Source organism: Gymnodraco acuticeps, unplaced genomic scaffold, assembly GCF_902827175.1.
Source record: "Gymnodraco acuticeps unplaced genomic scaffold, fGymAcu1.1, whole genome shotgun sequence".
NCBI classification, from domain to species: Eukaryota; Metazoa; Chordata; class Actinopteri; order Perciformes; family Bathydraconidae; genus Gymnodraco; species Gymnodraco acuticeps.
The window spans coordinates 281,541-425,719 of record NW_022990590.1 but is presented as its reverse complement, the minus strand read 5'-3'; the positions used below and the strand labels follow the sequence as shown (position 1 = coordinate 425,719).

Genomic DNA, 144,179 nt, shown 5'->3' with positions numbered 1-144,179 from the left:
GTTGTACTTATTTTTCAATGTTTAGTCGAAGAGGGTCGCACTATTATTATTTTTTAAATGTCTTTATTTTAAAGAAAACATTAAAAAAAAACATATTTATATTTTATTTTATTAAATAAAACAATGTTGTAAAAAGGTGGCAAATATTCATATTTTTAGGTTTTATACACAGATATTCTCTCCAATAAACTGCCTTTGTATGCTGTTTAATACAACACACAACTCGTTTTTCAATAAAAAAAACAGCAAAAAATTGTAGGGATAAAATATTAATTTGCGCATGATCCCAAATGACAAATCACATTCCAACATTGAGGTTCACGTACTGGGAAAACATCCCCTCATATTTATAGGGTAAATATTCGACACGCAATATGAACTGTATCCTGTGTCCGCTGCTTTGATTGAAAGCTCCGGGAAGAGAAATCAACCTTGCATGTAGAATATTTACCACATATCTGTGTTCCCAAGGTCATGAATAAATATCCAAGCTCGCCTAATATGTAGTGTAAAGACACATTACAGCTGCGGTGCCCTGGTGGCCCGAGGGGTTAAGGCGCCGAGCACGAACCACAACACCCCAGTTTGTGTCCGGCCAAGGAGCGTTGTTGTTTTCTCCAATTCTCATTCCCCTCATTTCCTGTAGTCCGTCTAATAAAGGCACACAGACAAACCTTGAGATAGTATATATAAAGTCTACATTTCCTGTATTTAAAGAATATATAAATAAATTCTGCACGAAAAACACTTCATTAATTTACTTGGAGTCCTGAACCTTAGCCTAGCTTTCTTGATTTTGATCTATTGAGGAAGTATAGTGTATAAGTGAAAATGAAGCAAAAGTTAAAAGTGTCATTTATTTCAAAGATTAATATTGAGATTAGAGTCAGTCCGCTGCAGTATAACAGAGTCTCTTGAGTTGAGATGACGTCGCAAAACTCCCGGGGCTATTTATAAGGAAACTGCTCCTCAGCGGCATCCATCACACAGGCCTCCACTACTTATAGCTTTGTTTGATCTCCACTGAAACAATTCTTATTAATTTGTCCTCAAATTTCGAACAAGAGGACTAATGGTCCCCACAACTCCAAAACCTTTAGTTCCTAGAAGCATACATTTCCCAGAACACTCAAGGAAACATTGCGTTTCCCCTCGTATACATAATTCTGACATCGTGAAACGTGTGAAATATTTCTTTCTCACAGCTGGATCATTTTAGGATAATTGAGCCAATACATCAGCCAATACAGTTCCTAAAGCTAAGGTGAGGCTGAACACTAACGCACAATTTATCTAAGTGGACCGCCAATCAACACTGCCATGTTTTTCTATTGGCCTTTTTCATGTCTTGGTGTAAGTCGCTATTGCTCATTTGCCTCCATGTTTTATCACTGCACTACATCATTGTTTTAATGATACACTGTGACTCCAATTTCTGAGTGACATGAGGTGGATTGGATATAATTGACGTTTGCCTTGCCCAGATGGCTGTGTGTGTGTGTGTGTGTGTGTGTGTGTGTGTGTGTGTGTGTGTGTGTGTGTGTGTGTGTGTGTGGTGTGTGTGGTGTGTGTGCGTACGTGCGTGCGTGCGTGCGTGCGTGCGTGCGTGCGTGCGTGCGTGCGTGCGTGCGTGCGTGCGTGCGTGCGTGCGTGCGTGCGTGCGTGTATGAGAGGCCATGTGTTCCACTGTATGATGTAGGGACTGTGTTTCTCCCACCAAATCACACTCTGGCCAATGTCACTCTTCTGCCTCGGGGAGTAAATATCCCTGGGAACCGAGCCCCCTGATGAGAAAAACCTTCAAAAGTGAACTCACACCCCCAAAAAACACTGTGTCACGGAGATTAAAACACGATAAAGCCTGTGTAAATGGTGACACAAATCATTGTTTTATAATGTCAAACTCAACAAGGAGATCGATTGTTTCGTGTGCGACTAACACAACAACACAAAGCATCAGATGCAGGGGTAACCACCCTTGACTCCTAATCAGCGTCCATTGAAATCTGATCCAAAGCCAACTCACACAATTAGCAGTTACTGCGACATTTGTTGTCGTCCCACTTGGGTATACAGCCCAGCTTTAAATTAGACTTTCTTCTTCTCAACCAGAGCCCTCCGAGAGAAAGGGGGGAGGGTTCGCTCACAGAGAGACCATTAAGGGCACATGCCTTTTACTAAACAAATGGCATCAAAACGTTGCCCATTAAAAAGGAAATTACCCCCAAGTCAATTAGGCTCATTATTTTTCCCTTCAGCATTGGGGGGGTGGGGTACCATAAGGGAAGCAGCCACCTTTTACATTTACTTGTTTCAGTCAGTGTGTCACCAAGGGTCAAGAAAGGAGGATTTAAGGGGGGGTTTGAAGCACCTGCTGGATGACAACACGGACACAACGCTGAATGATGTGGAAACTGGCAGAAAACAGGCCAGTTTACAAGAAGGAAGCAATTTGCTTGTTGTCGCACAAGGTACCCGTGTTGAAACAGAAAGCAGCATGTTGAAGCCCAGGGCTGATGGGAATGTGGCAGGAGATTCTGTTAGACTTTGTTACAAACCAGACTGCACTGACAACAATCAGAATCTACCTAGATGTGATAAGGCTTCGCTCGGGGTGCAAACATGTCCTCTCTTGTGTCTGTTATCTACCACAACTTGCTGTCTGGGGTCTGTTTTACTTCAGTTATCTGTGTCCTGTAATGTGTGCCACAATACAAAAAACTCCAGTAGAAGAAAATATGAAAACTGAGGTGCATAGTTGTTGCTGTAGTTGCTGTACGCATCCGCATATCGGCATCGCAACCACAACCTCACACACTGGTACTGAAAGTGCATCAAAGTGTTCCTATGGAGCCAAATATACCAAAAGATGTATGTAAACGACAGAAGAAGCGATCGAAATGTGTATTTCCTGGTTATTCGACAAAAGGCCACGCCCCCCTGATACATCTGCCGATACCGTTATAGAATATCACCAGTTGTTCGGCTCATATCTTGTTCGGTAAGACATGTTGGCACATTATGCAATGTGCACATTATCCCGCTTATTACATGGCCACATTCTCGACAAAGTAACGACATGACTCCCAATATTAATTGAAATGCTTTTATGGATTTAGAAAATGATTTTATTGATTTAAATTGACATGCATCCGCTAAGAAAAATAGTCCGTTGTTACTGTTTGAACTAAAGTAGCAACGGCAGGAACTGATTCGATAGTGTTTTTGAGGAGCTTTTTGATTACAGATTTGAAAACATCGCTGCTTGCTTTAGAAGTAGCACAATTCATTATGTCAAACCTTAGAAAGTATCTATATCCCTGCCCTAATGCCAAAAGTAACTGGCAACTGAATATGTGTCGCCGTTTGATGTCTATGTCTGGACCGCTGCGTAAAAAGGAGGGTTCTGCCCCATTACTTCTCTTCTTACTTCTATAAGAATAAAACACAGTGGACGAAGATCTCTTTTTCTCCCCCTCTTCTCCCCGCTGCAGCCTTGCAGCTGATCTCAAAGCACGCTCCCCTCTCCTGCAGGGGGGCGTGGTCAGCTGCAGCTCACAGAATCAGCCCCCTGCAACAACAGGGCTGGAAAGAGCAAATAGAGCGAAATGAGGCATGGCTAAAATGCAGGATCTGTTTGGTATTTTGAAAAAAAACAACTATATTTATATACTTTATATAGGTATGGCCCTACAATATATTGTTCAAATATAGCATGATAGGTGTCCTTTAAGGAAATAGGATTGTAAGCTTATTGCCAAGAGATAGTTGAGAAGATCTATAGCGCTCTCTGTTTTGTGCCCGTTTACATCTGAAAACAAAGTAAATTAGCTGTCAGGATATTTGTTGAGTGCCAGGAGATAGCACAGAACATAGCTTTATGTAACAATATATATATAATTTTTGTATATGTATCTACATTTTTTTTTTAAATGTTATGTGTGTACTCTTTATGCTAAGTGAAGCTAACTGTCTCCTCCTGACTGTAGCTTTAGATTTATTTAACACCGAAGAGGTCTTCCCATCTAACCAATCTGTGAAATATAAAATGTAATTCACAATTATAATTCTTAAAATTATTGTTACTGTAATATTAAATTGCTATTAAACAATGTTAATTTAAATACCACTTTTTTACTGCTTAGCTAGCTTGCAGCATCACATTTGCTAGTCTGAAGATTTAATCTGCGAACGTAAATCATTACATTTTAAAATATATATCCATTTGGCCAAATATGATGATATATATCTTTATCATTAGAGTGCTATTATTATAAATAATGATCAATAAGTTACAGGAACTACAACTGATTCCCTCGAAAACTAAAAGTTCTTAAGAGGATTATAAAAACAGAAAATGTTCCAATATGTGATGATCAACACACACAAGGAATTAGCATTTACTCATCATTAAAAGGAGACGTAGTATTGAAGCACTTTAGACAATTGAAAGGCACTCTATGTTCCCACATATAGATCCAACTGCCTTCCTTAAGTGACAGAGAGCTATTTGGACTGCATCCTTTAAAGGCACCATACCATTAGACTGACAAAAAAAGAGGGAGGCCACGCTGTGTCACACACAAAAGTAATTGAATCGCTTCCTTTAAGCCATATTCAATTACTGCCACTCATAAATGCACTTAGGTTAGCTGTCCTGTGGGTGCATTTACCAAGTCAGAGCAGCAGTCAGGATGCTCTTAAAGAAAACAGTAGGTATAATTTAGCAATGCTAAGTAGTCAGTGAACAGTGACTGTCAAAATGCACTGTCACAGTGGCGTTTTTAATGCGTTGCTAGTTGTTAAAGAGGAGGATGTGTCCTTGTCTAGGCCAGGGCAGTGAAGAAAATGTTTTTTTTTCAACCAAATTATTATTGCTGCCTGTTATTGGTTTATCATCTCTGCTCCTCTCGCCAGGTCTGACCTTGATGTGAACATGATGACAGCTTCATGCTACGGCGTGCACTTGGAAGCCATGCAAGAAAAACAGTCTAAAGCTCTTTGTGCAACCGACGTGTACAAGAACTCTTAAGATCTGAGGTTTATATTGTTATATTTAGTATAATACAGACATTTTAATTGTGTTTTTCTTAAGAAACATTTACAGTATCCTGGAAGGCTTTAGAAATCCTCCTCAAGGGTTTGGATATAGTTGGCAGCCATTTGCACTACAGTATTTAAGTGTCCTTGAGCATGTATATGGCAGGTAAATGTAATTATAGGGACCAATAATGCATCACATTATTAAGCACTATCCGCCTGTTTCTGGAGGAAATACCAGCACACAAGTATCTGATTGTGTCTGATGGGGAGGTCTGCTCGGTCTGTTTGCTGTTTCTGAGCCCCCACCATCATTTTATTCCCCAAATGATGTGTGCAGTGACCCAGCTGCTCCTCCTGGGCTTGGATCAGAGAATACAGTAGGCCGCCTTTGAAGGGATCAAGGAAAAGACTCCTGCTGGTAAACAAACAGAGTTCAAAACCTCGCTGGCTAGAGGTTAAAAAAACAGGCTAGATTCGTTGTAAGCAGGACTAACTTAAAGAACTGGGTTGGCTTTCGTAGATCAATGAGTGTGGGACCAAAAAACTGCAGAATGAGGGCGAAAAGGGTAAAGAGACTGAAAAAGGATGCAAAAATAACAACAAAGGAATTGAAGGAAAGACAGCACTGAGTCTTCTACTTGCTTGATCATAAATCCTCAAATAAACTTTTTTTGTGCGTTGGATTTACATATGGTAACGTGTTGCATTCCTTATGGGACACTTTAGGTATTCTATGGGGATAAGACCAGCGGGGCAGACAGCAGAGTAGTCAACAGAAGGATGAGAATAGGACAGGAGTGTCCTGTTTACCAGGTGAAGACTTTGATGAAGGTTGTAAAGATTCAGTGAGGCGGGGGTCGAGGAAGTCTTTGCTGTGTCTTGAGTATGTTTTCAAGAGACTGTAGTTAGAGAAAGACTGTCCAATTTAGCATGTGTAAACTGCCATTTATATTGCCTCAAATCATCATAAGAGATGCAAATGCACAAAATATAGGACTGTAGAAAGGTTTTTTCGAAGCCAAGGCCAGTTTTTTACAGCACATTTTATTTTCCACTTATTTTTGAACAAATTGGTAAGTAATGGAAATGGAAATTAATAAGACCTTGCTAAAAATGTTAAACCAGAAAATCATGGTTTTAGCTAAACTCAATATATAAACCATGTTCCATTTACTACACAGTTTAATTTCTGTGAATGTCGGGCCTTGGAAGAAGTGTGAGGGACGCAACAACCCTCCGAAGATCAATGAACAGCAGCAGAGGAACAGGAGGAGCTAATGTCCTCCAATCCCAGCAGGCCTTGGGGAGCAGCATCTGACGCAAACCAGGAAGCCACCTGATGTGAGAGGGGTCAGATAAACGCACCAGAACTGACGGTCACACGGGACAGGTGCTTCCTTAATCATACACATCACACTCGCACATACACACAAATACACACACTTGCAAACTATATTAGGCCTGTTGCTCATCTCCTCCCTCAGCTGTGTCAGAGGCTTTCCCAGACATCCAGCCCACGCACACACACACACACACACATCCTCAGACAGAAGGGGCGGGGTGGGGGGGACAAGCAGGCCAAGGAGGACGGAGGACAGGGCACGCACGCAGACGAGCCTGACAGCAGGCAGGAAACTCTAGAGAGCAGCCACAGCTATTTGCACTCCTCCATGCTCTCGGTTTCCATTTTGGACAAAACAGGTAGGAAAAAAACAGTCATGAAAAAAAGAAAAAACAGGAGAACTAATAAAAGCCAAATAAACCTTGAAGAATGTTTTCAAAAAGGAAGCTGAGCACCAAAATAGGAACGTCTCCTGTTTTAAAGTATGACAGGGATTTGGATGGCTCATCCTTCCTTTCATGTTTCCTCTTTGTAGTCTGCAGTAAAACATACATCCAATAGGGGGCTACGTATCAACTCCATGATTGAAGTATTATAAGACAGGCAGGAATGTTGCGTCCATACGTGCAGATTGCATAAATAAAACAATGGGACCATCATGGCTCTCAGGGGGGGTCGTGAGAGGGGATGGTTGGGGTTAGGCACGAGAATAGAGAGGAGGGGGGTATACTGAGTCAGTGCCTGCCGAGAGGTGCACGTATGCAATAGTGCAGCCCCTATTAAACACACAGACACACATTTGGAACTTATTAAACTCCTGACCCAGAGAGGGCTGCAACCAAAGACAAGTCATGCTCACCCTGACGTACAGTGGGCTACACACATCTTCCTGTGGAGGCTTGACAAAAAACCCACCTTGCTGTAATTTGCTAAATCATAGGAAACAACTAATTATATATGATAACAGAAGTGCATCCTTTTGTCAGTGTGTCATCACGGAATGTTAATAGTAGCTTAGCTTTTGACAGAAATAGTGCTTGGTCGTTTAGTTTTAGGTTGCTCAAACATGATTACAGCCACTAGTATGGTTTCCCCGGGGACTATTTATGGTGAAATGGGGCAAAATGGTTTTGGCCACAAGTCAAAGAAGCCAACACCAAAATGTGCATTTAAATATCCACTTGCAAGCTCCCATGCATGCACAAACTCTCCAAAACACATTGAATGTAATCAAAGTCTACCCGCAGGAACCGTTTGAATGTATACAGATTGCTTTTTATGAAAATGAGGGTGATAGGAAAACATGAAAAACTCATTGCCAAGGGGGCAGCGATCATTTTTATGACAAGAATGTTTCATTGTTTTTACAATATAACAGATTATGTTATGCTGCTCAGGCCCATTTGAAATGATATAATGTCGGCCTGCCGTTTGTTTGACTGAGCGTCAGTAGGGCACAGTGGGGTCTTTCTCCCCCTTTGTTTGTTTTCAATGGGCCGTAAACAGTCTGTATAAACCAACAGAAAAAAAAAAAACTCTTTTAAATTTCATTTTTTTTGCATCTCTCTCTCCTTTTGCTCGCTGAACCTCGTACCCATGAAAACTCTGGGATTGTTTTGAGCTGTCTGGCGGAGGAAGGAAAGCGGTGTGAGAAAGTGGCAGTTTTTTTGGAGCGGACAGGAATTGGCCTCACGGCGCACGGTTCCTCTCCTCGCAGCGGGAACAATGCCGTGGCGTCACACCCCTGCACTGACCCTCGCTGTTTCACATGGAACATTTTTCCCAGAATTCCGCTCCCAGGCTTGGAGGTATAAGGCCAAGAGCAGGGAGGGAAAGAGAGAGAGGGGGGGGGGGGTGTCAGGGAAGGTAATAGAGGAGAGGAAACCTATGTTACCAGGAGCATTTGTAGCCATGGAGACCTAAGCTAGGACTCCTGTAGCTGATTAGTTAGACGGAGGAAATGGGGGGCGTGGCTTTACATCACGAGGCACATCATCAAGCTGGGAGTACAGAGAGGGCACTCACTCAAGGCAACGGTTGTAAACCATAGCTTCAACTTCTTGCATTGTCACCTTCACTGTTTCACTTCACTCCCCTACTCATTACCACATTGTTGTCCCTTCCCGCTCTTTGTATAAAAACTAATCAGCCAATGTGTAATAAAGTTGTAATATTGGCACGCAAAAGCTCTATTTCCCAAAAGTGGCCCAATGGAGAGACCACATTAGGGAAGAAAAGCTGAGGAAAATAGTTAGCGTCTAGTACTGGTGTAGGCTCTGCTAGCCACTAACGAGGCTGCGGTTGGCCCACATCGGCACACCTCAGCGGGGAGGGGCCGTGCAGGGTGGGCTGCTGGCATACTATTAGTTTACATTCACAAAGTTAGATTTTGGAAATAAGTGGGGAAATTAGGTTTGGCAACTGATTTTGAACTTATTTAGAAGAAAAACAAATCCCAGCTATCAGACTGGCAGTTTTATCCCACATCTCATAGAGTCTCAGCAATAATGGTCGAATTGGTGCATACAATGTTATCGTATCTCATAGAAATTATGGTCAAAAGTATAAAAATAAGACTAGAGTTGTTATAAACTAGTATTATCTGGTAAATGACAACTTCAGAAGTCCTTTCACTTTAAGGTATTTTATATGTCAAAAACCACTGGAGGTCATTATCACAATGTTTTGATCCCTTATATCTCCTTCTAAGTCAATTCATTTTAAACTCATCATGAAGGTTAGATATGGTGAAAACTGTAGCATCTGATTAATGTCACACTGCAGAGAAGGGGGGTCAAAAAAGCACAAGGCAATAATTCATTTACAGCAGCCATAAAACTATGCTATTGTGCAGCTTTAAGAACCTTGCCAGTAACATTATAGCCCTGGTGCAGAATATGCTGCTTGCTCCACATAATAACCATTTTATATGCCCTTGTGAACCTGGAGTGTTTGCATAAAACTCCAGTAAAATCTGTGCTGATCTTGTAGAAAGGTCATAAAGAATGCAGAGAAAACGTGGCACTGTGTGTGCATGACTCTCTGGGGGAGAAATTGGCATGTAACATGTATTTTAAACAAATATTTATGATACGATTTGAAGAAATGTAGAGGGACTTAGGTAGAAGGACATGTTTTGCATTCCTGCTCTGCAAAGACAATACTGGGAGTTGGATAAAAAAAAAAAATTGCACTAATATCAAAAAGTATTATTTACTGTATACAACCTCAAAATCAATATTATTTGGTTTTGCCACACGGGTAGAACAGGCTCTATGAGTTCCAATTGAAAATAAATGGTTCGAAGGAAGACAAAGAAACATGATGGTAATTGGATAATAACATAACATAAGGGTTGCGCGTCAAGAAAATGATCAAGAGGCTGACTTGGTGTTTTGATTTGTTGAACATTGAAACTCTAAATGTAAGGATGATTGATATTGAAAGGGCAGTTCTGCTCATGTGATGAAATATCTGAAACATGTCAAATGGCTGCATAAAAAACAACTATTCCAGAATAAAAAACGTGCAAAATATCAATTAAAGAGCTAAGCGGGGACGTGTTTCTCCTGATGCAGCACGACACACAGACGTCGGGGTGAACAGTAGAGGTGAATGAGATAAGTACGAGGGAAGACATGAAAGAGGAAGCTGGCTGCGATCTTAAGAGGAAATGGGGTGAGGAGGAGAGGGAGAAGAGGAGGAACGTGGGGGGCTGCCTGCATCCCCCTCCTCTGTTTTGTTTTAACAGAAGTTGGCAGCACAGCGCCAGGCCTGGTCGGCACTGAGGCAGCAAACAGTCTCCACCCTGCGCCGTGACTCACTCTGTGTAGCTGCCAAACTTATATCATTACCTCTCTCTCTCTCTCTCATTTTGCACAACTGCACATCTGTACTGGCCTTGCTCTCTGTCTGGTATTGATCTTTTGTCTATTTATCTAATAATTGAAATAATATATGTATTAATTCACCATTGTTTGATAAAACAATATCTTCCCGGACCCCCCGAGAGTATGTGAGGTCCACCCCCAAATAAAGCAGGTTAAAATAATTAAATTGCATACATTTTATTTTAGTAAACACTGAGAACTGGTCCCACAGACCCAAACAGCACACAAAGGTTAAAGGTAAGCATGTAATCATGTTAAAATATGCTAAATATATACACTGCAAAAAACAAACAAAAATGAGCAAAAGTAGCTCACGATTTAATTTATGTTTTGAAAGTTGCTCTCATCCTAAAAAAGGTTGGAGACCCCTGTTATAGAACGATACATTTGACCATTTTAAGCTTGGCCTACCATTTTATTGGAGCGATGAAGGACAGGTGGGGCTTGAAAAGGCCCACCTGTTCAAAGTGGGTAATGGCAGAAAAAGTTTGAGAACCACTGATGTAAGGTAATATGAAGCTGCATCCAGTTAACTTAGCCTAGCTTAGTTTAGCACAACGACTTGAAGCACGGGGAAACAGCTAGTCTGGCTTTGCCCTCAGGTAATAAAAATGACCTTCAAGTGCCTATAAAGCGCCTTTAAGATGTAATCTATAGCATTCGTACAAAAAACTGTTTAAAAACATGTTGTGTTTGTAGGAGGTTATGTGCCAGGCTATATTCAGGCACCCAGCAGGGACCCGTAACTTCCTTCGTTCAAAGAGTAACATAAACATAACAAGCAGTCAATCAAAATGTAAGTTGTTATTGAGCAACATTTAGAGATAATTGTACTACCTTCAACACAACCAAGTTAGTTGTTTTTCCTTTTCCCAGGTCTTTCGCTAAGCTAAGATAACCAGCTGCATATTTATCGAAAATACATAAGAATGGTACCGATCCACTTATCTAACTCGGAAAGTGAAAAAGTGTATTTACTGAAATGTCTAACAAATCCTTTAAAGTTTGGTAATTGGACAACAAATTCCACATAGGATAACGTAGGCCAACAGTAATAAATCATATTTCTCTTGGTTGTCACACTTCGGTGGTAATTATGCATCCATCCTCCCTGCACATTTTTGGAAATGCTCATACAGATTCCCAACTGTGAGGTGAGTTAACCTTGGCTTTACGAGCCTTGTGGGCTTCATATACAAAGTTTTAAAATTTGAAATAAAACAAAAATAAATGGTAAAAATGCATTATAAACGTATCTCATCACCAAAACAGGATGTGGTCAAAGGACTATGAACTGTTCTGAAGTATGCTAAGTAGACAAGCTCAATGTATATGGTCTGGGCAGACACCAGACTGAGACAGTGACTAAAATATGTTGCTCTGGGACATTCTCGTAAATAACGTTCCAAAATAATTCGGCATATTGACCTGCCGTCACTTGGCTATGTGTAAGAAAGGTGTAAATGTCAATGTTTTCTGATTTGTTATCAATGAAGTTGACAAGTGTTTTGATCCACTGTTAAACTATTGATACTTGGGAATGAACAGTAAAAACAAACTGCCGATCATATCGCCCACATTTTTCTCCAACAGCACAACCCAAATCAAATAAAAATACCCCTGCTGAATTCTATTAGTTCAAAGGTTAAGAGATGGCTTCACACTCCTGATAAATATAGCTTACCTTGGTTCCCACACCGTAAACAACCTTGTGATGTCAGTGATGATCCCGGGGCCAGGATGAGGACAATAAACAGGAAGTGGCTCAGCAGCAAGCTGCATCCCATAATAATCAAGACAAAAACACAGACAAACAATCCCAAATCACAGCAAGACACAAAGTGACAGATAACATGGGCAAGCAACCCCCGAATTTCATGCACAAACTCAAAACACGGTGTACAATTCCAAACAACCCGCATTCATGCAGAGAGCCTTCACAGCAAGAAAACAGCAAATCAAATTCACCGATCTACAAAATCAAAGACTTTTAAACCCAAACAATCCAGTAAACAGAGAATCGGACATGTAGATACAACAGAGAAGTGTGCGAGAGGGATACAAACATGCGTATACAAAGGATAGTGTGACAAACATTGTAGAAGCAACTGTGAGCAGCATCATATTTTTCCATCTAGACTTGAAAGAGTATAATATATGAATGTATTGGAGCTACAAATGTCTTTATTGTTAGAAGCCAATAGCAACGAGGAATGCCTTTGTGCTTCATTTCAACAGCGAGACCCCCTCTTTTACCACCCGATCTGTATCAAGGCCACATAAATCCACTATGAACGTCCCGCTTGCCCTGTAAACAGCTGGAGCCAATGTTTTAATGCACTGCAAACACAGAGACAGGAACGTTGTTTAGGGAGTCCTTGACTAGCTCCGCCCTGTGCACAGCAACCTGACATAAACCATCTGCGCAAAACTATTATTGTACTTGTTATAATTTCCCCTACCTTTCATCTCTGAAATACGAAAAGAAATGTGCAAGTTGTTTATTCTGGGTATTGTTAATTCGCTTCGTAAAATGCTAGAGGCAAAAACATCCTTTTTATAGGTTTACTAATCTGTCTGCTGCTGTACAATGGTGAGTATTGTGGTGACCACCTTTAATACACTGGGTTACATAATCCACACATGGAACTAGAGTTGGGGGTATTGTTTCCACACGGACATATATGTGGTTACCTTTATATGTTGTGTGCCCTCCTGGCTCTTGGGTTGCGTTCCGATAATCCAAAAATCAGCTCCTAAATTCTAACCCTATCTCCTATTCCTTATTCCCTATTCTGAGTGAAACGTCACGGGGTTAAGGGATAGTGGATAGGAGAATTCAAAAGGACTTAGAAGAGACCGCGGTACTTTAGAGAAACCGAATGCACTTTCAATATCCGACGTGTTTATGATGCGCCAGCGGACGTCATGAATGTGCGTCTGCTGCTGTGGGGAAACTATGGAAACTACAGTTTTCTATACAGCGGACTACAACATGGATGTATAATAAGAACGAGGGACTACTGTAAACTCATCTAGAGACTCTGCACCGTGCTCTGATGCTGTTGTTTTATGCTTTATGAACGTGGACAACAGAGAAACATATTCTTCATGACCAAAGTTGGAATTGAAATAAAAAAGGAAAGTGAAACGTATGCTCGTCACCCTCTCCCTCCGGTCCACATTAATACAAATGATCCCAATACGTATGATCAGTGCTTGAATTGGAATGAAAAAGGTGCCAGTACTCTAAAATCAGCAACTTTTTCAAGTCAATGTTATATATACAGCCCACAAACAAGAATTTGGCTACTATAATGCTGGTGGGTTTGTCTCTTTACTACTGTATATTTTAGAAAGGTTCACTGTACTTAACATTTTTTATGATAGGCAGCGGATATGGCTAAAGCTCAGTAAGGTCAATATTAACTGAAAATATAGCAATCAAAGTCTAGATCTTCTGCTGAAGACACATGAAGCAGAGACCTTTCAGGTGAGAGCCCCTCTGGTGGTGTTCAACATTAATGACAAGGAAACAAAGCTCTGGTCAGAAGCATTTTTTATAAAAAGCTTTAACAAAATTAAGTATTTCTGTACATTTTGAATGCAATCTAACTTTCCAACTCAGAAAACGAAAAACGAAAAGTGCCAAAAGTCTTCTCACATGGCTGAGCTGCTTTGCAATATACGTCACCACTGAAGAATACAAATATGTATAAAGTAAACTATGATGCAATCTAACTTTCCAACTCAGAAAAATGATAAAGAGCATGAACAAAGAACATGTAAAAACAAATGCAAAATTTGCACAATCTAAAATGAGAAACTGTAACTGCAAGTAACAAAGTCTGAGCCATGGTAAAGAGTTACATTGAACACCAAGCTGATCAGATAACTCCCTGGTTGGTCTGAAGTCCTTCTATCTCCAGGATCTGTACAAATCGGCACATTATGCCAAAAGTCTTCTCACTGGGTGAGCTGCTTTGCAATATACTTCACATTGTTAGAAAAGGCTCCAGAAGGCCTTGGGGACATCAGTATCAGGGGCTGGAGCTGGACAGGCTCTTTCATCAGCACTTCTCCTTCCCTTTGCCAGCCAGGACCTCACATACTGTTCCGGATTGAACTGTCCTAGTGATGGTCCATTACATTTAATGAAAACCAGGCTGGACAGTCGGCTGACAGAGAGAGCATTCCTTTTTGCAGTAAGGATATCGTTCATGCAGCTGAATGCCCGCTCACACTCACTAGTGGAGACAGCGATGGTTCGGACTGCTTTCAGTAGAGGCTCCATGGCAGCAGGTGTACGGGATGCCCTGGTTTCCTTGTATTCGCGAAAGCCCTGAACAGTCTCTCTTCTGTCCACTTTCAGCACTTCGCACAAACGTAGCACCTCTACGTCCCCATACTGTACGTCTAACTCCTCTTCAGGCCAACTTCCAGGATGGATAACTTTCATGTCCTGGATTAGCTGATTGTCCCGGGCCTCCCGGCCATGTAATGGGATTTCTCTTGTGCTGACATGAGAGGAGGTTGTGGAAGTCATTCTGTGTCTCAGATTCTCTACCATACTGCGGAAAAACTGACCTGCATGAATCTGTACAAGCCTGCCATTCTCACGCAGGGCAACACCCTTGAAGGACTTCTCAGCTAGAGCTGTATGAACTGTAGTCATGTGTGGGCCAGGCATGGTGACCATGGATTCAAAAACTCGTATTTCTCGAGTTAAGAGCCTATCTGCTGTAGGCAGTGTCATCTCTCTTTTTTGGAGTTGCCGAGAGAGGTCGCTGAGCTCTGTGAGCGCATCGTACATCAGTCCCAGATTGCTGACAAACGTTGCAGATGTGAGCACATCATCCAGGCCCTTGTACTTTGCTCTGTCTCTGGAATCCCTGCTCGTGTCGTTTGCAGCATTTGTGAAGTGATCATGAAGCACTCGGTAGTTTTCCCAGACTGCTCTGACGCTCCTTTCACTTGAAGCCACCCAGCGGATGGACAAAACACGCCCTATCACCAGGAGACGCTGTCCGACTGCTTGCGCACACTGCGCTAACTGCCTCTGATTTTTGGGGGAGGCATGGAACAAGGAATAGAGTTTGTCAAAAAAGATCTGGAAATGATTGAGCCCTGAGACCTCCTTGACCACATCCCCAACTGCCAGCTCTAGACGATGATTGGAGCAGTGCCACACAAACAGGCTTGGGAATTTACTACACAACTGGGTAGCAACGCCTGTTCTCTTCCCTAACATGACTGAAGCCCCATCACATGCAAAAGAAACGAAACACTGACCTAAAAAGTCCTCGTTAAAATCTCTTCCAAGACACTCCATTAACGCCTTTGTGATGTCATCAGCCGTTGTTCCATCCAACTCGATCAGCTCCCAAAAAAACGTTTCGGGCTCAGCATCAGCTAATGCTGAGCGTAGACACACAACAAGCACCGTTTTACCACTAATAGTGGTAGATTCATCGACCAAAACACAGAGTTTTCTTTGGTTTTCTGTAATGTCTTTTGCCATTTTTTTTCTTCAGCTCATGAGCTATGTGGTCGATGATTTCGCCACAGGTTTTATTGGAGTGCAAAACCCTGCCCACGTTCAGCCCATTCAGTTTCTGTACATTCAAATCAATTGGCATGTCTGTGAATGGCCGGCTATGTTTGCCAATTTTATATGCCGTTCGAAAAACTCTGATAGTGGTGTCTAATTCAGATTTATGCATAGACTGCACTTGATGTTGAATAGTTTCACGTGAAGCAGATGTAAGGATGTCAGCAGCTTTTACATGGGCTTGTGATTCTTTATGTTCTTTGATTTTTTTTCTCAGGCTAGCTTGTTGTTTGCCCTTGTCAACACCGAAATGAGACACTGCACACTCACCCCATTCAGTTGACAGTTTCAGTCCTTGTCCAGTGTGTATTCCCAAAGATTTGACATGATCTCTGCATATCCGACATCCTAGCTTCTTATCTTTAAGAAGGAGCCATGCATTGGTCTTGCAAAAATATTGCACCTGGTCCGTTGTCCAGCAGTCAGGTGCATCGCTTTGCCCGGTGTTGGTGGTGGCAGTTGCGCCAGCAGCAGCTAACCTTAGAGGCTCTGGAGGAGGCGGCGGAGCTAGTGCTAATGCTAATGCACTAGAACTTGGAGCAGGAGGATCAACCAAAGAAAGCTCCCCATCAGACACAATTTCCAACACAGGCACAGCATTCTCTGTATTTGAAGTTTCTTCCGGCGACAACCGCTGTCTTTTTGCACTTTTATTAATCCACGCTAACATTTTAGAAATGCTAATTTGTGACGTGACTTGCTTTCCTTCTCTCGGGGGCGTGCCTGCTCTGTTCTATCACTCTACATAGCCACCCACTGGGTGGGAGTTGCACTGCATAAACACAACACACGTGCATCTAGGTATGTAAATTGTAAAGCATTAAAACATGGTTTTACTAACAGTTTTCAGTATGTTGTTACTTCGGCATTATTATTATTATTATTTTGAAACGTGTATTACTATTAAATCACGGTCAAATAGGTTAATTTTGACATAGTCGTTTCCACCACAGTATTTACATGGAGAAGATAAGCCCCGCCCCCTCTCCAGCATGTTCTGTTTGAATGACAGGAGTAAACAGCTGACAGCCGCTGTGAAACTCCAGCGGTTAGAGCGATGAGAATGTCCGTTCGGCACCTCATGACGCATCTACTGAGTACCGGGCGGCTGTATATATATATATGGATGTATAATAAGAACGGCGGGAGAGTGTTGAGTACTGGCACGGTGCATGAGTACCGGAGTACCGCCAGCATGCCGGTACTGAGCAAGAAGTGCCGGTACTCCATGGGTCAGAACCAGAAGTGCCGGTACTGCGTACCGGTGAGTACCGGCCCAATTCCAGCACTGCGTATGATTGTATGAAATATGAACATATCTTAAAATCAATACAAATGTATTTATTATAAATGTTAGTCCTTAACATCTATCAGTGTGTATATCACCATTCAAATATCTTTTAAAAGTTGAACAAACCCCACACAGCTCAGTAAAGACTGTGAAATGTTGACTTTATTTGATCATTTCAGTAAAAACTAACGTTCATATTTCTCTTTTTGATTATAATACTGATGAACGTTCAGAAAAAAGTACTTTGGCAACTTACCACATACGTTTTAAAATGCTTAATAAGCACCGTAACTTTCATGATATCATTTCTCGGTCATAATCGGTTGTTTCCGTGAACGGCCGACTGTTGAGTGACGGCAAATGCTGCGGCTGCAATGCATTGTGGGGCAGCATTTTCTCCTCTCCTTTCGGTTAGGGAGGTCCAGTGGTTCCTAAGCTAAAGGAGGTTATAAAGGAAGTTTGAAACCTCCTTTCCTTTCATTTGGAGAATTGGAACGGCACTTATCATGGCTGCCAGTGACGTACTTCCGGGTCATTTCACTTGGTTAGGAAGGTTCCTAAGCTAAATGGACTATTGGAATGGGCCCCCGCTCTTGTCGTCCCGGGCTGCGACCCAACAACATCTACATTTCCGCTGCTCATTAAAGCAAGCTTTGCACCTTCGATGCACCGCCTCCGACTCCCTCTCTCTCGGCACTACACTGGTGACCCTGACAGCGTCTTGGGAAGTTTCCGAGACGGACCCGAACACGGCAAAGGAAACTCAGGTTTCTTTCTCGAAATGCCGGGGATTTTTTGGAGTCGACCGTGGCTGCTACAGGCACGCGGACTGAGGCTCGGTGCGCGCCTCGCCGAATGGTGGGGGATGTTGCTCGCCATTCCCGTATCTGCCTTCCGACTACAGAGGGGACGATGCACGACCTGCTGGGTAGGGATGAACCCGATTGCTGCCTCGTGGGGTTTCTTCGGGGCGTGCGGCTGCACGTCCCAGCTGCGCTAGCTAACGACAACTAGCAGCTAACCACGTTGGCTAACTACGGCTAGCAGCTACCGATGGCTGCCAGCTAACGGCAACAGCTAACGGCTATCGACCCTTTTGAGTTTTTGTTTTCTTTCTGGTGCTGGAGAGGAGGTTCGACCAGCTGGTTGACCTCGTGTGGACACTCTCACTTTTTCACCACCTCAACGGCGGTTCCAAACGCCACTCAAGTTTCCTTCGGCGCCTGGGTGGTGCACTCCTGGACCCCGTCTCGCCTCGACAGTTTCGGACGTCACCCATGCCTTCGTCGGCCCGTGGGTGGCGCGCTTCGGGACCCTGTCTGGCCTCTTCCTTCGCCTTGGCGGTTTCGGACGTCGCCCATGCCTTCATCGGCCCGTGGGTGGCGCGCTCCGGGACCCTACCGCGGCTCACGGTTAGCCTCAACGGCAGCTTCGGACGCCCCCCCCGTCTGGCCTCTCCCCTGTCCACGGCTCTTTCCTCCCGGGGGTGCTGCTCCTGCCCCCCGGCTCTTTCCTCCCGAGGATTTCGTGCCCGCCGCCGCTGTGCCCTCGCCTGCAGCCGGGCAGCGCTCCTTCCTGCTGGGGACCACCGGGTTATTCACGCCCGTTGCGGCTGAGCGACCCGGTTTTCACCAACTGGCGGGTGATGACTTCATTCGCCACGACGCCTACTGCGGACTCCTTACGACGGCCTGTTCCGGCCCGCCCCCGGTGGAGATGCCCTCGCCCTCGTTGGGGCCCCTACCCTCTACTGCGGCCCCCTTCCGACGGCCCGTTCCATGGCCCGGCCCTCACCTGCAACCTCACCCTCCTCGGCCCCTGTGGTGCTTCCTCCCGGACGCGGGGATTTTTTTGCCATGTTTGGATTCTGGGGGGGGTTGTGTGGTGACCACCTTTAATACACTGGGTTACATAATCCACACATGGAACTAGAGTTGGGGGTATTGTTTCCACACGGACATATATGTGGTTACCTTTATATGGTGTGTGCCCTCCTGGCTCTTGCTCTTGTCGTCCCGGGCTGCGACCCAACAACATCTACATTTCCGCTGCTCATTAAAGCAAGCTTTGCACCTTCGATGCACCGCCTCCGACTCCCTTTCTCTCGGCACAACAGTATCATTATTAGGACAAACCTTTTCCAGCGAAAAGACAGAAGTCTACATAATTTAGTTTAGCATCATAATTTTTAGGAATGCATTGCTTTATAATAATAATTCCTTACATTTATTATAGTGCTTTTTCAATGACTCAAAGCGCTTTACATATACACACATTACACATATATCATACATGCAATGGTCAGATACTGTGGACAATACCCACAGGAGCAAGTTCAGGTGAAGTGTCTTGCCCAAGGACACACCGGCTTTACAGACCCAGCAGCGGCGGGTTTCACCCCTTGATCTGATGATCATTGCACAGCGCACTGCGCCACACCGTCCATCTTCACGCCTCGAGGTCATCGAGGCGCTTTTACAAGTACACATTGGTATTATACATGTACTGTGGACAATACCCACAGAAGCAAACTTTAATCCAGACTGATTTTTTTAAATATTGGATGGATTGCCATTACATTTGTGAAAACATTCATAGGAGGTTCAATCCAAATTACTTTGTTATTCCCTTGACTATTTATTTGGCACCGGCTGCTGTCAACAGCAGGTTGACATTTGTGGTCTGGAGTAAAAGGTCTCAACAACTAATGGATGGCATTCATCTTGTATAAAAATAATTTGTCTTTGGTTCATGATGAAATACTTGGAAAACTATTCCCCATCAGACTCAGACTTTCTGTTTCATGCAAAGTACAAATGTCATGTTAGCATGCCAACATTAGCATAAATCAGATCTTAATCTAAAAAAGCAGCTTGTATTCAAATAAGATAAGATAAGATGGATTTGTATTAATCCCTCGTGGGGAAATTGTTTCTCTGCATTTGACCCATCCTAGTGTTAGGAGCAGTGTGCTGCCATTTTGAACGGCGCCCGGGGAGCAGTGTAGGGAACGGTGCCTTGCTCAGGGACACCTCGGTAGCACTTGGTCTTGCCGGGACTTGAACTGGTGACCTTCCAGTTGCCAAGCCAAGTCCCTGTGGACTTGGCCACCACCGCCCAAATAAGATGTTTTGTGAAATAAAAAACAAGCTTTTGTTGGGAGAAGAAAGTGTATATTCCTTAGGCGTAGAAGGAAACATTTATTTTTGGATAACCGTTATAAACTCTTATTGGCAACAGTATCCAACCATTTTGAACAATACCCAACCTTATGTATGCTGTGAAATGGCATCAGTTATTTGGTCATAAAATAAGGTTCAAGAATGAGAAAGAAAAATAAATGTGATGAAAAGCCCTAAAAGTCATTCTTAAAAATCTGAGCAGTATGTCTTTCATGAGGGATATCACTATAAACATTATGTGTCCGAATCTAAGATCAAGTCTTTATTGTTTAGGTCAGCTATGTAATTTGTCTCTCAAATGACATTATGCAGGTCTCTTGTGCTTGCTAACAAAGTCCTAGAATGAACTCCGGCCATGATACCGCTCACTGGAGTCGATGTGGAGCGATTTGTGGTCCTTCCTTCAGACTCGCCTGTGCAGCTGTTAATCCTGTCCCCTCCCAACTCACACTACTGACTACAATCACGGGGGGATAACTTGAAAGGCAACCTCTGTGACTGTACTTCACACCTATTTCTGTGCCTTCACACACAACAGAGCTTACACACATGAATGCACACGCACACATTTTTGAATCCCCTCTTTCACACACACACACACACACACACACACACACACCTTACACACACACCACGTACACACACACAGATATACAGACAAACACTCAGCTGCCTGGACGCTGGAGATAAGGAGCTGTAGCTGTGAGAGAGGAGGAGGGGGGTCGCTCGGAATCGGATGAAGTATGTGTGTGCATGTTTGTGTCTGTTTGTGCCTGTTTGTGTGTGTTTTGGTAGAGGGGGAGGGGGGACTACTCTACAGGACGTCCTGAGAACGGTGAGCTTCTGAAACATGGGGACGAGCCGCACACCACGTCAAGCCATAATATACACAACAAAAAGCGCTTACATACAATAGAAATTATTATAAACCCCCCCCCACAGGCTAACGTAACAGCATGACAGCTGATGGGGAAATCAAATGTCCCATCCTTCACAACAGACATTAAATATCAGGAAGTTAATCTTCATCTGGCAGATATTCAAACAGCAGCTGTTTATGCTAATGAGGGGTTAGCATAGTATGGATGATGCTATAACCAGGACCAGTGGTTGGAAAAACAGCAGCAGGGATAAACAGCGTCGAGGAACCTAAAGATGTTGTTAGCAGCAGGCATACGCAGATGGAAGTGCCTCTCCATTTCCCTAACGACTGCCCCATAGGAAGGGACGCAAGGTCTTCTCAGCATTGATTTTCCTCCTGGGTCCATGTGTGTGTGTGCACGTTGGAGTGTGTGTGTGTTTGTGTGTGTGTGTGTGTGCGCGAAGGAGGTCTTCGCAGCAGCAGCCTTCCTAATGGGATGTGTTGTATACAAGGGGGGCCTGGGAAACAACAGTGTAACCAAAGGGAAGAGCAGAAAGAAAACAAGGACCCCTCCCAGTCCGAGTATGGGACAAAGACGTTCTACGCACACACACATTAACACACACCACCTTGTTTTTCCTCTCAGGCTGATCTGGAGGCGAGTCAAGTTCCTTTTCGGACACCTATTTCTCTTACATTTCATTTTTTAAGAATTTGTTTTGATGTTAGATCAGACGGTTGAGAGTTGGCTCGTCCTGAGTGTTACGTTTGTAATCAGGAGGAAGATAAGGGTCACGTCTATCTCTGTGTGTACACATGCTTTTCTTCTTGTTTATTGGCCAACATGCCCTGTGGTCCTGAGAGCTGCTGCCAGCCAATGACAGGCCCGGGATGAGAGCTGGCAAGGTGCCCCAGCTGGAGCAGGTGCAGCCAGAATAAGAGATAAGACAAACATGCTGACAGATATGACGATCAACTTAAAAACACTGATTGGGACGATTGATGGAAGGCTACTTTTTGGCTGAGGGGACACTGCTGGATAACGCGGCACCCGTGTTGGCGTGGGTGGCCCTGTTTTGTGGGATTAGCGGTGGGGTGGGGGTTGGGAAGGGGTAAAATAATGCGTGTGTGTTATTCGGATCTAGTGCCAAGGCTTCTGTGCGACATCGTGGAAAATCCTCCTCAGCGGTTTCCTGTGGGTCTCCATTATCAGGACTCGTTGATAGACCAGCTTTTCCCCCCTACTTCCTGCCTCACTTCCTCCCCTTCCACCCCACTTCCCCTCCCACACTCTTCTCAATCACATGAATCACCGCTGCCACGGAGAGGGGGCGAGGGGCTGGCAGAAGCTATAAACTACACTCCTTACTCACGTACGGTGGAATTACTCAGTATAGTTTTCACTGCACAATGAGCTAATGTCTTCCCCTTTATGCCATGTAAAGCAATGCCGCTTAGTCGTATGCATCACTGCCTAATTCGGGACTTTATTTCATTACCTTGCTGCGTTCACTTATGTTCCTCTGCATGTAGAATACTACTTAAGACAAATGCTGAGTCACTTGAACATGAAGTCATCCCTCCACTGTTGGATGTGAAACCAAAATGACAGTCAGGATGGACAATGTCCCATTTCTCCATTGTTGGCAAGCTCTAACAAATGTGCATCTCACAGCAAAAACAAGCATTTGCCAAGGTTTTTTAAAAAGAGACAACTCTGGATGCTACGCCACTCAAGATTGACTGATTTCATATTAGTGATGGATATTTCTGTATATCTTCAAAAGAGGTTCACAAAATCTTTGCTCAATTTAGCTATTTCTATGATAAAACAGATTGTCGTAGAGTTGAGGGCATTTAAAAAAAAACACAAAGCTTTGGGGTCGTGCTCCTTCTCAGACGTGGTCGGACGACTCTTGGCAACCCCTGTTGTTACCAGGACAACATCAACAAACAGTCCTACTGATGATGATGATGATAATGATGATGATGATGATGATGGGGGCTGAAAGATGGCTGCAGGTCAATAAACACAGAAAGAGGTGAAATGAGAGTGAGCTTCAAATGCTAAGAACCCTTGCATTAATTTCAGTGTGAATTACCAAGGGGGATGGGAAAGCAACAACGGGGGAAAAGGAAGATAAGCGTGTCATCATATGTGTGAAAGAGAAGGAAAACTGTGCAAGGTGGATGGATGAGTTGCTCTCTTTAAAAAAAGTGCACAGTAAATCTTTCAAAGCTTTCCATCAATCATGCACACATGGGGAGGATTGATCTATGGCAGCAAACATCGTGCCTTCCAGGTAGGGCTGTTGTTGGCTACAGGACGTGACACAGAGCATGTGTGAGGGGCCTGATAGAGAGGCAGAGGCCGATGAGAAAAGGAAAGAAAATAAAGAGAGGGAGGAAAGGGAAGCACTTAGGTGTGCTTGATATCCTATCAGCGCCCCAATACCCATCTCAGGCATGGAAAAACCCCATGAATGGGATTCACAATTCAAATCAAATGAACATGAGCAGGGTTGAGCGCATATTGGATGGTGAATGGGGGTGGGAGATCAAATGGTGGATGGATAAAAGCTTGGGAACAATACCCAGTTCCCCGTGTGTCCGAGAGCCAAACGTGCAGCGGCAATATGAGTTCCTTTTTGTTCTTGAAAATGCTGCTCAGATGTTTGACGCAAGACCGAGAGTGGGAGGAGGGATGGGGGTAGAGGGAGACAAAACAAACAGCAATTACGGTAGTTTGTGAATCTGTTTGAAAGGCCTCACGATCCATCCTCTAGGAAACATCTGCCATATTGATGTATGAGGCCAGGAAAAGAAAAATTCCTTCTATCCCAGTAAAACAAACCTTAGCAGTGGTGATCTGCCTATTTATCCAATTCCAACCTGATGGTGTAACTCGTGCCTTTTTGCACGCTTACATACAATTAAAACAGGCTTACACACCATCCATCCATCCATCCATCCATCTTCTTCCGCTTATCCGTGGTCGGGTCGCGGGGGTAGCAGTTCCAGCAGAGAGCCCCAAACTTCCTTTTCCCTGGCGACATCAACCAGCTCTGACTGGGGGATCCCAAGGCGCTCCCAGGCCAGCGAAGAGATATGATCCCTCCACCTGGTCCTAGGTCTACCCCTTGGTCTCTTCCCAGCTGGATGTGCCTGGAACACCTCCCTAGGGAGGCGCCCAGGTGGCATCCTAACTAGGTGCCCGAACCACCTCAACTGGCTCCTTTCGACGCGAAGGAGGAGCGGTTCAACTCCGAGTCCCTCCCGGATGACCGAACTTCTCACCTTATCCCTAAGGGAGACACCAGCCACCCTGCGGAGAAAACCCATCTCGGCCACTTGTATCCGCGATCTCGTTCTTTCGGTCATGACCCATCCTTCATGACCATAGGTGAGGGTAGGAACGAAAATGGCCCGGTAGACAGAGAGCTTTGCCTTCTGGCTCAGCTCCCTTTTCGTCACAACGGTGCGGTAAAGCGACTGCAGTACCGCTGCTCCGATTCTCCGGCCCATCTCACGCTCCATTGTTCCCTCACTCGAGAACAAGACCCCGAGATACTTGAACTCCTTCGCTTACACACGAGGTCTGTTATTTGCTACACTCCAAAAAATATCCCTTAAAAACATTTATTGTCTAAACACAGATAACACCACCCCTATCACTTAGCTTTCAGCTGGAAATACTCGTTCAATGGCGATAAGAACATATATTTTAAGCAGATATCTGTAGCCTGTATTAGGGAAGAAACATTATTCATAATCCCCAGCAAATACTTCAGCGTCTAGATATAAATGGAATGAATAAGAGTTCAAGCTTCTCAACTGTCGGCCCAAATAACCCTGAACGTCCCTGAGAGGAAGCAGACAAAGAGTAACATTTAAGATTTACTGTGGGAGATAGAATGGAAAGATACAAACAATAGTTTTACAAATACACCGTGCACTTTCCTGAACGCCTAGCGATAGTAAAAACAGGACCAGGGAAACACCAATGTGTAGTCTTCGGGGAAAACATCCTCTTTCGAATTGCTGGAGATATTCATCAAACTATAAATCTGACAAATCAGGCTACATAAAACTGTTAAGTGCAGTTTGGATAAAAACAAGAAGATAAATGGGAGACCCCCACAGTGAAACAAGTCAGACACAGTGCTTTTATGTGTATGTCAGTGTTTTTATACTCTACAATAAACGACATAGCTTGGTCGTGAAGCTAAAAAAAAACTGCAGACAGAGGAGAAATCCAATATGGCGGTGGTTTGGGTGGCTTGTTGTGCAATAAACAGAGGAGCAAGCTGCAGTGTGCTTTTGTTTTAATGTCAACACTGTTGAGCTCCTTGAACCAAAGGACACACACACCTTTGATCTGCTTATATGTCACCTGCTCCAAATGCATACGTGCCTCTAGTGGGAATCATTTAAAATGATGGTTATAGCTTAGTCACTTTAGTTCTGAGAGTTTAATGAGAATGTTACCACTCTTGATGCCTGCCCGGTAAATATATGAGGGGCCGTACAGGCCATAATTCATACTGGTCCTCTCACGCACATACATTCTTCTTTTACATACATATATTTTAACTCTTACATACATACATTCTCCTTTTACATACATATATTTTCACTCTTACATACATACATTCTCCTTTTACATACATATATTTTCACTCTTACATACATACATTCTCCTTTTACATACATATATTTTCACTCTTACATACATACATTCTCCTTTTACATACATATATTTTATAATATGCATGTCTGAAGAGAATATATGTATGCAAGAGAAGAATGTATGTATGTGTGAAGACAATATATGTATGCAAGTGAAGAATGTATGTATGTGTGAAGACAATATATGTATGTGAGAGAAGAATGTATGTATGTGAGAGAGAAAGTATAGTGGAAACGGAAGGAGTATGGTTGAAACGGAAGGCAGGTCATTCTTGCGCTGTGATTGGCTCAGAAGGTCGAGCGGGGCGGGCTCATGTTCAGAACTTCTGATTTCAAATCAACATAACATGATGGAGGGAGATGAATCGCGTAGATTGCAGCAAGCATTAGGGGTTTTAAGGAACATTTTGTCAACCCCTGAAACTGTCACATCCCTGGCCAGGTGTCCTTGCGGGTGCGTTCGCTTTACTTATCAGAGCGTGCCGTAAGGGCGGTTACTCTTTGGTTTATAAACTCCCTCCTGGGACGGACTGATGCATTAGATTATGTGCTATATGGAGGGGACTTTGACAGAGTATTTCTCACAAAGTACACAGTAAAAGTACTTCAATGTATTGTTAGTAGCAGTTAAACTAGTACCGAGTCCAACAGTGTCAGTTTTATGAAGAACTTGTGGTAAAATATATTTGTAAAAAGAAAATGAAGAGCTACTGATTTGAAAAAACGGCTCTCTGTATAGTTTAAATCTCCTAACAATGGTGTCCATTTATTCTTCTCCCCTCGAGTCCAACAGTGTCAGTTTTATTAAGAACTTTCAGGAAAAAATATTTGTAAAATATGAAGAGCAGCTGATTTGAAAAGACAAACGCGAGAGACGGCTGAGTGACCGCAGTGCAGAATCGCTGTATGGTTTAAATCTCCTAACAATGTTGTCCATTTTAGACACATGCTTATTATATTTACAGCCTTAATAACATTCATTTTCTGGGCTCAATGTGTGTCTTGGCCGTTTTCGTTGTGATCGCTAAATTCACCTTGTTTCCCCTTGTTTATAATTATGTTCAACGTTCCAAGCAAACGAGTGCTTTTGTTTTGAAATCACTTCCGCGAGTATCGCCCCCCCCCCCCCCCCTCGCTACAATGACCATTAGACCATTTAGTAAGGTAAAAAACAAAAACGCCTCGCAGACACTCTTCCGTTTACTTGTTTAATAAAGAAAAACAAGTGGTCCGTAGATACACGGAGTCATCTAACCCTAACCCTCTCCCTCCATCATGTTGATTTGAATCAGAAGTTCTGAACATGAGCCCGCCCCGCTCGACCTTCTGAGCCAATCACAGCGCAAGAATGACCTGCCTTCCGTTTCAACCATACTCCTTCCGTTTCCACTATACTTTCTCTCTCACATACATACATTCTTCTCTCACATACATATATTGTCTTCACACATACATACATTCTTCTCTCACATACATATATTGTCTTCACACATACATACATTCTTCTCTCACATACATATATTCTCTTCAGACATGCATATTATAAAATATATGTATGTAAAAGGAGAATGTATGTATGTAAGAGTGAAAATGTATGTATGTAAAAGGAGAATGTATGTATGTAAGAGTGAAAATATATGTATGTAAAAGGAGAATGTATGTATGTAAGAGTGAAAATGTATGTATGTAAAAGGAGAATGTATGTATGTAAGGGTGAAAATGTATGTATGTAAAAGGAGAATGTATGTGCGTGAGAGGACCAGTATGAATTATGGCCTGTACGGCCCCTCATATAAATATGAATCTAGCACCTAGCTAGCTTAGCTTAACACAAAGACTGGAAACAGGGGCAAACAGCTAGCACAGCACTGTCCATAGCTAACAATATATCCACCAACCAGCACCTCTAAATTACACATAACTCCCCATAAAATACTAGCCTACTAAAGAAGATTGTGTTACCTTTTTATAGAGCAAGACTTGTGTTTCACCCTCCCGTTAGTCTTAGCCTCTCGCTTAGGCTTTAGCTGGATAAGCTAACATGCTGCTAGCTCTAGTCTAACTTAATTCTAAGCCTACCGCACCAACCCAGTCTCATGGCATTTCATGTTATAGTCACGAAATGTATTTAATCTATTCTTTCACACACACATACGGGTATTGGGCCGAGGGCAACCACCGTACTTCAGGTATCCGCAGTATTACGCGAGGTGCACGCAGGCCGAGGGTTTAGCCGTACCCAGTCCGGCCACATGTCATGTCAACGGGGGGGGGGGGGATGGTGGTGGAGATCAGATAAAATAATACAGTACTATTAGTTATTATAAATCAGCTGTTTATTATGCGGTTCAACGGATAATTCTCCCCTAAAGAGAATAGGGAGGACACTCCTCAGATGTCTTAACACATGGGACATCATATAACAGTACACACACACAAATCAGCTGTTTATTAGGCTGCAGTTTAAGGGATAATTCTCACCTAAAAGAAATAAACAAGATTGTCTGAGGCGGTTTGTAAACCTAATGTTGGGGAATCAGCAGTTTCTTTAGTAAGTTGCTTTTTTCTGCAACTCTGTCGATAACCAAGTCATTGTCGAGGGACATGAGGATGTATTTTTCTGTTGACATAAGCATGAATGCTTCCAGGTGTTCTTGTGACTGTGTGCTCCTTATTCGGCTTTTGATGTGCTTGAGTACAGAGAAACTTCTCTCACAAGCTACCTGTGTCACAGGCAGAGTGAGAAGAAACTTGTATCCTAAACCAAGGAGCTGATAGGCATCTGTGAAGAGGTTGTAGCGTTTCAGAAGTTGGTAGCAACATATTGAGCATTCTTTACAAGAGTTGCACTGTTTGTTTAAAACCACTGTCTCTTCTTCCTCACAACCAGAGCAAATTCGTACTCTGTACTCTTCAAGTGCAGACATTTTAAGCCGTGGCCACTGGGCTGCCAGACACTTCAACTCAGATTGCAAATTTGCAGCAGTTGCCCTGCTGTCAAACCTAAGCAAGCATTTGCTTAGATCTTGAAATGTAGAGTCAGGCAGAGCTTCTGCTGAACACACTTGGGGAAAGTTTCTTGGATCAAGGACAGCCAAGTCAGCATACAGAGTGCCGTGGGTCATGAAGCGTCGTTTGATACTGTCTGTGACAGTATCCAGGACCTGGTTATGGACCTCTACTTCATAAGCCCTGTTTGCATCTGTCAATCTCTCATCACTTGCCATTTCGCCAGCCATCATCTTCCTTTTCCTGTTCCTCTTCAGTGGAAGTGTTGTTTCCAACTCAAGCTCACAGTCCTCTTCTGCCTCCAGTTTTGCATTTGCCCACTCAACAAAAGTATCAGCAGCTGTCTTCACTGTCATGAAATCTCTTGTCATGTTCATCAGTGCATGTTGAGTGTCCTGAACCATCCTGTGAGCAGAGAGGATATCTAGTCCACATGTCTGCAAGTATTTTGAAAGAGGTGTTGTCACTTCAAAAATCCGAAGGAAAAGCTGGGCAGTCAACACTGTCTCGTACCTCAGGAGCGCCTCTAGGAATCCTCTTGCTCTGACACGCACTGCAGTTTTCAAATTGGCCTGACTTTGAAATTCACTTGGTGTCATGAAGACATCAATGTACAGAGACTGGTCTGGCTTTCCAAATGAGCCAAAGATCTTCTTCAAGGCTACATCTTTAGCCCACCACCGTGTCTCTCCAATTGGGGAGAGGCGTCTGTGTCGAGTGTCCTGGCTTTTATGCTCCCACACATTCATTCTTTTGTATGACTCGCGAATGAACACAGCAATGTCATTCATGAGGGAGAAAAGGGACCCACTAGCTATGGACACTTCAGTTGTATCAGACAGAACGAGGTTTAGCACATGTGCATAGCACCAAACATGTACATGGTTTGGGACTTTGGATGACAGGAGTGCGGAGAAGCCTCGATATTGACCCTGCATGTTGGATGCACCATCTGTAGCATTACTGATGCAGTTGCTGATATCCAAATCAAAACGATCCATTACATCTGTCAGCATCTGGACAAAATATTGGCCAGTGGATGCTTCACATTTGACCACTGCAAGAAGCCTTTCCTGGACAGTGTCTGTGACGTATCTCAGAATCACAGAACACTGCTCATGGGACGTAATGTCCTGGGTTGTATCTATTTGTACAGAAAACATACCGCTTTCAGCAACCTCTTTTGCAATGGTCTCCTGAATTAGCCTCTGCACTGTGGAAATGACGTTGTTTACAGTTGTTTTGGATAGGAATGTTACAGCAGAACCCCGACCTTTAGCCTGTGAGTGTGACTGGTGCATCTTCTTACTTTTTTCTGTGCACTCAGTGATATGTTCTTTCAGACACACATCATATTTTCCAAGAAGAATGATGAGCTCTAGAAAATTCCCATGGTCAATGTTGTCATCATCTAGAGTGTATGCTGCCTCATATTCCTTCCCTCTGTAGCCAAGTCCTCTCTTTCCTATGAACTTTACTACATCTACCACACGTTCCAACACCTGCCGTTTCTTCTTCACTTGATCTCTGTGGGCCACTACTTGTGATCCATGTAGTAGGCTGGCTATGTCTGATTTGGATGCCCTCAAAAAGTAGGCCTCCGCACACATTCTATGCATGATGGTCCTTTCGTGTTCCTCTACTCTCTGACTGATATGGTTCCAGTCCTGCATGCCACTTACAAAGGGATTGTTTTCAGATGGCTTGGCAAATGCTAAACATACTCCACAATACAATGTGTGGTTCTCTTCACAGTATGTGAGCCATTTTCTATCTGTGCCGTTCATGCGTTTAAACAGTCTTTGTACTGTCAAATATTTTGTTTTGGTCTGAGGGTGATAGGAAAAAAAACTATTGAGACTGTGATTGTCGGAATTTGGGCGTTGGAAATACCTCAGGCTTGAGCTGCCGTGTGAGTGGCTGTCATCCTCAGTCCTTGTTCCATCCTCAACCTATAGACAATTATAAATTAATGATAAAAATAATGTTAATTATTTTTATAATACTATAGGCTACTACTTGAATTAATACTTAAATGTTGACAAGTAATACACTTTTGTTTAATCTATACTTTTTTTTAATATAGTCTATTACACCTACTCTCAGTTGTATTTATTTTATTGCTTGCATGAGCAACACACCACACACTAACTGGAAACACTAGGTTGAATATACTTGTCTTCTCTATAGTACTTACCACCTCTTGCTCTTGCCCTGTACTTGCATGTGCCAGTTGAGCTGGTTCTTCCACCAGCTCAACTCTCTGTCCCTCATGAACGCAGGAGGCTGGCTGTATATATGAAATCGCGCCCTCATCATTCTCTTCATCATGCACTTGTTCTAAGCTGCTGCTGGTGATGATAGTGCTTGTAGTTGTAGCAGCGGCGCTGCTGCCAAAAAGGTCTGTCAATTTGCGACATTTATTAGCATTACCTGCGAGTGACTTCACCTTTTTTTCTCTTGCCTTCTCGGCCCCACCTTTTTCTTTTCTTTTTCTTTTCTTTTTCTTTTATTTGTATCCATTTTTTGTCATTCTCCCTGTCTGCCGCGGCGTCTGTGTGGCCGGTCTTTTTTCTTCTTCGTGTGTGATTTTTTGACAGATAAGAAACACACAACTGCATTAGCGGCCGCTGTCGCCCTCTGTCGGCCGGAAGCGCAACTTAAATTATGACGTTAAACAAAAAAAATATAAGGGCCGGCCGTCAACGGCCCTTGTCCACCGGCCGTTCTGTGGTTTTCCAGATTCTACAGATGGCCAGTCCGCCCCATGCAGCCAAAATCGACGAAGGCCACTTTCGAGGGTCGTTTTTCCATACATCTGCAGGCAGTCTGTAAAGGCAATCCGACAACCCACACAGCTCTAGTTTACGCTGGTAACGACCTAGAGCACACCCCTCAAGTCCAGAGATGTAATCCGAAGACATGCAGCGATTTCTTCGGTCGTTAATTCAGAAAAAAAACCTAGTGCGCTCTGCCTGGCTACGTTAGCTAGCTGTTTATATTTGCAGCTCCAGGATATTTGCACCTCCAGGAAAATGGCGTATTTATATATATATATGGCGCGCGTTGCATTGTGGGTAGCTCGTGACGTCACTGTGTGTGAAAGAATTGATTCGTGTTCACCAACACGATTTTCGTGTCACACAGAACGGTTTTAAAAGCAATATATTTCTATTGGTAGTATATTTCGTGCCTGCACCACATATTTTTGTCCGGTCGGGTCTTGGAAGACCAGAAGCTGTGTGGTTCATAAAAAACATTTTCTTACTCAATATCTTACCCTAAGTCTAACCCTTTTATTTTAAATTGTATAATGTCAGAGTTTTTTTGCCGTCCGCGAGGAAAAGAGCCTCAGAATACTGAAATCTGTATTTTTTCTTCTTCTAATTTGTTATGATTTGGTGCAGGCACGAAACATACTACCAATACATTGCTTCTAAAAATCGTTCTGTATCAGAATACTAAAATCTGTATTTTTTTTTTATCTCTTTTTCCTTCAAATTTGTTATTATTTACATTGCTTTTAAAATCGTTCTGTGTGACACGAAAAAAATGCGAAAATCGTGTTGGTGAACACGAATCAATAGATTAATTTCGTGACTATAACACGAAATGCCGTGACACTGTGTTGCAACCGACCGCACAGACACAATACCAATTTTCACACCTGAATTTCTTCAAGAAGCGTATTTCCCTAAACTTTTTTCAGGATATCTACTCTTCTTTTTTTTTGGAATACACTATATTACTTATGTTATATTAATAAGTGTAGCAAGACTTAGATTACACATAGGCCTACAGGGTTAACTAATATTCACTAAGAGTTTGGTTTTGGAATGAATAAGCCTATACATGTATGTCCTCTTATTCTGAGTTTTACTTAGGAGAAAAAAGAGAAGTATCTCATTCTTTGTTTTTAAGCTTTAATAAGAACAGCAACAGAGGAAACTGATACTGAATCCCAGCACGCTCACAGTCTTAGAGAAACAAATGTGTTTCTTGATTTTTTTGGAATGTTTACATTAACATCTAGCATCAAGCCTCAAGGTCTCACAGCCATGGCTGGATTAAATCTCACATTATTCATTTGTAAACATTTTCATTTAGAAGAAATGTCACCCCCTCGCTTCGAACTTCACAGATTTGATAAACTACTTAAAAGCACATTACATGTTACTTGTTAGACGCTTTTATCCAAAGCGACTTACATACTCAATACTGTGGGCAATCCCCACAGGAGCAATTTGGGGTGAAGTGTCTTGCCCAGGGACACAACGACATGCTGCTGCAGTGGGACTCGAACTTGCTCTGATTAGAAGATCAGTGCACTAAACCACTGCGCCACACGCCTCCCACACAAGCACAAAGTGAAGACATCAGCAGACAAGGAACCCTGTTCCAAATGTCAAATAAAATACTTAAGCAATATTAATGTTGTAGCAACATGTCTGATTGCATAGCAACCGAAACGCAACAATGCAGCATGTTGTTAATGTCAAGTGTGTTGCTTGAAATGCAACTAAATGAAATAAGTGCAAAGTAAATACCATGATGGTTAAATGCAGCTACAGAAAATTGACTTTGATGATATAGATGCAAACTTTTTTATGTACTTCAAATGTGCCATTTTAATCTAGATAAAATAATTCACTGTAGAGATGTTGAATAAGTCTTCCTGCAGCAGGATACAGTCAGATCAGACTCAGACAACGTTGGCCAAAGCAAATATCCATCTGTCTGTTTCTTGCTGAGAGGAGCGTGTAGGGCATAGAGTGCACACACACCTCCCATCACCAGCTGGATCGGAGAAAGCAGCACTTGGGGAACAGTTGACATGCTGATCTCTTTAATGGTTACATCCTCCACACCCAACACCCGAGACACTGAGAGACATGCGCTTTCATTAGTAGAAAAATACATATCGCTACATTCCTTCCCCCAGATTCAAAACACACACAGCTCCCACACACACAGCTCCCTCCTGCTCTCTCACACACACACATATGCACACTATCCTGTTAACCACCCCCACCTCCATGCAATCAGAGGCTCAGAATAGGAAGGAGGGAGAGGAAGCGGCCCTGCATTCACAGGCTGGGAACAAGGAGAAGGAAAAACAGCCGGAACCTGGAATTCACGGAGGAAAAAACAACGGCCATCCAAAAATACCTCAGGACCATCTCCGCAGATAAACAGAAATATCATTAGTCTCATCCTCTTGCTCAGGACAGTTTTCCTCACACACTTCCTTTTTCACAACTTTGCTACTGGCATCTCAACATCGAGGAAACTCTCGCTCGAGTAGCAAAGCTTTTTGATATTTGCACAGGGATATCATGCAGAAGCTCTGGCTATGAACATCATCAGTGGTTCTCCCTGCTGCTGGGGGATGAGTTTAGTCTTCAATTTATTGTAGGGTTGATGATTATTTCTATTTTCATATTGTTCAAATGTGTTTAATTGGGATTGCCTATTGATCACCAGGCAGTGGGGGAAAGGATGCATTCCTGGGCCTTTTGGTCCACATTGGTGCGACAATATCACATCATGTTCAATTTAACAGTATTATCCTATTCTATAATTGATATCACAATCATATCCATAATGTGAACTAATCCTATGGAGCTCAGTAGGGACTTGGTTTGGTAACCGAAGGGTCACTAGTTCAAGACTCATCATTAGTTTCATTCGATTTTTAAAGTGGTTCAAGTCCCAATCGGACCAAAAATATGGGGTGTGGACTGGTAGCTGGAGAGGTGCAAGTTTACCTCCTGGGCACTGCCGAGGTGTCCTTGAGCAAGACACCGAACCCCCAAATGCTACCCAGTGCCGGAACACTGGCAGCCCTTTAGCTCTTCCACCTCTTCATTAGCGCATGTCTATAGGTTTGTGCATGAACGTGTCTATTTCGGGCCTATGTGTGTAATTGTAAAATGTGTATGAGTGTAAAACTGAATTTCCCCTCGGGGAATAATAAAGGTAATCTAAATATTGTATCTTAAAACAACGTTTTGGCCAGTATGCCAAAGATGTGGCGAGTTAGATCCCCAAAAAACATCTCATAAGGACTTTAAAGTAATATTTTATAAGATCTTAGTTGCATAAAGTCATTTCAAATCGCCTAATGTTAGCAAAGGAAAAACCAAACGTCAATCATCTTTTCATTGTCTATATATGGTCTATTAGCCAGCCAAAACAAGGCTGATTTGCTTCCTTACTTTCAATTCACCTTTACATTTCTAAAGTTGTGTAATAAGGTTTAGCATTTAACAGTCACACAACAGGATAATATCAGCAATCTGATGCTCCTTTGGAAATGTATCAACATACAAGTATAAATGGAAGAAATAATACATTTTGGGGTCAGAAAGGATGAACCGTCCATTATGAACAAACTAAATGGAAGTAAATGGAAGCCTTTCATAATCATCTGCTACTTTAAGCACAGGCTTACCAGACTGTCAGCTGATGTGGGCAGCCCTGTGACAGTGACCTTCCTGTGGCTCAGAGGTGAGGTTCACTGACCCTGAGGTCATTTCCTCTGACCCCTTCTTCCTAATTGATTCAATTTCCTAGCCATTGCTCCCCTATTAGGATGTTCTAATAGACCTATATCTCCTCTGTAATATACCCATCCATCGTCAACAAAAAAGGGCACATTTCACTTAGTTAGTGCGAATGCTGTGCATCTTCAAATCTTTAATCTTATTATTATTATTTCAACCAATAGTTTGGCTCTCAATAACTTCAGCATACTTTCAGCTACAGAAACCATTCAAATATTAAAATATTCAGCCTGTTCAGCACATGATGGGAAACTTTCAACTTTTTCAAAATATTTTATACTTTTTGAAATATTCAGCTTTTTAAAACTTTTAGTCTGTTCTTCTACGGAAGAAATTCTTTATTATTCCGCCAGGTTTTTTGTCCCTCTTTTGCTCCCACATTCCACATCGCAGAAACTCCGTTCAAACATCAAAACGTTCCGCTCGGTTACTTTTCTCATTCATAACTTTCATAATTCCCGAGATATATCCCATAATTCATCAAATTTTTAACATGGAAGTCAATGGAGAAACTCTTCAGACTTGAAAAATCTTCATGCGACTTCAACTGCTAACTGTTCCTTCATACTTTCACTCAGAAACCTCATTCCAACTTTAAAATGTTACACATCTTTCTGACATTATTCAATTTAAACAACTTTTAAATCAGATTCATACTTTTAGAATTATTAAACATTGTTCAGACCTTGGTAAAGAGGCCTTCTTCAGATTTTAACATTAGTGTGTAATGTTAAAATAACGCGTTATTTACAGTTAATAATGCGTTAACGGTAAAAAAATGTAACGCCACTAATTATTTTAATGTGCGATTAACGCATGTGTATTTGTCCTCGGCCCGCCCCGTAGTTTCAGAGCCCAAAGGCTTGACGTTGTTGTTGTTGTTGTTGTTGTTGTTGTTGTTGTTGTTGTTGTTAGTTGGTTGGTGGGAGTCTGAGATTCTAGCGAGAGATATGGATGCAAGGTGTTTTAAACAGCAAGCCAAGCACACAGCTGATGCTGACAGCCCCGCTCCTGCCGCTCGCTTGCGGCAGACCACACTTGAAAGTTTGCCGGGGAGAAGCCTGGACAACAACAGCGATAGCTAAATGGGTGGCTACAGCTTAACATTGTGGAGGACGAGGGGCTGCGTTAGATAATAACTGCACATCACAGCGCATTATTTTGAGCCACAGTAGGAACTTCAGTCTCATGCTTTGACTGAAGATGAAGACAGAGGAGCGGCATTTCGCCGACAACTGTAAACAGGCTTGTCTGTTTGAGCAACTGGCTCAGTGCAAAGAAGTAGACAGGGTTGGGAGAGAGTGTAAGAGAAAGAGAGAGGTTGTCCCAACCATTGTTTTTTATGGGTGAACCTCCCATTTATTGACATCAGACATCTCATTTTGTTTTTCTATACCTCACACTCCCCAAAACCACACACCCCTTCAAAAGAAAAGCCCTATAGATGTAATGCTACATGAACTCATACTACTACTTACATCTGATATCTAACTCCTTCAGCCTATTTTCAGCTACAGAAACCATTCAACTATTAAATTATTCAGCTATTTCAGGACATTGAGGCTAAACATTTTGTTGTTTATATCTTTTTGAAAACCTTTTCTTTTAAATATGGAGCTTCTTCACTATTTGTCCTCTTCCAGTTTAGCATTTCACTTTCAAGTTTTCAACAAAGTCATTGCAATGCTTTTGAGCTGTAACAATTTGGATTAAAATCATTTCACTTTTCTGCATTTCTCCGCTAAGTTCAGCAACACACTTACTTGGTTTCTGTAGCTAAAAGCAGCTACCGAGACCATTCAACTAATAAAAATGTTCAGCTTTTTCTGCATTTTCAGCTAAATTCATCCACAAATGTACACAGTTTAAAGCATTTGCACGCATTTTCAGCAGGAAATGCATTTTCTAGTTTCACTTAACTTTGTCATCCTATCCTAATTTAATGTAAGCTTAATGCACAATTCTATCCCGAAGCGTTTGTTCCTGACTCTAAAACGTGGGAACAACCTTTAAATTACACAATTAACCTTTCACTGACATAGTGATGTCATATGCTGAAGTCATGCGGAACGCTGAGGGACTGCAAGTAGGGGAAAAAGAAATGTGGCGATTGAGTCATCTCCAGTTTACCTGAGCTAAATGACAACATGCGTGAACACACCCAGAACCTCTCAGAACTGCTAAGAAAATAAGGAAAGTTATTCAATATTAGTTGTGTCATGACAGTATTAACCAACGTCTTAGATATGAAAAGCCAGTCCACTATGTTATACATTTCTTATGTAATACGAATGCTTCTTATTAAAAGCTTACAATCATTCAACCACCAAACCTTGGGTCGTATGTTCCAGACAACTGATTCCAGGGCCCCATGTGACCACTATTTATCCTTAAGCAACTGTCTGTTCAAGGCTCCAGGCTGACTGTCACAAAAGACAAGCAGCAGGTAGATAAAACAGTATTGTTTCTGCAGTGAGGTACCCACGTGGTTGCCATTTAACACTCTGACAGTTACATCCCATCATTGATGCTGATTTACCTTTCAGATTTTGAAGACTTACTTCGTCATAATTCATACTAAGGCTAAGCTGCGAACGAGTAGTCTTTTTTCACTTAGGAAGGTTCCCAACTGAGTGAATTGACCCGGAAGCAGCAGCCATGATAAGAGCTGGTCCAATTCATTAAATGTGAAAGAAAAATGCTTCCTTTTTAATTTCCTTTAGCTAAAAGTACACTCGACACTCCTCTACAAAGGGGAAGGATTAATACCGTCCCATAATACCTTCAGGTAGGCAACATGCAAATAGATGTCCCATTTAAACAATCACTGTTTAATGTTACACTATGAATACATTGGAAACATCCTTCTTAGGTAGTGTGATACTGTTTGGACAGATTAAATTGTACAACATTGAGTTTGCCATATATTCTTTTCTGTGTGTTATCAATAAAGTTGCTCAAAAAAAACATTACGTAAGCACATTCTGTTTTCTTTTTCCCTATGTCCTTATGAATCCTCCTCCACATCTTTCATTGACCTCATGGTGTAATTCTTATTCAACCGCAGCTGTTGCTCTGTCCATCCCTGTTTTCATGATCCACAGTCGGTCAGTTTCCATGATGAAAGTACTGAGACGTGTCAGATGGGTGTTAACATCCATAAACAACTCATGTCAGACCCGTTTCTGTGTGCATGTAAACACAATATGACATCAGAGTAATTAAACTAGTTGTAGGGACTCCAGATTGGTCTCCCTCTGTTTATTGTTATATAAGTTTAATTATTCATTTTCTTTTCCACTGATCGAATTTGACTTTGAAAAAACATTCAACCACTTAAATGTTTCACAAGAAGGAACGAGCCAAGCTTTTTTGTATCTGCAAGTCAATGTGATTTCGAAATCTGGAGGATCTATGTATTTGATTATAACTGAATAGTATTAAGTTGACTTTGAGCTCATGTCAAAGCATTATTGGATACGTTTTCTTTCTATGGTTTCATCACGTCTCTTTATTTACCCTATAAGTGTGACTGAACCATGTCACAGAATATATAATCTGGCAAATAGGCATTAATGAAAGAACACAGATAATACTTCATCAGAAAAACATGTCTACTGTGCAGAAAAAGCTACAGAGCACATGTCGCCAGAAAATAAACAACAATTTTTATTTGCTTGTTCATTCTTTCTCCTAATTTCTGGGTTTTAAAAATGACACTTCAGGGGATGCTTCATAAAATAACAAAATCTCATGTTTGCTTAGATACACTGGAGTTAACAAACATTTCCTAGGTTGTTTGTTCGCTAAAAAAGAATCTCTGGCAAGTGAGCCTCACCCGGTTGCTGATGCAGCAATTCTCCTGATTGCGTTGTCCCGGCTCTCGCTAAGTGGCGTGTTCATCTGCAGTATTTTGTGTTTATTAGTTTTAGTGTTTGACATTTTCTCAACGCAACGTCTTTTTCAAACAAGCCTGCTCCAAGCACGCTGCTTTAATCACAAACTCCTCTTTTTAAGGTAAATACAACTGGAAAGCCTGTCAGATAGGCCTTTGACAAAACTAAGTTTGTGGTTGTTATAGGCATGATATTTGAAATTTCAGACACATACACACGTGCACACGTCCATACGTGTTTGTGTGTATGTCTGTGTTGGCCCCACTGAGAGGAAAAGAACCAATCGGAGCGAAGGACCACACTCTAGCACATCCTGTTTGACTTGACCTCAGAGGACATTCTCCTTTCCCAAGCAAACAAACCGCCAGGCTTTTGGATCGTACCAACGTCGGAGGGGAAGGGAGGGGACGGGAGCCGGGGGACGTCTCTGGTGGGGAATCAGTGGGTAGTTTTGCAGCAGAGAGAGGCAAAAGAGTTAATGCTTTGCCAAAAGAGCAAAACAGGTTTCATCGCTGAAAAAAACAGAGAGGTGTGTTTCTTCGTTGTGGGTAACCAACTCTGACAACAACTGTTTCAATAAGCATACAATCTTACAATGAACCAATGATAATAATCTAACCTCAAATGTTCACTTTCTGGCCTTGCTGAGGCTTCAACCACATTTTACGGTAATCTTGAGCAAACTAAAAGATTATAAATGCAATAGAAACCAACCAAGAACTCAAGGCACATGAGAGACTAAATAGAGGCCACAAGGGCTGCAAGGTTTTTTTATTTTCAAGTGAGGCGACAACAACATTTCAGAACATTGGAAATAATGGCTAAAATTCTTGAAACCCACTGAGCTTCAGTTTAATGGTGTCTACGACAAAGAGAAGCAGTATGTCTTTCCATCCAAGATTATAAATCAATCAATTTGACAAATTTGAATGAAGCTGACAAAAACGACTTTTTTGATTATCAAATTAGTTTCTTATACATTTTTCGTCAATTTCATTATCAAATAATAGACTAATCATTGCAGGAGGAGGTACAAAACAACTAGTGTGTCAATCACAAGTATCATCAAAATGCGATTTTATATTAAGTGTTTTGACATATCTAATACTTTGCATAAATCCAATTCTGCCATTATATGATTTTCATTCAATTCATTTCAGGGACTAAAATAAGACGATATCATATGCCTATTGAATTGTGTCAAGTCATGAAAGTCAACTAAAATATGACTTAACACCAATGTAAAATGGGAATTTCAAAATAAAGGCATGACATGTATCAATGTTTGGACTTTTTCATTGATGATATCGGATTATATCCCTAAAACGATCCATCAGTATGGATTGGTGTATCTGTGTGCCCCTTCAAATACGCACATGAAAAATATAAGGCATAATATCTATAAATACCCACTGAAAAAAAAAGATCATACATCTCAAAACTACATTTCTGGGTGTTCAGAATATTTAGTTTAAATAAGATTGTCAAACCACTTTTAGGGTCACACCGTTTTAAACCTAATCAAGAAACAGGATCCAACCAAACCTCTATGACATCACTCAGGACCCCCATCTGACACTATTGTATCGCTGACATCGTGTCATTTGTTTTGCGTTACGTATTATGCAAAAATACATCCCCTGCCCTAGCTGTATCTGATTAATCCATTATTTGGTTAAATCGCCACAGCCCACTCCCTCCAGTCTCCCCGCTTGATGCTGCTGCTGCTGGGAGACTTTTGGGATTAATGCCGCCGACTGACACTAATCTCATTGTGGTTTAGGCTTTGGAGAGACTGTGTACACCCACTTCACTCTCACTCCCAAACACTGGCGTGTATGGCACCAATCCGCTGGGACATTCACGCCCGAGGAGGGATTTGTTTAGTGGAATCTCTCACTCACTGCTCATCTCATGAGTGGTTAGATTTTATTTTGAAATCACTGATATAGGAACTCTTTGCAAGCTGAAAATTATACAAATAAGCACTTAAGGCATGTTGAAAATAAGTAACTGAGCTTAAACTGGTATTATTTTTCATTTACAACATATTAAAACTTTTATTTTTACAGCAGGAGTCCTTGCTAATATTATGGTCTTGACTACATGTTCATAAATTCATTTTGACCATTTATTATCAGAGTGATGTAAGTCCTTCCACTTATCTGAATGATTATTAAAGGTTCTCTGTTCACAGTGAATGCTATTCAACGCTTTTATCAACTTCAGGAGCTGCTGTCACTATATTTAGCCTATACAGCCTGTGTTTCCATGGCTACGAGTGTTGAAGTGTTGTTGAAGGCAGCAAATTTACACAATCTATATACTCTGAGATCACAGGAATCACAGCATGTCTCTCATCTGAATCATTTCCATGGGTTCCATAATACCATCCAACCTAAATGTCATTAGCTTGCAGACATGCTGGTTCCAATTTAAAGGGGGTTTCCAAAATGCTCTCAGTACACTGACACATTTTGAGAGGGCCATTTCTATTTTTTAAAGGGTGCAATTGGTACATTAGGGTTTATTTAAATCCCTAAACATGTGAGAGTTCTTTAAAATTGCATTTCAATGATGGGTGCTTTATGCCTAGTTTGATTTTCCAAATTGGTGTACAGAGTGAATTCCGCAAAGCGCCTCTTCAGTTCAACTAAAATTCAATTCATTATGTATAGCCAGACAACTTAGACTTCTTTTTATTCTGTGCTAACCCTTATTGTATCTTAAGCATTAAGCAAAAAAACTAAGCAAACACATTAATCTGTCTCGTGGTGTTCTCAGGAAAGATGAGTTTTGATGACAATGATTGATTGATTCATCTTCCCTGAAGTTTGCAGCACTTCTTAAAACCCTGTTGGTTTTATGTTGCCAGTGTACTCGTCAAAAGGCCAGGTCAGTGACGGTGCACTGCTGTTTGTAGTAAACACCAAAAAGTCAGAGAAAGAAAAAGAAAGTTCCAAAACAGAGCATGGGGGCGAACATTCACAAAGAGGACAGATGAGATTTAAGGTGAAGGCAAAATGTCAGGAAGTATTGAACTTGAAACTTGTTTAAGCTACTGACCGGTCAAACTAACCTTCTGTATTTATCTGAATTCTACCTTGAGGGAATGCTTAAATTATAATGGCAGGAGTTTCATTCTGTTGAGACCGAAAACAGAAAAGTAGAAACATGTTTTTGCAGATCAAACACAGCATAAAGGACTTCAGGTTTTAGAACCCTTTACAATATCAAACGTCCACATTCGTTCATCAAAGAAACCGGCAAATCTTAGCTACCCGACCTCAGCGGGTCATTTCCTTCACCTGCAGCAAATGAGAAATCCAGAGAGACCCCAATCTGAAGCTGATTTTCTCTGACTTGTTTTATGTAGGTCACCAAGGCTTCCTTCAGGGAGCTCTTTCAGGTGTGGCTCAGAGGTACCGGTGTACAGCGGGGAACTTGAACCTCTTAAGAGCAGGTCGTAAATCTACCGTCCTCCCATGGCCCTACAGCCGACTTCACCGTCAATCTGCTGCAACATATTGGCCTCCCTTCACTTAAATCACGTTTTATAATACTTTTCACGATAAAGCCCAGCTGGACTTCAAACATAAGCTGCGGAGCACAAATATGGCCGTGGGGCCCCCTGATCAATATAACAGGTGGCCCGTCAGCCAGTTTAACAAAATCAGATAAATATGAGCGACACAGATATGTAGTATAGTGACTACTCTGTCTGCTGTCATATTATGTGAAGTCTAAATCTATTTCACTCTGTGCTTCTGTTACATTTCCATAACATGCATGTCTGCGATAAAAAAAAAGTAAAACTTTTCAGGCTCTAAATGAATCCATGTGTTATCTGACAACAGTAGAATCAGTTATTTTCTTTTCCTCACTATCTGCAGTCTCTAAAAGCCTCAAAATGAACATATGGCTTTATCTCGGCATGAAAAATAGTTGATGTCTACATATGTATTACGAATTACGAAAATGTGTATTAGTTTGATGTCTGTAATCTATTTTCCGTCACATGCTGCATGACTAAGATGGACAACCAGAGTTAGAACCGGCCATCTTTGTTGCACGAGAAAACATTTTAGAGCTTTTGTTGAAACAGCATAGCAGATATTAAAATACGTTTTAAGGCATGAGTATTATAATGTCAGTTAATTGACCATATTTAAATACTAAGTCCTAGTTTGTGACAGAAGTTATGAGATGATGTCTCTTGTAAAACTCTCCCTTTGTACTATCGTCTTGAGACAGCCATGGTGGAACTTTTCACTTATTTTTGCCCACACAACTGATATTTTGTATTTTGTTTGGTGAAAGTGTTCTCAGGGCTTTCCTAAGAAAAAGTAAACATCTTGTCTAACTAAAAAGATTAAATATAGTACGATAATTGGAGTTTCTCAAAAACTACCCGGCGCAAGATCATTTAGGGTCTATGAATTCAGGAGTTGGGTAACAAAGATATTATGCACACATACAGTATATATTGTAAGACTATTGAGAAATATGAGATTATTCATGTGATCTTAAGATGTTGAAGTACCGTTATGAAGTAAAGTATACATTATATTTATAATGTATTTATTAGTGTACTTTGGACCAAACAGAACAGATGTTGTGGCATTTTCCTTGTTATACTAAATATAGTCTTTAGGCTCAAATGGGATATGTGAGTGTTACTTTTTCCTTATACAAATTGAGGGTCTAAGAACAAAGGGGTGTAGTATGCTGTACAGACTGTATACCCTTTGTGATTTTGGTTAAATCAATGATGTTGACTCGGCTTGAGAATGAACATCATCGCCATATCAGAAAGCATAATTGTCCTTAAGTTTGTTATTAAATGTAAGGTATGTTACAGATGTATTCACAATTATACTAACAAGCTTTCACTCCTCAAGTCAGAATAATTTCATTGCCACTTCTGCACTGTGGCACTTTATTGACCTTTCCAAAGCGTTTGACACCGTTGATCATCGCATTTTAAAGCAGAGGCTACTCAGTATTGGCATATCCAACCATGCAGTGGGGTGGTTTGTGAACTACCTCTCTGAAAGGTCCCAATGTGTTCACTTTGATGGGCTGTCTTCTGAGTGGTTAAACATTGCTAATGGTGTTCCTCAAGGTTCTGTTTTAGGTCCACTTTTATTCTCTATATATATCAACAGCTTAGGTGAAAATGTGGATGAAGCTACTTTACATTTGTATGCGGATGATACCGTGATGTATTGTGCAGGTCCCTCCATTAAGGTGGCTGGTGTTAAATTACAATTTTTAACATTATTCAGACTCAGCTCTCTGAGCTTAAGCTTCTTTTAAATGTTGATAAAACTAAGGTAATGCTCTTTTCTAAAGCTAAAAAGACTACAGACACTGCTTTGGATATTGTTAAAATGCAAGGACAAGTACTCAAAGTGGTTACCTGTTATAAATACCTAGGTATCTGGCTTGATGATTGTCTTACTTTTAAACTTCAGGTCATTAATCTGCTTAAAAAGCTGAGGGTTAGGCTAGGTTTCTTTTTCAGAAACAAGTCCTGTTTCTCGCTTGAGGCCAGGAAAAGGCTAGTCACTGTGACCATTTTACCTGTGCTGGACTATGGTGATTTGATCTATATGAATACACCTGCCAATTGCCTGGAAAAGTTAGATGCTGCCTATCACAGTGCTCTGAGATTTGTTACTAACTGTAAAGCACTTACTCATCACTGTACCCTGTATGCCAAGGCAGGTCTGCCTTCACTAACTGTACGGAGGCTCAGTCATTGGTACATGTTCATTTACAAAGCCATGTTGGGTAAACTACCTTTTTATATCTGCTCTCTGATCTCTCGACGAATTGAAAGTACTTATTGCCTGAGACCTCATGATGTGGTTTTATTAAATGTCCAAGTGCTAGGACTGTCTTAGGGAAGAAAGCTTTTAGTTGTGCAGCTCCACTAAATTGGAACAGTCTGCAAACATGTTTAAAACTGAGCACTTTGGTTCCCCTGCATCATTTTAAAACTCAGCTGGGTGACATGCTGTTTGTTACTCATGGTACCTGTCACTGTAAATAGAGTTTGTAAACTGTACCCTGTACATTATGTTGTATGTCATCCTTATTGTTGTTCTGTTGTTTTTATGTTACATGTGTAACTAATGTCCTGCAGGTCACCCTTGAAAAAGAGATCTTTTGATCTCAAGGGGCTTCACCTGGTTAAATAAAGGCTACAAACTGTACCTTTGTGCATATGACAATAAAACCTTTGAATCTTTGAATCCTCTTCTCGTAATACTCATGAGAAGCAGGTGATAAAACAGAAAGGCTTACGTCATGGAGGCATTCTTGTTTCATATTTTATAGAGCAGCATTCTCCACATTCCATCGACAACAATAGATATTCTCGTGTCTGCTCGCTGACCAATCGACCTGTTTACACATCCTTGTCAGATAATCTCGGTTTATTCACGAGAACTGGCCAGAATGGTGAGAACAGGAACTGAGGCTTTCTCTCCTCAAATCCACAAACAATCGGAAAGGCCTCTGTCAAGCAGAAGGAACAATCTGGAGTTGAACTGCAAAGCTGCAGGTTTTCTCTCTGAGGATTGCGAGGGGAAGCGAAGGAGACATGAAACAAGATGCTTTATTCGTCTTCCACGAACACGTTTGTACGCACACATGCAGACATCAAAGCTTTGGGATGAAGACTTGAACTGAGGTCTAGTCAGTCCCATCCCGCTGTGTTGCTGGAAAGCAAAGAGCTTTGATGCGACATCTCAATATATGCAGCTTGAGGTTTAGTGAAAGGGTCCAAACAGCCTCGGTATGAGAGCAGTTGGTTTGTTGTCGACTCTAGTTGCTGCCTGGCATTGCATAAGCTTGTGACAATACAATGCTTTTCAGCATGGCATGTTATAAATAAAACCACAGAAAGCATTGGTTGACAGCTATAAGTGCTCCCTGTAGCTCTGCCTGTATATATCATGTGACATGTGTTTAAAGGAACTATGTGTGAGATGTGGCCGGAATTGTAATCTTAAGGGATATCAACAGAATGTGAAGTGGTTACATTGTTGACGTTGTTTGTTAAAGACATGTATGTATTGTCATGCAAAGATATCTACTGGAAAATAAAAATGCTAACTGACTAGCCCTGGCCCGTCCTGTTTTATAATACCACTTGAGGCGATAGTGAGGTCATGTAATTTTGATAGTACGAAGTTCTCAGTTTAGCTTCTTAGTTGCCAGGTTATTGGATTATATCCAAGTTGACAGAAAGGGGAAGAAAAGCCTTGTGTTTTCATTTCATCCTCTTCTTTATGAACCCGTTAGCAGCTAGCAGTTAGCTTGTATTCAGCCAGTAAAAAACCTTGGTGCCCAGAACTAATCCCAGTGGAATACCTGACTCCCCGGCAGATGCGCACTTTCTGTTGCTGCTGTTTCACAAGTTAAATCGAGCACTATCAGCCTGTTGTGACACCTGCCTTTAGTACAATAAACAAACAAAGCCAGTACAGAAGAGTAACACAAAACATATGTAAACTATAGGCTGATTATATGATAGCGGTGCTATGTTGAACTGTTTCAGCAGTTTGATTGGATTGTGTTTTATTTAGCCCTGCTGTCACTTCAAATCAAATCAAATCAAGTTTTATTTATATAGCACATTTATAAACGATTTTTGGTCGAGCCAAAGTGCTGTACATAAAATAAAAATAGCCTACAGTAGAGACACTTTACAGCAAATACAACAGCACAGATTGTTCAGAATATGAGTATGAGAAAAACTACACCCTCTGTCCTTAGACCCTCACATCGTACAAGGAAAAACTTCCAGAGAAAACCTACAGTTTAAGGGGGAAAAATGGGAGAAACCTCAGGGAGAGCAACAGAGGAGGGATCCCTCTCCCAGAACGGACAGACGTGCAATAGATGCCGTGTGTAAATCGAAGAGATAATACATTTTACAGCATATAGACCGAATGTTAGGAAATGCATGTGTCTGTAATAAGAAGATGAATCCACGAGGATGTCAGCTACAATCCTGAGGAAGCCATCAGGGAAGCAGCATGACGAGACCCAAGGCAGGACCGCAGAGACAGGTTCAGCCACGACCCGAAGTCCACGACTTAATCCAGAACTCAGGATAGAGGATCCAAGACACAGGACTACAGCAAGAGGATCAGCCTCGACTCCGGATCCCGGCGTAGACATAGATACAAAACAATAAAAAAGATTTGGCTGGGTTAATCGGAACAAGAGAATACACAGACACAGACAGAGAGGGAAAAGGTCATTGGATAAAAGTTATTCTTGATAACCCTCTAGAAAGATCTCATGAAGACCCGAGCAGTTCTATTAGATATAGGATAAGAAACAGAGATAGGGAGCACAACAACCTATCTCTTCGTCAGATGCACTCCCCCGCTTATCTAAGCCACTCTGTACCCCGTTACCCTCTACAAGGCCATAGACCAGCAGAGGGAAAATGGGGGGTGGGTAAGGGTAAGGGTTTTTAAGAATAAACCGCAAGGGTCTAAAGGGAAAAAAGATGAAATATAAGGTACTATATTTTAGGTAATCCTATCTACTATTCCTATATTTGAATAATGTATAAACTATTTTAAAAATACTTTATGAAATCCTATGTTATGTTATAAATATTAAAATAAAGAACTAAATGAATAAATAAATAACAAAATAAATGAATAAATAGATAATTAAACAAAAGCCAAAGAGAAAAAGTGAGTTTTAAGTGTTGATTTAAAAACCCCCAGGGTCTGGGCCGACCTCACATGGAGGGGCAAAGTATTCCAGAGCCTAGGGCCAGCCGCTGCGAAAGCTCGATGCCCTCGGGTTTTAAGCCTGGTCTTAGGCACTATCAACAACAGCTGATCAGCCGACCTTAAGGCTCTGCCTGGGGTGTAGCGATGGAGGAGTTCGGCTATATTGGCAGGAGCCAGCCCATTTAGGGCTTTAAAAACAAATAAAAGGAGTTTAAAATCTATTCTGAACCGAACTGGAAGCCAGTGCAATGAAGCCAGAATTGGGGTGATATGGTCGCGCTTTTTATGGCCAGTTAGAAGACGTGCAGCTGAATTCTGAACTAGCTGGAGGCGTCTAATTGAGGCCTGGTCCATACCCACATACAAAGCATTGCAGTAATCCAGTCTCGAGGTAACAAAAGCGTTAATAACCCTTTCTACAGTAGGTCTTTAAAAGATAAAAACGACTTGGTCTTAGCCAATAGTCATATTTAGAAAAAGCAGGTCTTGACTACAGTGCTAACCTGCTTATCAAATTTAAAAGCACTGTTGAAGGTCACTCCAAGGTTCATAACAGAGGGGAAGATATTTTTATTTTTTTATTGAGGGAGCCCAGAATATCAACCGGGGAGACTGTTGGTTGGGGTCCAAAAAAGATGACCTCGGTCTTACTCTCATTAAGGGTGAGGAAGTTTTGGCTCAGCCAGGATTTAATATCTGTTAAGCAGTCCTTCAACTGCTGTAATGAGTTGGCATTTTGATTGAGAGGCAGATAAATCTGTACATCATCAGCGTAACAATGGAAGGGGATATTATGTTTTGTAAGAATTTAACCTAGGGGCAGTATGTACAATAGAAAAAGGATGGGGCCCAGAATCGAGCCTTGGGGAACCCCACAGGTAAGAGGGGCTTTGGCAGAGGAGAAGACACCTAACTGCACTGAGAAGCTACGGTCCGTCAAATAAGACCTGAACCATGCAAGAGCAGAACCTGTAATGCCTGCGGACTGTTCAAGCCGTGACAACAGGATACTATGATCCACAGTGTCAAAGGCAGCAGTTAAATCGAACAGCACCAAGACAACTGGGCTGCCTGAATCGGCGGCTAAGAGCAGATCATTAAAAACTCTTAAGAGGGCTGTTTCAGTACTATGCATAGGTTTAAAGCCAGACTGAAATTTTTCATGGATGCCATGCGTGGTTAAAAATGGCTGCAACTGGGCGTAGATTACTCGCTCCAGGGCTTTAGATAAAAAGGGTAGCTGGGAGATGGGCCTGACATTTGCGAGAATGGAGGGATCGAGATTTTTCTTTTTAAGTAGTGGCTTAACCACGGCATGTTTGAAGGCAGCTGGGACACATCCTGAGCTAAGAGAAGTGTTTACAAGCAATAAAACACTTGCTCCAACTGATTCAAAAACATCTCTAAGGAAGCGAGAGGGAATGCTGTCTAAGGTGCAGTTTGTCGGCCGCAGGTGCTTGACTACTTCCGAGAGAGAAGAGAGGGATACAGGCTCAAAATGGTCGAGGACAGCAGGGCACAGGAAGGGAGCAGGATCTGGGGTAGCACTAGTATAGGCTAGCCTAAGAGCAGATACATTTTCGATAAAAAATGTAAGAAATGTATCGCAGAGAGTAGTTGATGGCACAATTGGAGAAGCATCACAAGGATTAATGATCAAATTGAGGACATTAAAAAGAACTTGAGGTTTATGGCTATTTTTGGAGATTAACAGAGAAATATACTCTGTTTTGGCTGCTTTGACTGCCGTCTGATAATCGGAAAGGCAAGCACGAAGAATTTCTAAGGAGACATGAAGTTTATCCTTTTTCCATTTTCTCTCTGCACGCCTACAAGCGCGTCTAAAAGCGCAAGTACAATCATTGAGCCACGGCTCTGAGAGAACTTTGTTGCGTCTAAGCGTAAAAGGAGCAACGGAATCCAGTATTAGTGTGCATGTCGAATCAAACAAAGAGATAAGCTCATCCGCACTAAAAGCACAGTTCACCTCTAATACTTAATAGTCTTTTTTATATATATATTAATAGTGGAGTAAAAATGCCACCCCCAATTTATGCTGAGCTTTTGTAATGTTTATAAACTGTGATAAAAGTTTTCTTGCTTTTGTTTTTCATTTTTCATTCAAAGGATTATAAAGTACTTCACCATAAACTATTTTACACACAGTTCTCTTATAATGAACAGGGCCATTAAGGTAAATCAGTATGTGTGCTGCTCAGTATAATAATAAAAGCTGAGCCCATCTGACATTGACAGTATTATGACAAAGTATATAGCTAGTGTGTATGGTTTTCTTTAAAAGGTGTGGAAAAGAACATACGGCTCACATATCATCCCAGAGTCGTCGTAGTGCAGAGAGTTGTGTGTTATCAGCTGTGCTCACCTGTCAAACCTACTATAAATGGCAATTGTCACCTTTTTTATGGCTCTTTAGTGGGTAGCTGGACTGGAGACATATGGCTATAAAAGAAGATAAGGTAGGTAATATCACCATTAGAAAACATTATTGGCAGGCGATGCAAAAATGAAGGCAATCGCAAATCAGTTAAAAACAAACAAGTTAAGTCTAGATGAGTAATGTTGCTGTTTAGCACACAGAAATACTGTGCCAGTGAGTTTAGTTTATTCTATGAAGAGTATCAACACAAAGATTCTGTATTCAGTCGGAGGTCTCATTTCATTAAATCACAAAGAATCACAAGAATTGTAATGTCAACAAGTAACAGAATTAGCAGCTGAGTGCATATAGACACAGAGAGAAGCTGCATGACAAGCGGTCACCATTGTGTCTCTGCGGACCCACTGGAGACACAACAGGTGTGTCAATATGACAAGCATTCAACCAATCCACTATGCGAGGCCTCGTATAAACACTGAATAAATATAGATGCTTTCCATTTTCACTCTCGGCAGAGCACAGCTACCATAAGAAAACAACAGATGAAATGCAAACCTTCAGGGTCAAGAAGAGTTCAAAGGGAAAATCACTCAAGAAAAGCATGATAACTATTTTTTAAATGATTTTAACATCAACTTACCAAGCCTTGTAGTATTTACTCCCATATTTTATAAGGAGGTAAGCGATATATTCTGCATGTCTGTGAAGATGTGATGTTTTTCCTTTTAATTTAACAGATTCAAATTCACAACTAGCAAATGTGTCAAATTCAAACCACTAAATATTTTATGACACATTAGCAATTGGGCAAAATTAAAGATTGGTGTTCATTTCTGAATAAAGTGTTTTCATGTATTTGTGTACAACTTTTAAGGTATAATAACATACAATATGAGATGTTGACGAGGCTGTTCATAACGCTTCATAAAAGAATCACAGTCATATTCAATGTTTTGGTATTTAATACTTGACCTTATTATCATATTCCATAGAAGCCTATACTGTATCCTCTTCATGTGGCATAATTGTGGACAAAACGTGTTGCCTCATGATATTCCCACTTTCCACAACATGGGAAATAACACATCCTTCTGCATGTTATCACAGGATTACTTAGTGTCTTTTTTCACAAACGCACAACTGATGCCAAAGATAATTTAGATGAACAGGTTGGAGGAAATTGGCCGGTCCCCTCCGCGAACAGACGACAGAAAACGGTGCTGCCAGTCTCCCACCAGATGGTAAATGAGAGAGACACGGGCGATCGGATAACAAATACATCCAATCAGACGATCAAAAACAGCCCATGTATAAAGGGAAAAAAACAAGTAAATATTCATGCAATTTAAACCCCTAACCACCGCATGTATGTCATCTAATTTGTTACATTTCTATTTCTATAGGGACTACTTTCTTTTGGGCTCATCCAGAATAATCAACATGACTTTAATGAATAATTGGGTGTATTTTATAAGCATTAATATCATTTTTAAGAGGGTGTAAAGTTAACTCCATGGTGGCCAACTGATTCATGAAGGGATACATTGTTGGGTTATTAGTTGGTTGCATCACCAGTGTCAATTTTGGGCCACCAAATTAATTATTTAATTTCAATCCGGGCAACCTCGCTGCACACACCCCATGTCATTGCTATTAGCTGTAAAAGGCCAAGGGGGATAATAAACCGATTTTACAGATCTAGGTGATTTTGTGTGTGTGTGTGTGTGAGAGAGAGAGAGAGAGAGAGAGAGAGAGAAGAGCAGAGAGAGAAGAGAGAGGAGAGAGAGAGAGAGAGAGAAGAGAGAGAGAGGAGAGAGAGAGAGAGAGAGAGAGAAGGAGAGAGAGAGAGAGAGAGAGAGAGAGAGAGAGAGAGAGAGAGAGATGAGAGAGAGAGAGAGAGAGAGAGAGAGAGAGAGAGAGAGAGAGCTCATTTGCATACAGCTGAATCGTTATGTCTCCCGTCCCGCACATTACACCCGCATGAGGGCGAAAGAGGGACACGCGTCGCAACAATAGGAGGCACGCTGCCTCTAAACTGTAAAACGCATGGGTGGGCATGAAGGAGCACGCGCCGCCAACAAGATAAAACACACTTTGCCGTGCGTAAAAGGAAACGTGTATAATTGTATTGGAGTTAATTCATTTGTGTAAAACGACACATATTGTAGGTTTCTTTAATAAACAAATATAATATATATGAGTATATTAGGCCAGCACAGTGTAATTGGTTAAGGCATAGGGTCTGTTTTGCTTCTAAATGTCACAAAAAAGAATAGAAGAAGAAAGTGTTTCCAGCATAAACATTTCTAGTATAATAGTGATAAAGCCCGGGGAAGAGTCACTATGACCCCATAGAGTGAAGGGTCTGAGAGGAAATAGTGGGCATGCTGCAGTGTGAGGGCCAATTAGGTGTGCAATTGAGTGAAACCAATGGCAAAAGGGTGCAAGGAGGAAGACAGTAATTGAATTCCTGATTTCTATTCTCGAAATTTCGGCTCCCCTTCATTGTCCTCACCCACTGTCCGTGATGTACAAATGTGAATCCTGGCGCATTGTGCGCTAAAAATACGTCAACAGATGTTAGGGGCTTGTTAATAACCGCCCAGTATCATGGTGGTCAGTCAGCGCAGTGCCAGTGGGTATTAAATCTGGATAATTGTTGTTGGAAGGGAAGGGGGTTGAATATGTGGAGTGGGCGGTGGCTTGTGGAGTGATTGACAGTTTATGTAATGAGCAGCGCAGTACAAGTCTATATATCGAGGAGGGGACACACTACCCTTCATTCACGAGTAATAAGACGAGTGGTGAACATCCGTGGCGCACTGACGCACCCAAGTTCAGCACCAAAACAAGCGCACAGCGGAGGGACCATTGTGGAGTACAGTACCACGCAAGGAGGGGACGTCTGCTGACAGAAAGAAGCACGGCTGTGTGGATATTTGCTCTTCCCTCACCTTTGGATAACTTGGAAACGCTTTCTCTGGACGCTTTTGACGCACGCCAACAAGGAGCTACGGGAGAACTCCCTGGGAGTGAAGAAGGATTTATACGTGTTTTAGATTTGAATTTTTCCATCTGTTTACCTTGGTGTAAATACTTTGGAATAGGAAGGTGTTGCTGCTTTATTGGCTGGTGACACGGCTGCCCTGGAGAAGCGAGAAGGATGGCAGCCTGGTTCACCTTTACCATCGCATTCAGCACCACGTTGATATCACAGGTATGAAGGATGATAACACATCTCCACATCTCCTCGGCGTTAACACATGGAGAGCCACTTTTTTCATTTATTTTTCCAAAAATAAGCAATATGTAATCGCACCAACCTTTTTCCTTAAATCATATTCCCCTTCTCTTTTAGGTATTTGGATCCGGTGTTTTTGAGCTCGAACTGCACGAATTTAAAAACCACAAAGGTTTGCTGGCAAACGGGAATGCATGCAAACCCAACTGCAGGACTTATTTCAGAATTTGCTTGAAGAACTATCAGGCTGTGGTCTCGCCAGGTGACTGCATCTTTGGAAGTACAATGACAGCGGTGCTGGGGACAAACTCTTTCAGCGCCAAGGACAGTGGCACTTTACCTAAACCGATTCGGATACCGTTCACCTTTGGATGGCCGGTAAGAGCCTGCAGAAGCAATGTATTAGTTGTTATTACAGCGAGCGCCTTTATGTTGTTTCAGGGAGCTGCCTTGCATTTTGGGAGCGCACCAGTTATTGGTCAGATCATAATCCATTTATTAGGTAACACTGTTGACAAACAGATTTGACTGCCAATTGTTTATTTCAAAATCCAAAATGCCATCCAATCATCATTGAAGCACATTTAGTGTAATATATGTTCAACAATCAACAGTCTGTGAAACAGAATATAAAAAGTAAAGCTTTTCTTTTGACATTTTTTGATATTTTTGATTGGAAAAAGTCATAAAGAATCTAGAATGGATATTAATCATCTGCATGTGTTTTCTCCTTAGGGGTCCTTTTCATTAATAATTGAAGCCTGGCATTCACCTTATGGAAATCTACCTGTAGGTAAGTGCAACGTTTTTTTTAACCACAGGAGGGAGCTCTGTCAGTACATTTAACATATGAGTCCCTGTATACTTTACCATTTTTCATCAAATACATTCACAAATATTAAATACATCTCAGTCACTCAGCATTTCCCTCCCGTTAATTGTTCATAATTTCACACATTTTCATGCCTATTCACTCCTTTGTTATGAACTTCAGAACACCTTTTTCATTCTTATACCCAATACAATTGAACTTCCTCTGGTTTATTTTGGTCGTGGGAAAGAGCTGTGGGCTTTGGTGAGAATATGCAGTGCCTGCCAAAAGCCCCTGACTACATCTTCCTGTATTTTACACCTTACTCTGTTCCGCCCTTTGGAAGAGGGGACTGAGCCTGGGAATGTTTTTGCTGATGGAAAGAAAGAAAGAGGAAATTTCAACTTGAGTTTATCTTTCATCTAGGCTGTAGGGGATTTGATAATGGATGCAGCTTGGTACTGGGCAGATTATAAAAGCGAAAGCGGATGACATTTGAACCCAGAAGCTATGAGGCATCTCTTGACATAAAACCACGATCCTTCCAAGAATTAAACAGGTTATTATACCACCCTACATGTATCCTGACTTTCTTCTATTTTCCCCCCTCTTCAGATACCAACAACCCTGAATTCTTGATAAGCTTTATTGCCATCCAAAGACAAATGGGAGTAGGAACTGATTGGTCTCAAAACACGCAGACTGAAAAGCAGACCGAGCTAAGATATTCCTACCGATTCATCTGCAGCGAAAGTTACTATGGAGAAAGTTGTTCCAAAAAATGCTCGCCCAGGGACGACCGATTTGGCCACTACACCTGCAACCGCGACGGGCAGTTATCCTGTCTGCCTGGCTGGAAGGGGAAATACTGCGAAGAACGTAAGCAATCTACAACATGAGAATTACTGTATATCTGCAGTCTGGGCTTGCTCTATTTTATGTTAGTTGACACCAGAGTTTTGTTGTTCAGTGTTGCTCGGAGCCCGTTTCTGTGTATTTTACTGAACACCAGAAGGTCTTCCAGATGTTTGCAAATGACTTAAAGTGAAATCTGTTTCAACCTGTGGTTTGATGAGAACTCTTTGTAGGATTTGGTAGACAGTCCTTACCTTAAAAGACTTGTTTTCAGCAAGAATTCCTGATTGTGTTTGACCTTTGCCCTTCATCGTCATGGCTTTGGCCCTGGAGAGAGAAAAGATGTGAGCGTGCACCAGATACAGATATCAGTAGTTATTAAGCTGTAAGATAACCCAAAGGTCATCATCATTAAGGCCACAAGACGCTGAGTGCTATAACAAGACATGACGTAATGATATATGGGACAATTTTGGTGTAGTACGCCTTATATAATTTACAGTTATATAATTCTGATATGTAATTGGCTGTGGGTTTGTGAATACTCATTGAATATGGGCTGAGGGAAAGGCGGCTTTGCATGACAACAGGCACATTGTACTTGTGCTAACCCACTTGGCCAAATCATAGAGCAACACTCCCATGTTTTGGACAGCTCTGAATGAGTCTATGAGAAGGCCTGATGCCATTTGGCTCCACAATACCAAGGGCCCTTTTCATCAAAACAAATTAATCAAAGAGTGGATGGAAGGAGGCACTGTGAGAGTAATAGTTACCATGTGCTGGATGTGTGGCCACATGGGTGACAGTGGATCTGTCATCCATGTCATTCAGTGGTGAAAGAGAAATTGGCATGTGCTATTTTGACTGTGGCGCCAAATTTTAACCAGATGGGCTCACGTGTTGCAATTACAGACACATCAATCGTCGGTGACTACAGAAAATATACATGAGAAAGATGGATTGGGCATCTTTCAGAAGCTATAATTTCCCCTCTAACTCACACTCCCATACATCAATTTAAACAAGCCTGGGCATTACTAGGCCTTTAGGAGGTTGACAAAACGCCGTTTTTAAGCACAGTAAAGCACATTGTACAGTTTAAACAAGCATATGCACGCAGTAGTGGTCCAAATATTCCTAATTAAACCGGAAACAAAAGGCTAATGAGCACAGCTGTGAAGGGTCACTTCCTTGCTTACTTCCTTATTGACACTATTCAAAAAATGCACAGGTGTGCATTTACCTGACGTTTCTTTACAGGTTGTGTCCGTCTATGGTTGTGTCTAAAAAGACGTCCTCTTCAAATAATACAGAGAGTTTGTGTTTTTTTTAAAAATCACATCTGTTCATGAAGTAGGCTACTGTACAGCGCGTGCCCGGTAACATAATCCGCAGACGGAGAGGGGTGCGCGGGCAGTAATAGTAGGAGCTCGAGCGACCGCACGCGCCAAGGTTAATCGCGGCATTATTATCCGCCACGCGCCATCGATGTTTAGTCCCTTCCATTGTTGGGCGCGCGGTAGTGGCAGCTGCAAATATGGTTCTGGCAGACCACAAACAACAATAGTGACAGCTGTCTGCTATTGAGAGCAAGCATCTGTTCTCCGGACTAAACCGGCCGCTTACCGTCAGTCGCCTGCTATGTTGTCCCGCGAATCAGTGTCAGGCCAGACCAGTACACTTAAAACAGGACAAACAAACCCTCTACCCATAGTAGCTGGGGGTGTGGCGGACAGGTTTAGATCAAAAATAAGGACTCCAAGGAAAGTTAAGATACAATGAAGCCTCACGTACTTCATGTAAGGTCACAGTTTCAGGCTATTTCAGGAAAAGGGCCTTGGTTGTTAAGGAGTGTGAGGCTCATACAGTGTTGGTTTACATCCATAGTATTCTTATGACAAGGCCAATATGCTGCCTATAGTGCTCCTTACTGGTGTTTTTGAGGGGTGGGAAATTAATATTATGTTGCATCACCTGGAACAGTTATGCTGGGAGTATAAGAGAAAAGAGCATGTACGTTTTATATATAACTGTATATTTGTATTTTTTCTTCTGCTTTAGCTATCTGTCTGGAGGGCTGCAGCGAGAGGAATGGAAATTGCTCCAAACCTGGCGAGTGTGTGTAAGTATGAATAATTATGAAGTGTTGAAATAGGTGTTGGCTGTTGTGTAGGAAGGAACACATATGGGAATAGTGCAAATTACATCCACTTTGGTTGAGTTTCTCAAAAAATCTATTATTATAAGGTGCATTGTCATGTATCAGCAACTCTGTTTCCTGCAATTATGTCAGAGTGTCATCTCTTGGGCTTTTCTGTCATGTATTTATAAAAAGATGTTGAAGCTCACTAAATCAAGAAAATCTAGAAAGTATTTTCCCTCATGTTCTCTCTGCGTCACTGACTGGTTTCTCTGCTTCCCATGTTCCTTTCTTTTCACTACCATGTCTCACTCACCAGTTTAGGATAATTCACACATCGACTCACACTGGCTGTGAGAAATTCCCCCTGAATCCTATTCTGCCCTCTTTGTAGACATAAATCCATCATCAAATGTAGGTTAAACCCTTCGGATACCCAACAATGTAAAGCTGCACCCATGCTCGCTCAGCAAAAACCCTTAAAAGTACATCTTAAGTCCCATAATCTCATGGTTCACTGCAAACTGTGCTGAGAAACGGATATTCATGGGAAACAAGAAAATAAATAGACTTCTGGCTTTCTGCCAGAATTCTTGAAAGCAATATTTTACCTTTGTGCTATTATAATATTGTTCTTTATTCTTAATACACTGCATATACATGACTGTTTGTCCTGTAGTTTCTGCATTCACATTGTTGCAATAACAAATGTGTTGTGATGTAATGAGGTTGGGAAAAAACTATTAATGCTAATGCATGATTTGACTCATTTCTAAAAAGACTTTGGAAAAAAGTGGTATTATAAGTGGCAATGGGTGTATATCATCAGCATGTAATGACTGTAACCAACTGTGGTGCAGCCATTAATGTCTGGTTGGTGGATTGACTGCTGATGTCTTAATGCTATCTCCAGCTAATCCGTGACAGCGCTGTTAAGCATCATGCATGTTTAACTAGAATCAAAATGGCCAGTTTTAGATACTATATTCATTGCAATTATAGAATCTACAATATGAGGAATACGTGATTAATCAAATACCTTTTTTTGTCATTTTGCAGATGCAGAGAAGGCTGGCAGGGCACGTTCTGTGACGAGTGTAAGAAGTACCCGGCCTGTAAGCACGGCACCTGCCAGCTGCCATGGCAGTGCAACTGTCAGGAGGGCTGGGGAGGCCTATTATGTGACCAAGGTACACACATGGACCACTGCTGCTGATGTTATCATATTACACTGTTTTCATTTGAATAAAAGCATTAGTAAATTAGGTTTGTGCATTCATGGCTTTGTAAATTGTTTTTCGTTTCTTGATTCCTTGTAAACAAACACTCTTCTCCCCCCCCAGACCTGAACTTCTGCACCCATCACCGTCCATGTGTGAATGGCGCTACCTGTATGAACACGGGACAGGGCAGCTATACGTGTACCTGCCTGCCAGGTTTCACAGGGGTCAACTGTGAGTTGGAGATGCAGGAGTGTGACAGCAACCCCTGCAGGAACGGAGCGATGTGCACGGTGAGTGGGAAACAGATACATTATATTGTGATATATTAACCCTTACTATTATTATTATTATTATTATTTTTGCCTGCTTAACTTTTCCTTTCTTTTCTCACTTTCCACAGAATTTAGAAAGTGGCTACATGTGCACGTGTCCCCAAGGTTTCGAGGGGTCCCACTGTGAGCACAGCCTTCTGACGTGCGCAGACTCCCCGTGTTTCCACAGTGGCTTTTGCTGGGAGACGGACAATGGCCGAAGCTACAAGTGCGAGTGTCCCCGCGGCTACACCGGACTCAACTGCGAGAAGAGAGTGGACAAGTGCACGTCGCTTCCCTGCGCTAATGGTACAGTCTTCCTCCCCTTTCTGAACTTCCCCTCGCTCTTCCCCCCCCCCCCCTCTTTTCTAAGTCCTGCAACTAGAAGCAGTGCTGAACAACAGGAATTGGTGGGAACTCAGTGTCTATTGTCCTATGTATAAACACTCGGCAGCTCAGAGCAGCAGCTTGTAAATGTCGCCACAGTTGTTGATGAAAGGGGGGACAAATATCCAGCATGGCTCGATTTCTGTCTTCTTGGAAACTATGAGATTGCTCTGTGTTGGGAGAACAATACACGGCGCTCTGGTCACACTGTGGATTTGAGTTGTGTGAACTGAAAAGCCCTCTTGGGAAAGTTTTTTGTCACCAATGTTCTGTCTTGATAGTAACCTCTCCTTTCTTCTTCTTGTGTAGGTGGGCTGTGTCTGATCCACGGTGGCACGCGTATGTGTAGCTGTCGTGCGGGATTCATCGGCCAGCGTTGCGAGATCAACATCAACGAGTGTGCCGGGAATCCCTGCCTCAACAGCGGCACCTGCCAAGACCGCATCAACGACTACACCTGCACCTGTCCCGCGGGCTACGGGGGGCGAAACTGCGAGAGAATCCTGGATGAGTGCTCCCTACGAACCTGCCTCAACGGAGGACTTTGCACCGGGGGCGGCGGGCCAGGGAAGCCTCCAGCATCCTGCATCTGCCTCTCAGGGTTCACCGGACCCCGCTGCGAGTTCTTCGCCGCCGTCACCTCCCCGGTGGCCGAGGAAGAGGGTCAGGACAGCTTCCAGTGGGCGGCTGTGTCCCTGGCCGTGGGACTGGTGGCGCTGCTGGTGCTGCTCTGCATGGTGGGCCTGGCTCTGAGACACATCCACAGGCAGGCCCAGAGAGAGAGGGCCGACACGGAGACCATGAACAACTTGTCCAACGGTCAGAAACACAACCTGATCCCAGAGTGCCAGCTGAAGAACAACAACCAGAAGAGGAGCCTGGAGGTGGACTGCGATTCGGAGAAATCGAACTTTATCCATAAAAACTATCACTTGGACTCTTACAACTCGAAATCGAAAGAGTTCAAGGACAAAAAGTCGCAAGAGGATAAAAGTCTTATTTATGTGAAATGTTTAGAAGACAAAATGCCCTTGAGTAGAATGTACAGGTAAGAGGAACCATTTTTACACTTTTTCTGTAGTAAACTGTTAAGTGTTTTAATATAGTGTGATATTTCCATAGGTCTGCTTTTTATTGTGTTCATACAGCGGTGTATATTTGCAGCCCTGCTGAGTTTAAATGACTGTTAATGGGTGCTCTCACGCACTGCCTCAATTCAGATGTTTGAACCCCACAGAAAGCCTCCAACTGTTATTTTCACACTTGTAAACACATTGTTCGTCATTTACACAAAGTCTATATATATGTTTCAGACAATTGCTTTTTGCTGCCTCTACATAGCTCTGCCATGTGCTTCTAGTTTGCGTTAACACAGACTTTTGATTTGTGTTTGCAGTGAAAAGCCAGAGTGTAGGATATCAACGATATGTTCCTCAAGAGACTCCATGTACCAGTCGGTATTCGTTATAGCGGAGGAGAGGAAGGAGTGCGTCATAGCGACCGAGGTAAGCCAACAAAACAAAACAAAAAACATCTTAATCAGCTAATCTTCCATTTGAAATGCATCATGTCGTCCCGTGTGCACCATCCCTCACTAGTGCAACAACATCTATGACGGCGGATAAGGAGTTTATTCTGGGTATTTGGTCCTAAGCTGGGGGGGAAGCCTTAAAGTGCATTATTGGTTTCTGTAAATTAAACCGGCGATTCTTTATCTTGGCCATGTGATGACCTAAAGTCCGAACTTATACTGATTCCTTACACATGTTTGGCTCTGCTTGGTTTCAAAAGTGCTATGCTTAACTGCTGGGGCAATTTTTTCGTGGAATTTATAAGATGTCCAAGGAAAATATAAGGTTGACACCAGAGCACATGACCTCTAAGAGTTCAGAAGGTGCTGTGAGAAGCATTATCGGGTGCTCTGTTACTAAATAAATCTCTCTTTTTCCCCATCTAAAGGTATAAACTGTGAGGGAACGAAGGAGAAAGACACAATCGAGGCAGAATAAAAAAAGAATATTCTGGATTGTTTACAAATGCTGAGAAGAGACTGGAGATTGTTTTAGATGTCCACTGCTGCTCTGGAACACTTGAGAACTGGAGAGGGCGGAAACCTCTCTGCTCAGAACTGAGGAAACGTTATGTCGACCGAGTGTTTGTATGCAAAACATGTACAGTGAAGGACCTCTGAGAAGAAAAGACTGTCTACTCAAGGTGTGAAGAGCATCGGCGAAATATTAATTTATAATCTCGGCCATCCTGGAGGCGAGGGTGGATCACTCCGACCCCGGCCTCGTGTGATAATCATGATGACTTTGACAGCCAACCAATCAGTAAAAAGAAAAGGTGCCTAAGATTTGACCCCCTTCAAATCCCCCCCCCCCCCCCCCCTTACAAACACTCACTCCTGCCAGCTTCGCCTGCTATGCAAGACTCAGGGTCGAGTGAACTCACCCGCTGTCACAATCCAACCTCACGAACTCTGAGAGTTATAAATGTCTGAAACTAATCTTCAACTGTCAATCAATGTGAAAATGGACTTTTCCCATGCAGCGGTGAAGATTGTATGCAGCCCAAATTCACTAGAAGCCTTAACAAAAAGAGGGGGTTTGAACGCTCAATTTGTGCCCTTGTCTGTCCTTGGATCATTTGCACTACAACATAAAATTGGGGGGGGGGGAAATAGTTTCTAATCAATGGGGATTTGAAGAGAAAACCACAGGAGCGCAATAGTCAGTGCTGTGCCAGCAAGATCCAAGAGAAAGGAAAAGTCTGCATAGAAATGTTTTTTATGCAACCCACCTGAGGAAGAAAAGAGACTCAAACAACGACTGTCACACCACTGCCTGCCTATAATACATTTAAAAAATACAGAACCAATAATGTAATTTTTTTAAACGATTGTTTCCAGAGTTTAATTTAAATATGACACACTGCTCTTTATATGTTTTATAATATTATTTTGTATATAATGCATATTTATAAGGACCAAACTTCTGAAGAATAAAACTTCTTGAAAACTGTTTTTGATTTGATGTCAGTAAGTGGAAAAGGAAATTATTTTTGAGGTGTTTTTAAACAATGAAATTGAGTACAAATGACGATTGAATGTGTCTTGTATTTATTTTGTATTAAGATGAGATTATTCAAACCCATATTGCTCAATCAAACCGTCAAAATTGTGAGCAGCTTTATGAATATGAAATCCAGCTGCTCCCATCATATTGAATGTTTCGGACATTATCTATAAAACATGAAGCCCCCCTGACTGTAGCATCAGTACTTCGAGTAATTCCTGGAAACGCCTTTGGCTGCCACCCCTCGGTCTCTCTCCGGCCCTAAATTGGCTTGAAATTCAAATCCGTTTCCAGGGATACCACCCCCTCAAGCTGGAAATGGCGAAACAAAGCCAGGCGCAGGGCAAAGGGGAACGCCCCCCCCCCCAACCCTGCACCCCTCGTAATGCTCGCACACACGTCTGTGCACACACACCCAAACAGATGCCGTGGGGGGGGTCTGTAGTGCCATAAAAACAGCAGCATATGCCAGGCCTCTCGCCCCGTGTGCATGACACAGACCACCTCCCATAAAAAAAACACACTCGAGCACTTACAGTCCCCAACTGCCGGCCTCCCCTCCAGGGTTGAGAGCAATATTTCAATGCCCCCCGGTTTTGTACCACCCACTCCTGCAGACAAAACTGAGGATTGGGCTCTGGACACAAATGAAGAGATTGACTTAAAGTTGACTTATATCAGAGCCATCTGCTCAGTCTGGGAAAATGCTACGTACAGTCTTCATAAACCACCATCCTCTGACGTTTAAGTGATGTCACGCATGGATCTGTGCTAAGAATGTGTTCACGTTAGTGGCCAACATTGCAATATTATTACAGTATCGTTACATGACATTAGTATTTGAATTCACTTTTCATTTTTGTAATAGGTGTCTTTTCCTGGCTTCATTACAGTAAAGCAATGCCATCTTCTGATCTTAACTGTTCTAGCAGTATTGTTTACCTTTAACCATTACCTAATCATAACCAAATTACACATTGTTATCAAAAATGTCAGAGTGTAAATACGTGTTAAAAGCACCATTGTTGCAATATCGATATCGAGGTGTTGCATCAGAACTATTTTGATATTGTAGTTCCTCCATATTTCCCAGCCCTAGATTTAGGGTGTCTGAAAATACATTTTGAGGCAATGTGTCATCCTCATTATCAAATGCAAAGCTCTCCTGACTCCAATTAACAGAAATCCTGCGACAGTCAACACCCCCTAATCATCAGCAATCAACACTCAGAGAATCTGGATGGCTTTCCCTCACACACATCCTGTTAACCTGTTGACCTAGACATCCTCATCTAAGGAGTTGTGTGTGTAAAAAGAAAAATCAAGTTTAGAAAAGGGTTTCTTCTGGCCCAGCTAAAAAAAAAGAAAACATACATGTTATCGCTGTGATAAATCACCCAGTTAAAGCCCATGATGCTTTGGTGTGTAACATGACCCAGCCCGATAGTTAGAGTTTCTTTCCCACCATCATCACACCTTAATGCAGACTTTCACACTCGTTCGCAGTGGCAAACACATGCTAGCACTTTACTCTTTGGCCTCTGGGTCTCCGTACTCATGGGCAGGCATTTTCATTGTGTTATAATCACAGCATCCTGTTTGTGACCTGATGACATCAGTTCCTGTTTCCTCCCTGATTAAAAAACGCAGAACATGCCGGCGAGGGCCAACGACTTTTCTCACGCAGCATCGCCTTGCTTCAATCTGCACTTCAGGAAACAACCTCAAAACATGTGAGAATGCAGACAAATACGCTAATCAGCAACTATTTATTCTGAAGAAAGGAAGAGGGGCAAATCTGGGATGTTGTGAATGTAGTATCAGGAAACTGATTTTAATATTAAAATCTGAGGAATGTGGAAGTGTCTCTTCATAACACTTCAAAAAAGATTATGCAAAATCGCAAGCAAAAGTGCAAAACTGATACTAAGCTCTGGCTTTGTCTAATCTTTGTCACTTCTTTTAAAGCCTCATTCGACTCCTGGCATATACAAAAACATGCAAGTGAGGGCAGATCATACTGCTATATGATGATGCTGTGCTGTGTAACGTTGCCCTACACTTGTTCACGTCTCATTAATTAACACTAGGTGTCAGTAAGAAACCCACACACAAGAAACACACAGGTGGTGTTCAGAGCAAATGCCAAAATAAAACCCCAGGCAGAACACTCATGTTCATGTTCAAAACAACATCATATAACTGCAGCAAATAAGAATAATATGCTTTTTATAATTGGAATTTGAAAAGACATGAGACAGTTACTTAGAAAAACGTACTTGAAGGACTTTGATATAATCTGTTCACATTCTGGGGATAAATGCAGCTCGGCCTGCCTTACCTGTGACTTGGAGAAACAGTGAGAAACGTGTAAATTAAGGGATATTTCAAGTTGAATTGCCCAAGGCTCAGTGAAGCCTTGCTCAGAAAAGCCTGCATATACGTGGCAAGCAGTAGGCCCGATGGACATGCAAGGGCAATATATAATGAGATGGAAGCTTTTGCATGACACAAAGATGCTTAAAGGCCTGGATATGCAGTGCTTTAGAATAATGAAGAGCTGATACAGTTGTCTGGCTTTGTATTCAGGCAGACACAGCTGGCTATATATCTATTGAGCACAGATGAGCCTCTGCTGTAAGAGATCCTGCAGGAGGGTTGGGCATTTTTTGTATGATCAGGTCTTCCAAACACACATAGTTTCAGATCATCTATTAGCCTGTCACAACAGGATGGTTGTTGGATCATTTGTATTAAAGCGGATGCATTTTTGTCTTGAAAAAGTTGGAATGATTCTGCAAGAATAAGCTTTTGGCCCTAGTGAACCTGCCAATTGCATGTGACCTGTCAAACTGACCCTACGTACTAGAAGTATCAACAAAAAACGAAACTGTGATTATATACAAAACATCAAATTACACATTTGCACATTTCTTCACCACTTTCACTCCCAGGTTCCAGATGGCTGGGATGAATGTGGTGGTGGTAAGACATCATTGGTCTTGCATCTGGATCTTTACATTGTGGGACTAGATTATTCACCTGCTCTAGATCATGTAAACATCCATATAGTGGGTTTATTAATGTATTGATCACAGGATGAGTTAATTCCAATCCTATTGTGTTCAGGTCAGGACCGTCAGGTTATCATTTATTCAATGTTTTTTTTATGTATAAATTCACATATCATCTTATATTTTTCTCTTTAATTTCTTGGTGGCACAGTTTGTGTAATGAACCTTATATCAGAATCAGAATACCTTTATTAGTCCCACAGAGGGGACATTTGCATCGTTACAGCAGGAAAGAGCCACAGACAGCTTAAATATATATAGACCTCTTCTTCCTTTAGCTCAATTCTGATGCAATGTCTTGGTATGTTGCTTGGTTGCTGCAATGGCCCTGAAATGATGTTGGAAGTTGCATCAGCCAGAGAGTGACTACACAGGCGACCAATCATAACTCGAGACAGATAGAATTACAGTTCATCGGCCAATCAGGTTAAAAGACACGTTTGCGGCTCAAGTTAAATTTGAGCCAATAGCGTAAGCAGTTTGGCTATAAATCCCGCCTTTTCAGGCGCACCGAAGTCGGATTGGATAAAATGCTGAAGAGGACGAGCCTCTCTTTAATATTATTGGTCGAAAACGATGTCTTGTACTAGCCTTCCTACTGTGGACTGTATAAATATGTAAGCGCCGCTGCGCCATGTTATCGAGGATAGGATTCAAATCACCGCAATCGGCTGCCAGAATATAAACTACAAGGCGTTTCTAACAAGAACAACTCTAAATCAAAACTTAACACTTTCGCTCGTAAGCTTGAAATTGGTAGCGTTACCGGCCGGCGAACTAGCTGGCCGAAACGATTTTTTATTAGTTTCCATTGGTTCAAAGGCCGAAGCGGCTGCCATGGATTTTTAAGGCATAATGCGGCATCTCTAATGCAACGGCAATGCATAGTGCAAGGCAAAATCAAGAGCGAAACTCCATCTTCGCAACTGCCAAGCAGTTGGGCTCAAATACCGTCCGCGGTATACCTGTGAGCCAACCTGTACCACTGCTCCTGGACCGGAGGAAGCTAACGCTAGCTAGTTAGGCAGCTTAGCTAACAACATCAATTGAAAGATTGATTGATTCCATCGATTCATCGTCAACACTATTACAAAATGAAGCCTCAAGACATCACCACCGGGAAGCCCAGCAGCCTGTGGATCTTCGGGTACGGGTCACTGGTGTGGAAGCCTGACTTCAAGTACAGGAGGAGCCAGGTCGGCTACATTCAAGGCTACAAGAGACGGTTCTGGCACGGAGACAACTTCCACCGCGGGAACGACGAGTTGGTAAGATGCTTAATGTTTTTGCTTTACTTAATTTGGCACTTATATGATATGATGTTGGCTTGCTTGCTGCTGGTGTGTTTGGTGCTTGACTCAACGTTTGCCACAGGCGTTGTCCCGTGACGCATTTATTTTTCTCTCTGCAGCCCGGAAGAGTGGTGACGCTGATTGAAGATGATGACGTAAGTGGAAAGCGCGACTGCTTCTTGTTTTTTATAGAGATGCTGAATGGGCGTTTCCAGTCTTTTTAAATTCAGTGTTATTCCCAATCCCAATTGATAATAACAAATAAACCTTAAAAATAATAAATATTTTTCTCTTCTCACAGGAGAGCACCTGGGGTGTGGCATTCGAGGTGACAGGCTCTCAAGTTGAGGAGTCCCTGAAGTACCTGAACGTGCGCGAGGGGGTCCGCGGAGGCTATGTCACCAAGATGGTGGAGTTCTTCCCAGAGGGGGAGAACCAGCCTTCAGTTCAGGCGCTGGTGTACATCGCCACCGCAGACAACACGCTCTACCTGGGGCCGGCTAGCTCGGAGATGATCGGAGTCCAGATCGCAGTGTGCAGGGGGAAGTCGGGCCACAACCTGGAGTACCTGCTCCGCCTGGCCGAGTTCATGAGGAGCAGCTGCCCACAGGTGGAAGACCACCACCTGTTCTCCATCGAGGCCGCGGCACTGACCGTGGTGTCCTATGTGTTGGCCTCCCAGTAGCTCGTACCCTTTGTCACACACACACACACACACACACACACACACACACACACAACACTGAGGCTTGTCACATCATGCCAGTCCAACCATTTTTAATGTTGTGAAATCTCTCTTCGCACGACCATCTGGTGTACTTGAATGCTACTAAGTGATAATAAAAAAACGAAGCATGACATTAAGAGGTCTTTTTTTTTTTTTACTGAAGCATGACCTGATGTTTGCAATGTAATGCTACATCTGTATGATGAATTGTTACTGTAAACATCTTTTTTTATTTGCACAGTTCAGATTCCGTCCTACCCATACAGACGGTACAACATTAATTGTCATGGTGAAAACTTGTTTGCAATTGACCTGTTTTGTTTTTTAAAGCTCATTGTGCCAACTTTTATTCAGTTGCAAACATCAATAAAAAAGTTAAAATAACTCTGTTTTGTTGTTTGTGCCTTAAAGGTACTATGACTAACTAAATGCATTAATCCCCAGGCAGCATCACAGTTGATGTATACCCAAATAAATAATATAAGGCATGTGATTCACAGCCAAGGAACACTAGTAAAGCTTTTATATTGATTGTATTCATGACCCACTCTTAATGTGTTGTGATGGCTATGATAGGGTTAAAGAAAAAGAGGACTACGGTGCAATAAATAGTTTTAGCGTTGACCCTCGTTCCCAACGAACCATGTTTTTGAATAAACTGAATGGGGTCTTTTCACAAGTCTTTTATGTTTTTGCAGAGTAAAAATCCCTCAAATAAAATGAGATTTGAAAAAGTGTAAATGAAGATAAAGGGATGAAATATATTTCATAAAACAAAACAAATCAGAAGCACAAGATTATGGGAATAACAAAATACTTAATGTCTGCTTTTTTCTCTCAAGGCTTACTAAGAAAACACCTTTAGGAGTGAAAATCACACATGTTAAGGTCAAGCCTGTGATGGAGGCCTCATTTTGAAATGATCAGAAGCTTCAAAGGTTGGGAACCACCAATACTGAATATTACAAATAGGGATTTTATATTAGCATATGCTACATTTGACGACCGCTGAGGCTTGTTCCAAGAGGCCGTTTTACTGCGATACAGTCAGCTACAGTCCTTGTTTATGACTGGGTTGCCAAATGTCCTCTAGCAGCATTATAATCCAGATAACTCTGTAAACCTGTTTTTTGGAACAGTACACACACATACAAACATGTACACTCCCAAATGTTGGCCGGAGCAGCTTGTCCCTTGGACGTGTTTCAAGTCAGAGTCTATCTAGCCTCAGAGGCTTATATAACCGAGGCCGGGGACGAGCCCAGACCTGGAAGTCCTGTGTTTACAGTCTGTGCCGTGGTCATGTCAGAGTGCAGCAGGAAGAACATGCTGCTGCTGCGCTCATCAACTTCAAATCTCAGCAGCCCCTCACCCAAAATGCATTGCCTTGATTGGGTTGTTTCCATACGCTTTATCCAGGTCGAAACTCAAGGTCAGACCCTTAAGTGTTTGTTAGTCAGTTCGCCCAACTAAAAAAACATCTCTCAACATTCAAACCCCGGATATGTAACAAAACCTGGAGAATATAAATAAATTCATATCACTTTTACTCATATTGCATGCAGAAGAGTCGGGGAAAGCCAAGAGATGCACTTTACACTACAAGGTTGTCTTTCTTGTCCTCCGATAAAACCCATTTTCCAAAGTTTTATTTTGGTTCAAATGTATGAAGAATCACTAAAGTGTAGTTACTTAATATTCATGTGTTTTTCATATTTAAATATTTGAATTCAACTCATTTTGGAAGCATGAAGTTTACAACCCCCCTGGTAAACTATGGTTCTGAATGACAATAAGCAATACAAGTATAATGAAATAATGAAATAGAAAAAGCAGAGCGGCTGATTTAGCACTCTTTTATTTTCAGTTGGCTCCTTCTGTTAGTAAAATGGCAGACGCATTTTCTTCATATGTACACATGACCTATAAAAATAGACAGGCAAATGAGGGGAAAGCCAGAGGAAAGGTCGCTCTCATTATTATGTACATCAATATAGAACATCATATTTTAATCACACTATAAACACAAAACAAACAAAACCTCTAACAGATGTAGTGCTCAACTTAGGACACCGATGCAAACATATTTTTTTTCCTAAAACATCAATGACGTCAAAGAGAACCACAGACTTCTCATCACAAAGAGAAACGATATCTGAAAAATAATAAAAATGGCTTCAGTACAATTTACACTGTCTTACAGGTGAATAGCCCGTTTCGCATTCTTAATATAGCTCAAATAACTTAAATATAGACAACCAAAGTGTATTCATAAATTTACTGTTAGCAGCATTGCCGGATCAACCAGTACCCCTCATTATGGAATACAATTTTTTACATCTTTCATTTCCCCATCAGACAAAAAATATATGTTTTTTTTTATTTCCGTCTATGAGGGAATACCTTTTATGGACAAATATTTTTCAAAAATCTTAAAGACCTGCCATGTCGGTATGGGTGCTCGCGTCTTTTCTTACAAAAATAGTAGCTTTAGTAGAAAAGCTGTTTGGTAAAGAGTGGGTTGGTTAGGTAGGGTTCACGTTACTGTCTGAGCACTGAGCATATCTACAGAACAATTAAATAACCTCATGTACATGTGTGAGAGTCAACAACACGGAAAAATGGAAGACGTGGCTCAGTGCATTTTGACAGATGCTCCTTTAGCCAACATTTCAAAGCCCTTTGCGCTACATGTGTTGGTTTTAGTTCACAGCTAGCAAATCAAAAGAGTTTCCTGTCTGGAAAAGTACTGTCTGTCTTCCCAAAAAGCACTTGGAAGAGGTCTTGTCGCAATGCAAACAAAAATACTTTAGGCGGATTTTGTCCACTGACCCAGACTCTTTCAAATAAAAGTGAACCGAGAAATCTGGACGCTGGTCGGTACTGCACCTTTAAATTATCCATGTGTTTGTCTGTTTGTGTGTGTGGAGAAGCTAGCAGACACAGCATGGTCCTCCGGGTAGTGAGCCTCAGTTTCAGTTAAGGGCGTCTGTGTGGATCACAGTGAGAGTAGGTCAGTTATCTCTGTGTGTGTGTGTGTTATACTGAGACAGTTAGAGCACATTCATGAGTGTCCGAGTGCTTCTATCGAGCCCCAGCGGGACCCTTGCCCTTCCTGACTGTGCCGTGGCTGCTGCTGCTACTGCTGCTGTGGTGCTGGTGGCTGGGGGCCAGCTGTTTGTGGGGGCTGGGGGTGGAGGCCCCTCCTCTGGCCTGCGGAGAGGAGCTCCTGCTGGGGTTGAAGGCGGGGCTGGTACCGGACCGGCCCAGAGAAGGCTGCAGGGGGCTGGACGCAGCGAGGCCTGCTGGGAGGAGGGACCAACATGCGCCTGTTACTCTCTAAAGAAACTAGCAGTGTGTCCAAAATAAATATATTATAATGCGTCTCAAATAGTGCCCGACCCTTAAACCTCAGCGGTAGAGAGCCAGACGTTTATTTATATGCCAAGTCATATTTTAATAACCTCTATACCCCAGTTAATGCAACCCAACAAATCAACCATTTTGACTGGTTGTTCTCATAATTTTAAATGATGTTTAATAAACAATTCCTCCAGAATTTTCAAAATAAAAGTATTGCAGCCCTTTCTTCACACAAGCATACCTTTTGCAATATATATAAATTGCTATATATTAGCATGTTTTGTTTTAGTTAAATATGATTGTTTGTGTAATGTAATTTGGGTTATTGAAATATAGTAACATTTATACTGAATTTTGAAATAAAAAAGGCCTAAATTGTTAATTTTAGCCATTCCCCTGGCTCTTATTTGAGATCTGGCAATTCTTTGAATAGCTTTTATATCAAAATGTAGGTTGTGTAATTCTCCCAGCTTCCTGTTTTGGCAAGTAATATAGAAACATATCAACACACTTAACAATTTTAGACTATCAGGAAATGATTTGTGCCCTTATGCATGATAATCAACTACACCTTTGGATTGCCACTGTCAATTAATCTCACGGATAGACCCCAACTTGTCTTGTTTAATAATGATTTGGTTAAGTTGTTCAATATATTGTGTTTGCTATTCACCAACCTTTAGAGACACTGTAACCGTACGCAGCAAAAGCTGCTGCAGAGGCAGCCGCTGCTCCGGCCATCGCCCCCGCCATGGCCGCCGCACTGCCCGCTGTCGACTTGCGCCCGCGTCCTTTCCCTCCAGACTTAGTCCCGCCTCCAGATCCTTTGGGCCGTCCCCGACTCCGCCCAGACCGACCTCTGCCAGGACTAACCGCGTCCGAGGCAGAAACACCTGAAGACGAAATTCAGAAAAATATGTTCCTATTATTATTTGTATCCACATCCTTTCCAAAGCAAGCTGTACAAGTTCCCGGAATACATAACGGCTTTAACACATTCCGAGAACACAGCCGTGTGTGAGAGAAATGTCTGATTTGGCATTAACCCAATCTTTCAAGGAAACTCAGATGATAGCTTTACTGCAGCATCGCAGTATAACTACACACTAATCATTACTCATCATTACCCTAAGTACAGGCTCAAGCTAAAACTGGAATATTGTTCTCATTTTCCATAGGCTTTGCAGAATTACTGCCAGGTTGTCTCACTGGAATGTTCCTCATCCCTAAAGGAACCTTCTCCCCTCTTTCTGTCCAATGTCCACTCTTTTTAGCTCTTTCAATAACACTGCATAATGTTCAAATATTAAACTCACACTTTTTTTTCTATAATCTTTCTGACAGAAGCCTCTTAGTATGGCGGCAAAATTCCCAATTGGGTTTCAAAGAAGCAGCATGTATTTAGGAGGGATTACTTTATTGCAGTGCATCCAAAGTGGGATATACTGCAAAAACCACAGTTGATCTAGATCCCACAGTACGGAACATACTAAAACATTGCAACCAGGGCAAAATAAAACCCTCATAATTCTCGATAATCAGCTACATAACACGTATGAGGTAACAGGCTACTTGCTCAGTGGATGGAGGCCTATATAAACACAAATCCTGATTGAAATGGACCAGCAGGACTTGTGTGTACTGCAATGACCTTCATGTAAGTCACACCCAGATCTGCTTTTCTAACATACTTCTAACAACACAAGATAACACCAAGGTTATGCTATGGTTTTGAGAAGGACAGAGTTTATGTAGCAACACTATCTGAAATGAGGAAACCATCCAATATAAACATTTGGACAGTGTGCGTTGTAAAAAAAATTGAAGTAAAATTAGTAGTAGTAGTAGTTGAGCTAAAAGTACATTTCTATTTGAAATGTAGTGGTGAAAAAGTGGATGTATTTAAGTATTCAAAGTACTTGATTAACTGTATTAAGTACATTTCCACTGCAATGTAAATGTGACAATTGTCTTAGCAAATGTTAAATGTGAGTATTCATTGATTACCACACAATAGCTGCCCACTGCTCCTAGTACTAGACTCCTGGTACAAGGATGGGTTAAAAGCAGAGAACAAATGTATCTTTGTGTGCTGTGTGCTCTGCATGTGTGGCCATTAAAGAGGGTTTCATCCCTCCCAATTCTTCTTTTTCCTCTTCTAATATAATTGAATTGTGTAATTAAACAGCAATTACACAATAGGACATACCAAAAAGCGTTTTACGGTTGGAACTCCACAAGGCACGGTACGAAGATTTCATATACATTTTACAGAAACAAGCTGGCAAAGTAAAATAAGGTCTTCTTGACAGAGTTCCTACACCCTTACTCAAGTCAAATTCAGGCCCCTTTCAAGCACAGTCCAGCTGTTTTAATTCACAAAAGCAATTAGGCTTATTTTATTTCTTCGTATGAAGGTCTAATAACTATGCAGTAAGATAGTAATTTATCTTATGCATTTACAATTTCTAGCACTGAAAAAATCTTGAATTTCAAGTACTAACCCTAATCTTACCAAAGTGTATTTCTTGTGCCACTGACAAGCCAGTATCACATTTCCAATTATTCTGGTAGCTCCTAAAATAAGGCACAAGCAGTGAACAGTGAACTGTTCCACTCCCTTCATCAAAGTCAAACTCGGCCAACTGGTTCCCTCACCATTCATGTTGTCGGAGGCCGATCCGGACACTGAGGAGGGGGAGTTTGTGGCGCGGGACTGGTGCGCCGAGGACACCGGATCGTCCACGATGACCAGCATGTCGCTGCTGCTCTCGTCGGCGTCGGCGTCCGGGGGCAACGAGCCGGGCTGGAGCTCGCTGCTCAGGGAGATCTGTCCGGGAAGAGGAGCCAACACAGACACACACACAGGCTGGGGGTCAACACCGCGGGAAGTAAGGGAACCGGGCCGTACAGCAAAGGAGACGATAAGAGGAACGATGCAAGGAATAGGAAGGATAAGGAAGGAAGGAAGTGAGGAAGAATAGAGCAAGGAAGCAAAGCAGAATAGAGGATATAGAGCAGATAAGAGGATAGAAAGGAATTCATAATTAATAACCAAACCACATTAAGAGGAGATAGTTTTGGATCCTAATGGAGAAGCCATCACTATCCTCTGCATTTGTGTTCTCTTCCCATTCCTTCACTTTCATAACAAGACATTCACTCACTCCCTCCCTTGTATGTTTCCGACCGGACTTCCTCACCTCACTAAAAGGACTGGGCATGGCTGAGTCCATGTCCATGCTGATGAAGGAGTCGTCTCCGTCAGCAGAGAGGTTGGAGTTGTCTGCAGAGTGAGCGTGAGAGATGACCAGGTTCACCTCCTTCTTCTTCTTGTTCTCCGTCTCCTCGTTCTTCTTATGCTGGTTAAGAACAGGCGAGAGGCCAGGTTAGCATCTGCTAGATTTGTACAACCCCTCCTTTTTTCTTGTCGTAACTAAATCTCACATCCTTTAGTATCCGGCTGGCCAGTCAAATAATTTATTCCAAAGCGAGATAACTCAGCTAATTCAGGCCAGATCTCCATGTAATGTAATGTCATAAAACTCTGACGTATAAACATGCAACATTGTTGACAAAAATGCAAAAGTTTGTTTATTTTTTGTTCATATTTCTTATAGATTTACATATTTTTGGCTAGATTAACTTAAAGGTTTCACATAATGTCATGATTGAAATAGATGAAAATGTCATGTTTTCATTGACTAAAAATATTCAAAAAAATATACTTGATAAGACTAAAATACCGCAAAACACAGACTTTTTGATTAAAAAAACGAAACCTTGAATTATATGATAAAGACGATCCTTCTCTCCCTCCAATAAGCCATCCTTTTTTACATTTTACATTCCACATTTGTTCTATCCTTTCTTTTCATTTGACACATCCTGTCTCTTCGTTCTACCACCCTCCTGCTGGTCGTGTTGAACTGTACCTTCTCAGCGTACTTCTCCCGCTTCCTCTTGCGCTCTTTCACCTTGCTGCACTCCTCCAGCTGCTTCTTCTCATCCTGTCTCTGACGCACTGCAGGAGAAGACCCCATGTATATTAGTTGTGACGTTAGCTTTCGTCCAAAGAAAACGGCCAATCAAGAAAAAGATGCCTCACGTTTCTTCTCCAGCTCGTCGTCGTCCAGCAGCAGGCTGACCACCTCTTTGGGTTTCAGTGTGTCGGGTTTGAAGTTTCCTCCTGAGATCACCACCCTTTGGATCTTATTACATAAAGAAATGATCTATTAATAAACTCTGTAATTAAATCCTAACTGCAGTATGATTTATATGTGTTTTTAAATGTTTTAACTCCAAAACGACTCAGCAGGTTCAAACAAAATACATCACGAAAAAAAGACACAATTTATCATAGCCAGAAACGGCTATCACTAACATAATCATTGGATTTGGTCATTTTTCCAATTTGTCCTCGAACAATATCAGGTGCTTCCATCAGGAAACATCTAAGCTCTAAAATGGTGATGTTTCATAAAAATCCTTATATTTGACATGCCTCATTTGAAATTTTGCAGGTAAAAATGTATTGTTGTAATAAATTATCAAAGATGTAAAAAAATGGTATTTGTATTTTATATGAATTTACGGCATTTTAAAAATCTGACACTGCACAAAATATTTTTTGTAATTTTCCTCTGCCTCTAGCCATGGTCATGCCGTTTCCATAGTTTAATATATTTGTATTGCAGTAAATAAACAAGGCCAGAATAAGGAATGAACGGTGTTCAGAGGGTTCAAACACTCAAGTTGCAACCGTCATCATATTCTGTGCGTTGGATGAATGATCACTTGTGTTTCTGACCTCGCTCTTCTCCTTGGCCCGCTGCAGGATCCTCTCCTCGATGGACCCCTGACAGATCAGGCGGTAGACGGTCACCTGCTTGGTCTGCCCCAGCCTGTGGGCTCGGTCCATGGCCTGCTGGTCCACCGTGGGGTTCCAGTCACTGTCGTAGAAGATAACCTGAAAGAAAACATTAAAAAAGGCTTCACTTTTCTGCTGTTTTTGTTATTGTTTACCACACGGTTCAACATGTGTGATAATAGCTCAACACAATGCAGGCACTCCCCCTTCTCTTTAACTCCTGACACTAGTAATTACAGGGATATGAACCTTCCTTTCACATGACAGATGTCCCGTGTTAACAGTCACGTCAACTCATTGTCATGAATGCTAATCCCACTCGAACAGGGCTTCAGGGACACAGAGGGAGATTATGCTCAGATTGATAAAAACAGAGAGACTATATCATCATATATGAGTGATCCGCCGCCTTCGATGCACACATTGTCATTACATCAACATCTTATCAAAGGTCCTACAGAAAGTTTGACTGGTTATAAAATGTTCTTAAATTAAAACTGATGCCTCTATATGACCTCAATGGTTATGGCTAGGTACCTGCGTCTAATTCCCGGTATAAGCAGACAAACTAAACAAAATAATCGCAGTGAGTTGTAAAATAGCCAGTTAAAAAGAAAGCAGGATATTTTTTTTATAGAGAATTAAACATGTCCAAGCTATATGTGGTGATTATTGCTCATACTGGGGCCCAATGCGTAAAGAAGAGAATCAATTAATTGACCAAAGAACCAAAAAAAAGAAAAGGAAAGTGATGAAACATTGGGGTGAACAAGAGAGTCAAGCTGGGTCGTTGTTCAACTGATAGAAAGCATTCATAATGGAGCATGCATCGCTTCTCCTGGTCTGGTGTGTAATGTGACCATTTTATTTATTCAAATATATTGGGATGTGAAAATATGAATTGGTAACTTAATCCAGGTATACCGTGTTTCACCATTATCATATAACAGTATTAATCTTTCATAGTCGCACTTAGATGCATTGCTATGCATTCTGCAAACAATCGTGTTCAGGAAAGAAAAGATAGTGTTTCAAATAAAGCGTTCGTCTGGAACACTTTAATGAAATGCACTAATTAGCCAGATGAAAAATATCTAGAACACGAGGTCACAGAGGTCTTCCCAAACTACGTTTTCTGAAAATGTACTCTGTATTTTGATGCATTTAAGAAATATAAATGCTGTTTAAGCTTTTATATTTTGTCAGTGACGTTTTTTTGTGTGTTGAATACTCACAGTGTCAGCAGCAGTCAGGTTGATGCCGAGCCCTCCAGCCCTCGTACTCAGCAGAAACACAAAGATGTCCGTCCTGCAGAGAGGGAGGAAGTGACACAAAATGAAATTATATCGATTACAACAGTAATAGTCCATACCTTAAAAAGTATCATGGCACAAAATTGAGTTACAAACTCAGTTAGAACCAGAAATGTCCACACCAATTTAAGTCTGGCAGCAGAACTGAAATAAAACATGTGCCCTAGCATTAAGCTGCTTCAATACCCCCCCCAACAATAGCCAGAGTACCACTGGCGGCTCCAAGCTGTACATTAATGTAAACCAGAGCATGGAAATATACGTATATTTGGACATACGCATGTAAGATTAAACTGTTCACTGATTGCTGCAATAAACGGAAAGTCAGATTTACAGTCAGTGGTAAAAAAGTGAGGGTTTGGGTGGCATGCACACACACACACACACACACACACACACACACACACACACACACACACACACACACACACACACACACCACACACACACACACACACACACACACACACACACACACACCACACACACACACACACACACACACACACACACACACACACACACACACACACACACACACACACACACACACACACACACACACACACACACACACACACACACACACACACACACACACACACACACACACACCACACACACACACACACACACACACACCACACACACACACACACACACACACACACACACACACACACACACACACACACACACACCACACACACACACAACACACACCACACACACACACACACACACACACACACACAGTAGATCGTATCTTTACCCACCGGCTCTGGAAGTCCGCCACCATGTCTCTGCGCTCTGAGATCTTGGAGGATCCGTCGAGGCGCATGTAGATGTGCTTACGATAGACCATGTATTCCTGGAGAAATGGGACATTATAATTAGGAAAACCAAGAACAAAATGATGTGGTATTGTCTGAGGGAGTGACGGGTGCTGGCAAACATCACACGGCTATACAACTATTTAACAGTCGCTACCTTTACTTTGTTATCCTTTCTTGTGTAGCCCTGCATTTCTCTTAAATGTGCCAGAACTCGGCGTCGTACAGTCCCAGTTGAGATCCAGATACTCAAATATTAGAAAACGTTAGCTATAGCAAAGTTGTCACATGCGATCAGTGAATACCTTACTTTGAAACGACTTTAATCAAATAACTCGATCCACTCCTGCATGGTATTTATTACAAATGTATGTAACTTAATATTCCTGGATTACCTTTACTACGTATTTTGAAACTCTTGTCGTCCAAACCTGAAGGACTAGACTCTCAAACAGTTTTTCCAAAGTTCTTAAAAATGCACCGCTACTTCCTCTGAGGAACAGATCAGCCCTGAAGCTGTACTTATTCAGTTTCATGGATCAAGAAATACTAATCTTTAAAGTAAGAATGTCTGTCCAAAGCGAAATTTGCGTCCACATTTCTAAAATCCCACATTTCGAATGCATATTTGTTGGGTTTGAAACCTCAATCCGTGCCTAAGGAGACACTGTAGAAGGCCAGCATTTGATATTCTATTCCTCCCAAAAGTCGGCCAAGCTAAGAGTGTGTGCGTTTGTGTGATGGGAGGGGTTCTTGAGTGCAACAGCAGTGATGAGGTGACATGTTGATCTCTCTTTAAGCGCGGCCCTGAACCGGTGACCTCTTCACTCAAACATGTCAGCGCCCCCACAATCACTGGCACACATCAGGAGTCACCTCTCGCGACCATTAACACTGATATCAATGATTTGACACGATGTTTTCTGTGACACTCGGGGGCCTCCGTCCCGCCAGGCCCCTGCCCTCCTCTTCCCCTGTGTCTGGCTCTGTTCCCATCAGCCCCATCTGCTCCCAGTGAACACTACATTAGGGACCATTAGCACGGCGCTACACATAATGCTGCTAACCTTGTTGAGTTGATGGCTTGCCAGCAGGATGTTGCAGATATTGTTGCAGACTTTCTCAGCCTTTCCTAATCTCAAACATGGTCTAAATAGTCAGACCATTTTAGAAATACATCACCTCTCAGATTTAAACATAGTATTTAACATTCTCTGCTAGCTTCAGCTGCCATGATTTAAAGCTTGTGGAGTCCCGGTGTCCCACTGAAATCTATACCTTCAACAGCTGGCAATTTTCTCCTCTATTTTTGTTTGGGGTTGGTGTTAATCAGAAGTGACAAGGCTTTCTTTCTGCAGTTTTTCACTGATTGTGTAATGCTTGCAAATGTTATAAATCAGTTCAACCTTTAACTGGATGAAATGTTAATCTTGTTCAACAAACTGTCAGCAGCTTATTACAGAGCACATTTAATTAAACAGAATATTTATGGCGCTGGGTTTTGACAACAACAACAAACTTGAAATGATGAATGCTGGGAGAAAAAAAAAAGCACACTGACATTTCCTCTTTCCTGGCTTATGTTAGAGTCTCAAAATGCATTTTTAGTTTGAACCTTCATAGTTGGAACTTGGGTGTGCATTAAAACCTTCGCTTGAAAAAAGAAAAAAGTGGCAGCCAGGTTGTTCTCAACTTCCTAAACATTAATGAGTCCCCAAAGTCTAGGAACACAGTGTGAATGTATTGCTGTTCGGAGGTTGGGAACACAGTGTGCACGGTCACAGTCTGTTCCCAGCCCGACAACTCATAAAAAAAGTATTTAAAAAGAAAAATAACACGTAGGAGTGGCACTTTCAATACAGTTTTGCCAGCGAACACTGTAGATTGCCAACATTTTATAATAACAAAAGACCTTTATAAGAGATAAATTGCAATTCTAACCAGTTTGTGAAAACGTATTTAAATGCCATGACACATCCAGTGCATATTCTACCATCCGAGCACTGGAAAACTATCAAAATGGATAACATTAACCTACAATTAAATTAAAAGACTCCTAAGATTGTACACATCTGAGTTATATGTGGAAACATTTATATTAAAACAGCATTTTTAACTCCCAATAGAGCTGCGCAAAGTCTGATCATTCTCTTAAGTGATGTCACTTGAGTCAGCGTTAGTTGAGACTACAATTTAGGGGGGGAAAAGGGGGGGGGTGGGGTGGTTGAGTTTGAAAGACGTGAGCCTACCTCATCTTAGCTTAGGCTGATGGCTACGTAAGCTAACTGCCTTAACACACACAAATCTAGGAGTAAACTTTTGGCTGCCTGTTTGCATTGTGGGCAATGTGGTTTTTTTACGATATCTCTCGTTGTGCCACATCTAATTTGATATTTTTTCTTTTACAGTGTAAATCATGAGCCCGACAATGTTAGAGGGGTGCAATGTTAAAATGGCTGAGTACTCTTTAAAATGATTTAGTATCAGTAAGTGGCCACATAAACATGGACCATGAAGACAATCTGCAACACTATCCATCCAGAGCCTCAAAGTTAACGTTCACAATAAAGAAAACTGCACTACCCATGATCCCTTAATCAGACTCTTCATTCATCACAAGTTAGAGTTTTTTTCTATCGTATTAACAATCTCAGTGTAGCAGAAATATTTAATACAAATAGTCGGTATGTATTATAAATAATCACAATTTTCAGCCATGCTTTGTATTGCGTAATGGGTTACTGTATCCCACTTTATAAAGAAGAATCTGCGGCTGACTTTTTGGGCTGTAATACCCTCGTCATTGTGGGCATTCCCGCCAGCACTGTAATCTGAACCGCCGACTTGCAGTACAGTAAAGAGCCGTCTAAGCAGCCACAGACACACCACTCAAGCAGGAGGGCAGTGACTTGGCGGTCCTGCTCCACTATCGGCTGCTGCCAGATTCTGGCCACCCGGATCTCAATGATCCATCACCCAACTCTGTGATGTCACCAGAAGAACCGGGCAGCCGACTGGCGACGACAACAATGAGGCTAATGACAGAGATTAGCATCAGCCTCTCCTTCACTCTTTCCCTTAGTCACAGTCCCATGTTCAGGAAATCAACTCCATCTGCAGAGTTTTCATCCCCGACTGATGATACAGATAATACGATGTAGGAAAACTGAAGCAAGATTTGGGGAATACATGATTTCATTTGAGGATCTCTTTAGTCCATTAGTAGAGGAGATGCTGGCACAGCCTCCCATTACTGTATGAGGTCACTTAGACCGTAAAAAAGGCACTTTAACAGAGCTCTTTGGGGCAGGAAGAAGATTAACTGTATCATTCAAGCAGAACGCCACCGTCATGCTCAATTACTGACACTTGATTGGTCCATCTCACTGGCAGTCACCATGACAAAAACTCTAGGCATCATACCCAAATGTGATTAAATGTTATATCTGATTGGTCTGTCACAATAACTACTAGGATAATTTGTTGTCCCAGAAAATATATACAATAGTAGACAATATTTTTGTAATTTTAAGACCACTGTAGTTAATTAAATAATCCCCCCCAAAAAGTACACCCTTTAAAATATGAAAAAATAAAAATTCAATACATTTTTCATTTGAAGAATATTCGAGGGTTTTGGAATTCATAGAAAAAAATCATAAATAAAACATAAAAATAATCAATGTCATGTCCATATATCGATAAGTAGATAACATAATTATCGTGATTCTACAGGTATATTCATGTACATGTATATATTACATTATAAATCTTGACGCCAACTATTCACTTAATATGAGATCTTTATTTTTAACTACTCCTAAAGAAGAAAAGGAGCAATACCTTGTAATTTCAAGCTAAAAAAAGACTTTAACAAGTACACTACTGGCAAAACGTTTTTGGACAATGGCTGAAAGGGTAAACACAGTATTTAACTAGCCTTCATTACCCAAGATATCTATATAGACCCTCCAGAAAAACGCGGGCAAAAATTCTTGATTATGCGGGCTAAAATCTTTGATTATGCGATCAAACATGCGGGGTTTTATGTGATTTTATGCGGTGAAATTGCGGGAAGTAGCGAAATATGCGGGGAAAATAAATATTGGGATGTCTTATTTATTTATTCTCTCTCACACACAACCTCCCACTAACGTTAAACCCCTTTACTATTCAATTAAACACATTCAATCTTTATTTATTGTAAAAGCAATTGGGCTATTTTAATCACACTCTCTCACGCACACACACTCACATATCTCCGCCTCATTCTGTTTTCATTTACTCGTTCGTTATCTGACCAGCTTCAATCTTGTAGGCTTCTCACCTCGTTTCTTGTAGCCCTCGAAAGGGTTTTGGAGGTTGATGCCTCGGTGAACGTGAGTTGTTTGGCTTTCTTGTCCGCAGCAGCAGAAAGCATTTTCGAATGTTTGAATTAGAGATGTCCCGATCCGATCACGTGATCGGGGATCGGAGCCGATCACGTGATTTTCAAAAGATCGGAATCGGGAGAAAAAAATCGGGGATCGGGATTTTTTTTTTTTTTTTTTAATAAAATATTTTTATTATTTTATTTAATGTTACAAAACAAAAATGACCATGTTCACGTCTTAAAGTCATCCTGAGGACTTAGTTTTGGTTTAAAATTACACAACATCATGTATGTGTTGCTTCTTTTGGGCTTGTTTTCAGACCTGGTTATTTCTCTCAAATCTGGCAACAGAGTGGGCGCAGTGTCTAATAGTAGCAGTAAGCTAACGAGAGGCTACGTTCAGCTGGTGACTTGGGAGTCGGGACAGAGAAAATGTCAGGAGTTTGGAAGTATTATAAAATTGAAAGCGAGGGCAGTGTAACAGCCAGATGCAATGTTTGCAAGGCGGAGGTTCCGCGTGGTGGAAAGAACAGAGCTACGTTCAACACGACCAATCTAATACGCTACATGAGAAACAATCACCAACAACACGACGAGTACACAGCGGCCACTCAGGTAAAGGCCCTGACACACCAGGCCGATTTCGGCTGTTTTCGTAAGTCGGGAGACGAAGCGTGTCCTGTCGCCCAAACTCAATTTGGTGTGTCCCGCACCGTCGACCGTGACACGCCTTATTTGGACTGCCTGTCCCGATGCATGGCCATGCATCGGGTCTGGCAGTCGGACCAAACAATCACTCTGATTGGCTGTTCAGCTAGCGAATCAGTGCATGAGAAGCGAAACGGAAGTGAGGGACGTAAACAAACGATTTAAGAAGGCACACACAGACTGATATTCATTTTCATCTCATCATGGCGATCTGGAATGACGCAAACGAAGACCTGCTCATCACCTTGATCCAGGAGAGGCCAGCTCTGTACGACATCACAGAGAAAAGGTACTCGAAAAAAAAGTAGTGAAAACCGGACTCTGGCGAGAGATTGAAACGCAACTTGGTTTCTCGGGTAAGATTATCTTTTTCATCAATTGAGCTCTTTAGCAGATATTGTTGGCTTTTTATTGTTTGCCAGCGTACAGTGACGTTAACGTGAAATGTAATTTGTTATTTCAACCTTGTGTTTTGTTGTTATCTTGTTGCTAGCTGTTGCTAGCTGTGCAGTTTGGCACTGCATATAGATATGAATTGGACATGCTAACTAGCCACAATGCTTACATCGTTTATTTGTGTGCTTCAGAGAAAGAGCTGAGGAAGAAGTGGGATTCTCTGCGAACCCAGTACACCCGGTACAGGAGACTTGCCCCTTCGGGTAGTTGTGGAGCACCAAAGACGGGCAGACAGCAGTGGATCATAACCAGGCTGCAGTTTGCACACACTATTTGTTGTTGTTTATATCACCCAGTCTGTTCTTCTTCTCTGTCTTCCGGTTGTTGCCTATTTTGAATGACGAATACACACTACCGCCGCCTGCTGGTAAGGAGAGTTATTGCCACTCACGCACTGAAGTCTTTGCGGTGTGTTCCCGTGCGACACATGGCCAAGACGCAGGAGAACACCGCGACGCAACAGCCGGCGTCGGCGAGTCCTCTGGTGACTGCTTGGTGTGTCAGGGCCTTAACGGCACTGAAACAACCGACACTTTCAGAGACTTTTAAAAGGAAAGAGAAACTGCCCCAGAACAGTGAAAAGGCCAAAAAAATAACAGCCAAGATAGCTGAATTCATCGCGTTGGATGACCAGCCGTTATCCGTTACCTTTTTTTTCTCTTAATGCATTGCATAAAGATCGGATCGGGAAAAATCGGTATCGGCAGATTGTCAAAATCAAATGATCGGAATCGGATCGGGAGCAAAAAAAGGTGATCGGGACATCCCTAGTTTGAATGAATCAAAGTGGGTCGTCACCGACGATGTTCTCTTATGCTCCAACACACAGTTGCACGGGGTGCAGAATAGTTTCCCCCCACTTTCGTGCAAGACATCGGGGAACTGCTTTGCCCGATCTTTAGCAGAAATGTTCGTCTGTAAATGAGATGGATGACATTTTTTCATCTTGGTGTTTTCTCTCTCGTGTGAGCTCCACGCGTTCACTCTAGGGTGTTGTTTACCTTCTGTGATGCTCGAGCTGATGACGTCGCGTCATCATCATCACTTCACATCAAGACGAGTTAACTTTTTTTTTTCTCAACTTTGTGTGGAAAAATGCGGGGATTATGCGGCCTTTTGATAAATATGCGGCCTTTTAAAAATCTGCGCCATTTTGCTGATTATGCGGTAAATTCTGCGATCGCAGAATCGCGTTTTTCTGGAGGGTCTATCTATAGCACTCTCACCGTTGCAGTTTTCTTACGGCCTAACACACAATGTTTTCCAGACACACAGGAAGACGGTTCTTAACCACCTGGGCTGGGTCCATCGGCCATCAAAAGATTTGGCCGTGGAAACGGCAGAGCACCGTGTGAACAGGGAAGGAATTCCCAATGACATCATGCCAGAAGCTTTTGGCTCCATAGCGATGTTTCTAACAAATAAGGAGGCAACAATAGGGTACGTACCGGGGCTGTTGACACATGACTACGGGCAGAATGGCTTTTCACTGTTGTTTTTTCTGTGGGACCTTCAACCTGATTGCTTCTGACTTTCAAAAGCTTAAACACAAAGCCACTTTTCCGTGTTTCATGAAGTGGTTTTGTTCATCATTGTTGTCTAAAAGGGACTTAAAAAAGAATCACACTACTATTTCTCATTGGTGTTGATCTTCCCTCATTTGTTCCCATCTCCTCTCCCCCTCTTCATCCTCATCTACCGTTGTCTCTTGCAGATTTTCTAACCCCAAGGCCCCTTGCCACTCCCATCTCCCCCTCTCCCCTCCACCTCGCCTCGCTCCTTCCAGTCATCCCTCCCATCTGGCTGCCTCCCCTACAGATGAGACCCTGATAATTAGCCTTGACCTGTTAATGAGCCGTCTAATCAGAGCACTAACGAGGGACAGGAAGGATGATTAGAGGTACTGGAGTTCAATACCTCGCCAGTGGAAGCCGACCAGTTCAACAACTGGCTACGAGAATCACAGATATATGCAAACGACATATTAAAAGGTGTGTTAAAAAAGAAAAAAAACCTTATCATTTCTGTTCGTGGCACTTAAAGGTTTGGATTTGCTTTGGATAAATGTGTCAGCTAAATAAAAAGTAATGAATTAATATGCATCTAGCAAATAATTCTCGATTTTTTTGTGGGAGTCTGTGTACTGTTTAATGAATCATTTATTTCAGTAGAGCAAAGCTTTGAGAGAATGTGTGTGTGTGTGTGTGTGTGTGTGTGTGTGTGTGTGTGTGTGTGTGTGTGTGTGTGTGTGTGTGTGTGTGTGTGTGTGTGTGTGTGTGTGTGTGTGTGTGTGTGTGTGTGTGTGTGTGTGTGTGTGTGTGTGTGTGTGTGTGTGTGTGTGTGTGTTTATACCTCCAGCAGGTCTATCATGCGGGTCATTTGGGAGTAGATGAGGACTCTGTGTCCCTGGTTCTTTAGCCGACTCAACAGGATATCCAAGGTGTGGAGCTTGCCACTGTCCGTGATCAGGCTCTCCTTATCTAAAAGAGGAAGAGTCAGAGAGGTGAGGATCAAAACTACCTGTATAGCGAGAAACTCATGTTAACCATTTTATGCAGACAGAGTAAAATGACACTTTTTTGTAGCACAAAATGTAGCAACGCACTGGTTCCCTTAACTAAAAGTCAATACGATTTCTCCAAAGGATTTCGGATTATAGCAGAAAATAAGATCAGTGGAAAACAAACGTTTATGATACTTACATGTTTTGTTCAGCTAAATAATCTTTGCAAATGAACACCATTTCAAAGGGTTTTAAAGCGTAAATGCATTCGCCTAGAAGAAAAAAAAGTTAACGTTTTAACAGCTATAAACAAACTACACCATGGTCACATCACTTCAACACTACTTGGCTTAAGGGGGATTAGTTTCTAGTGTGTATTTGTTATTAAAATAAAAGCTTCAAAATTCTAGAGCGGGATATTTCTCGATGTATATTATGCCATAGAACCAAAAACCGTCAAAAAAACCCAAATGCAAAAATGATCACTCATTTCCATGTTTTAGGACTCATTCCTGCAGCACTCTTTATATAACCATAATGGACTTGTTTATGTAAAGAAATCCACAATCAAAGCTTTTCAAGACAACCTTTCCCCATATTGCAAATATTTAGTATGGCAGAATGCGGAACAGCCTTGCCCAATTAATGCAGAGATTATGAACTCTTCCCTAATCAATACAAGTCTTCGTTAAGACTGTATTCTCTAGCATAAAGACCCTTTCACTGGAGCGGATCAACCCTGGATCAATCCTGCTAAATCTGTCCCTGATTGCCGATTGTTTAAATAAAGCATGGGCCCTTATTGACTGGACTGCTGATGAGAGCGCAGAGTGAGAATGAACAAGAGCGATGGAGAGAGAACAAGAAAGAAAGAGAAATTGCGAGGAAAAGCGTGATTTACACTCCATTTCAAACAATGGCACAAAAGAAGAGCAAATAGGCCCGGCAGTTGGTCTTGCTCACATTACTGCCAGCATCGTATTAGGCGCTCTTTGGCCCTCAAATGGGAAGCAATCTGACCCTGGGTCTGCTGTTCAAGTGGTTCCCTTCATGTCCAGCTGATGAGGAATTAACTTCATCTGGTACAATGGCACAATGGGAAAAGGGCCTGCCATCGACCGGGCGACAGGCACACTATGGTGTTTGAACAGAGGTCCTGACCCTGAGCACGAAAAACCTAAGGCCAGGTCCAGGGTCGGGCCGGGGTTACAAGAGAGTCCCTATGGGAGCATAGGGCTCGGCCATATTGCGCTCAAATTGGGACACTTGTTCCTCAGCCCTGTTGTAATGCGAAAACCTGGACTTATAAATATATCCCCACCTTATTTTCTTGCTTTGCCAAAGTAAGGAAACCAACTGTGTTCAAATCATGTTCTATTAACCCACAAAACATGGCCAGAAAACGTGAACCCCAAGCAAATCACGACTACCTGCCACAGTATCTGCTAAACCTAGTGTAATTATTGCTTGAAGATAATCAAAAGCGCTAAGTATTCTGGATGATCCAACAAAACTCAGGGACTGAATCTTTCTCCCTTTTCAAGCAGTAGCATTCTATGCTAATGCATACTCCGGCTGAACCCTGACCCGTGACCCTTTGGTATAGCCCCCCGAAAAAGGTCAGGCCCTGTAGAGGTGTTAAAGAGGAACTAATAGAACAGATGAACAGCGGAAACACTCTGGGGAGGTATTGGAAAGCTCACCTATAGGTCACTGTGGAGTGGTGCCAGAATGTCAAACACATTCAGCCTGTTTGGTCACAGTCGTAGAGCTCCCATGTGCTGACAGAGTGAGCTCTGAATCAGTTTTATTTATGTCTTTTATTTCACTTTGTTGGTTTTTTTGCTCCAGACAGCTGGTGTATTGCGGGCATAGTGAATAAGCGTTTTACTATTCTTGTCATTCCTTGTTAACATTCTCTGAGAATGTAAAATAACTACATTTGGACTCAAACATAGAGAAAAAGACAGTAAAGAGGGCATAGCAGGATATTAAAATATACTCATAACACTGTAATAGCAAGGGACAATATACAAAATCTAAGGCGGACCCAACATAACTTACGACGTACTGTACGGTAGGCAGTTGTTTGACATTGCTGTGGCTCAATTCGGTATGTACCAAGAGACCAGCGCACCGCAGTCCCTGAGATACACAAACATCCTGCCATCATAGGCCTATAATTGGCCTTGGCGTCAAGAAAGTGGAAGAATTGAAAAGTAAAAAGGAAGCAAGCGTGAGACATGTGGAAAAAGTTCCAGACAGAAAGTAAAAGGGGTCTGTGGTGGCTCCGGCTACAGTGAGGCTGTATTAGCACGGTGACGGCGGTGGTGATGTCATGGTTAAGATCAGACGTGGCCCTTCTTACCGCAGGTGCCAGTATTACCACCGTTGCTGCTCAGTCAAGGGCACCAACCAGGGCTGCGGGGGCCACACTGCCCACCAACCAGATACAAACCAACATTTGGCAAAGACGCCAATGCTCTATAAGGCGATATTGCTCAACCACTGCCGCCAATCTGTTTCTGTTTAGCAGATTACATTTAAGCTTCTAGACTCCAATGTCACGTTTGAAGCATGTTAAAGCCCCTATCGGAGGATTTCTGTGGCCAAAGAGGACAAAATGTTGTGAGTATTTAATCTGATTCTTGAAGGGCGTAAATTGTAAATCAGAAAATCCCATATTAAGCACTTAAATACTATTATACGTATTATTTCAGTACGAAGAAGCATGTCAGTCAGGGTAATCCTTTTGTTTGTTCCGGGATTATGAAGGAGACCCCTAATAGCAGAGCTCCTTAAGACAGCCACCTTCTGATATTTGACTACACGATTGATATTCTTACATTTTGATCTTTGTGTACTAGCTTAGGGCACTATCAGATCTGAACATATTTGAAAGTCAGTGGCATTTAGCTGATCGAGAAATGATTGGTAGAAAGAAGATGCTACATTGCCAAAGGGAAGCAGGAAATCCAACAGTACTGACGAGGCCTTTTTGAAAACTGACTGCTGCTCTGAGACTATCCACACTCCCTAAAGGCCGGCGATGTGGCTTACAGAGAATGAGGTGGCCGAGTTCAAAATCATTTAGAGCATCATACCGAAAATCTCTATTTCTAAATATCGCTGCCATGACCTATAAAGCAAGGCCAAGAAAATTAATAATTGGGTTTTAGGGAGAGCTTGGGTGGTCTGCCTCATTCCAACATAACACTTATGGCTTACAGTATAAGCTAAATGTGGCCGAAGAGAAATGCATGACCATTGGTCATAAATGTGAGCAAACAGGAAGCATTAAGCATGTAGCATGAATTACGGAGAGCTTAGAAGGATTCAAATGGATATGTCTAACTCGTGTGGCGATTTAAATAAAATGACCTTAGTTTATATGAAATTCAGTAAAAAAGTGTTGCGTAGTAGTGTTTGTTTCTTTTGCGAAAACAATTACGACATTTGATAGTCAAAGACCTTTTCTCCCATGACCAAGACAAGATGGAGAAGACATGACATCAATGTAATTCAACACTGTGACAATATCCAGATGCAATAATGTTGTTTTAAAAAAAAGACAAAAAATAAAAACTCTAGCTTTTTTTAAATTGTGTCACATTCCACCTTCAGTTTGCCCATACTGGGGTCCCTTTCGCTCTCTCAAAAAAAAAAACACACTTGGGCATCCGGTCCATCTATGTAGTCTCATTCTCCATTCGGGAAAATTGTGCTCCTAGAATTCATAAAGTTTGCGGCCTAGGGTCGGTTTGGATTGGTTGATTAAAGCATTTGTTGTGTTGCGGATTTGCTCTCGTACCGCCCGGGGTCTGTGAATTTTTTCCAGTAAAATAGAACCAAATAAAAAAAACCTGCCAAAATGACCATTAGTTTTTATATAGCTGAGGGAAAAGTCAAAAGGGTCTCAGCCCACCTCACACAAAAAACAGCACATCATTATTTGAATACACAAGTGACAACAACTATGATTTGCATTCAAAAGCACAGAAATGGACACAAAACAACTTTCTAATTGTGGAGTGACAAAGAACAAGGCCTGCGTTAAGACCACACCCCAAAAACACAAGCAAATCCCATGTGGTGTCACACCACTCTGCTGTTGCTATGGATACACATATCAAGCTTCACCACCTGCCCTGCCCCCCTCTCATAGCACCCCCCTACCCCTACACACCCACCTAAATCCAATCCAGTCTTAAACAGCAGCCCTCCCCATCTCCTCCCATCCTCACCTCCTGCCGGCAGATTAGGCTACACTCCCCTGTCCCTCCTCTCTCCCCCTTTTCTACCACATCCACAGCACCCTCCAGCTCCCTCCTCTGCTACTACAAACTCCCCCTTGTACACCCTCTCTCCCTCCCCCTACTGTCTGTCCCCCGACAGTGTAATCCAATCCCTGTAGGGCCAGAGCCAGGGGCCTGACACGGTCCTGACCCAATTAGAGGCCTGCTGCCAGCTAATTAACCCCGGCCCAGCCCTGGTGCCTGGCGCCTGATACTCCCAAACCAACTACGACGCTAATTCCATTAATACGCCACTACAGTCTTCTGTCCTGTGCTGTCCCCTCTGCTACTGCTGCTGCAAAAGCCAAAGAGCAGAGCCACACCAACCAGGGAGGGAAAGTGGGCCAGATGTGATCGTAAAGGGTGGAGGCGAATGGCAGCGAGATCGTAGAGTGAAAAAAAAAATAAGTTGATGAAAGAAGATAGATGGGTGGTTATGTGAGAAAGAGAGACAGATGGGGGGCCACAGAGCGGGTCGAATGAGCGATCGAACCTAGCGTCAGCTCCTCACTGTATAATGATACATTACACTGTGCGATCAATAAGTCAATGGGCAACACTTGTTCGGAGCCGTTGATGATGGAAATATTAGCCCGACACTACTTCGCTGCTTATGCATGTATTGACAAAAATGTGGGACTTAAACTTAATTTTCTCACAGCCGAAGCATCAGTACGGCTAAGAGCCAGATGCCAGCGGGAGGTTTTGGAAGCGATGGAAACAGATTTTTGGTTGCTCTAGTGAAGCTTTACAAATGGAACCCCCCCAAAAAGACTTCCGTCTGCAACTAGAACACACTCTAGTGTCTCCACTCTAGAACTCCGGAGAAGACAAACACACACTCCAAAAAGCCCGAAAGATGTGTCTGTGTGACCACTTTTGACGGAAAATGCGTGATGGATTGCGTTCATGTATTTATAAATGGAATGTGTTTGCAGATACATCACTGTCTGTCTCTCCACGAACATGCCAGAAGCTTCCCTTGGTTCTATAGGAGCCGTTAAGCAGGGGTAGAGACAGACAGTCTGATGAGGACTCTCACCACACCACAGGAGCCCACGGTGAACTCTGTCATTAAGACAGATCACTGCTAGTTACTCTCGGCCAGCACTGACTCGACACACACCGCAGATGAAAGCTAGTTGGCTAAGGGACAAAGTGAGCTGAGATACAACTCGGCTTCCATGTTCAAAGATATCCTCATGGAAGTATAATGTGGCTAATGTCTCCCCCTTCAGTCTACTTTGGGATCAAAGTTTCTTAAAGTATCAGTGAACACACTTTGGGGCACTTTTATAGCCATAACTTGGATAAGGAAGTCAGAACTTCTCCCTTTACACACTTGGCTGGAAGGTTTTTGTTTTTTTCTATGCTGCCAAAAAAGAAATTCCGCAGACGGTTGCCGGTGCCAGTTTAATGCACGTTGAAAAAGGGCAGAGTCAGACGGTGGTGTGGTGAGGCTGGCCGACTGTGTTGTTGTGTGCCCGTCTATCAGAGGGCCGGGGGACGCTTCCTGCCATTTTGCTGGAGAGCAGAGTTTCTTTGAAGGGACAGGAAGGCAGAACTGCATTTCCCACAGCCTGATGTAGGCTGGGCCAGACCTGACTCTCTCTCTGTCTCACAGTCTTATTGATACACATAAATACAGTCATTAAAAACTAGCTGCAAAACAAGAGGCACAAAAATAGTCCTTTACCATCCCATTCACACACATATCTTCCTCTACAGCACAGTCGATTCCCAGCTTGCAATAAAGCTAGCAAAAAAGGAGCCAAAAGTTGGCGCTGTAGCGAGAAGGCCGTCATTTTGCGGAATGGCTCCTTATAATTACTGTAAGTGATGCAGAGCCCACACAGACAGCGAGGGGATGTTATTTCTGTGTCACACTGGAATGTTCTTCAAATAATCCTATAGCACGCAAAACGACTTGCCGTCAGAAGTGATTTTGAACCTTTATCGACATGAAATGTGTCTGTATGTGACAAGTTTTTCCGCAATGCAAAAGACAGGTGACCACAGAACAGCAGCATTATAGCAAACAAACAAGGCTTGGAATGTCTCTTGACTATAGTCAAAACCTCTTGGTCTGTCGCGTCCTGGTGGCTAAGACTACATTACTGCATACATGCGTAACATGGGTTCAATTCCTGACTCATAATACCCTGCATGTGCCTTGCTATCGCTCTGATCAGGTGCAGCAGTATCGTACCGTATGTTTACGGTTAGTTTGTCCGTTTGTCAGCAATATTAAATAAAAACTCCAAGCCTAATTATCATAACATCTAGTGGAAGGGTGTAACATGGGCCAAGGAAGAACCCATTTCGTTTTGGAACAGATACACAAATTGCTTTTTACTTCAATATCTCCGACAGGGATCAGTCTTGGTAAAGGTCTAGGATCTCCTAGTTAATGCTGTTAAAAAAAGAGTAGATCTATGTTTTTGAATGCAAAACATAGTTTCCCCAGGGAAATGTGTCTATCACAATAACATAAAAAACAAACAAATCTGAGACCCAAGACATTAAGGCCTCAATTGTTTTTTCCTGATCTACGGACCGATTCTTAATAAGTCCTCTGATTAGATTCCTCCGTCGATATCAGTGGGCAGCCGTACTCACGCCATGGCGCTCAAAACAAACAGTTATTCAGCTCTGCCATTTGTTCTAGAAAGGTGCGGGGCTGGGAGTGCAGAGGAGAGGGAGGGTGGGAAACTTCAGCTTAGCTACTGTACATATCTAGGCCTTGATGTGGCAACAATGTGTTCAGCGGAGGACGGGTGCCGGAGTGTTGGGTCACTTCCTTCCTACTGAGGCTGAGAAAGAAGTGAGAGACCAGACGGACTGAGAGGCTTTGGCCAGATACTGATTTCAGATCAGCGCCCCCGTCCTGTCCGTTGGCCGGAGAGATGGAGGCTTGTCCTCTTGACTGCGTGTGAAAAAGGGCAGCGTGGGAGAGTGTGCGGAGAGAGGTGAGAGACACCTCAGGGCTCCCTGTGAGTGCCTCACAGTTCCCTTAAGTGCACACGCTAGTGTGCGCACACACACACACACACACACACACAACACACACACACACACACACACACACACACACACACACACACACACACACACACACACACACACACACACACACACACACACACACACACACACACACACACACACACACACACACACACACACACACACACACACACCACACACACACACACACACACACACACACACACACACACACACACACACACACATACACACACACACACACACACTCTCTCTCTCTCTCTCTATTAGTGTTACCTAACTAAGCACTTGAACAATGACCAGTAGCTAAACTTCCTCGCTTTGTCTGCCGTATAACTTCACAAGAGCTTTCAGACTGTTCTCACACAGACACACAAATACTTGTTTGGTTTCTCACTTTTACACACAAACACTCTCACAAGCACATGTATACACAGATGGGTACGGGGAAAGAAAGGAAAATATTCGAATTCAATCCTGCATTCAAAATATTACTTAAATAAAAGCAATATTTTTTTATTCAAATCAAAATATAAATTAAGTTCCAAAAGTAAACATTATATATAAAATAACCCATTTCAGTATCCAAATAACTGGATAATGATTATTGATGCATTCAAGTGTCTATCACAGGTGATAAAGGTTCAGCTTATCTGAGCTGTAATTAAAAATAACAATTATTCGTCAATATTAATTTATTTCATGAATCCTGATATACAATTTGCATTAGCTAATCATCTGAATCTGTAAAGTGATTAGTATCTTAATTGTCAAATTAAGCAGTGGAGTAAAAAGTACATTAATGGCTTCCAAAATGTAGTAAGGTAGAAGTATAAAGTAGCAAAGCATTAAAATACTCAGGTAAAATACAAGTATACTGTACTTGAGTATATGTACTTTATAACATTCCACCACTGAAAAGGACAAACACGTCCAATATCCGTGCCAGAAACTTCTATTGCCACACAAAACAAAAGAGAGCAGTCATCATAATCCATGACGGAGACTTTTTTTATCAGACGTAGAGAGGGTCAGTGAGAAGGGAAGTGTTGTCTGTAAAACAGTAATGACCTCTCTCACCCTGGACATCCATCAGTCCTCTGAACGCTGGCAGAGAATCAGCTCCCACTCTGCCCCATCTGACCCTCAACTCCACAAGCTAAGCTCTTCTGATAAAAGCGATTGTAAGCACACGTACACACACACACGGACCGGTATTCACACCTTAACGGAAACTCGCTGGTAATGTGAGTGAACTTGTGCAGAAGCCCTTTATCTGGGCAGCTCCATTAGATAGTGAGGGATTGGCTGTTTGGCAGACAGACAGGCCAGGATGGAGGAGAGTGATGTGCCCGGCTCTGACCTGCTGACCCTGGGCTGGCCTCTGTGGACTCTCCCACGGGAGCCCCTTTTTCACCCTTCAGTCAAAACTGGATATCCAGCAGTTAATAAAACAGCTCTATTAAAGGGACAGTACACCTGAAGTATAATTGCTTTTCATCAGTCTAGTTTGTTTGTGAGTTGCCAAAAGTTGAAGATAACAGCAGTAAAGGTGTCTATGTCTATGACTCCCCTTGAACATAATGGAACTAGATGGCATTTGGCTTTCGTTACTCCCATTGCCAACACAGTACATTCGGAAAATTAAAACATGCAATGTCTCTTTTCTGGTACCATGATCCGTAACTCAAGATAACCCACAGTTTTGGTTTTGTCTGAGATGGGAATGTCATCTCCTATATGTTATTGTTATGTCCATGTTTGTGTCTTTAGCCTGTACAAAAAATATAAATAAATTAAAAAAAGATAACCCACAGACCTTGTTATGAGTGGTTTAATGTAGGAACTACTTTATCTTTACGAACTAAATCAACCAATAAACTTACACCAAAACCCTCTAGGATTGTTAGAAAACAATATTTAACACTAATATGACTCGAGCAAATGAAAGTGAAGGTGGGTTGAAGTTATAAGCTTTAAAAATCACCTTTATTTTTGAAACATTTTCAACTCATTTTTCCCAAGACAATGCAGGCAGCCGCTATAGACTAACAGTCCCAATTGTTTTTACTAATAGACATTAGACACTATGTGTTACCCTTTCCCCAGTGTGAGCTACAGCACAACTGACCAATAAAGACATCCCATCAGTATCTTAAGTTCAAAGTATATCAACAACATTAACACAACACAAAAACACAAAGTCCTTACCAGGTATCCGGATGTAGGACCATCCATGTCGTGGGTAGAGGGCCATCACACCCCCAGGGCATTGTGGGTAGAAGGAATTGGACCTCACACGCCAATCCGAGGCAAGTTCAGGAGAGCCGTAGAGGAAACACTGTTTGAAGACTGCGCCCCCCCCCGCCGCGCGTCACCCGCCACTCGTACTCTGCACTGCGGTCATCACAATAACGCTCCATGGGAACTGCTGTAACCTAGGAAACCGAAAAAGAGAGATGAGCGTTTCACACGTTTGAAACAAAAGGAAACAATGTGTGCTGAGGAGAGAAGGATATGTTTTTTAGGATAATGTGTAACAACCATGATTGCATTACTTTTGTTTAATTATTTATACCTTGCATTTGTTTTATACATAATACATTTGCTTTTTTCTGCACGAGGCTATGTTTCAAGTGCTTTTTAATTGAACTATAGATTAAAAAACGCTGATAAATGTACCACCAAGAGATCTATAAAACCACTGCATACAAGCCGGTTTGACTGAATCAGCAGGTTCTGTGTGTGGCTATGCATGTTGGAGTGTGTGTATGTGTGGCAGTGTGTATATTGGAGGGGGGGGGAAGAGGAAGCTTAACCACTGGAGAACAACCTGAGCAAGAAACCCTTTTTTTAGAGGCTCCGTTTGTTTTAAATGCAGCGGGAAGCCACAGCGGTCACCCCCACACCCCAACCACACACACACTTCACAGATAAGAGTTGCTCATTGTGGAAAACCTACAAAGGCAATGTGCACAGCGCTTCCCTCTTCCCTTTCCACGACCACCCAAAGGCTTGTCTGTCTTGCATGGGTCAGCACACACACACACAAACTGTCCACACAAACACACACACACACACACACGCACATACATACCCTGGGCGTGGCAGCTAGCAGGAACTTGGGTGGCGGTGTGGGTTGGCAGGGCCGCATCGTGGAAGTGGCGGAGCTTCGACAGTGGATCATCACGTCTGTGTGTCCCATCATGCCCGGTCTTAAGGCTGTGAACACCAAGTCCTAAAACACAACAAATAAAACGTTACATATTACTACCCTGTTATATTAAGCCAAAAACGTCCAAGTACAAGCGAATGTTGAACTGTATTATTTTGCAAGTCATTTCAAAACAACTTGCTTTTGCCTGATGAACTTATTCCTGCTTTGATTTGTGGCAAAGTTGCAATTAAAATAAAAAAATCTAATTGTAGAGAAATAAGCAGAAACACTTTGAGGTAAACAAACAGAGCTGCAGAGGTTACCGAGTGCAGCGCTCATGTTTATTTTGTAAACTGCTCTGACAGTATATTTAGGCTTTATTGGCTACACTCCTAAAAATGTTATTTCAGCTTAATGTTAAAAATGTTATGTAAAACCTATGATTAAGCAGCTTGTGCAGGAATTTAGCTGGGTATTCCACAGGATCAACAGTGCACCCGTTCATGTAATCTGTCCTGCAAATAACTTTTGGGCAAAAGATATTTAAATAGACATTTTACGCATAGACGTAATGATGAGTTATTCATATACTGTATGTATTGCAGTGGTAGGTGTTATAAGAGGTATGTATGTATGTGCTGTTTGACACTGCAACAATGATGGATACACAGTGCCACCTAATGGTAGAGTTTGGAGAATGACATCCTTCATAGTCAGGTTCGAGACATCTCCACTATTGGATTGATTTTTCTTTTATCAAGGATATATTGAAAATGTGGAGAGAGCGTTGGTATATACTGTGGTGTTTTGAGATGGATGATGGCAAGATAATTATGACAAAGAGAGTGGGACCCACAAACGTTTAAAAAGACAAACATACTATATGACAAGCACATGCATCCACACCTTCATGTATTCACACTATAGACTGTATGATTCACACACACAACACATAGCCTCAATAACACTTGACCTCCATGCCACATTTTATCCTCCTAGGGTACAACAATGGTATTGAGATGCTAGTTTTAACAAAAACACACATAAGTTGTTTTTTATTTGGGAGACCTAGCAGTAGAAATAACAGGGGGTGATCGATACCTCCTGAGAATGCTCACTGTAGCCGTAAAAAGAGCAATTACTCCTACATGAATACAAGCCAAACCTCCTACAGTAGACCATCGGGTCAAAATCAATTAAAGAAATTCATGAGATTGAGAGACTGAACTTTTTTATCAAGACTAAACCACAGTGTAAATGGTTAAAATATATATTTCGAAATGATTGCAGATGTACCCTACTACCCCGTTATTAGGAACGCTTATTCTACTACTATATACTATTTTTAAGTTTGTGTCTACGTGGTTAAATGCACTTATGTAGGTTGCGCTGAATAAAAGTGTCAGCTAAATGAATTGCAATAAATCCATTTGAAATGAAACAGAAATGTATTTTACCCCACACATGGCCGATAGATGTGTTTGATATTGGGATTGACAGACAGAAAGAGTGATACAGAGGGACAGAGACTCCATTTAACGTAAGAGTAAAAACGTTCAGGGGATCATTTAAAATAGTCCGGTTCTCTCAATTCCTCCACATTAACAGCAGGAAAGCTGAAAGCAATACTGAGCACACTGTGCAGTACACAGCCAGAGAGAGAGAGAGACTGTGTGCCAGCAGCTTCAGGAGACAAACGAGGAGTAGAAGGAAGTAAACGGTGGGAGAATCATTTCTTCATCAAGAAGCTTAAGTGAGTCTGGGGGGTCAGCAGGGTCATACAGTATTAGCTCTCCAGGTGTCTGTAAACGTTTCTCTTTTCTTCTCCTATTGGAACTGGCTTCTGTTGTTTTTATGCTCTTTCTGTCTTTAAGCCACTCCAGGGGGGAACCTAAGCTGCTCGGCTGAGTGTGAGGAGGCCGAGAGAGGAAGAGGAGGATGGAATTACCCCGGCAGCATTTTCTGCTGAGAAGTTTCCACCGTGCAAGTTCGGTTACAATTGGTGGAGGATGGGAATTTGATACATATTTGCCAATGGGGTGAAATATTTGATGTGTTCTTAATAATTGTTTCTTTTCCTCTAAGAAGGAGGACTTAAAAAGAGCGACTTAGCAGTTTATCTGCAGGCTGCAGCTGTTCACATTGCTTTGAGGGGGTCTGTATATTTGGACTGGCTACTGTGCTTTGTACTGTCTCTTCCCCCGCAACAATTAGGCTTCCATATTGCCAAACAATAGGTATAGGCCATTTCATATCACAATAATGATATATATGATATATACATGATATAACGCGTTTTCTGGTCATTCAGTAAATAGAAAAAAGTCGATGTCAAATAACGATATGGTAAAGCCATTTTGTATTCTCCAATGTTAAAGAAAGAAAAAAAAGAAAAAACTAGAATGATATAATAATATAAAAAACAAAAATCCAGTGCAAACAAAAAACAATGTTTAGTTCACAATAAAGAATACGCACTATATTGATATTAAATCAATATTGTAATATGAGATAAGATATTGTCTTTGATTGTCATGTTATGGCATTATTGATGTTTTTTCCTTGTTTCAAAGGCTGCACATCCATAATGTTGTAATTTTCGGAACTTGCTATGCTGTTCTATTTCTTGCTTTTACCCACTTAGTCATTATATCCACATTACTGTTCATTATTTATCAAAATAAAGCCATGATGGTCAATCCTACAATACTGTTCACGTTTTGAAATATTGAGGTATGTGTTCAAAAATATCCTAATATTACATTTTCTCTGTATCGCCCAAGCCTAGTTTTATATCCCTCCATAACATTAACAATACGACAAATGTGTAATTAAAATAGCAGGTTACTGCGCCTAATATAAAATAGCATTTAAAACAGTAGGGATTCTATATTTTAATCTTTAAAATGTGACTTTCCTCTACATGTCTGACAGTGGAAGTATCCTGCAGATAGATGTTGGCCTGCACTCTGGAGACACATTAAAGGGATGGAGGACAGTGTTACTGGGTCACGGGGCGACAGAGGGATTGGGTTCCACACTGGATCCCAGAGGAGGGAGACGAGGCCGGGGGCAGAGAGCAAGCTGTGTGGCCAAACACTGACGTATGCTCTGGGGGAAATGTCAGCCTCGTCAGCATCCCATGTCTCACTGCTGCAGTTTCTCCTGTCAGTTATGTGCTGCTCTGGTACATAGATTTAAAGGTCTCCTATCATACTATTTTTAGGCATGTATTATAAGTCTCAGATATATAAGAAACATGTCTATGAAGTGTTTTGCTCAAAATACCAAACAGATCACCCATTCTAGCCTTGCCTCACACCCCTCTATTTCAGCCCTGTTACTAAAGTGCTGATTCTGGGTCCGTAGTTTTAAATGTTGCCGAGCTACTGCTGGCCACGCCCCTTTGGAGCATGCATGAGCTCTCTTCTGAAGAGAGATTTCTAGAGAGATTCTCAGTTAAACGCTGCAGTGATTAAACGCCATAGTATGGTACAAACCACATCAAGGATTATTTCTGAAACACTATGGAGCAGTGTTTCCGCCAGACCAGGGCTAAAAAGACAGTATCTGTCCCTTACAGATACTGTCTTTTTACGTTAGTGAGCCGGATCATTTGGCTCGGCTCTCTTAAAGCGCCGGCTGTTTCGGCTCCCAAACGGCTCTTCATGTTACCACAGTTTACCACGGAGCCTCAGTTTCGCCGCTGCGAGGCTCTGGTGCTCGCAGCTCACGCGCGTGCGCCACTAGCACCGCTCATCGCGTCCAAATAGCGCACGTTCCGTATTGTCCTGTAGCAGGTACCGCCGATGTCGGGGAAACGATCTTCAATACTCCGAAAAGAATCCCACCAGACTCCTTTGCCCCTCCAACAGAGGGATGTCCTTGTCCTTTTTCCTTTTTCCTGATTTCAAGTGATAAAAACTCTCGATCTTCTCTCGAATTATTAATATTTTTGGATGCCCTCGGCTCGAGTTCAGGGCGTCCCGAGCTGAATAAGGGCGTCAAATTACGGCAAGACGCCCCCCTGGCGGAAACGCTGCTATGGAGCTCAAATGCTTTTTGTCTCACGGGTTTACCATAAGGCGAGTACTTTTTTATATCCAGCTTTTTTACACATACTCTCTCCATTACAGCGTTAACTCTGAGTGTTGGCGATGCTTGCTAATGTAAAAACAGACCATATTAATTAAAAAACACGTTGCGCATTGTTTCTGATACAGCAACGTTTCTGATAGGTTGGGCCGTGGGCGGAACGTGACCAGGAGTTCAACGTAAATGACCGCAGCAAATCTTGATCTGCTCCGTTGTACCCCCATTTTTAGAGATGTGGGTAAGGAGGAAAAGAGAGAAGGTTGTGTTTTCTGACACTCTGTGAGTCTCCTTACACATCAACAAGTGCATTTTGCATAATAGGTGACCTTTAAGTCTGAGTGTGTTTCTTACCTGCAGGACGGGGCTGGTTTGCACGTTGGGGAAATTGGTGGGTCTGTTCAGCCACAAGATCAAGTCCTTGCGAGACAGACATTTACTCCTGGGTTGTGACCCCCCTCTCTCCCCCAGTGAGTCTCCGGCTTCCTCCTGACCCTCTTCTTCTTCTTCAAGGCCGAACAGGCGCTGATGGTGGAGCCGATAGGCAGCTTTGAGGGACAGAAAAAGGGCTAACCACCTGCGAGAGAAATGAGCAGGAGAGGGGGACAACAATGAATTCTGCTATTACCATGTCGTGTAAAATTGGACATTATTGATTATTTAACAGATAGGAATCTTTAAGCCCACCTTACTAAGGTTCCTTGCAGCATGAGATTGGACATCTCAGCTGGTGAGACGTCGATGAAGCGCAGGAAGGAGAAACAGCTTCCTTTGTCGTCACCTGAAAGGGTAAAAACAGAATGAAGAAAACAACACTTAAACACAGAAATTAAATAAGAAAAAAGGTGAAAAGAACGAGCAGGGAAAGAATGAGGGAAACATCACAAGGAGGCGAGGAGAAAACACTCATGCTTGTGCTTGGAAAGAGCCATGCTCAATTGTGAATCTCAAAGAGGGAAGGTTTGAAAATGTATTTATCGAGAGCTTTGTGTACGATTAAATTCAACGCTTTATACACACTCACCTTTTCTGTGAAAAAGAGACTGCTGGATGTGATTGGGGGAGAAGGGAGACAACAGCACTTGGAGTAATCTGAGGAAGTAAGAGACAGACAAGGTTACACCACTTAATGTGAGAAAAAGTGAAAGAGACATTCCTAAGTAGTAATAGCTGTTAAAGGGAAAATAATCTAAATCAACAAATTAGATTTGCTAAGAAAGAATATTTTACTTTTTTAACATTTAAAATGTGAAACTAACCCTTTTCAAAACAGTGCTTGTAGAATATTTGATGGACCTGTTTTCATTGGGTTTCAGGCATGTCTGTGTGCTGCATCATGTATGTGAAATAACATACTTGTTTTTGGACTGGTTGCATGCGTGGATGAGGCCGTGGCGGTAGAGGAACTTGGACATGACGTAGGGTTTCAGGAACATGTGGTACGGAGAGCGGGTCTCCTGGCGCTCGAACAAGTCAGGGTGGTTACACACCTACACACACAAGGAGACAGACAGTGTATCATTAAAGCATTACTCATGCTTGTGCTTGGAAAGAGCCATGCTCAATAGTGCATCTCAAAGTTTATTCCCATAAAATGTAGCACTATTAAGGAATGCAGAAAGAAAATTCAAAATGATCCTCAAGTTATTAGGATTAATAACAACCATCAATCATTTTTGACTGCTGTATCTGAATAGCTTTGTATAGCTGTGTTCATGTTAAATGTACTTTATTTTATTTTGGGACGTCCTACCTTCCTGAACTGCATGACCAGGTTCATGAGGGAGGAGGTGGTGTTGTGGGACAGCTGTGACGAGCCCATGGAGGACTGCAGTAGATCCTCGATGGAGATCTTGTTCCTCAGAGCCTGGTAGAGCAGCCTCTGCCGGGACGTCAGCTGGCAGTAGGTCAGGATCTCAATCTGTAGAGGGAGAGAGAACAAGTGTGTAAAGAGTCTTACAACGATTAACGGTCGAACCTGCAAGGGGGGCTAAAAAAAAGGAGATATAACTACAAATAACTATTTTCTTGGTTCTCTTGGTGGTTTTCTAAATCTACATTTGGAAATCTTTAAAACGGAATGATTTGAACAGTGTTTTATTTGGGCCGATGACACTTTAAACAGTCTGGTTTTCCTTAAGCAAGAAAGGAATATGTGCAATAAGACAACAGCGGATGAAACTTCTCTCAATTGGAGATGTTAAAAAAGATTGATTTACAAGGTAAACGCTTTTGCATTTCACATGTGGAGACAGTTAAGACAAATGACTCAGCATTACTGCTTTGTTATCCCTCCATAGAAAACACGCAGTATTTTCACATGGCTCGACGGACATGTGTATTTGTGGGTGCAGACTCCATGCCCAGTCTGACCCATATTCTTAAAAAACACACATCAAGATCTTTGGTTATATCGGGGGTCATGCTTTGATGAGAGCAGTGAAAGTGAACAACAACAAACCGTTAAAAGCTAACCATGCACCGTGAGTGAACGTTACTATTGGCTTGTGTGTGCGAAGTGGAGAAGAAAAAGGAAGTGGGCTGGCATGTTAGAGTGAAGGAAAGTGAAAGAGACAAATGTGGGGGAGAACTGCCTCCCACAGCGAGTGAGGGAGTATGTGTGAGTCCAACATCTGTCAGGAGGATCTGCCAGCACAAGCCTATTACAACACTTTCTCTGTCAATGAGGAGAGGTACGGGGGGACAGATGGAGGGAGGGTGCAGGTTTAATCAGGAGAGGAAAGAAGTGGGACGACATGGTGTTGACTTAAGATATCCTTTTGTCTAAACTTATGGCAGAATCTTTTCAACAAATTATATTTGGATGTGGTAAAGCTCCACAAACGCTCGTCCCCGGGGGTGGTTTAAGGAAAAAAAGATCTTTATATAGCCATGAGAAAAACGTTTGCGAACTTTGGTAAAAGGTTATTTTTATATGTTACCATTCAACATACATTCCCTATAACTTAAATGTTCCCTTATTAGAATAACATTAAGAGAACATTTAAAGTACTGAGGGTTTCCTGAGAGAACATTTTTTTTATAACTTTGATTTACCTTTAGAGAACATTCAGGGAACGTTTCCTAAAAACATTTTTTAAAGTTTATGGCTTTAAATAACCCTCAGGGAAAGTTCCCTAAATGTTCTCTGAAGGTATACAAAAAACATTTAAATTACCCTCGGGTAACGTTCTCTAAAGGTTCTCTAAAGGTTTTAGTTTTTTAAATAACCCTCAGGGAATGTTCCCTTATGAGGAAAAACCTTTAGAGAACGTTACCCGAGGGTCATTTAAATGTTTTTTGTATACCTTAAAATAACCTTCAGAGAACCTTTAGGGAACATTTCCTGAGGGAAATTTTAATATTTTGTAGACGTTTACATTACCTTTAGAGAACCTTCAGGAAACATTCCTAGGATGGGTCAAATGCAGAGAAACCGTTTCGTTACATGGTACCTGTACTGTGTAATGACAATAAGTTGAATCTATCTATCTATCTTAACAGGTTCACTAAAGGTTTTAGTTTTTTTAAATAACCTTAAGGGAAAGTTCACTGACGGTTTTCTTATGTATTATCCTAAATAACCTTCAGGGAACCGGTAGGTAATGTTCCCTGAAAGTTACCTGTTCGTTTGGTTCCAGGAAAATCCAAAGCCCTTCTCGAAGACACCACATGGAAAACATTTGCTCTCAAAACATGGCAACATGTCCAGAACCAAATGCCCAATTACTTTCAGAAAAAATGTTAAACTCTGGACAAGAATCTCAGTTGCCACATTGAATACATTCCCCCCCCCTACCTTGTCTGAGAGCTCGTTTTCCACATCCTTCTTGATTCTGCGCAGCATGAAAGGCTTGAGGATCATGTGCAGTCTGGAGAGTTGGTCTGAAACAAAAACATCCAACAATCGTGTTTAGCTGCATAGCAAATCACACACATCACTGAGCAGAGATAACAGTTCAATGCTGGCACACAAATGACACATATCCACGCGAATAACCTGATGTTTTGCCGGCTAAAACAGGGGATAAAAACTGTTTTTTCAGAACGCCGGGGTTTGTACTCACTCTCATCGATGGCAGACTTGTTTTCAGCGTGGCTCTCGATGTCTCTGGAGAACCACTCGTTAAACTCGTCGTGGGAATCGAACAGTGTGGGCATGATGAAGTGCAGCAGGGCCCACAGCTGAAGGAAAGTAATAACACACAGCCGTCAACAGGTCTGTCTGACTCACACTGACTTCCATGAACACACTAACACACAAAAACACACTGCCCACCTCAGCCATAGTGTTCTGGATGGGCGTCCCGGTTAGCAGCAGTCTGTTTCGACACTGGAACTGCAGAAGGATTTTCCACCGAACACTGAAAAAACAGATGGGAACGGTAATCACACCAACTACTCGAATTATCAAGATAAAAAAAACATTGTGTTACTAGTTTTGTAGATTTTGGTCTGAGTCAATAGTAATCATAAAATGACGCAAACCTTTGTACTTGTAGAAGTGGTAAACTGTTTTTTTAAACAGGTTTTCAAAACATTTTTAAAAGATCATATCGCTGCCCTGCATGTACTAGTCAAATGTTTTCAAATTAAATATCAGATCTACGTAAAATAACTTGCAGAGACACGCAACTATATAAATACTATATGTTTACGTAGTCAGTAAACAAGCTGTATTGAAATGCTATATTTGACTTCATTAATAGGGAGAAGGCTGAAACAAGAAAAAACGAAGTACGGTCTTCTAAAAAGTATTAACATGAGTATTAAAATATCAAGTATTTTATTTTAACATACAGTTCAGGAAAAAGATATTAGAGACCACTACAGCATTATCAGTTTCTCTGGTTTTACTATTTATAGGTTTGTGTTCGAGTAAAATTAACATTTTTTTATTTTACTCTACTCTATAAACTTCTGACAACATTTCTCTGTTGGAATTCAACTGACACTGGAATTGAATGGATGTGTATGGCATGTAGAGATTGGGATTCAAGAAACATTTGGAGTGGCTGTATTTGAATGCACCCAGTGATGTGTTTGAGTAAACAGTATTACTGAACATGATGTTTTCTGCGTACCTGGTGCTGCTTTTCAGAGCCTGAGCCTCATCCAGGACCATGTACTGCCACTTGACCCTCTGGAAGTACTTCACGTCCTGCACTACGAGCTGGTAGCTGGTGATCACCACATGGAACGGGGCATTTCGCGTGTAAAGGGTTTTCTATTGAAAGGTAGAAATATAGGTAAAGGAAGGGTTATAGACAGGAAAGAAAATAGCATTTATTGAGAAAACAAAACAAATAAGTAAAGCATTGTATGTTTACAACTCTGTTTTCTTACCTGGCTCCAAAACTTCCGAATCACTTTGCGATCGTGTGGATTCCCCCAGTATGGCAACACCTGACCAGAGATGGAGAAGGGTTTTGATTAGTGCTGACAATCGATTTTAAAAAAAACTGCGTTGATCACCATAATAATCTTGATAAATCACAGATGAGTAATACTAGTATTTCCTTGTAGTTTGGGGGAGAGTAAACTAATACACTTGTGGTGTAGTAATACAAATGTCATGTCAAACTGGTCAGAGAAATCTGAGATTGTTTTAACTTTATTTTAACATTATTACTGAATGCATGAATCATGATTACTCCGCTTTCTTTACCTTTTCACTGCAATGCGATTCATGGTCAACACGTCCAACTTTGATTCAAAGTTGGTACTGGTTAATTTGCAATATTTGTTTTAAGTTTAAGCCCTAATTTTGATAATTGACTCATAATAATATTAATATAGCCTTAAAATATTCCATTACAAGTTAAAGTTAAAAATACAAAGTGTTACGATATAGAAGATTTATCGATAAATGTACTTAAAATATCAAAAGTATCAGTACTCAGTATGCAGAACATCACAGTATTATATGTCTATAGAATATATATTGTAATCCTGTTTTTATCACAAACAAGTATATTTAAGAGATACATTTAATGTTGTAGTTTGTCAATATGGAGCCAATTTTAGATTATTTTTAAATTCTGGATTGGTTAGTAGTACAGTACTCCATCATCTTCTGGCGCAGACTGAAAACTCATCTCTTTCGACTCCACTTCGAGCAATACAATTACTAACAAAGCACTTATATACTATTAAAGGACTGGCTTATCTAAAGCCAGTTGAGTAGCACTTGAAATGTTTGGCTCTATCAAACCTGATGTACTTTCTGATTCTGTTTCCTTCAAGTTTGTATCTTCTTGGTCGAATGCACTTATTGTAAGTCGCTTTGGATAAAAGCGTCAGCTAAATGCAATTTAATGTAATCATATTGTAAAAGTAAATCATGTGTTGTATATGTAAAGTGTTAACTAGTAACTTTGCACACATTTTATGGACTATAAGTAACATTTTAGCATCTGAAATGTAGTAGAAGTACAAAGCAGATTAAAATGGGAAAACGCAAGTAATATCCAATATGAATACAAACCCAGAGACAATTAATGGATTAAAAACATGAAGAATCCGCTCTGTAAAGAATTTAACCAAATTAATATTAAAACTGAGTGTTTACTTTTAGCAATGTAACAAGTAAACAGAGCTGTTGTTCCCAGGAGAAACATGTAGGCATAGCAACGTGTATGATTCACAGCCTCAGTCAGCGAGTTGTTGATGTGCAGTGTGATGTGAAAAGATTTGCACATCATTTCATCCCTCATCGCGCCGGTGTTCCATTGTTTTCAGTCAGACCTGCTTTGAGTGTGTAGGAAGCTTATCTTCAAATGGTGTAATAGGGTCTTTTCACACCTCATTAGCAAAACTAACTGGAAATGATTTATTTTTAAATTCTCAGAGAAAATGGGCACAGCAACAAGTTAGGCATTTAATAGTGTGAGTGTTTGTGAATTAGAGCATAGCCAACAAATTGATGTGTTTGATGAATGCTTTTTAACATTATTGAATGCACACAGCCTGGCTGTCAGAGGCCGGTAAAGACATGCAAAAGGAAGTGCAGCCACTCAACAATCAAAGTGTTGACAGCTTTGGAGTCCTGGTACCAATGTCCTGGTGCAACACTGCCCTCTAATGGAGGGTTCTGGAAATGCTGGCCGTTTCTGAACCCTTCATCTTGGTTATAAATGATCAGATGTTTGAAAAAAAAAGAAGCATTGGATCACTAAGTCGATTAGAGCAGAGGTTCTCTACCTTTTTGATTCGATTTTCCTAACAATAATTATGTTTGTGTTTGCGTCCTCCTCCCCACATTGATCGTTCATTAATTACCCAAACATTTAGCAGTATTAGTTCTGTGAAAGCTTGGAAATGAGTAGGGCTCAATGATATCACTGGTAAAAGCAATTATAAAGTAAAAGCCATTCCCTACAACTTTTTGGAGACCCCCAGAAATGATCTTGCGACCCCCTTAATGGTCCCGGAACCAAGGCTTAGAACCATTCCATTAAAGGAATTAGAGCGAACATTAGAGATGAGGATGTCAGGACTCCTGCGGACGTGATTTCGCAGGCGTTTCCGCTCAGCAGAATTTCAAAAAAGGGATCCTCACCTTGAAACTGGGCACGAAGCGAGTGAACTCCTGATGCCAGTTGTTGAGCGTGGATGCAGGAGAGATGATCAGGAATGGACCCCAGATGTTGTCCTTCTGTGCAGGAACAAGAAAAAGGATTCAGCTAGACGGCAGGTGCTATTTGTATGTGTGAGAAGCCTCGAAAACAGGAAGCCATGGAGGGAGACGGTGTGCATCCTTCTTTTATGGATAGCTCATCACTTAGCACACATTTCCCCTAGATTTAACTGTATCTGCTTTGGGTGTTTTGAGACTAAACAAAAGCATAACAATGAAAACAGTAATGTGACAATGAAGGGTCTCTTTAAAGCAGGGGTGGGGAACCTCCGGCCCCCGGGCCGTATACGGCCCGCGAGACCATTTGGTGTGGCCCTCGAGGTAATTTATAAACACACGCAAAAAAGAAAAAAATTAAAGAAATCTAGACCGCAAAATAATTAAACAAGTGAGTGCCTGTTTTTCCTGGCTAAGGTCAGGGTCCTTGAACACAACACAAGCCTAACGTGTCATCACGTGGTATGTGTCTCGTCTGACAGGAGTGCAGTTCTGACGGAGAGCACCGGAACGCCGCTCCGCTCCGGCACTTCCAAAAATGTCAGTACTCATAAGGAGCCGTACACATGCTGCAGTTTCTGCGTGGCTGTGTCTTTAGTTGAAAGCCCAGTGGCGATCTGTTCATCTGTCATACTGATCATAAAGTCAATAACTTTGTTGTTATTAGCATCTGGTTAGCTAGCTATGCTAACGAATATAAGAAGCTTTTTCTACAACCAGTGAGGTAAAGGCACATCTTTATATGATCATTATAGTTGTAAAAAAATAAGAGAATAAAGTAAACAGGTATAAAATACTATATGACAGTAAAAAAAAGTTGTTATTAATAAACAAGAATACAGTTTGAAAGGGGAGTGATTTGTAAAATATCCATAAAGAAAAAGAAAATCTGCTTACAGTTCTGTTTCATCTGGGTGTTGAGAGATGTATCCATAGATCTCCTAATGTTGCTCTCAAAGTGCACCAGATTGATGCTTTTAACTTCAACATTTAAAAACAAATCTTTCCGGGGGAGCATGCCCCCCGGACTCCCCTAGAAGAGGTTAGGTCCCCCCCACTTAAATCATGTTCACATGGATAGGAAACTAAATACATTTGCACACATCTTGTGTCCATATCTTTCTGTTTTGGTGGTCATGCCACAACCGTGCACGTGCATGCGTGAGTCATGGCAAGATATCTGGATTAAGAGGTTGCTTTTTCTTTGCACAGCATGAAAGAAAGGCCAAATGAATGGGCTGTGATTTTAGTTTTTTTAAGCAGAGGTCAATAATTTGTACGGCCCTCAGAGGATGTTGAAAACATTGAAATGGCCCTTGAGAGGAAAAAGGTTCCCCACCCCTGCTTTAAAGGATGCAGGTGGAAAAAGAAGCTGGACGTTACATGTTTTCTTAGGTTAGTAACAACAGCAGAGACAATCAAATATTCCAGGCGCTTTTTCAAAGTGTGAGATAGATGAAAGCCTTTGGCCTCACCTCTGCTAAGTGAGCCAACAGGGCGATACTCTGGACCGTCTTTCCCAGTCCCATCTCATCTGCCAGGATTCCATTGATTCCCTGCAGAGAGAGAACACAGGAGAAAATAAATCATTCAGTGTGTATGAATAACAAATACAAAATATGACACTGCAACTTTTGAATTATTTTACTGTTTTATAGTAGGCCTACAGATGAGTCCATACTATAAGTATACGCCTATAAAAGCATCAACATTCATTGACCTTTAAGTATTTCATTCACAAAAGATACAAATGTATATTTCAAACAACATGCCAACTATAAGGACATAGAGAAAGAAGAGGCGTCATTCACTCGTGTCCAGAAATGTTCTTTCATTCTGTACAAAAAAAGTTTAAAAAAGGGAACTTGTGAATTGCGTTTCACATAAAAACTCAGTGTGACACAGGAAGGAGGGGCTCATGCTAAAGGATAATATTTGCCGAGCTTAATTCCCTGAAAACGTAAGATCCAAACATATGATGACTAAAATCCTTCTTGGGTAGTTCTAATTTTGTTTGCTAAGTACAAACAAATGTAAGTTAAGAAAAGTATTGAATCCAGGACTTGCAGGACATTTTTGTTTTCATGTTTTAAGCACGGATTGTTGGGTCCATTGAGTGTTATGGGGAGAAAATGTACCTGTTCATAAAGATTGGCAAGCCAGTTCATGCCCTTGAGCTGGTAACCCTTGAGCTTGCCGTCGAACATGGCGGGCTGAGGGATCTCCTCGCCGGCGTGGATGGAGGGGTTGGCGAGGCTGTAGCTCTCTCCGAACCCTGAGCCTGAGGACGGGCCTACAACGGCGTGCAGCGACGCACAGCGGCTGTCCTTCGCCTCCTCGTCAAACATCCGCGTCTGCAGGCAGAGAGTTGGAGATTAGCACAGTGTCAACAGGGGGAGTGTGTGTGGAATGGATGAGTGTGTGCAGACATCGACTCACTCTCTCTTGGTGAATCTGGTAGGCTTCTTTAGCATTCCTCATCGCCTGGGACTTGTAGTAACTGCTATCTGAAACCGTACATAATCCACTCGTGAATAAAACAGAATAATTCAATATTTCATTTTCTTTCCTATACACCAGTGCTTCTCAAAGTGTGGTCCGCGGACCACTGGTGGTCCGTAAGCGCCCCCTAGTGGTCCGTGAATATATTGGTAACATTTCACATTTGAAATAAATAAATAAATTTAAGTTTTCCGCACTCTCGCGGGAATATCTCCGCAATGGAGCGAGCTTAAGTTTCACTTTCGATTGCATGATCTAGCCCAGATAAACACCTTCATCACACATGTTGCCACTTGTTTGTACCATTTTCAGGCGATTTGTAAAAAACGATATGAAAAAGTTTGAGAAACACTGCTATACACAATACCTAAAGAATGTTCTTCAAAAAAATGATATATATACTTTTTTTTTATTAAGCTTGAAAATAATGTAAAATATCATCATTAGTAAACAGTATCTTTCGTTTCACACATAAAATGTTGGGAGGGAAAATATGAAATATAATCTAAATGAAACAGGCTACAAATATACTAATAAATGGTTTATTAGGCATGTATTTAGAAACAAACATATTTCTTGTTACAGTTCCCCAAAGGAACCATTAATATTATAATAAACTTGACTGAGCCGTTCATACCGTAATCCTCCTGTCCCATTTTGACCATCACTCCTCCTCCGATGTCGATCTGTCTGAGACCCGCACTGTCCTCCAGCTTCCTCAGAATCTCCACCTGAGCCGTGTCTCCCTCCGGACCCCCCATGCTGGCTTTACCCCCCATAAAGTGAGCATACAGCTCCGTCTGTGTGATGAGGAAGTTCAGTTTACGCTGCTGACGCTTGGCCTGCGAGAGACGGGAGAAAAGCAGGAAAAAGCAATTTCCTTTAATATCACCACTCTAGATGTTTTTAATTATGTATACCACCTCTTTAGACTTGAATACTTGTGTTTTATCAAGTTATATTGGAACAGATGTAATATGCTTCTGTCTTTATATTTGATGTGATTATTGGAATGAAACCAGTTTTTATGTAATCCACTTTCTTTAATAAAGTATGTGACTCCCTTTGTGAGCGTCAAGCAGAAGAGGAACCTCTTTTTTGAACACAGAGAACATTTCGTTTTTTAAAGGCCAACAAATGTGTATTAAAGCAGACTATTTTGTATGATAAAATCCTATTGAGAATTTAGGAAATTATACGATTACAGATATCTTTTCTCAAATTCAATGTGACTTTCTGATTTATTAGAGTTGTTGGGTTCACACCTTTATCAGGGAAAATCCTACGCAGTCACAACTCAAATGTAGTTAAGCACTACTAATTCTTCTTTATCTGCAACTGTGCCAAAATACCAGCTTTAAAATCAATGAAAAGACTGCAGTTTTGCAGCGTTTTATTGTCGATTTACCTTTCCAACCTTATAAATAGGGATGGGTATCGTTTGAAATGTATCGATTCCGATTCCGATTCCGGTTCTGCTTATCAATTCCGGTTCTTATCGATTCCCCGTTTCGATTCCAAAATTGTAAAAGAAAGAGGTCAAACGTTTAGATAACACAAATATCTTTATTCTTTTCAGCTTTAACTGAAATTGTTACAAATAAAAAATATACATGCAATACAAATTTATTGCACAATAGCTGTGCTTTATTTTAACTGAGCTATGCCTGTGGCAAGCTATTAACACTGTGCCCAATTGTCTTTTTATTTTTTAGTGTAGTGGAGCCTCACTTCAGAGCGTTTACCGCGACCCATCTTTGGTGTTATGAAGTGACTGAGCTCGTGAACTGTCTACGGGAGGGCGGGGGGAGCCTCGCTGCGGGGCAACTGTGGACCTCTGTCGCCTGTCAGCGCAACTTACATGATGCCGTTTAAAAAATGTTAGGGCGGTGCCGGCCATCAGCGTACCGAGCCGGCCGTCAACGGCCGCTGACGACCGGCCGTTCTGTGATTCTCCAGGTCCGCCCTGTATTCCACCGGGTCACCGCGGCGCCGCGGTACAGACGGACCCGCTGGAATACAGGGTCTACCGCGTTTAGGAACCGTTAAGCAGAACCGAAAAGGTGTATTTTGTACGGGTACCCGGTACCCGGCATTTTCTTATCGGTTCTCATCTGGAACCGAGTTTCGGTTCCCAACCCTACTTATAAATGAATCTTACCTCTTCGGTAAAACCTTTTGCAAATGTTTCCCTTTCCTTTCCACCTACTTCTTTCATCTCTTCGTCCAGTTTACGCTGCTCCAGAGCCTCCTTCTCCGCCCTCTTCCTGTGCTCCTTCTCCACTTTGTCGTATTTCTTCCAGTAGAGCATCATCTCCTTGGTGAGGCGGCGGGCCCGTGGTAACGTCTCCTTGCAGTTCTTCTGGGCCTGGATGGCAGCGCGCCGGACCTCTCTCATGCACTGATGAGCCAACTGGGACAAAAGGAACAGAGGTTAAATATCCCACTTAAACTCAAATGTATCCTTAATTATACAAAAACTGTGATGTGTACACTTACCTTTTTGGCATTGGTCGATACTAAGTTCTTAGCAGAGGTCTTCTGCTTGAAAGTCTGCAAAATAGTAATAAAATAATAATTACACCTTTCAAAATAAATGTTTTACTATATTTAAAAAGGAAGAAGCTGTTTAACGTCGTCTTTGTCACTGTTATGCATACGAACCTTGGGAATCTCCTTTTTAGCGATAGTGAGCCAGACTTTACGCCGCCGTGCGTTCAGCTGCTCAATGGTGAGATGCTTCTTCTTCACTACGGGCAGTGGAGCATCATGGGAAAACTTTGCGAAGATCTTGGTGATATAAGGACGCCCATCATCCAGGAAGTCCCCCTCGCCCCGTTTCTTCTTCTTCTTCACCTTTTTCAGTTTGGCTAAAAAAATATATAGAATAAAAACATGTAAATTACTATATTTAAAAAACATGTATGCTTTTTTAGTTTGGTTATTTACACAACTGTGATTCTAAAGGATTCCAGAGATGTTAGTTTTTTTTTGTCTTTACCCTTGAATTTCTTCTCATCTTTGATTTTCTTCTTCCTTGGGCCCAGCAGGTGGCGCTGCTGCTCATAGAAGGCATCATGAGTAGAGAGGAGTCCAGTGCTGTAGTACTGGTATTGGTGAAGCTGAAGGAAAAAGGAAAATAAATGTGAAGATGACATTACAAATGGAATTCCTTATGTCACCAGACGCTGTGTTTATGTGAGCTTCTCCTACCTCCCGGTCAGAGTGGAACTTGCTCTGATGCTGCCTGGTGAAGCGATGGAGCCTCAGCATGTCCTGCAGCTCGTCCCGGGACAAACTGAAGTCAGAGTCATCCGAGTCCGTGTCCGAGTCCGTGGTGTCGTCACTCAGCAGGATAGTCTGCAGGAGACGGAGGAGGAACATGGTAAAAAGGGTACAGGATACAGAGAAGGACAACATCTGTACTGATCTTTTTATTCAACTGTATGGATAAGTCAAATATAGTTAAGCAGGTCAAAACCATTGGTAAAGGGAATGGACTGGAAGCTTATTACATTCCATAAACACTAAATATATGAGGAGAAATAACTGATCAATTAAGGGGCACAGATAGTTCATAATTAATTGTATTTGAAATATTGTTAGATTTTTGGCAAGAGCTTGAATGGAAAATTGAAATAGAGGATAAATAGCCAGAGATTTAAGTAAAAATGCGGCTTTCTCTTGGTACTTTTACTGTTTTTAAAGACAAATGTATAACAATCATTTACATTTGTGTCCATTGAGTTATTTACAACAACAAAAAACATGACCATTTCAACAGTTTTTTCAAGTTTGGGTTTAGCCAAGTTTTAGACCACTAAATAAATATATTAGTTTTATGAGTAATCCATTCCTCAACTGAACAATTACATCCATAGTACAAATGAGAAAATGTCTATAAAATACCTTCAGCCATTTCCTGTTCTTCTTCAGCTTGGAGAAGTTGTAGAGACTCGCATTATCTGCCTTTTGGTCTGTGGAGTTAAGAGGGGGACAAAAAAACACAACACAATATAAATATGCATGAACCCCCGTGAACAGTTAGACAAAACCAGTGTATACTAACATGTGCATAACATAAATATCAGTGTTTCTGTATGTACCTTTACCCTGCAGCAGGACTCCGTTGAGGGGCTTCTCCTCTGAGAGCCCATCCTCTTCCTCACACGGCTCACTCTTCACGGTCAGAGCAGTATGCTGAGTGGGGGCGTCCAGGGATAACCCCGTCCCCAATCCTCCATCGCTGTCATCACTCTCATCACTAGAACATGAGAGGCATGCAGCTGTGAGCCCACTCTTTGCAGACTATAAATATCTAATCTTCTCTTTGGATTTGTATCTGGTAGTATGAATACTGTGCAGGGGGCACATTGTAGGACAACATTAGATACTTAGGACCTGATATACTGGATGGAAGATTGCTACAATATAAGTCAAATCACAATGTGGACTAGTGCAATATCCAAATCGCAGTAGGTGCAATATTTAGTAAAGAATATGTTTTTTAAATAGTTCTGAAAGAAGTATAGTGGTGTTGTAGAACAGCTTAAAAAAAATATATAACATATTAAATTAAAAAGCTTGTTTAGTACTGGTCCTTAAAAAATTTAAATAATTCACACCATGGCCATTTAGTAGAATTGTTCAAGGATAACTTGAATAATGATTTAAAAAAGATAATACCTTGTATTATCCTGAAAATAATAGCAATGACTTATTTTTACCAAATCGTGCAGCCCTTTTACAATGCACACAGTGTTTTTAACCAGCAAACCCATACACACACAATTGCATTCACAAAAATTGTCAACATCCAAGCATGAGACACTTAAATGAACCATAACATTTTATCAGGGGCCAACCGGAGCCAAAAATTGAAAAGTGTTTGCCCACCCACTCTACTCTGCTTGTACCTGGTGGTTATATCTCCATTGAAGATGGCGGCAGTCTGGCGCAGGAAACTGTCCAACCTCAGGGATCTTTCCAAGCGCTGCAGGTAGAGAGGTTTGGCCAGGCCAGAGCTCCCTGATGCCCCAGCCTCCGGTCGGCCCCCCTGCCCAGACGCCATGCAGCAGACACCTCTGCCCAACAGGGCAGCGCGTTTACTAAAAAGAGAGAGAAGAAGAAAGACTAATCAAGCCCTATATCTCAAACTGAGTCATGTCAGAACAATGTCATTTAGTCCAAAATTAACTTTTGTACTCCATTGGCTTGGCATGCAGTATAATATCATCATTGTATGGGACTTATTAAGCAAAACAGAGCATAAACATTGGACCTACCTTCTCAGTAAGGGATGCCATTGTCCTTGATTCCAAGATTAATGATCAGACAATGGTGAAAGTCCCCTACAAAAGAAGAAACTGCAGTCACACACTGATGTTCACACATGACAGTGATATAGTGTTTTTATGGGTGGCTAGTGTTCTTTCATGTGTGGTGTTCTGCACAATTCTGACAATGTGAATGCTCATAATTTTCACAGGTTTCCATATTGAAATGAAATGAATAAAACAAAAAAAAGCTTCTGCAACATTACGATGCATTTAATTGAATGAATTGTACATGATTTGCCATTGTGTACATGATGTTAATACTTTATAGTACAAAATGCATTGATTCAGCTTTCCTTTATATAAGAAGAGTTGATTTACTATTGTTTGTATAACACACTAGGCTAGTATACTCTATACTATTTTAACAGAAACAGTTGGATATATTTAAGTGGTTTTGAGTCCACCATTTCCACTATAACGTTAATATAGCTTAATGACCAAGTGTTACTACATAATATTTTCATATCAGTAACAGTTTATTAAGAGTCATATTGAATATATTTGATGTATCATCTTTTAATGGTTCGAGTCAATAATTTCAATATCACTTAGTAACCAAGTGTTGATGCATTATCTAAGTTATAATTTAATTTGTGAGTGGCAAGTGATGTTTTTGAGTTATGACAGTGAGTGACGATTCGGTTGTCCTCAGTAATTACTTCTCATTACGTATTCACTTTACTTTGATGCAAGTTCACTCTGTCGCCTGTTAACGGATGGCAAAAACTAAAGCCAACTAAGAGTTCGGACGCTTTTTTAAGAACAAAATGGGTTGTTGTTATTAATAATATATATCTTGTTATGCTATTACGTCGTTATATTGTGATTAGCTAGCTTGCAAATCCAAGATAGCGTTAGCCAGGTTTGCTAGCTAACCTTGGATGGTGCACTGGGTTGTAGCTTGCAGGCTAACAACCGTTAGCTGCATTGCTAATAAGCAGAAGCAGCATTGCCTCCGATCAATGATAGTAAAGGGTCAAGGTACTTGAATAGACACACACACACACTGACAGCTTACTGGTTTAAGTAGGGGACACTAAATATACATTGATAGTTGATTTCCCAAGCATCTGGTCTTTGTTGCTATAGCATCCTTGCTATCGCTTGTGTAGCTTTTCATTAGAAACGTTAGCTTATAATTTTGACACAGACGTCCTCTCACCATTAATATGAAGTATTCAAATCGGGTCTGTCTCTTTAAGGCCACCACCTCCTTGCCTAAACAATGTATTAAGATGATATTGGTTTAATGGCATTTCTTAAACAGGCTAGTCGCGGTGCAGCGAGAGCAAGGCCCTTCGCCCGCGCCTCCCGTACCCTTGTTTCGGCCACAAACGGGGACTCGGTTGCCTGGCGAACGAATGATCCCCATGTTTTAATTCTTTCTCCCTCCCGGCCATCTTCCCCCATTGCTCCTTCGCCATAACAACCACCATGGAGTCTCTCACCTCGGCCCCGTGTCCCCTTTTGCGTCTCTCTCTCCGCTGCTGCCGACTCTCGGTTCTCTGACTCCAAAATGGCGGTTTGAGGCGCCGAGCGAGTCTGTGAGCTTTGAGTCGGCAGCAACAGCAGAGAGGCGGCCACTTTCTGTTACTGAGAGAGCAGAGACACGACGCCATGGCGAGGGTACAGCAAGGAGCAGGCGTTATAATCAATCGCAGAGAGAATGACGCTCTCCTGTGGATGTCTACGAAGACACGAATGTGACAAGAAATAGCAGCAGTATCGTTCGTTAGTTTAATTAGATTCATATATATCATATATGACGTTTTGGGCGGCATATGAACAACTTGTACAAATGCATCGATTAAATTCCGATCTCGATTAATAGCGTCTGCACACAGCGAAGATTACCGAGCTACGTCTGACGTCACTATACGGGAACTCCGTTTTAGGTATGGTGAGACAGTTGGGATATCCAGGGTAAAATGTGACCATTGTAAACTTGTATACTATTTTCAAGTGAACTCCAGAAAATTTGAAAATATACATACTTGTTTTTTTGCAAATGTATGAAAATGTACTGTCACTTATAGAGGTAATAAATATGTGATACACACAGAATGCTAATCATTGTTTGGATCCAAAAAATGCTTGCTGTCACAGTAGCCTAGCTCAATTTTTTGACATGCTTCACTATTAAACTGCATAAACTATTCTGTGTATCGCTTAAACCCACTGATGTGATGATGTTTGCTGTCCTCCTCCAGGGAGCAAAGGAACAGTGAAGAAGGGTTTTGATTGTTCTCAGTCCAGTCAATAGTTAAAATCATTTGTTAAATATTTATTACATTAAACAACCCAAATATCAGTCCATCCACACTGACAAGCTTCAATGTGCCACAAATGTATCGTAAAACAGTGAGTATATAAACTAACAGTTTGATAATCTGCCCCACGTTACCTGTAGGATGAACTAAGAGCCGATGATGGAGCGGTTGAATTGAGCTATGGAAGTGCAGGTTATGTTTCCAATAGACAAAGCAAGTGCATAACTTAAAGTTATTAATAGATGTATAGTGCAGTTATATCTGATTCTAGCTTTTGAATTATTTTCTGCCATCATATTCAGAGGTTCAGCCCTGGCAATATTATACATCAGTACATCATCGTGTATCATTTTCCACAATGTCCACTTTTTACAGCCATACAAAGTGCAAAGGTCTTTAAATCAGCTTCATATACTGCCAACCAAAATCACACCTGAAGCTGAACAACAGTAGGCAATCAGGTGAATGTCTGTATCCACTGAATGGGTCAGTCCTACGGATGGAGCAGTTTCATCAACATACAGGATGGTTGGCTGTCATGTCTTTTTCATATTGAGAGGAATTGAGGCCTCATTCATAACCAGCTGGATTTCTCTTCCTCAAATTTCTTTGGATCAATGAAGGGCTTGTCGATGGACTTGATCATCAGTTCGCCGCAGTAGACGCACTCCGACGCGATGATGTCATCCATGTCTGATTTTATCTGCTCGCGGCTTGTACCCGCATTGCCCTTTCCCAGACTGGCAGTGTCTCCTTCGTCCTTGGGCGCCGGGCGGTGTCGAGACTTAGAGGTTTGCGTGGTCGCGGCCAGCTTTTTCTGCAGCTCCTCTAGACGACTCTGCTTAAGGGGCGTCAGGTGAGGGGTTACTTCCTAGAAAGCAGAGGAATAGAAAATGTGCTTACGATCAGTACGTTGATACTTTTTAGTCAGTTCAAGTCTGACATTTTTCTTGCTTCTCAGTCGTGTAATTTGCAACATCACAAGGATAACTTCACAATCAATATTTTCAAGACCCCTTAACTTACATTTAATCCGGGATTTAACTCTGTATTCATTTTGTGAACTCATTGATGCACAAAAGAGCGCGTTTCAGTTTAAACCATCCTGTACCTCTGATTTGATAGATTACAAACTCATTATTTTGTTGGCATCTTTTAAATGTATAATTGAAGATATATTTCAATCATGATACTTTTAAGATTTTAACTAAACTAAAAGAACACATCATTTGTGCAGTGGCACAGAAGCAGCCTCTGAGATATACCTGGAACAGGCAGTCGTAGTGGAACATGTGTCCACACAGGAACAGATAGAAGGGTCTGTTGAGTAATGGGAAGTCACATGAAGCACACTTTTCTTGGGAATCCACAACGCCATATTTGTTCCTCATTTCCTGGATGTCCTCTCGGATGCGTTTAGCGCTCTCCGTGGCCTCCTCCATTTCCTGCTTCAGCTCCTCGATGTGCTGGTTGTACTCCTCCAGGGAGCTGCAAATGGCCTCCTAAATATAAAGGTTCACCACCAAAAATCAAGTCAAAACATATTGGCATTACGTATGGGTATGTTTCTCTGGTTACAAAAGGAAAGGAAACTCTTTGTTACAGACCTTAAAATGGTCAATGGTGACAAAGTCTGGGAAAAATGGCAGGATGTCTTCAATCTTGAGCAGGTTGCAGCTGGACAGACAGTTCATGGCTTTCTTCACATCTTTCTCCTCCTGCACCACGTGCCGCGCGATCTTCAGCCAAAGCTTCTTCCTCAGTTCCTCGTCATCTTCAGGAAGGTCCGCACACGACTTGGCCAAGTCTACATCTACCTATGGTTGATAAACACATTGCAAGTGAGTGGCATTAGTCAAGTTCAGTCAAAGGTTTATGATAGGTTTACTACAAAATGGTGCATCATTTGGACACATTAGAGTGGCATCTAACTATTTTCTCTACGATCAATTAATCTGCAAAATACTTTCTTAATTAATAATTTGCTATATAAAAAATAGTCTGAAAGTAATGAAACATTTCCATCCCACTTTCTTAAAAGTGCAACAATTCTTAATATTGAGTTAAATATGATATAAAGCAGAGAGAAGTCGGAAATGTAAGAGTCTTTGAAAACACCTCAATCAATTTACAATGAATCGGCAAATTGATTCGTGAACAAATTGCTGCAGTTCAAATGCAATAAAAAAATTAAAAAACATCACTTACTTGTAAAGCGAGATCCACTGCCTCCTCATACAGCTCCATAATCCTATAAACCAGCACACAGGCCTGGAGGTAGCCGTTCTCAGCGCACAGCCTGAGGGCGTACTTCAGGTCGTAGTGGATCTCTGAGGGGTGCGTGCCCGCCTGCTCCAGGTACCACAGCAGGGAATCCGGCTTGTACTTGGCGTAGAGCGACAGCAGGTAATTATGGATGGCCTCCTCCGTCACGGTCAGCTCGTACACGCAGAACTCCATGTAGCGGATGGTTTCGCTGATCTGCTGCGTGCTGCCCATCTGGCTGTAGTTCATCAGAGCCGGGATGAGCTTCTTCGGGTCCAGCCGCTTGCCCATCTGGATCCACGCGTCGACCACTTTTTTGGGAATGTGCTGCATGAGGACCGGGGAGAACTTGTAAAAAAGCTTCTCATCGCAGTGCTTTGAGAGCACATCCAGGGCGGCGCTGTAGTCGTCGTGTTGGCAGTAGTGGGATATGACTCTCTCGTAGTCCTGCATGACGACCGAGAAGTACACCATGTCGTCCACGTTGCCGTGGCTGGCCAGCAGGTCGTAGATGGTGGTGCGGTTGTTGTACAGGCACTCCTTGTGCTTGGAGCTGCTGAGGAATTCTCGAAACTCTTCACGAGTCTCCTGGAAGATGACGCTGTTGCCGTCGCTCTCCAGCTGGCCGAGGCTGTTCAGGTAGAGCTCGGCGAGCCATGTGACCAGCAGGGTGATCTGTGTTCTCTCGCTCTGTTTCAAATGATTCAGTTTCTTCAGTAAGAACTCCTTCAGGGCTTCCTCCTGTTTGGCTTCGATGAACTTGAGCGCTATCTCCTCAAAGTAGTTCTGCGTCAGCGCGTAGCACTTGGCGCTGTCGATGTACCGCTTGTTCTGGAAGCAGTGCTCGGCTTCCTTGGCCAGAACCATGTCCATGCACTCGGGCCGGTCCCGGCAGTACTCCTTGGCCAGGTCGAACTTAGTCATGCTCATGTACATCTGCCAGACGTCCCTGGCCTCGCGCTGGATGTGGTACCGGAACACCGCCCGCTCAGTGTAGATCCACACCAAACCTCCAACTGGGTCCTTGATCATCTTCTTTAGGGTGCCAAATTTATCTGGGAACACATCTTCGTACACCTCCTGTCCATTCAGGGTGCATATGGCCTTTACTCGATCATGGAGCAGCAGCAGGAAGTGGAACTGGGTCAGCACGATGGAGATGGGCTTGTCGAGACTGATGTCAATGTCAGGCGTGTACTCCCATACCTGTGTCATTAGGGGAGAGAAAATATGGAGGAAGAGCGCATAAGATAAGGAGAACAAAGGAGTCAATGTGGAGAAGGTAGAGTTATTATTGAAAGATGCATGATGTGGGATTTTTGCCGATATTTTCCAACTCCTTCTGATGAATTTCCAATGCCGATGCTAATATACGCACATCCTTTTTTCCATCTAATTAAGATGGAAAAAAGTATAAGTATAGAAATCAAATCTCTCCTGTAGTGGAAATAGCATATTCTTATATAATGTTGTTATGCCTTGTGTTACTGTTATGGCCCACGCAGATTCAAAAGGTACATGTTCACCAAGAGTTCACCACTACATCTAAGCTAGTAAAACAAACCTTATATTTTTTTTAATGTAAAATCTTTAAACTTAACGGAAAAATGTATCTTTAACAGGCTTGAATAGTGCTGTCTCTTAAGACAATCTTCAAAATAGGCACAACCAGGGCAAATTTGACCTATTTCAGTAGTCGCAACTAGTCTATTCGTTTTGAACACTTTAAAAACCTCCAAACTGCAAATATTTCTTACGGGACCAGATTCGTAACCAGTTTGAGTTACGTACACATTTGCATCATCTTATCGGCCTGTCACATCAGAGGAAATGTTCATTTTCTTACATTTCATTTAATACTTATGCAGTGCAAAATAACCTCATAAATGTTTTAGCTTCTGAATAAACGTTTTTAAATATACATTTACCTGCACATCGCTCAGCAGGGAGTCAGGCCTGACATAATCCAGCTGACCGTAAAGAACTCCGTTACCCATCATCCAGCCGAAGGACTTAGGTGAGTTGCGGAGCTTCGGGGTGTAGAAGGTGATCTCGCTGTAGCCCATGTTGGCTGGGAACTCCTGGAAGCTGGGCAGCAGGTCCTGGTTCTGGCTGAAGATGGAGCTGAAGCCCTGCTGCTCGGACCCCTCGGCCAATTTACCCACAAACTGGAACAGACGTTTGCGGGTGGTGGCGATGATGAAGTACTTGTTCTCTGAGCCCCCCCGCTCCACCTCCAGGCAGCAGACTGGTGCAGGCTTCCCATCCTCCTCCAGGGAGTGGACCTGTTTCAACAAGAGAACATGGTTATTTTCATGCAAGGAGGGATAAATAAATGTGGAGGATGGTTTTTTCTACAACAATACCACTAAATGAATATCACATACTAAACACTGCAACCCACACATAACAATATGTTACGTCGTACCTGTCTGAAGTATTGATCTGGATTGGTGTTGAACAGGCTGCCCTCAGTTGCAGAGATCTCCGCCTCAAAGATGATGCCTTGACTGGTGCCAACTAGGACAGGTCCTGTGTTTGTCTCATTGCCCAGCTGCTTGTTCCAGCCCACGCTCTCGATGAGGTGGCCTCTCCAGCGGGAGAGACTGCGCACCTTCTGCGTGTTCCTGTTTAGGTACAGACACTCGCTGGTGCTCAGGCAGATCAGCAGATGGGAGCCTGTGTTAGGATATGAAGAAAAATACAGCTGATTGAGTTAATAGGTCAAAACTGACTCACTAATACTATAATATCATGTAGTAGCATTTAGAGAAATTCCGATGTAATTGTGAAATACCTCATGATACCCAATAAATGTACTATATAAAACAATAACAAAAATATGTGTGTCCTGTATAAAAGAATGACTTAAAGCTATATAATTAAAACAATGCAAATCTATTTTTGCATGACTCACAAGTCTCATTGTAATAAACAATATGTAAATGTGAGGTATAAATATGTCCCAAGGGCAATTCTTTCAAAAAATCTGATTAAGCACTGTCTTTTTACTCACCAGTGGGGTCCAGGAACAGTTTGTGCACTTTACTTTCATCTTTCCGTCCTAATTCAATCTGATTAGGTTGATCTGGCTTGGCCAAATCAATTCTGTACAGAAGAGAACATTAGTATCAGTATCTTGTATCATTAACAACTATTTTAGATGCTCCAATAAACAACAGCTTACAGCAGATGAGTACAAATCAAAAGGAACAACAAGCACTAACTCAAGGTAATTCAATGAAAACCGTACAAACACCAGTGGCCGATAACAGTGCGTTTAATTAAAGGGCTTAGGACAGTGTTATTTACCTCAGAAGGGTGTCCTTTCCTAGACTCATGCATAGCTGATTGTTGCAGACTGCAAGATGGTTTATCCTCTCAGGTGGAGTAAAATCGATCCTCTGCTTGTTGAATATCGGCTTCTCTTCCTCGAGTCTCACATTCACAAAGCCTAATGTGAGGGAACAAGTAAAGCATGTTCTCAATGAAACCATGGAGTTAACTAATTGTGTAGTTTTAACATTCCTTAAAGGTTCTAACAACCTTATAGCACCCTTGAATGTAACTAGCTAATGAAACGGAGCAGCTCCAGAGAGGGCGACTAACCTGAATGTGTTATCCCGATGTTGGCATTTGACAGGCGGCTGTGCTGCCTGGTGTTTAGAGAGTCCTCGTACTCGTCCAGAATTGAAGCCATGGTTTGAAGTACCTTCTTTCTAACTCGTTGTTCTCCCTGTAAATGATAAACAATGGCTGGCAGAGAAAAAATCCTAGAAATGTATGCTAAACAGCTAGCTAGCTAACACAACTTCCTCCCATTGAGGGCAAGCGAGAGCATTTCCTCTCACCACGTGCGTCTAAATTCCCAAGGAAGATGTATAATATGATATATGAAGATGCAGCAAACGTGTAAATAAGCTACATTTCAATCATTCATGCTATCATAATAACAGCTAGCTTAGCTTCCGACTACACAACACAGGGTGGACACGGATAATCAGGTGACAAACGGAGTCATGTGATCACATTTCGTGTAGTGCTTATCTTGGACACCAGGGGGCGCCGTTTGTCCAACCTTAGTGTGAGTGGTTGGTGATGAGATGTTGAAATGTAAAGGTCCCATGTCATGGCCATTTCTACTGATCATAATTCCATTGTTGAGGTCTATTAGAATATATTTACATTGTGCAATTTTCCAAACTCACATTGGTTTCTCATACAGCATCTCTGTATTGAGTCATTAGGTCACATGACCTAGAAGTTATTAAGACATCTTCCATCAACATATTAATAACACGTATATAAAGTATTCAAATTCAATAAAAAGAGGTGTGTTCAACAAATCAATGCTCTAGAGTGGATTTGCTACACATTCACACAATCGGGAAGCTGTCGATTTATTAAAAAGAACATTGTTCTTGTGTAATTGAAAAGTAATTTGTTGATGGTCCCTAAGTGAAAGCCTCGTTTCGCGGAGAATATCTCCCCGTCATAATACAGCCAGCAGCAGGGGAAACTGAAACTAACTTCACCGCGGTCACAATTTATACATTACATCAAGGAGGCAAGGAGTGTGTGCAAGGGGGTGACCACAGAATGTGAGACAAAAAGACATACATTGAAGTATAAATAAATACAAATAAGGAATATTAAAGGCACCGTTGGTAGCCTAATTATATACATTTATATACACATGTCTTGCAACATACCCTTACAGCAGAGTTGGGAAGTAACTAATTATATTTACTCAAGTACTGTACTTAATTACAATTTTGAATATTTCAATTGTATGCTACATTGAATTTCTACTTTAATACCTTTAGTTACTTTACAGATTTGGATTCATGTTGTGAAATCTAATCAATAATTAAATAAGACTTTAGTTACACCTGGAGTAAATGCACAAGCTACCCTGCAGTATACAAAGTAATTAAAACTAGCTGCACCTTTACCAGCTAACACTTTAATGCATTAATAATTATAATCAAAACATTTAATATATATATATATATTATTCTGAGATGGACCAATCTGCATTATAAGTACTTTTACCTTTGGTACTCTGATTTTTTTTTTTTTACTTTTACTTGAGTAGTAACATTTTGAATACAATACTTTTACTTGTAATAGAGTATTCCTATTTCCTACACTCTGGTTGTACTTTTATTTAAGTACAAGATCTGAGTACTTCTCCCACCTCTGCCTTACAGTATGGGCAAAAGATTACACCAAACAGTAAAGAAAACAATTCCAAGGGGCCTTTAGTGTAAACCCACGCTCATTTATATATAATAGAGCTAGAATAATTATTTTAAAAGTGATGTATGCTTTCTCCTCAACATTACTGATATAGGTAAAGAATAGGCCATAACACGATCATAAATAATGCACACTCTTTGTACAAGACGTCATTATATGGAAAGCACAGATAATTCTGGGAAACAGCTTCAGGTTGAGCTGTAGGTTACAATTTAGATGTATATCATCCTTAAATGTCAGACCAGCAATGATGCAGATACTTTATTCAAAAATAAATTAAAGAGTCATAAAATAAGATGTATTGAACATTTGTAAGGAGAAAATCATAAGAACATCTAGATATCTATCTAAAAAAAAAAGATTCTTTATTTCTTTCCTCAATGGGAGTGTCTATGCAAATCGCAACCTGTCCGATTACAAACTTCCCCCAAAAGCGTCCCTCCCCACATGTCCCCGTCACTTTAGAACAGGATCTGCAGCCTCCCGGTATGTAACTCAGTATATCAGCACCCAGACAACCCTCAGTATCTATTCTCACCGTCATAGATCCGTAAGGGAGGAGAGAGTCTGCATTCCCAAAGTTTAATGTGCGGCTCGACATGCCACCTCAAATGGATTACTTCTCCCACGAGTCCCGAGTCCCCTCTGCTTGCGGGCTGACCCGGGAAGATGAGCTGGAGCCCGGCGTGATTAGCTGCATGCTGGTCGGGGACGGAGCCGTCGGGAAGACCAGTATGATCGTCAGCTATACCTCCAACGGATACCCCACGGAGTACCAGCAGACTGGCTTTGACGTGTTTTCTGGTGAGTGATCATCATACACAAGAAGTTGAACCAATAGAGAAAAACAAATTCAAAACTGTTATTGTCATTATGCTACAGCCTAGTTCTTGGCAATGAAAATCCCAAGTCAACAGTGCAACAAGATATATGGAAGCAAATTAGTGCGATACAAAAAAAATCAATACGAATTGTTTTTTTTAATGTTTTTAATTTCCTTAATTGCTGGTGTGTTTGCTTAGGTTCAGTGTTTACTGACACACACAGCTTTTATTTAACATTTGTAATGTACTGTATATTGTGATTGCCATGTCATGTGCGTGTTTTTTAAGTGAAATAGTTAAGAACTATTTTGTCATGATGCATACAGAACCACATTAAATATATATACACCTTTATTACAGAAAAAACAATCATCAAATCAGATTTATGTGTGAGAAATATGTTGGAAAACAAGTGATCTAAACTGACTGATACTAACTGATTCATGTTACTGATTTTCAACAGGTCAGGTCCAAGTAGAAGGAGCCCCGGTTAAAGTTCAGCTACTGGACACTGCTGGACAGGTAAGACTATCTGTTTGTTTTTCAACAAGAAAACATTTCACCATGTTACTTTTAAAGGGTGTGTTTAGTGAGCTTTTTATAGTACCAAATTCACACCTGTTTCCTGATCTTGAGTTAATTATGTCAAGGGAAGTGATACAAAATATAAAACCACCATTCCTAATAAAATACACAGATTTTCTAGTTGTAGTCAAGATGAGTTGCGAAGGTACAACTTTCCTTGCTTCATCCAATATGTGACTCAGTACCATGATCTCACAATGTTAATAGATTACCTTTTTCTTTAGTGAGTCAGCGTCTTTCACTCATTTCTCCATCATGTCTGCACATAGTTTGATTGACACTAACTGTCTTTATGTTCCATTCAGGAAGAGTTTGATGGATTCAGAGCCCTGTCCTACGCCCACACGGACGTCTTCCTCCTGTGCTTCAGCATGGTCAACCCCACCTCGTTCCACAACATCACCAAGAAGTGGGTTCCAGAGATCCGGGCCTACAACCCGTCTGCACCCATCGTTCTCGTAGGGACTCAGTCCGACCTTCTGCTGGACGTGAACGTCCTCATCAACCTGGACCAATCGAACGTCAAGCCAATCCCGAACTCCAGGGCACAGAGCATGGCGGACAAGATCAGGGCTGCAGACTACGTGGAGTGTTCTTCGCTCACACAAAAGAACTTGAAGGAGGCGTTTGATGCGGCCATTTTTGCTGCCATTAAGAACAAAACCCGCAAATCTAAGAAGAGGAGGTTTTCCGACAGACGCACTAAAGCTTTCTCCAAGTGCAGTTGGAAGAAATTTTTTTGCTTCATCTGAACTCATAAACAGACCCTGTGGGTTGTGGACAAAACTTTAATTTATTAATATCAGTTATTATATGTTGTCAAGGCTCAGATTTATGGCAATTTAGCCTTGTTTCCTGTTGTGTAATTGGCCTATTTTACTCTGAGATGCCAAATGTTGCAAAGGGGAAACACTACATGAGCAAAGTAAACATTGGGAACGAACATCTGTGGGGACAACAGAGAGGATTCTGGGTCATTCTCAGCCAGGGTTTTCCGTCTTCAGCAGACACTCGGGACAGTATGAAATTGTTTACATTATATTCAAATATTTGATTGTTCCAGGGCAATAGTAAAAACGTATCAAAATCAAAGTGTGTGAATGCATCAGTGGTGTGAGCCACTCAAGAGAAGAAGGGCTGTGAATTGAGACTTTAAAGGAACATAGCACCATACAGCCACAGAGGAGAAAGCAGAGGCCGTCATGTAAATTATGTGAATTTGCATTTGGGGCTTTGCTGCCAGATGCAGCCTTTAATGTGAGCGGGAGAAACAGAAAGTGTCTGTGTTTGAGCAGATGGGCGTTAGCCAATACTCTGTTGTGTTCTCGCTGTCTGCCTACTGCGGCCTATTTATATTCAGCAGCTGCAGCAAGTTCAGGTTGCAGTGAAAGGTGCCACTTTCGTACCTGTGTGTGAACGCTCCCCTTGCTGGTTTAGCTTGGTATCTTCTCGAAGAGTTAATCAGCTGACAATGTTATCACCCCTGACATGTATGTTTGATGGGATTTTATCATCTGTTTAAAGTCGTGCTTGAAAAGAAGCACAGCAGGACTTCTGTCAAAACAAATGTATTTCCTCCATCTTAATTCTCGGATCGGCACAGTCACTTTGTTTGAAAAACCTCTTGTCCTAATAGAAAAGTGGCACGGGAGTGGTAACCTTTGGCTTTTTGTCCCCGTCTCCCATCAATCTGCATATGTAAAAAGCAAGCCCTGCAGGGGTCTTGACTCCCACCGTGCGGATTCTCCCACCAACACAGCCACCCTGGCATTTTATAATTTGCCCCTCTTTTGTTTACATGCTCAATACAATCCTTATCTACTCAATAGTGTAAGATAATACCCTTTTTTCAAAAAATAACTTGCTTCTATGATGTATGTGCTAAAGAAAGTTAGATGTTACACTCCATTGTAACCTCTGAACCGAGCCAAAGGCTTTATTATACTTCTTGTGGAAGTTACTTTAATGTATATGCTATTTTGTTTGTCAAAACAGGTCGTTTGTCATGTTTATGTATATGAAATATTCATAAGACATGGATTTTAAATGCATTTACTTACTCCACTTATGTTACATTTATATCACTGTAACTAATCGAATGAAACATCTCCTTCTTTGTGTGTCATCTTTATATGTGGGAGTGATGTGATGCAAATAAAATGAAGTGCAAATTCAACCTTCTGCGTTATGTGTATCTTCATAACAGCTCAATGTTATGTTTGTGTACTTCACAAGCGATCATTTAAAGAGTATTTAGGTAGCGACTGCTTTAAATTCAAGGAAGAAGAGAATTTAAAAGGGAGTCATCAAAAACGGGGAGTATTGTTCTCTGCGGGGTGTCTGAATAATCCTCATCAGCCCTCCAGGTACTTTTCCCGAACCATCTCTCGCTGTAAGGGTATGATAAGTAAGCTCGGGCCTCCGGCTGTGCCATGGCTCGACCCATTCTAATGCAATCCACATGACTGCTGATGAGGTTTGGCAGTGCCATGCTGTGACTGATGGCTGTGACTGATTTTGAAAGGGCTCGAGACATGGGAGAGTGATTGAGTCAAATCACTGATTGAGAAGAAACAGTGTGCTGCTTTATCACAACGATAGAGAGGGCATACTGTCTTCAAAACTTGACAACATCATTGACGTTTATCGGAAAACTTGATTGAGGTTTGCTTGTACCTGCATTCTTTTATTTGCACTCATAACATTATATATTTGTATGTCATAAAAAATGCTTTAGGTGGTGTTTTTGCAGTGTTTCGGTAGCTCAGTCTGCAGGGACTTGGCTCTGGTGCCGGAGGGTCTCTGGAGTGTGGAGTGGGACTTTGAGATATTATGTACATGTGTGTGACAAATACATAGGTTTCCATTATAATCCTCCATATTCTTCTTATACTTCCTTGTTTTAGGAGACTGGGACATACGATTTTCGCTGTCAACAACTACTCATACTTTTATGCTTTTTGTTTAGCCTGAGCCAGAGACAATAGATGTGCATATGATTATTTGTACAGCAAACTAAAGTGAACACAGAGAGAGATATATAAACCATAGCAGGGAGTGTCTGCACAACACGTGTGGAGCTGACAGCTATACATATGCATTTGTTTCGGAACAGGGAGGATGAGTCACAGATGAGGTTAAATAACACACACTGGGCCCAATACATCAGCAATCTGTTTGCCATTAGTCAGTGGGCCGTCCATCATGCTGCCATGTGTCAGGGCTCTGTTTAAACAGCTGTAATAAATGGGTCAAAGTGGGACATCCTTCGTCTCGGCCTATGACCTTGTATGGAAAAGTAACGCTGATGCAATTGGACCAATGCTGAACTCTGATTTGACACTGAGGGACCATTTAGTGCTAACCATGACAGTTTGAAAAGCTTGATCCACTGCAAGAACAATATATGCATATCATGATATGTTTAGACTAACAGTGGAAATCAATTTACATTGTGAAAGGGGTTGTCATTCAAAGGTAGAGACAGTGAAAAATGTTTTTGTAAATCCGCTCCATGATTTACATTTGCACCAACACTTAATGGGATTAGCCTCTGGTGATACCCAGTCGTTTTTATGTAATACTGCTAACAAACAGATAAACAAACCATACCTTAAAGGGCCCATGTCATGCTTTTCCGGTTATTACCCGTCCCCGTGTGTGTTATGAAGGTAAACGGTCTGCAGAGTCAATAACCCTCAAAGTACACCCTCGTACACCCCCCGCGAGTAAAACTCTAACACAGTCTATGGTGCCCCAAAACGCCTCGTTGGAGACGTCTCATTTTCCATTGTTTACTTCCTGGGTACTGTGACGTGTGAATACCCAGAGGCCACACCCTCTGCCAGCATTTCACGAAACAAAGCTTCACAAACCTTTCAGCGATTCATGCGGGATATGTACAGCGTAGGGCACTGAAGAACAATGCTGTTCCTACTTTGTTTGGACCAGCGGGAGATTCGGGTACACAACCTGTAAGTATTCATTGTTGTTTGTGTATTTATGATGTTTAAAACAAACAAGGTATCTACCACGACTGTTTAAATGGGTAAACGTTTTTCGGGCTGCTAAGTTGGGATCGCGGAGAAATGCTCTCCGCAGACCCATGCTCTCCGCAGACCCATGCTCACAGCGTTATAAACCTTTTTCTTACTCAATATCAAGCCACACTTATTGTTTTTACTTCGGCTGTGAGTGTCTGTGTGTGCTCAGGATGAGTTTCGCTTGTTCTCGCTGTGTCGCCGACCCGGAAGCCTGTCCGCTCCTCGCAGCAACGAGCCTCTCAACTTCCCGACCAATCAGAGCACACTGGGCTCACAGGGAGGGGGGGGCAGGAGCTCCAACAAGCCGTTTAGGACAGAGAGTGAATACACATACTATACAGAGATGCTGTATGAGAAACCAATGTGAGTTTGGGAAATTGCACAGTGCAAATCTATTTTAGTAGACCTCAACAATGGAATTATGATCAGTAGAAATGGCAATGACATGAGCCCTTTAAACCCCTTTACAGAAGGGGAATGATCAGTCCTCAGTTTCCCGTACCTCTATTTAGCTTTTTAGCACATTTCAAGTGAATAATTGGTTTAAAAAAAGCTGTAACTGTATTGTTCTTGTTCACTTTAACTTTTGTTTATCTTCGTTGTTTTTTTAGATGCCAAACACTGCCGTTTTGTGAATGAACACCGTCAATAAAAACCCGGTCTCGAAATGCAAAGCTATCAGCTAGCTGGTAAACTTAATTAGCTAAAGTGCTAAATATTGCCTCACAGACTGTAATATCTTTGCATTTTCAGTGACTCTGTAAGTATAGACAGACATCTTTAAGGCCTTAGTTGTTGTTAAGATATTGGTTTTTAAAGGCCTAACAAGGAGTTGGGGTATCCCTGTTTCACCTGATTTCAATCAATCATAAAGGTTTATACTGAGTCTGTATTTTAAAGTAAGTGCTGCTCATCTTTGTGTGAGGGCAGGTGAAGGCAGGCCATGATACTCCTTTGAGAAGGACACTTAAATGTCATGTGTTGTTTATGACTCTTTTCCACCCCAACTGCTTTCCATATTAAGGATCTTCACATTAATACAAAAACATATATTTAGTATCAAAAACTCAAATCTTAAATCCATGTTGTTGCCCACACATGTTGCAAACACAGACACTGACACATATAGGTTGCACAGTTGCCCTAATTGAGCAATCCTGTAGGCAGTGTCTGACAGGTTTTACGTTCCCATGAGTTCAATGAACTGTTCCTCCTCCTTTTATTTTTCTTCTCATGGTTAGTCATCTATTTTTCTCATCTCGACACAGGGCTGGTCCTCCTCCCAGGATCTCCTGCTTTTAGCGATTGTGTCAGTAGTAGTCAACCAACTCTTCCTCTGGCTCACAGCCAGTTTCACTCTTGCTGGGTTTCACTGTAGTCGAAGATTGGCAAGCAGGCCTGGGAATCAGCAGGTGCACAGACAGGTCTGCCTGGCCCAGGACAAAGCTTATTGGCTCACCACTGCTGCTCCTCGGTCATCAAAATTGGCAGTTAGAACAGTTTTGGCACGTCTCTTTTACCCATCCACAAACACTCTGCTGTGATTTTTGATGTCGTTATTGGTGCATTGTCTCCATGACTGGCTGAGAGCCTGTCACAGGTTTGTGTTTGACATAATTGGTGGCACTGTTCCAAAAAAATCGAAGTCAGAAATGACAAAATGTAAAAAATCGTGTTAATCTTGCTTTTTTCTTTTTATCATTGACATAATATTTTATAAAATGTAGCTGAAAAACATGTATTGCTGTAAAGTTTAATTGCATACTGCTTCCTTTTTCTTATGTAATTAATATGGCTATTTGCATCACAAAAGCCACGCTGTCAATCATATAAGGTTGTTTATTAAGAAGAAACCTCCCATTATTTCTGTCAAAACCTAAACTGTCAGTTTCGGTGTTGAGCAAAGCCAGTGAGAATTGTTCCAGTTCCTGACTGTAATTTGGCCTGGAGGCAACAACGATTATTTTGGTCGCAAAGTCAACAGAGGCTCCCTGAATCTGCTGTGTTGTGCATTCATGCAGTTGGGTAATACACAGTGAAGTTAGGTTACAAACAAAGTCGACAGCCATTGATAGTCGCACGCCTTTGCTCCTTTTGCAGGACTCTTGAATTACATGCTATTCAAGGTTTCAAATACACCTGGTCTGGATCATTCAAGGCATTATCAGAAGCACTTCTTTCTTATCTACTATGTGTTTGCCTTTATGTTTATCCGCAGTCGTCAAGAAGAGACATAATGACTTCAGAGAGACCGCCAATGACTGCATGATCAAAGTCGTGTACAGCTGAAGGACATGCAGCTTTTGAGATAAAACAACTTAAGAGGGCACTTCACAGTTTTGGGCACGATGAGCAGATTAGCACAATAAACAGATAATGTCATTATATCACTGACGACACAGGACATCACTCTATACAGCTCTGATTTAAAATGTTGTGCGTCGTAGCAAAAAAGGAGGTTTGTATACTGTAAACTGTGCTTTCACTGTATTCACAATCATATACTTATAACTTGAGTAATTTCATTATCCCAAATGCATCGCCAGTGCATGCACATGAAAGGAAATACACATAGACCAACGCCCCATTGTAGGGTAAGGAAAGCATCACAGCAAAAGACAGACAGAATACACAGACATTACTATGCAGCACCAGCCTGCAGTGTTTATTCAATCTGTATCTGCAAAGCTAAAGTTGGCACAAATGAGGGTGGCACCACTGCTTTAACGATTGTCACTAAATTATAAATTATCCAAAGACAATTATTAGTGAATAGTTGCTGAAAACAACAAACAGCTTTGAGATGTCAATGTTGCAACTGAAAGCTTTAAATTATGTTCAACAATTAAAAAAGAAATAGAGGTTCAAAGGTTTTATTTTTCATATACACAGCCACAGTGTAGTTGTGCAAGGGACATCACATATGAAAAAATATAAATGTTAAACAGTTAATAAGAGTGTTATAGCAGATGGATAAGAATATCCATTGAATTTCACAATATAAAACAATAAAAGCAGAGTTAATGCCAGACTCAGTGTTGCACAGTTGAGTCCTGCAGAGAGGAAAAAGGGGAGAGTTGACAATATTGTGATGCTCTTACTGAGTAAACAATCACTCTGACTTCCGTAAAAGCAAGTCTGTATTTCTTCATAAAAGCAAGCTAGAAAACACATATTTTAGATTATATTGTAATTTCTTCAGGGCTGTTGTTTATTGTGAAATCATCAAGTACTGTCTGTGGTAAAGTTCTTTGATGAAAAACAGACGTAATCTCAAAGTCCGAGTGATGGCTTACTCACTAAAAGTGTCAAAATCTGATCAACTCACTGTTCTCTCTGCAGGACATATCTGCAGAACCATTCTCCTGAAGATCACCAGCAAACGACTCTATTATCTTTTCAGAATAGAGAACGGGAGTCATCTGTGTCAGATCTTAACACCTTCCATCTGATTTGAATTACAAGATAATGTTATCTGCTGCATTGAGTGACGCAACTAGATGGGATACACATTGGTTGTGGATTTAAAAGTCCAAATGTAAAGTTTTGGCTGTTGAAAGTGTAAACTATTTTTCCAAGAGAATCGTGATCCTGGAAGTGGTTCTGGCTAATTCACATTTCCTGTGCAATGAATTTATAGACATGATTAGACGTGTTTAAAATTAAATCACATTATTGCAAAATGAAGTATTACATTGAAGATATGCTGGGTGAGTAATCTCCTTTATCCCAAAAAGACATATATTGTGCGGCCAAGAGTAGGATTATAAAGTAAACATGGCGGTACCATTGAATTGTATTCATACAGTTTATCGAGCTGCATCTTAATCCACACCGAAACCAGAGAACAGATGGACAGATATGACAATGTCAGTGTTTTTGATTCATGGCTTATGAAAAGTGACAGTTAACCATGTCTAGTAGCCAATACTGGGGTGACATTTGCATATGTGAAGATTGGGATTTGATTGGTTGTGAGTCTGTACACTGGGTGTGTCCAGGTCTGGGAATCAAGGGGGTGAGGTGTTCTCACAGTGGCGTTGGAGGGGGGTAAGGAGAGGAGGCGGGCAGGGGCTGTTGTGACATCCAAACAACACACATGATGGCAGTGAAGCAAGTGAGGACATGATGCAAGTCGATACAACCCTTACTCATCCACGTACCCTCATTAACATACGTGTAGATACACACACGCAGATACCATTTGTACATTACATACAAATGTACAGTTAAATGATTAATGATAAGAGAAATACTGTACAGTTATTATGGAAACAAGTACTTACTCATAATTGCAGACCTCGGGACAGGCAGTCATTGATGACTATTTTTACATGATGTAGTGTTATGAGTACATGACAATAGATATGCTGTGTTTCAGTTGTGAGAAAGCGATATGGTGTGTTTAGACTTGTTCAGTAGAGAGTGACTGGTTGCTGTCCGGTTACTCAGAGAACAGTACATCGGCTTAATCAGCCTGTTTATGTCACCATCACTCGAGTGTGACTTTGTGTAGGGGCACATGTATGCGTCTGAAAAAAATACATCAACACTACTCATGCATGTGTGGTTAATATCAAGCTACAGCTAGTTAGCTTAGCTTAGCATTACGACTAAAAAAAGTTGAAATAATTTGTGGGTTGTTGTGGGTTTCAAATGAATATCAACTTTGTTAAAGAGAGTAAATCAAGCAACACCTGGGCTTTTGAAAATTGTTAAAATGGGTTGCTTTGAAATGAAACTAATTGAAATCACATTTCTCTCCTTTTTCTGTATTAAGAAAAAGTTTAAAGATTTATTTCTAAATTAAAACTACTTAAGATGTGTGAAAAGGAATACTTATTTAATTAATAAAAATATAGCAATACAATGGAAATACAATCAAAGTAAGTGCTGTACCTCAAAGCCTTATTTAAATGTAGTAAAATGTGCTGTTGGCTAGTCATACAAGATGTCAGATTACCAATAAGGATCACTGCTCCCATCCTCAGTTTGAAAGGATGACGCATTATTTTCATGTAATCATGAACCAAAGGCCTGTTTCTTTCTCAAATATGCTTAATTAAGCAGAACGATCGATGTAAACAGGGTACACACTCATAGCTCTGAGCATGGTGTTGTAACATTAGCCAAACAGTGTTAATGTATTCCATGTCAACACAAGCTGTAGTGACGTGAAGCAGGCCTGTTGACCTCAAAACATCAAGAAGCCTAAGCTGTAGATTACCACAAAAGTGCAAGACACTAAAAAAGCATAACTGCAACACTGCTGCGCTGGACCCTGAGATGTTTGTTTTACTACTTCGTCTCCATGCTCATCAAGTGGTAAGAAGACCACAGAATTCACAGTGAAGCTGTTTGGAAGCAATATTTCCTTTGAGGTACAGAAGTCTGTTGGGGACTGAGCGGAATTATCTCTGAATCGTGACGCAACAGAAACTTGCGGCAGGGTTTCCCAAGAATACAGTTAATGAGACACCCAACAAAATAAACCTCAGGAGTTATATTAGAGAGAATGTGGCCTTCCCTGGTAATACCAAGCAAATCTAAGATAACAACTCTAATAACATAATACAAAGTCATTTTAATTTGAAACCTTATGGCATTGAAAACTTGAAGGCTACAGCAGGTCAGTTTTAACTCCATGGCCCTCAATGTATATTTATTACGACACAAATCTGATACCAGAGAAGATAGTACAACACATATGGGCAAAGACATACAGAAAACTTAAGGTAACGATACATTTACTCGGCTTTATACACAGAAATAATCAAGTCATCAGGATGGAGGCAAAACAATGTTGTGTAACCCTCAGCCCAGGTTTAACCATGGGATTAGGGAACATCTACAAGGTCCATCTTATCTGTTACCTGGCACCAGTGACTCCAACACAAGCATGGTCAAAATACCAAACCCATTACAATGCACAAACCGTACATTACATTGCATTTAGCCGACGCTTTTATCCAAAGCGACTCACAATAAGTACATTCGACCAGGAAGACACAAACTTGAAGAAAACAGAATCATATAAGTATCAGGTTTCATAGAGCCAAACATTTCATCATCTAATTAAGGTTTCTACCATCCTTTGTATCTCCAAAAATGTTTTGTTCATGAGCTGGAAAAGTATTGACTAACCTATATGTGTTCAATTAAACACTTTTTCCTTTTATATTAATATTAACAGTAAAAGATCACATCTAATGTTGGATAATGGAAATAAACGTGAAACTCATATTTTCTAAAGGAAACAGGCCACAGTACAAAGGTCCTATCTACTGTATCTTCATTGCGATTGCATGCTAATCCTCACTAGCCAATCTCACCTCATCCTTTGTTTGTTACATGTGATGTCATCTTGCGTGTGGCGCGTGTGCCATTGGTATGTTGATACCACGGGGGTATTTCTGAACGAGTCACATAGCATCTTCAAAATTCACATCCCCACAACAGCTGATTACAGAGCAAGCGTGCTGCACTTATCCTTGACACACATCTCAGCACATGCCTATCAGATGTGAAGGAAACATCTCTGTCATTACATTGGTAGGTGTCTAAGGGGAGTTTTCAGTGTTGGAATGAGTCACGATAAGACACAAAATTAAGGATAAACATCACCACATGGCTACGGATCAAGATCAAGTTAGTGGTGTTGGTTTGGGGGAGCCATTCTTTTAGTTTAAGGTGTCTTGTGTTAAAATAAACATTGTAGATTATAGTAAGGGCTATCCTCGTAGTTCAAAATCGAGAAGAAACAAGGGACAATGTTTAAATGGTAAACATATTCTACTACTGTGGATATGGCTATCTCTTAGGTCAAGGAAATGACTTTTCCTTGTTATACTCCTTGAAACCTGCTGCAAATTTGAATGCATAGGTTCAAGTAGTGTAACAACAGTAAGAAATAAGCTGTAGGTTGTTGATTTCAAGATATTGACCCAGGGAAATATGGACCATGGGGAAAAACTATGTTGAGAACAATTATTTGAAAGGATTTATAATTGCGACTAACTAAGAGGATAATGAGCTGCGGAACATAAGACCCTGGGAACACGTAGGCCCCCGTTTGTTTGTTGACGTCACATTTCTTTATTAATGGGCCTTTTTTAAATGTATTGCCTTTAAAGTTTTATGCGAACCACATTATATCTGACTCAATCACGGGTCACAGACACTGTGGCACCACTGAAAGTCAAGAAAACCAGAGATCTATCATCACACAGCGATGGTATACGATTGATATATTAATGGGGATGGAGCAATGTAATGAGGGGACACACACAATAAAGTGGAAATAAAATCACTTATTTCCAGATTGATGGAACCACAATATGACCAGAGGATTTGAATAATGGTAGTTAAGACCTGCCTTTATACACACGCATGAAAAAAAAAAACATGCTCACACACTCATTACAATGGCTAAGCTCTTTTCTCTGGAGACAAACAGAGTAAAACGGATACGTGTTTGCAGGCAGCTCTCTGCTGTCAGCTCCCTGACAGACCTGTAGAGCAGGCTTTGACTCTCTTATCTGCTGCCAGCTGGTCTGACTAGAAGTTCGTCTCGCTTACCTCACATCTACCAGGTGACGCTGCGAAGGCGTGGCCTGAGAGGAGTCGGTTTCATTTATCATTTTAATTTAAACTGAATGGCAGAGTCAAAAACTTAGAAAGGGGGAGCTTAAGTTGTTTTAACAGTGACATTAAAGGTTTGACCAAGTATCGGGCTGTAGGGGTTTAATGCTTAGGGTGAATACATGTTGGCAGCCTTAACACTGAGGTTCAACATTGTCACCTGTGAGAGGACAGATGGAGGGCAACACCGGACTTTCCTGTCCAGGGAGGAAACTGCTCCCTGAGCAAATAAGAGCTTGAGTCTTCACCTGAAGAAAAACTCACTCTGGTTTCAAACATCCAATGCAATGTCACTGCCTTTATACAACAATAAATTAGACTTTCTTTTACCCAGTTAAACTTCTTCATAACTTGTTAGGGGAAGCTTTGTGATAATGCATTTCCAGGTAATCCAAGACGGGTTTTATAGGGATAATCAAGCTAAAGACAAACACATGAAGAAATGCTTTAAAATTATTTGGAGATACATTGTTTTTCAAAAATGAAAATATACACCTTAAAATGTGTATTTAGGTAGGCTACAGTATATAAGTAAAGGTACCAAGTTACATAGACCATTTTATTTGGAACATGGTAGCAGTTGTATTATTTGAATAGGAGACAGACGTTTTTTGAAAGCCCGCAGCTCAAATATCCTACAATCAAAATGCAGTTGAGGATTAAGAAATTGCACATCTATTTTTGTTTTTCCGCAATGAGTTGAGCCTTACCTCATGGTAACAAAATGGTTCTAGAGATAATATCATGTATAAGTATAAGATACTTGTTTATTTGTACCAAAATGTCTGCCAAGCCACCCAGGAGACCAGGCTTATCCTTCAACCTGCAGCTCAGTCTTATCTGCACTTCTATTTGTTAATGTGAACACAATCAAGTTTACTGGAGGAGGCTGAGCACGACTGAACATGAATAGCTTCTGTTTTTCTCTACATTTGCATCTCACTGTGTATTGTTTTGTGTCAATAAACATCTATGAAAATGTTTATGGACTGTTTTTTTACCACCTTTTTAATAGCCTAATCTTTTCTAATTTGGTAACTTTATTGTCTTAAAAGCCTTTACTGGAGACATTTCCTTTATGGCTTGCGTTCTCTTTCAGTGAGTTTTCAACGCATTTGTTTGAACAGACACTTGATCAGGTGCATTTTGAGTGTTACGGAGAATAACAAAGAGATGCTGCAGTTGGGGGTCCCAGAGGTAAGCTCTAATGCACGTCCCACAGAAGATACATTCCCACAACACTGTGTACATGTTCAGCAGAAAGGAAATTAAGGCGACCGGTAAAACTCACTCCGTCATTAACAGTGAGGCAGGGAGGGATTTTGTGACATTCAAATCCAAACTGACATCGAGTTACACCTGCCTGTGCGTGCCGGTATAAACCGACACACTTCAAACAATACAAGGACGCTCTCTTCCTTCCGCATCTGTTCGCCAAGAACTCAATACAAAAGAATAACATTACAAAGACAAAACAAAACTACAGTCATTAGTTATATAAACAGCTGTTGCTGTTGAGCCATGTGAACGCCTGTGCACACCTTTCATTACTGTCAATTTGTGTATTATTTTAACAAATAATTGCATTGGGGAATGATGACAATACTAAATGCTACCACAGTATTTTGTCAATATTATTTAATAATGTCTTCGATTCTGTTTTTGGCACGTTTTTTCTTTTATAGTTTTTCAGAAGCATGGCTGGAAGAATTCTCAGAACAAGATTATCATTGTTATCTGCTGCACCACTAATAGTTTTGCAAATACAAAATAAACAAATAAAAACCTGAAACTAGTTTGTAGTATAAACATGAGGCCACTGCCGGTTAGCTTAATTTAGCGTAAACGGAGGCCTAGTTCCAAAGGTACGACGTGTTCACTAAGTCCTTTTCAAACATGTCAGTTAGCTTATCGCATAAACACTGGAAACGGGGGGTGGGGGCTAGCCTTTGTGTAGGTAACAAAATGTGCCTACCAGTAGCCCACCTCCAAGTTTTGCCAATCGTTGCAGAAAATGACAGCTTTTAGCCTTTTTCAGACTAGCCTTTCCCAGTTGTACCATTATGAGAGCCACTCTTGCAAAGACAAACTGATCAATTTTCTCAGAGCCATAAGAGCCTTGCAGCCAAAAACACAGGATCACTGCAATTTATTTTCCACTTTTCCTTTGGTTTATTCACCTGCCATTTTCGTTAGTGGCGGCGCTAGGGGGTGGCTACTTGGGCTCAAGCCCCGGAAGTTTCACTTAACATGTTTTTTTTTGTGAAAACGTCTCGGGAGTAATGTGCAGTACTGGAGTCCACCAGAGAGGCATCCGCTGCGGGACATTAGCCTGCGTACTGCGTAGCCTGCCCTGAAGTAGAAGTGATCCTTCCTAGTGCCTGACGAGTTCTAAGCTAATAGCCTATACAGTTATGGATATTAGAAAGTTATTTTCATTGAAGCAGGCGTATGGGCATAGATATGTCTCGTAATTATTTGTGTGAACATAAAAATAATTTGTGTGTAAATATGTGATTTGTAAATGTAAAACAACATCCACAAATGCATTTAAAAGATTTGCAAACTCACAAATACATTTGCAAGTGTAAAACGGATCTGCAAATACGCTAAATATGTTCACAAATTAAAAAAACATCTGTGAATATCTCTTTAACATTTACACCTTTCGATCAGGCATTTGTGAATCCATTTTGTATTTGTGGACCAAAAATGCGCTTGCGGATCTCAAATCTCTATTCACGGATCTCAAATCTCTGTTCGCGGATCGTCTTTTTACACACACGGAATTTTGAGACATATTTTCCGCCGGTCTCGGCTAAAATCTACTCGTGTCACTCGGTTATTTTCGGAAACCACGTGATGGCCTGCTGATGACGACATTTCCGCATGATTTCAAAGTAAGAGCATGATGGTTTGTTTAATGCTCTGTTTTTGTATTATAATGAACAGCGGAACGTTAGATGCATTCTTTATCCACAGATACATTATTAACCTATGGATCAACCGATTCAGCCGCGTTTTTTCTCGTTTTAATGCCATTGAACGCGTATTTTGATCAAATTTGACAGATACGGTGAGACAATCTCCCGTAAAAGCTCCGTAAAAGGTAGGCTACGTGTTGTGATGTCTGTGTTTGCTTCCCCTGTCGCGAGATCGGATCGCATAGATACTATACTTAAATAATCTGTGGAGTCTCAGCTTTAATCGGATATATTGTATGTGCAGTTTCGATAAGTAATAAGGGTATCTTTATTTAGAATTCTGTGCTAAAGTGCGTTAGCATTTTTTTTTTAAATGAATAAAACCGCACGTCCCTGCAGTGTGAATATCGCGCATGCGCATATGGCGGTTATCGCCATGACACGGTATATCGTTCAGCCCTAGTTAGTATGTATACAGAACATGACTAAAAATTATCCTAAGATGTAACGTTAACCCTTCATACCTCAGTCTACTTTTAAGACACTAAAATAACGTATTCCATTTTTTATTTTGTTTTCGCGCATGGAATTATACCGGCTCTCGTTTCAGTACACATAACAACGGAACTGACAGGCAACCCTCTGAATCAGACTCCGATTGGCTGTGACTGCATCCACTCAGTGTCCGATTCAGAAACATGACTCTTACACATTTTTTACGTCACAAACAAAGATGGTGGATGAGAATAGATCTATAAAACGGTAAGCAATGCGCCAGAATCAAGGTGAGACTATCCGCATCCTTTAAAACTCTACGCACATTCGTTTCACCTTAATAAGTAAACGACTATTTGAGTGAGTTAAGGCATGAGTTTGCTTCATTAAAGGGTGTTAATGAGTGTTCTCCAGTGCCTTTTGTCCGCTTTAAGGTGTTATTAAGGTAGGGTTAATGTTGCTCTCAAAGTGCACCAGATTGATGCTTCAATAATTAAAAAAAAATCTTCCCAGGGGAGCATGCCCCCGGACCCCCCAAGAGGAGGTGACGACCCCCCTAAAGGATGTTCAGTCCACCCCAGGCAGGGGTAGCACTGTACCCCTGCACCCCCCCCCCCCCAACAACTCCTGGGCTAAGCCCCGGATCTCCTACAATCCTAAATCCGCCACTGAGCAACTGCAAGAACTTAGATCAATACTCTTTAACAAGGAAAACCAAACCGCTAACCTCTTCCTGTTTTAGTTGGACAATGATTGATGCATTTCCTTTGGGGTATATTCCATAGCCTTGACATTATTAAATCAACATTAACTTCATAATCATAAGTTAAAACAAAAAGTATATTTGAACAGGTTATTCCCATAGGTTATTCCTTTTGTGATTATTTGGTACCACTTTACAATAAGACTACAATAAAGGGTTTACGAATAGTTTGTAATTCATTTATTAATTAGGTTGTGAACACTTTATAAATCATGAATAAGCTTTTATAAGACATTAGATAAACAGGGCAACTGTGACCGGTTGCTTGCCAAACAGTGAGCCCACATTTATCTGTACTGCTAAGTCTTATATTGGCTACTTAGCTTACTTCGCGTTCTTCATCAGCCAGCATCCTTGGTGTCTGTTGCTCACTGAGTGGATTCTCGCTAAGTAGCCAATATAAGGTTTAGTCATCTTGCCAAATAGTGAGCCTGTGTTGATGTTAGAACTGGTTTACAAATGGTTCTTAATGATTAATAATTAAAAAAATTAAAAAAGTGTTTACAACCTAATTCATAACCTAATTATAAACCCTTTATGAATCCTTTATAAGGGTAGTCTTATTGTAAAGTGGTACCTATTATTTCATACAAAGTGGGAAAATATAATCCATTGCAGTGGGGCACAAGAGGTGTACTGGACTATTCCCTGACCAGGTCAAACTATTCCTTTAACTTGTCTCACAGCTCGCAATGAGTGCATGCATCTCTGTGTGTGTGTGTGTGTGTGTGTGTGTGTGTGTGTGTGTGTGTGTGTGTGTGTGTGTGTGTGTGTGTGTGTGTGTGTGTGTGTGTGTGTGTGTGTGTGTGTGTGTGTGTGTGCCTGTGCACTGCAGGAGGTAAAGGGGGAACTCCCCAGAGAGCTCCAATTCCTCCTCTCCGTCTAAACAAGGAGCTACACCCCAACGCTTATTTCTCAAATCGACCATTTAGATAACAGAGAACTACAAAATA

The 144,179-nt window shown here is 41.6% G+C and overlaps 5 protein-coding genes across 5 annotated transcripts; 3 read left to right on the top strand and 2 right to left on the bottom strand.

Moving 5' to 3' along the window:
• The first annotated feature begins 53,346 nt into the window (after positions 1-53,346).
• dll4 (delta-like 4 (Drosophila)) lies at positions 53,347-62,604 on the top strand. The gene is made up of 11 exons (XM_034228658.1): positions 53,347-53,764; positions 53,906-54,166; positions 54,524-54,581; positions 55,215-55,478; positions 57,519-57,579; positions 58,657-58,787; positions 58,941-59,110; positions 59,221-59,440; positions 59,828-60,566; positions 60,915-61,023; positions 61,478-62,604. The coding sequence occupies exons 1-11, from the start codon at positions 53,711-53,713 to the stop codon at positions 61,481-61,483; spliced, it is 2,073 nt and encodes a 690-aa protein (XP_034084549.1). The 5' UTR covers positions 53,347-53,710; the 3' UTR covers positions 61,484-62,604.
• Positions 62,605-66,286: 3,682 nt separating this feature from the next.
• chac1 (ChaC, cation transport regulator homolog 1 (E. coli)) lies at positions 66,287-68,072 on the top strand. Its single transcript, XM_034228485.1, has 3 exons — positions 66,287-66,937; positions 67,081-67,116; positions 67,263-68,072. The coding sequence occupies exons 1-3, from the start codon at positions 66,764-66,766 to the stop codon at positions 67,644-67,646; spliced, it is 594 nt and encodes a 197-aa protein (XP_034084376.1). The 5' UTR covers positions 66,287-66,763; the 3' UTR covers positions 67,647-68,072.
• Positions 68,073-69,527: 1,455 nt separating this feature from the next.
• ino80 (INO80 complex ATPase subunit) lies at positions 69,528-117,761 on the bottom strand. Its single transcript, XM_034228484.1, is given in 38 exon segments — positions 69,528-70,990; positions 71,729-71,944; positions 73,710-73,881; positions 74,255-74,413; positions 74,987-75,075; positions 75,160-75,262; positions 75,862-76,020; positions 77,157-77,229; positions 78,011-78,105; positions 85,956-86,083; positions 95,640-95,796; positions 95,798-95,866; positions 96,526-96,666; positions 101,032-101,254; positions 101,365-101,458; positions 101,702-101,769; positions 102,034-102,167; positions 102,431-102,598; positions 104,477-104,562; positions 104,745-104,862; positions 104,957-105,041; positions 105,762-105,904; positions 106,024-106,083; positions 108,239-108,334; positions 109,789-109,869; positions 110,452-110,667; positions 110,753-110,820; positions 111,453-111,657; positions 113,025-113,228; positions 113,315-113,368; positions 113,480-113,685; positions 113,817-113,937; positions 114,029-114,175; positions 114,725-114,792; positions 114,922-115,079; positions 115,732-115,923; positions 116,101-116,166; positions 117,603-117,761. Coding segments are annotated over 36 exon segments (4,737 nt in total). The 5' UTR covers positions 115,887-115,923; positions 116,101-116,166; positions 117,603-117,761; the 3' UTR covers positions 69,528-70,772.
• A 656-nt stretch (positions 117,762-118,417) lies between these two features.
• On the bottom strand, positions 118,418-124,709 carry vps18 (VPS18 core subunit of CORVET and HOPS complexes). The gene is made up of 9 exons (XM_034228795.1): positions 124,299-124,709; positions 124,002-124,143; positions 123,706-123,797; positions 123,118-123,368; positions 122,618-122,974; positions 120,633-121,895; positions 120,032-120,241; positions 119,690-119,926; positions 118,418-119,295 (listed from the first exon to the last, which is right to left on the bottom strand). The coding sequence occupies exons 1-9, from the start codon at positions 124,387-124,389 to the stop codon at positions 118,999-119,001; spliced, it is 2,940 nt and encodes a 979-aa protein (XP_034084686.1). The 5' UTR covers positions 124,390-124,709; the 3' UTR covers positions 118,418-118,998.
• A 1,692-nt stretch (positions 124,710-126,401) lies between these two features.
• Positions 126,402-129,536, top strand: rhov (ras homolog family member V). The gene is made up of 3 exons (XM_034228754.1): positions 126,402-126,755; positions 127,239-127,297; positions 127,666-129,536. Exons 1-3 carry the CDS (start codon positions 126,551-126,553, stop codon positions 128,110-128,112), a joined length of 711 nt encoding a protein of 236 aa, XP_034084645.1. The 5' UTR covers positions 126,402-126,550; the 3' UTR covers positions 128,113-129,536.
• The last annotated feature ends 14,643 nt before the right edge of the window (positions 129,537-144,179 follow it).

Coding starts and splice junctions, on each gene's coding strand:
- chac1 (XM_034228485.1), top strand. CDS start 66,764: ATGAAGCCTCAAGACATCACCACCGGGAAGCCCAGCAGCCTGTGGATC. Junction 66,938..67,080: donor ACCGCGGGAACGACGAGTTG/GTAAGATGCTTA, acceptor TTCTCTCTGCAG/CCCGGAAGAGTGGTGACGCT. Junction 67,117..67,262: donor CGCTGATTGAAGATGATGAC/GTAAGTGGAAAG, acceptor CTCTTCTCACAG/GAGAGCACCTGGGGTGTGGC.
- rhov (XM_034228754.1), top strand. CDS start 126,551: ATGCCACCTCAAATGGATTACTTCTCCCACGAGTCCCGAGTCCCCTCT. Junction 126,756..127,238: donor TGGCTTTGACGTGTTTTCTG/GTGAGTGATCAT, acceptor GATTTTCAACAG/GTCAGGTCCAAGTAGAAGGA. Junction 127,298..127,665: donor TACTGGACACTGCTGGACAG/GTAAGACTATCT, acceptor TGTTCCATTCAG/GAAGAGTTTGATGGATTCAG.
- dll4 (XM_034228658.1), top strand. CDS start 53,711: ATGGCAGCCTGGTTCACCTTTACCATCGCATTCAGCACCACGTTGATA. Junction 54,582..55,214: donor TTATGGAAATCTACCTGTAG/GTAAGTGCAACG, acceptor CCCCCTCTTCAG/ATACCAACAACCCTGAATTC. Junction 57,580..58,656: donor TCCAAACCTGGCGAGTGTGT/GTAAGTATGAAT, acceptor GTCATTTTGCAG/ATGCAGAGAAGGCTGGCAGG.
- vps18 (XM_034228795.1), bottom strand. CDS start 124,389: ATGGCTTCAATTCTGGACGAGTACGAGGACTCTCTAAACACCAGGCAG. Junction 120,242..120,632: donor CAGTGGATCTCGCTTTACAA/GTAAGTGATGTT, acceptor TATCAACCATAG/GTAGATGTAGACTTGGCCAA. Junction 119,296..119,689: donor ACTACGACTGCCTGTTCCAG/GTATATCTCAGA, acceptor TCTGCTTTCTAG/GAAGTAACCCCTCACCTGAC.